The sequence below is a fragment of the Capricornis sumatraensis genome, chromosome 20 (genome assembly GCF_032405125.1).
Source record: "Capricornis sumatraensis isolate serow.1 chromosome 20, serow.2, whole genome shotgun sequence".
NCBI lineage: Eukaryota > Metazoa > Chordata > Mammalia > Artiodactyla > Bovidae > Capricornis > Capricornis sumatraensis.
This window is the reverse complement of record NC_091088.1, coordinates 18,123,558-18,264,917: the sequence shown is the minus strand read 5'-3', so window position 1 is coordinate 18,264,917 and position 141,360 is coordinate 18,123,558. Positions and strand designations below refer to the sequence as shown.

The window sequence follows — 141,360 nt, the reverse complement described above, 5'->3', positions numbered from 1 at the left end:
ACGTGAGATTAGGAATGCGAGGCATCTCAGCACAGTGAAGGATGCGCTAACAGACAGACGCGGCAGTCCTCTTAGATTCCCAGTCTGCTTGCTCATCAACCGCGTACACTTGAGTGACTTCCCACCCCTCTGGATCTCAGCTTTCACTTTTGTTTTGTTTTCTTGTTTTTGAACCTGATTTCTTTTTTTCAGCTTTCACATTTAACGCAGGAGAGAATTAGATTTGGTGGTCTTTACCATCTGATATGGCGAGCAAAATGGCTGTCTGGGGAGGCCTTACAAATAGCTGTGAAGAGAAGTGAAAAGCAAAGGAGAAAAGGAAAGATATAAGCATCTGAATGCAGAGGTCCAAAGAATAGCAAGGAGAGATAAGAAAGCCTTCCTCAGCGATCAATGCAAAGAAATAGAAGAAAACAATAGAATGGGAATAACTAGACATCCCTTCAAGAAAATTAGAGATACCAAGGGAACATTTCATGCAAAGATGGGCTCGATAAAGGACAGAAATTGTATGGACCTAACAGAAGCAGAAGATATTAAGAAGAGGTGGCAGGAATACACAGAAGGACTGTACAAAAAATATCTTCACGACCAAGATAATCACGATGGTGTGATCACTCACCTAGAGCCAGACATCCTGGAATGTGAAGTCAAGTGGGCCTTAGAAAGCATCACTATGAACAAAGCTAGTGGAGATGATGGAATTCCAGTTGAGCTATTTCAAATCCTGGAAGATGATGCTGTGAAAGTGCTGCACTCAATATGCCAGCAAATTTGGAAAACTCAGCAGTGGCCACAGGACTAGAAAAGGTCAGTTTTCATTCCAATCCCAAAGAAAGGCAATGCCAAAGAATGCTCAAACTACCGCACAATTGCACTCATCTCACAAGCTAGTAAAGTAATGCTCAAAATTCTCCAAGCCAGGCTTCAGCAGTACATGAACCGTGAACTTCCTGATGTTCAAGCTGGTTTTAGAAAAGGCAGGAGAACAAGAGATCAAATTGCCAGCATCCGCTGGATCATGGAAAAAGCAAGAGAGTTCCAGAATAACATCTATTTCTGCTTTATTGACTATGCCAAAGCCTTTGACTGTGTGGATCACAATAAACTGGAAAATTCTGAAAGAGATGGGAATACCAGACCACCTGACCTGCCTCTTGAGAAACCTATGTGCAGGTCAGGAAGCAACAGTTAGAACTGGACATGGAACAACAGACTGGTTCCAAACAGGAAAAGGAGTACGTCAAGGCTGTATACTGTCACCCTGCTTATTTAAATTCTATGCAGAGTACATCATGAGAAACGCTGGGCTGGAAGAAGCATAAGCTGGAATCAAGATTGCCAGGAGAAATATCAATAACCTCAGATATGCAGATGACACCACCCTTATGGCAGAAAGTGAAACTAAAAAGCCTCCTGATGAAAGTGAAAGAGGAGAGTGGAAAAGTTGGCTTAAAGCTCAACATTATGAAAACGAAGATCATGGCATCCAGTCCCATCACTTCATGGGAAATAGATGGGGAAACAGTGGAAACAGTGTCAGACTTTATTTTGGGGGGCTCTAAAATCACTGCAGATGGTGATTGAAGCCATGAAATTAAAAGACGCTTACTCCTTGAAAGGAAAGTTATGAGCAACCTAAACATCATATTCGAAAGCAGAGACATTACTTTGCCGACTAAGGTCCATCTAGTCAAGGCTATGGTTTTTCCAGTGGTCATGTATGGATGTGAGAGTTGGACTGTGAAGAAAGCTGAGCGCTGAAGAACTGATGCTTTTGAACTGTGGTGTTGGAGAAGACTCTTCAGAGTCCCTTGGACTGCAAGGAGATCCAACCAGTCATCCTAACGGAGACCAGTCCTGGGTGTTCATTGGAAGGAATGATGCTAAAGCTGACCAACTCATGCGAAGAGTTGACTCATTGGAAAAGACTGATGCTGGGAGGGATTAGGGGCAGGAGGAGAAGGGGATGACAGAAGATGAGAAGGCTGGATGGCATCACTGACTCGATGGACATGAGTTTGGGTGAACTCCGGGAGTCGGTGGTGGACAGGGAGGCCTGGCGTGCTGCGATTCATGGGGTCACAAAGAGTCAGACACGACTGAGCGACTGAATTGAACTGATGGCAGAATCTGCTTTTCCCATCAGCAAGCCGTGTCTTCTGTATGTGGTCCAAAGCCATTTAACTGTAAGTTCAAACAGATGAGCTACAGTATTATCAAAATGCTGACATTTTAGCATGAATGCAGATGACAGTGTGAAACGTTATTGAGAGAAATGTTTATGTTTCAACATGATCATGATAAGACATGGATTGTGGCTGAGTTTACTGATGTGAATCACTGAGGGGAATAAAACTGCAACTTTTTTTTTAATTGTGCATTAGATGAATGCGTGGGAGGAACTAATTTTTAGCACTGCAACCTCAGATGGAAAGGGTAGAGATGGAAGTAGGGTGACTTTTTAGAAAGGAGGATCATGCGTTAAGAACGCTTCCTTGGCAACCCCTCTGTACACATCTCCTGAAACCAGCCGAAAGCCACTTAAGCAAAAAGTCATCATCAACCAACGTTTTCAACAAAAGGTTGGACTTTGGTTCCTAAGCCATATCATTGTACCTTGAAACCGAGTACTTGACATGCTATGCTTGAAATGCAACTTTCAGCTAATTAGAAGGCTAAAAAATGCAACTTAATGAATTCAAGACTTGTTTATGTTAACCTGCCAAGGCGTTTGGCAATGAAAAAGTGTGATTTGGTGAACATCTGATTACAAGCCGTGTGGAATTCCATGTGCAGAGAGTCTGGGTTGGGTCGGATTTTTATTGAAGTATTCTCTAGTATGTGAACTAATTTCCGACTACTTCATAAGGGCTCCTAAGTAGGGTTGACAAAGGATTTATCATAATTATCGCTCTGGCCAGGACCGTGATTATAAGTGATACGTGTGTAAATTGTGTTTATGAAGTTTCCGAGTCACAATTAAAACATGCTGTAATTTTTCTCCATTTTCCCTTTTTTCCCTTCCTAATGATGACTTGCTTTAAAAAACTTCCCTTTTTCTCCCTCAAATTAATACCTGCCAGAGATTTCCTCTGGACAGAACAGACTCCCAACACATACGCATACACAGTCTCAAGGAGCTTTTGATCTGCCATTTTTTTCAAACCCACCTCCTGAGAAAGTGGTTTAGCCATCAATACTTTACACAACCTTTCTTTCAAAGCCACAAACTGAAAGTAATTTGCAAATGCCATTCAATGCTTCATTCTTTTTCTTGCTTAGCACCAGCCATTTTAGAATCATAGAGTGCACTGTCTGAAAAAAAAGAACAGAATGGGGTTCAGAGGGGTGATCTAAAGGAAGATGGGGGAGGGGAAGAAGACATGTCAGGAGTCGGGGTTGAGAAACCACTGCATTGTTTGCTGGGCATGAAGTTTTATGTGCTCCTACTGGAGCAAATTTACTTACGTGTCACTGTCCATAGCTGCATTAATTTTGTCTGTCTGAGTTCTCAGGGTCTAAAACGGTGTCTTCAAAACTCTCCAACCAGTGAGCACTTGATGACTTTTCCGTTTCTCCCGAGAATGTTCTCTATTGTGGATTCATTGGAAGAATCATTATGGAGTCGTAATTTCTCATTGTCTTTGTTTGAAGGCAGCAAATAACTTAAGACCTATAAGAAGCAAGTCCCAGGGGGAGGGGGTACTGTTGCTAGGCTCAGGCAGCATTAGCAACCTGGACCCTGCACACCTGAGTCCCTAAGGGCAGCAGCGATGGGCAGGACTGTGCCACGTTCTGTGCCCCCAGGGCTCCCTGGCCCCTCTGCTGGCCTGTGGCCGCCCTCAGATCCAGGGCAGCCCATCCAGGCTTCCCAGTAGCTAATGACTTGACACCAGCAGACGGGCTGGACCAACTGCAGACGGTCTCAGAAACGTGGACAAGGATTAACCCCCGCACAAGGCATCAGCAGAGGGCGCTGCTGCACTCGGGGCAGCAGGGCGGGCCCGGCTCCCTAACCCTAGGAGCCTTCTCCTGGACCCAAATCCGCACAGGCCGGGCGGTGCTCCCTTCCTGCAGAACTGCCTGGTTGGTTTAAGTGCTCATGTTAGACATCCCAAGGGGCGTAGAAACCCAAAGCCATGAGGACTCAAACCCCGAGGTGATGAAGAACTCCTCTCAAGAGAAGCCCGGGGACTTCACGGACAGAAAGGCACCAGGGGCCAGACGTCCACACACCACCGAGACCGGGAGGGGCCCCCAAAGCAGTAGGGCTGGCCGGCTCAGCTTCCCCACCTGCTCCCTCCCCCATGCTGGTGCCATGACAAGCAGCCATATGGGGCCCCTCTTTCCATGTGTGTTCCCAAGGAACCTCTGCTCCTACACCAGCGAGCTGAACCTCCTCACAGATGGCTTGCACTACCCAACGTGGGGGCCCCGCCGTCCCCACACCTCTCCTGGCCCCCACGACACCCGGGGGACTCTGCCACCCCAGGGGTGTGACGTTACGAAGAGAGGCAGAGACCAGAGTTACGTCAAATACAGCTTTTACCCTGAAGTGTGAAAGTTGCTCAGTCGTGTCTGACTCTTTGCAACCCCATCGACTATACAGTCCATGGAATTCTCCAGGCCAGAATACTGGAGTGGATAGCCTTTCTCTTCTCTAGGGGATCTTCCTAACCCAAGGATGGAACCCAGGTCTCCCACATTGCAGGCAGATTCTTTGCCAGCTGAGCCACCAGGGAAGCCCAAGAATGCTGGCATGAGTAGCCTATCCTTTCTCCAGGGGATCTTCCCCACCCAGGAACTGAACCCAGGTCTCCTGCATTGCAGGGGGATTCTTTGCCAGCTGAGCCACCAGGGAAGCCTGAAATGACATTCACCCTGAGATATCTAGTAAAATGGGCAAAGGTGTCCTGACAGCTGTGAGACCCCATCCTGAAAGGTACCCCTCACCATCCCTCTCCCCACCCCGCCCCAGACTAAACTCCAAGGTTTGTTCAGCCCTCACTGTGTGTGGGGCACACGAACTTGCATTTGGGAAAGAATCGGTTTGAGAAACATCTTACTTATTTATTTATTTTTCTTGGAGAAGTATGCCTCAGTCTCCCCTCAGCTTTATTTAGAAATAGTTGATGCATAACACTGTGTAAGCTCAAGGTATGCAGCATGCCCAGACCTTTTCTCGTATCGAGATGATCACCAGCTCAGCAGCAGCTGACAGTGCCTCCAGCCCAGCATGAAGTCGCCACTTCTTTTTTGTGGCGGGAGCATTTGCAGTCTACCCTCTCAGTGACCCTGGAAGGACTGATGCTGAAGCTGAAGCTCCAATATTTTGGCCACCTGATGTGAAGAGCCCACTCATTGGAAAAGACCCTGATGCTGGGAAAGACTGAAGGCAAAAGGAGAAGGGACGGCAGAGGATGAGATGGTTAGACAGCGTCACCGACTCAGTGGACATGAGTGTGAGCAAACTCCAGTGGAGGACAGAGGAGCCTGGTGTGCTGCCGTCCATGGGGGCACAAAGGAGCGAACGCAACCTAGCGACTGAACAACAACTCTCAGCGATATTCAAGTATACGACACAGTGTTACTAGCTATAATCCCCACGCTGTACATTAGCTCCCCGGATTTATGCGTTTCGTGGCCCGGGTTCCATGCCCTGACTGCCTCTCTGAGTCTCTCTCGGGCCGAGGAGAATTTTGAGTCTCTAGGAGGGAGTGTAGCACTGTTTCTGCAAACGTGCTTGGCCCCAGAACTGAACTTTTCTGGAGCATCTCTTGGAGGGATTACTCCATCAGCCATGCTTTGGAGGATGAGCTAAACCTGGAGGCATCCCGGAAAATGTTCCATGGCTCTGACCTGAGGAGCTGGTGTCTCCCAGGGGGCCAATCAGGAGCCGGGCTCACACCCTGGCGGTCAGCACTGACCCCGGTACACAGGCACACTCTGTGAGTGTTCGAACCTGGGATGAAGACAAGGACAGGCCGGGAAACTCCGAGACTTTCCATTTTAATGGGAAAAGGGGGTGTGGCTCGTCTTTGGGTTTTGTAATTAGAAGTCAACACTTCCCCAAGACAGTGAGCTTGGCGCCCGATTGCCTGAGCTCAGATCCAGCTCCAGGATCTAACCTGTGTGACCTTGGCACAGTCCCTCAACCTCTCTGAGCTCCCCTCTCCTTTTCAGCAAGACAGAGACCCTGATAGTGCTGCTTTCATGTGTGCTCTCAGGATTCAGTGGAGAAGCCACAGAAAGTGCTTAGTCTGGCGCCTGGCACTTAATGAAGCACTCTCTGAATATTAGCTATTCCAGATGATTTTTCTCCGTTAGATTTTTCTGAGACTCAGGATGAAGCTGAGGCTGTGTGGCCTGGGGGTAAGGGGGTGGCGGTTCTCATTTGGATTTCTGAGCCAAACCAACCTGGTTCAAGACAGGCTGTGACCTTCTCTGAGGTCCCACGCCACCTGCGTCTCTGTGCCCGGCTCCCAGCCCCACGCCAGCCTGCGAGCAGCCACCCAGGGGAGACTCAGCCCTAACAGAGAACTTTCCCCAAGGGTCCCGGGACCCTGGCTGTGCCTGTCAGCAGAGGACTTGCACCCAGCACACTTGGCATCAGAGTTGAGGCCCTGGACGAGCGGGCTACTTGGCCTCTGAGTAGCTGCTGAGTGAGCAGCTAGTCCTCAGACAAAAGCCCCCGAGGCTCATCCAGGGAACTTGGAGCAGTGGGAAGAGACAGGCCTGACCTTTCCTCCAGATGACCCACCATCCGCACAAGGTCTGAGAAGTCAGGACACAGCATGGCCCTCTGGGACCTCAGTGGACCTGGGCTCCGGCCCTGCTTCCCTGTGGATGTGGGCAGGTTCTCACCGGCAGCAGGGGACCCTCCCAGGACAGGTCCCGTCCATTGCTGTTGTGTCCTCCAGCTCCTTGGGATGAACCCAGGGCACCATTAGCATGGAAGGGGCTTAGCCACAGAGAACTTGCCTGAGCCTGCCCACAGTTGTCGGCAGGCATCATCACACATGCCACCGGCTCCCTGAGGACTTTCTCGACCTCTATTCAGGACAGGTCAGACAGGCCATGGGCCGGTGCCCCCTGGAGCATCCCAGGGACTGGGAGCTGTGGACGTATCCCCTCTTTGTGAGCCCTCAGAGGACTCTGCCCCTGCCCGCATGCCCACAGAGGGGAAACCATGGCAAAGGGTGCTTACTGCCTCTGACCCTTCCCTCCATCGCCCCTAGCACAGCAGCACCCAAGCCGCTCGCCAGGCTCTCCAGGAGGCCTGGACTCAGGCCGACCCGTGGCCTCTGCGAGTATGTTCTCTGCATCCAGCTCTGATTGCCAGGTTCCTCTCTGTCCTCAGCAGCGGCCCCAGCAGTGAGGTCTTTACTCACACTTCTTCCTTCACAACGTGAGTGTAGTGACGGTACCTCCCTCCTGGCATCGGCCTCAGGACTGACCCAGTCCGGCCGGAAGCCTGTGTGTCTGGGGGGCACGCAGCACACGCAGGGCACTTGGCACAGTTTCAGTTTGCACATCTGTGAACTTGGGGAGTAATCCATGACAGAAGCCAGTACCAGGCTTACTGAGAACCTGCACAGAAGAAGACTCAAACCTGAGCTGCTGTAAGAACGCTATTGACAAGAATCACCTTCCACAACTGACCGGACCCAGCAGGGCCCAACATGCTGGCTGAGTGACGGCGAGGAGGGGCTGGCGTCTAGGGGAGCTGCTGCGGAGGCGAGTGTGGGGCGCAGACTCAGTGGCCCCTCAGTGGCCCCGTAGCCACGAGCAGCATCCCCTGCCGCAGCTCCTTGTCAGGTGGCGGAAAGGAGGGGGCAACGCTCTGACAAAAATCGCTAAAACAACATCCAATGGGTAGAGTTCAAAATATTCATCTTCAGTTTACTCGTTTGCTTTGTCCTTCGACAGGGCCGAAGGACAGGCAGCACTTGGATGGCGCAGCCGCTGGGCTGCTGCTCCCAACACGGAGGAGAACAGCCCCACGTGGGCCAGACGCTGAGCAGTGCTCCGCCGACACGCGCTTGGTGAGTCCTGGTCTGGTGCCAGATGGGTGCAAGCAGGTGTGACTGCACAGATGTGGAAACTGAGGCCCAGAGAGGTGGAGGCACTCGCCGCCAGCCAGGCATGAGCAAGGCAGGGGCTGAATCCGATCTGAGAACCAGGGAGGATGGGGCTGGAAGCACCGGAGAGGCTCCGACGGAGAGCGCTGAGATGGAAAGAGTGCTGTACCCTCGGGGCTTGACCAGGGCTCCCCATGGGGCAGAGCTACACCAGAGCCGGGGTGCAGGGCCCCAGGCTGTGTCTGCAGAGAAAAGCAGGGAGGGCTCTGGGGGCAACCCACCACCTACCGCAGAAACAGAGCCCTCTTCTCCTAGGGAGGGCAGAGGTCTCTGGGGACATCCTCCCTTCCTCTCTGTCTCTGGGGAAGGTTGCCCTGCCCCTTCCAGGTTCCTCTGCACCCCCACCCAACCCCACCCCCACACCCCTACAGCAAAGCTGGCAACTCCCCTCCGTGAAATAGAAGGGGAAAGCATGGAGACATTGGGAGGCTCCACGGGATTAAAATACCTTATCAAGTTTCCACGAGATTCGTCCCACCACTTCCTGCTAAGTCACTCCCTTCTCTTACAAAGTTCAGCCACTTCCCAGGAAGATGAAAACAAGGACTTTCAGCCACATAAAAATCTGTGCAGTAATTCCTCCACCCCCAGAGCGTTGCCACTAAGGCCACACGGGTGCCCAAATGGCCCCCACCCCACCCAGAAGGCAGGGGCGGGCACCCAGGGAGGGGGTCCATCACCCTGAGCACCCACTGCCGCCCTCCCCCGTCTCTGCCAAGCTTGGAAGCTGACCTCCCCGGATGGGGTTCCAACTTCTATACGTTTTTATCAGCTTTTAAAAAATGGAAGTTCAACGTCTAATGGGATTGCTGAGTAAAGACTGAACGGTTCCAGGGAAGGAAGTGATACAGGATAAAAAAAGAGGGGGTTGAGTTTCAAAGGCTGCTAACAGGACGCTGGCGAAAGCTCGCAGAGAAAGCACTCGTCCTCGGAGTGCCAGGTTTCATCACGGATACCTGGCCAGAGGGAGAAGTGAGACTGTCAAGTAGAAAAGAAATGAGGGCGACCAAGGACTTTCATGGTGGGAGGGAACGTCTAGCTAAGTGCATTATTCATTTCTCTTTGACTCAAACGCCAGGGGCTTTAGCTCATGCCGTGCAGGCTGGCGGTAACGTCCAGGCAAGGGTGTGCAGTTCAGCTTCTCATTTTTGTAATCTCGGTTAGACAGCTCTGGTCCTTGGCAGTTTTCTGGCTGAGAGCAAGTATTCTGTCTCCTCTAGGCAAACGGTGCCCTTTTGCTTGGCAGGAGAATGGGAACGGTAACCTAACAGAGCGTGCGTTCCTCTGGTTACCAGGACCGTGTGAGCCTTTAATCTCTGTTGAATTACCCCATCCCCTGGGATTGGGTGGGAGGTCTTTGAGTCAGTGAGAAGTTCACTGTGGTTTTGACATGGGCCTGGTATTTCTTGCATCTCCAGCGGGGACTCTGTGAGTGAAATGCTCTGGAAATCACACAGAAATAAATGCCTTACTTTTTCTTCCTGACTCTGACATACAACAGTGATCTCTCTTCTTTTTTGATGTGTTCCAAAATACCGTAGTTGCTGCAGACTATTTCCCTAATTGATCTGGAATGCAGACTCATTCCTATGCCCCAAGTTGGCTCATGGGTCCCAAATTTGGAAATCGTTTCGTATATTTGAGACTGTTAGGGCTGTAGTTTAGAGTCGTGTTTAATAAACAGATTCCCCCCGAAACTGGAAGGTTATGATCTCTGATCCTATTATTCTAAATGGTTTTATTTTTAATTCTACAAACATTGTGGTAATAATCATACCTGCATGAATGCAAAGTCACTCAGTCATGTCCAGCTCTGTGTGTGACCCATGGACTGGAGCCCGCCAGGCTCCTCTGTCCACAGGATTCTGCAGGCAGGAATGCTGCAGGGGGTTGCCATGCCCTCCTCTAGGGGATCTCCCTGACCCACAGATTGAACCTGAGTCTCTTATGTCTCCTGCGTTGGCAGGCGGGTTCCCTACCATGGTTGCCACCTGAGAAGCCCCAGTAACAATTGTAACAATAGCAAAACCAGAAGCAAACATTTGTGATATACTACCTGCCAGGCACAGCCCTGAGTGTCTTACGGACGCAGCGCCCTGGGTTCTCCTAATGGTCTGTGTGAGAGGCACAGACACTCACGAGCAAGTTCCCAGATGGGCACAGAAGTGGTGCCGCTTGCTCAAGTTGACACAGACAGTAAGGGGAGACCCCAGGATAAAGTTCCCTGGTGAGTTCACTGCTGTCTGAGTGGTTCACAGGTGAAGAATTTATGGGTATCTTATAATCACTGATGCCACAGCTTTGACCCAAGGGACCACCACACCAAAAGCTTCTAGTCCAGTAAAGAGTAAGAGATATAAAGAAGTTATTGCCTTCTTCTCTCATATCCATCCTGGAGACCTGGTCCATGGCTTGATTTAGATGCTGGCTACGTCATTTGCATTCGTATCCCACAGGCCATAAGCTACTCATGTGACCACGCATGGGAGGCTGGAAATGTCGTCCTTGCCTGGACAGCCACATCCCCAGCTGAAGCCCTGGGATTCTGTTTCTGAGGGAGGGGTGACAGTAGCCGTGTCTGCCACAGTCTGGTCACCATTGTGTCCCCAGCAACCATCCCATCTCCAACATTTAAGTCTTAAATAAATAAACACACCTGTCAAAGGTTTCCGACCTCTGATAAGAACCCCAACCATCATTCCAGCATTAAAAAAAAAGAAAGAAAGAAAGCGAAGATCCTGTTATCTGCATAGATCAGGCAAATGTTGGTAATATCCATGTTCCCCTACTCCTTACCAAGAGGACCCTGATTTTATCCAGGGCGACCATAAGGCCATCACTCTTCCTTCCAGGAGAATCCTAAGTAATCTACGTGGATGCTTTCTGCTGCAGGAGGTGGAGCCTCACCCACCCTTGAATATGAGCTGAATTGGTGCCTTGCTTCCAAAGGACAGAGACTAACAGTGACCTTCAAGTGGAGAAGCCTGGCCAACACTGTGTTAATCAGGTGGCCAAGGTCACATCACAGTGGTAAGTCGTGGGGCTACCTTGCCCCTGCCCCACTGTCTCAGTGCCTGGGACTGTAGTCCGGGTGTGAGAAAAGCTCAGCTGACAAACTAGCTCAACTCTGGGGACATTCTGTGAAACACCCGACCATTCCTCTCTGAAACTGTCAAGGTCATGAAAACAAGGAAAACTTCAGAAGTGGTCACAGCCCAGCAGAGGCTAAGGAGACACGGTGACTACATGCCCTCATGGTGGAAGACAGTAACAGAAGGCGGGACTGGGTGTAGCATGTGGGAACCCTCAACGGCTTTTCTGAACATCTAAAACTGCTCCCAAGTAGAACATCATCCAGATAAAGAAGTTCCCAGCATCCTTTGCAGTAGTGCTGGCAGCCTGACCCCATTCTGGACAATGAGACATGAACACATGTCTGTCCACAGAGGTGGGTTTCTAAGAAAACTATCTGTGTGCATGTTTTATCTTAAATAAAATCGTGGCACACACCTCTTCTCGTCTCTTCTCTTCTCTTCTCTTCCTTTCTCTTCTCTTCTCTTCTCTTCTCTTCTCATCTCATCTCTTCTCTTCTCTTCTCACCTCCTTGGTGCCTGAAGTGCAGGCTTAGTGCCTGTATGTAGGACCCAGAGCAGTCAACCAGGAGGAGATCCTGTCCTTAGCAAGCCCCTCGGCCACTTGCAATGTGCTGGACTGTGCATCACTGGAATCCTCGTTACCCGGGAAAATTGAGCTTCTTAGCCTGATGAAACACTGGTTAAGTCTCTATGATGTGCAGAGACCACTCTAATTGACATTAGGTGGAACCATAGGAAGGGGCCAATAGCTGATTTGGGAACTTGCGAAAAATGGCAGTTTTACAAAGTGTGACCTGCCATGGGTAATTTTTTTCCCCAAATGTCATTAGAACATCCTCACCAACTATAAATCTAAGTAATAAGCAGTGGCAAACTGCCATGCTCCATTTTTTCTGGAGCAAGCATTTGGCTTCTTAAGAACCATAAGGATAGGCCTGAACTGCGGCACTCTCCCTGGGATGCAGTCACTTCCTGATGCTTCAGATGACCCAGCGAGAGAGTCGCAGCCTCTCACTGCTGCTTGCATTAGATGGCACTGTTGATGTTTTTAAAAGATGCTTATCTGCTTTGAGAAATACGCTCCCAAAGAACAGAAGACCAAAGACTTGAGCAGATACTTGAAGGTTCACAACTCAGAATTGTCAAAAATCATCCAGAAACCAAAGAATGGATAAGCCAAATGTGGTCCATCATACAACGGAATATTATGCAGTCAGAGAAAAGAATGAAAGTGTGATGCAGGCAGGCTACAGCATAGATGAACCCTGAAAACATTACGCTCAGTGGAAGAAGCCAGACACAGGAGACCCTGGGTGATTCCATTTGTATGAAATGTCCAGAGCAGATAAACCGATAGAGACAGTGCAGGTTGCTGATTCCAGGGACTGGAGGGGCAGAACGCCAGGCAACCACTCAGTGAATACAGAGTGTCCCTTTGGGGCGATGAAAATGTTTTGGAACTTGATTGAGATGGTGGTTGCACAATATTGTGAAAGTACTAAATGTCACTAGTTGAACACCTTAAAATGATTAATTTTATGTTCTGTGAATTCCACCCTTGATCTAAAAACAAACATTTTTCTTCAAGGTGTTTAAATACATGACAGAACCAAAATGATAACCCAATAAAATGACTTCAAATTGAGATAAAAGAAAATAAGATCAAGCCAGCCAAGGGCAGAAAGCTCTCCATGCACTGAGTTTGCACCTCCAATGTGCCAGTTGTCACTTGCTGCAGTGTGAACCACTTCAAAATGCGATGGCTTAAAACAGAGACATTACTTTGCCAACAAAGGTCCGTCTAGTCAAGGGTATGGTTTTTCCAGTGGTCATGTATGGATATAAGAGTTGGACTATAAAGAAAGCTGAGTGCCAAAGAATTGATGCTTTTGAACTGTGGTGTTGGAGAAGACTCTTGAGAGTCCCTTGGACCGCAAGGAGAGCCAACCAGTCCATCCTAAAGGAGATCAGTCCTGGGTGTTCATTGGAAGGACTGATGCTGAAGCTGAAACTCCAATATTTTGGCCACCTGATGTGAAGAGCTGACTCATTTGAAAAGACCATGATGCTGCGAAAGATTGAAGACGGGAGGAGAAGGGGGCGACAGAGGATGAGATGGTTGGATGGCATCACCAACTCAATGGACATGGGTTTGGGTGGACTCCAGGAGTTGGTGATGGACAGGGAGGCCTGGCATGCTGCAATTCATGGGGTCGCAAAGAGTCGGACATGACTGATCAACTGAACTGAACTGAACTGAAAATAACAACATATTTTTAAATGTAATCTTCATTATTTTTTGGTCAAACTGCAAGGGAGGCGGGATCTTCATTCCCTAATTAGGGATTGAGGCCGTGCCACCTGCAGCAGAAGCTCAAAATCTGAACCGTCAGACCACGAGGGAAGTCCCCAGTGATGACGTTTATCTTGCTTGCAAGTCTCTGCACCATGCAGGGTTTAGGAGGGTTGGCTCACCTCCGCTCAGCGTTGTGGTTCTCACCAGGGTTGCTCAGGTGAAGGTTCGAATCGTCTGGAGGTCCTCTGGCTCACCCGCTAGTGGTCCATGCTGGTGGGGACCCCAGATGAGCTGGGAATAGGGTGCCCACACGTGGTCCTTCCAGGTGGCTAATGGCGACTGGGCGCCAAGCCTAAGCATCCCCAGAGGTCCAGGTGGACCCAGCATCACCTTTTGTGTCAGAGCCTCTGCTGGTACACAGCGTGACTCACACCAGTCATCGGTCTGGGCAGACGCAAGAAGAAGGAGGGGGTCAGTGTCCCAGCATACAAAGAGCGGGGCTGCGCTGGACTGGTGCAGCCATCCTGGGCAGTGAAACCTGGAACAACTGTTGTGTTGTGGGTGTTTATGCACTTGCAAATAAAGGACTGAAGTGAAAAGGACCAGGAAGAAGCCTAGTCAATAACACGTAACTAGGAATCTAACAGTAGTTTGGGGCTAGTGATGGAGCTTGTCTCTGGGTTTTCACCAGAGAGCTTAGAAGCCAGCCCTGCACTCTCGCTGATATTAAAGGATCATGTGGAAACAGTCAGCAAACGTCCCACACCACTCCACTCCGTCAACCCAATGTTAAAAATCTTTCTCATTGGCAGCCTCCCATTCACAGCTGTAATGAACAACCTCTGGGCTAGTTATTGCCCAGAGATATTTAGTTGACTACACATATACTGTGAACTGACTTAAAACATTAAACACATCTGTGTTTACCCAATCAATAACTTTCCTCTTCCCAAAAAGAGAGAAAAGGAGAGTAAGAAAGAAGAAAAAATAATTGATACAGAGTTGTTTGGGTTAAACATCAGCATTTTCATCTTAGGGATGAAAACCACCTCCTCCAAAGGCCAGACTTCTTATAACACATGCTGAGGGTCAGTTGGGAAATGCTTAGCGGGAAGAGACACCCCTGGGGCTCAGTCTCACCCTGTGATTTCACATGCTTCCAAGGCACCCGTATAGAGTGGGATGGACCCACTCCTTCCTCAAGATCCCCCAGGGTTCTGTCCTCACAAGTGGATCCCAGAAATCACTGGGAAGCCTGGATAAGGGAAGAGGTGGAGGGTTGTATGGTGGCACCATGATGCACCTTGAAAATGCTGAGCTCACGGTCAACCCTACCCCGCCCAGAGGCCATGGGCTCCTCTCCCGCTAGAACCTATGAGTGTGAATTTCTCTCAGAAGGCCTGCTGCAGGCCGACGTGTGCCTGAAGAGGGAGGGACAAAAGGCTTCTGCTCTACAAAGTTCCTATCAAGGACAACACCCTGCACTTTTCAAACAGGGCTCTGACCCCCAGGCCCGCCTGGCCAGCCCCTTCCCCCGACACTGAAAGACACAGATCTGCAGTCTATCTCGATGGAAGCTCACCTTGCGGAAGCGCCATTGTTAAAGCTGTCAGCAGTGAAGTGAAGACCCGCACGCCCAGTCTGCTGGCAATTATTGTCTCGAGAGTCTCTAATCTTCACTGGAGAGGTGTCTTCCAAATCCGTGACAGCACAGCTTGCCGGAGCTGCAGGAAGACTAAGGGGCTGCAGTGGCCTTTAGTCCCTGGGTCCCCGCCAGGGAGGGGTGACTGCTGACTACAGGGGTACCTGCCAGCCGTTGTCTGAAGCTGCTAAGTTTGGCGCTATTTGTTACGAGGCAGTGACGACCAAAGAAAGGGTGTACTCAGATGCTTTTCCCAGAGTCAGCTTCTGGGAAACGCCCCCCCCTCCCCGGCCCAATCAGCTGCGAGAGTCACAGACCCACAGGCGCCTGGTGTCTGCCTGTCCCTCACCTGCCTGTCAGGCCGGGCCCTGTCACATATCAGCATCACACATGGGTCACAGCACCTGAGCTCGGTGTGCTCAACAACATCTATCTGGGCCAAAAGGCATGGGGGCGCAGGTGGTCAGGAGGGCGTTGGTGAGTGGAGACAAGGGGGCCACTCAGGCCCCGAGGATGCTCAGAGCTTCTCCTGGACCTGATGCAGTAATTGAGATGTCCACATATTATCCACATGCAGTGATGCTTTGTACAAGGTCTCAGCAAGCTGACATCCCCTGGCAAGAGGACCCAGGGCCCCTGGGAAGGCGCCTGTACCTGGGACCATGGGACAAGCTCCCGCTCAGCCCCCAGCCCCAGGAGCATGGCCTCTACGGAAGTGAGCAGCAGACATGGGGAGCAAGGGCCCCACGCCTTTAAAGGAGGCCGAGACGTCTGGCTTCCAATCCAGAGTGGACAGACGCGCAGCAGGGCGCCGCTGGGGACACAGGGATCTGGTTCGGATCAAAGAAGCCTCGGACACCCTGGGGACCTCGGCCTGGGAACGCAGGCTTGCTCTCCGGTGTCTCCCGCCCAGACCAGCCTCTCAGCCCCAGGCTTTGGAGGGCAGCCTGGGGGCTGGAATTTTCCTGCTCCATAACTGACTCCCCCTGGACCCCTCAGGAGGCCTGGGACAGCACTCCCTGTCACCCAACGGCTGCAGTCACACAAGGTGCCCCAGCGAAGGACTGCACAGCCCCCCCAGTATGACCCATGGGCTGGCCTCCAAAGAGGGGAGACTGCCCTTTGGGGAGAATCGTGGGATCCTAGTAGTGGTGGGGGGCGGTGACCTGCAGTCAGCTTACCGCCCCCTCCCCAGCCACTAATTAATCTAGCTGACCTTTCACCTCCCGGGGACTTAGCCTGATGGCTCTCCCAGTCCAGGGCCCCAGCACAGCTTGGCAGAACCATATCTCACTCTCAGGATCACCTGTCTGTACCCCAGGCACAATGAGAAACATGACTTACAGCCTGGCATAGCCAGAGCCATGTTCCTGCTACAGTTTGCAGTTTTCTATTCTATTCTAGCCTTGTCTGTTCTTTCTTTTTTAATTGAAGGATAGTTGATTTACAGTGTTGTGTTAATTTCTGCCGTACAGCAATCTGATTCAGTTATGCAGCTATATTCTTGTTCATATTCTTTTTCCATTATGGCTTATCATAGGATGTTGAAGTTCCCTGTACTGTACAGTAGGACCTTGCTGTTTTCCATTCTGCATGTAATAGTTAGCAACTACTAACCCCAGGCTCCCAATCCACCCCTCGCCCACCCCCTCCCCTTGGCACAGTGTGTTCTCTGTGTGTGTGAGTCTGTTTCTGTTCTGTAGACAGGTTCGTTTGTGCCCTAGTTTAGATTCCATGTGTTAAGCGATACCATGTGGTACTGGTCTTTCTCTTTCTGACTTACTTCACTTAGTGTGATCATCTCTAGGTCCTTCTGTGTTGCTGCAAGTGGCATTATTCCATTCTTTTTTATGGCCAAGTAATATTCCATTATATATACATATAGACACACATATTTTTGGGACACTTGGGGCCAATGAATTATAAAAATCAATTGGATGGCTCATAAGCAGTATTTCTTTAATGAAGTAGAGTAGAATAAACAAGTTTACTGTTGGTGGGAAAGTAAATTGGTGCAGCCACTATGGAAAACAGGATGGAGGGTCCTCAAAGACTAAAAATACAACTACCATATGATCCAGCAATCCCACTCCTGGGCACACATCTGGACAAAAGTCTAATTCAAAAAGATACATGCTCACAATAGCCAAGACGTGGGAGCAACCTAAATATCCATTGGCAGAAGAATAGATACAGAAGGTGTGGCATATATAATGGAATATTACTTAGCCATAAAAAAGAATGGAGTGATACCATCTGCAGCAGACTGTATTGGGGGTTGCAGGAACATGGTTCTGGCTATGCCAGGCTGTAAAGCATGTTCCCCAAAGTTAACATTTTCTTATTGCTAAACCCTCATTTCCCTAAATTTGAATCTTGTGGTCAAGCCCTTGTTCTTGTCAAGGTGACCAGGAGGAGAATATATACAGGGATGTCCTGTAGCTAATGAAGCCAAGTTCAAGACAACAGCCCTGAGAAGAGAGAGTCGCCTTTTTGTTATGACTTTTTTCATTTGCTCATCAATAAATACAAATGTTATTGACACTGAAGAAAGAGTCCTTCACCCCAAAAGAGATATGCTAAGTTGAACCACCTCATTCTCAGAAGTCAAACTCAGCAGAGATTCTGAACTATAGACTTCTCAGCTCCTTGGAGCTGCCTGCAGGGTTTTAACCACCCCAGTGCACAGGTTGCAGCCAACTCAGAACTGGGGGTACTGTAGGTGGGCAGTGTGGGACTGGCTAAGTGTGATTCCAGTGCCCAAGGTGATAGGAAAAAACACTGTTTTCAAAACAATGGGGTCTTGGTGGAGCCTGAGACTCTGCATTTTATAAGCTCCTGGGTGGTACTGCTTATCCGGGGACCCCACTTGGAACATCAAGTTTTATACCTTGGTTGAACACAGTCATCACCTGAGGAGCTTTGGACCCAGCTCATGTGAATTGAATGTGAGTTTCTGGGACCCAGAGGCATCCCGTATTTTCCCAAAGCTCTGACACTGATCCTAATGTGCTTGAGTCAAGGGCTGCAAACACCTGGCTCTGAACCCCACAGCCCTGGGGCTGGGGATGAATTCCTTTGTTCTCCGAGCTTCAGTTTCTGTATCTGTAACATAGGGATGGCGTTGTGTCCTGGGGGTCTTGAATGGGACTCAGACTTTGCCAGGTGGTCTAGTGGGCAAGTGACCCCCAGCTTTTATTCACCTGGAATGCCACGCATGAGGAAGCATTCTGTTGTTACAGTAGCTGGAGTTCATTCTGGAGAGGGGGAGAGAGGAATCAGTGAAACAGGAGGGCCGCTCTGGGACTGGGCCCATGGGCCTTGTGGAAGACAGTCCTTGTCCCCGTAGCATCCTTGGGGGTCCTACCAGACTCTGCCCCCGGCTCTGCCCTTCTCCTACCCCTGGTATCCCAGGGCCTTGCCATCCAGGAAGAAACAGGTCTGTTGGACAACCAGCTGCTTCCAACCTTTGGAATCTTGGAAAAGACGAAGGCTGAAGCCCAATCCCTGCTGTGTGGCCTTGGCGCAAGTGACTTAATCTCTCTGGGCTCCTTTCTTCATCTGTGTAAAACAGGAATGATAAGGATCCCTCTAAGATCATTGTAAGGATGAAAACAGGCATTATGTGCACATGGTAAATATTATTTTTATTGTACCAGCTTGAATGAGATAGGTGTTAAGAAATGAGGACTGGGGGGCGGGGGGGTCAGGTTGAAAAATGGAGAAGTTAAAAAGAAAACGATTTTCAACATTTCAGATAACACCCAATGCTGCCAACGGAAATCTGTGTTCCAGCTGCGACAGCACCGCCCCCAGGCTTCCAGACTCAGCAGGAAACGGCCGCCTTCTGGAGCCATGGGCCCTGAAAACAGCACCCAGGGTTGTCAGAGCCCCGACGGCTGCAGGCCTCTGGGAAGCCAGGCTCAATCCAGTCTGACCAGACCCAGGGTGTTTGCTTGGGTGCTGGGGATTGTCTAGACATGGCCTGGCCGTGTCCGAGCATGCAAGACTCCACCATGGGGCCTGACAGCTCCGTTTGGCGGTGGGCTGGGCCGCGCGTTGGCGCCAGGACTGGGAGGATGACAGAGTGCTGAAATCTGCCCGAGACGGAGCCATATCAGATTGTGCAGCTGCCAGCTCCACGCTCCATGCTCGGCGAGCACATCGTCGGTGACCGATGATGGGGAAATAGGAGGGCGGGCCTGGCAGCCGTCAGCCGGGGAGCTGGCCAGACGCAGCTGGGGGCTGAGAAGCCGTCACTTCCCAGGTGAGCTCGCGTAGGAAGCAGCTCTGGACCTGCAGGGAAGCCCCCTATTCTATCTGTGTCGCCGACCCGGTGATGAGAGAATCGGCCAGGCAGGGGAGAGCAGGGGTCCAGATGCCAAGCGCGCGTGTGGGCCCTCATGCACCCTGACTCGGATGCATGGATGCAGATAGATGATGGATAAACAGATCACAGAGACAGAGGTGGATGATGGATGTGCAGGTGGATGGATGATGGACAGTAGATAGATAGTGGATAGATAGAAAGATGATGGGTAGATAGTAGGGTAACTAGATGGGGATAACAGATTATATGGACATATGTGTATATGGCAATTGGGATGGTTTGAAGCACGATTGGATATTTGATTATTTTGAAGAATTATTCATTTTTTTAGGTGTGAAATGGTTCTCTCCAGAGAGCAGACCCATGGCCAGGCCTGGCCAGTCGAGTTCCTGCATGAATTGTATGTCTATCTGCTGAGGAGAGAGTGACTTCCACTTGCTTCTTGGATCTCCAAGACCCCTCCCCCTCAAAAAAAAAGCAGGAGAGAGAAAAACAGAACAAGACCTTCGTGCAATGCAGGTTTGTTATCCGCCAGTCACTCCCCTCGGTACAGAGAAATAGATGAACAAGGCAGGGGCTTGTGGGCAAACGTCCCACCAGGCAGCACAGACACAGTGTGCCCCCCCACCCCCACACCAGCCATGTGTGGCTGTGTACATTTAAGTCATTGAGACCCGATGATGTTGAAGATTCAGTTCCTCGGTTACTCCAGCCCCGTGTCAATGCTCTTAGGAGCCACACATGTCCATCACCTGGGATAGCGAGGTTCTAGAAGCTTCTGTCATAGAACATTCTCCTGGACGGCCTGTGTCAGGGAGCCCGAGGACAGGCGCAGCTCCTATCAGGGCAGCGAGCTGGGAGGTGCGGCGGCCGTGCAGAGCGGGAGCGGGACGAGGAGGGCTGTGTGTGGTGGGCTCGGGGGCAGGGCGGTCTCCATCCCACAGGAAGCTTGTGGGAGAGCCCTCGGGCCCCCGCCCCCCTGTCCTGTCTACAGAGGAGCATTAGTCAGCCACTCGCTCTATTCCTCCACCTCGAAGGCAGCGAGCGTCTTACCGTTCACTGGCTTCCTGGTTAGACTGACGACATGCAGGCGCTCTGGGTCTGCATCTGCCGTGTCCTCTTCACGTGTCAAGGTGTGTCCCAGTGTCTCCCCCATGTCTCCATCTCCAGCTCCCCCTGTCTCTGAGCCTGGCGTGCAAAGCAGGCTGGCTGTACCATTGATTCCCCACGGGGGGCTGACCACCGCAAATGGCCCGAGCTCGGCCTGACTGGCCCATCACTGACCCCTCCCCCAGGCCTGTCCCCCAACCCACCTGAACAGAGCCCTGACTCCCTCAATCTGCTTCCACCCATGACCTCAACCTCCGAAAGACCAAAATCTTCCCAAACTACCTTGTTTCAGCAACAGAGGACCCCAAGAAAGGCCCTTTCTACCCGGAGCCACTGCGATGCCTGAGCTGAAATGGCCGGTCTGGAGCTGAAGTGGGTCCCTGCGAGAGGAAGGGCGCCTTTCTGCCAGACGGACTCAATGCCCACGTCCTGGGTTTCAGGTCACTCTCACGTCTTTTGAGATTTGACGTAGTATTGCATCTTGGCCAAATGTTTACTCTAGAACTGATGGAAGCTGCCTGTCTGCATTGACTTCTAAGGCGTCTGGGCTCAAAATGGCTGTGGGATCTTAGTTCCCTGACCAGGGATCAAACTGAGGTGCCCCACATTGCAAGGCGGATTCTTAACCACTGGGCCACCGGGGAAGTCCCCAAATCACTTGTGTTACAAGCATAGAAACTGAAACCCAGATTCAGATAGTGACTCAAGACTATCCAAGGGCCCAATGAGGCCAAGTGTCACTTCCCTCCCCTCATTTGAGTCATCTAGTAAATCCAAATCAAAAATGTTTATTTTCATGTCAAGTACAACACTAGTCTAGGAAACAATTTTAAGTCATTAAAAACCCACACAAACAAAGAACCATTAAGAATGGTAAAAGGAAAACAAATAAGTAGCTATTCCTGTAAATAACCCATTAGAATTGATTTTTCAATGGATTCAACCACCTGCCTTTTAAATAGCATGGTGCTTGGTTTCTTTTAATTATTATTATTCCCAGGTGGCTCGGTGGTAAAGAACCCGCCTGCCAAGGCAGGAGACATAGGTTCCACCCCTAGGTAGGGAAGATCTCCTGGAGGAGGGCATGGCAACCCACTCCAGGATTCTTGCCTGGAGAATTCCATGGACAGAGGAGCCTGGCGGGCCACAGTCCATCGAGTCGCCAAGAGTCAGACATCACTCAACTAACACCTTCACACTTCCATTCCCAAGTTAAGGCATATATTTTGCATCTACTTCAGATGCATAGATTCTTGGTAGGACTTTAAAGGGGGCATTGATGACAATGTCTGTAAGAGCCAAGAGATGGAAGCCAGGGCTCGTCCTGTGAACCACAGAGCACATCTGTTTTCTCTGGGTTGGTCACTGAGGGATAAATCCCTTCCTGATAAGAGGACTTTACTGGGTAATTTTTTTTCCAGTCTTGGTGGGAGCACATTTTCTTGGAAGGAACCATGAGTGTTTGGGGCAGAGGAGTAATGATTTCTTAGAAGACTTTTTCCTCCTTAAGCCTGTCTGGAAACTAATATCCAGGCTCTTGACCACCTGGGAGTCCAGGGGATGCCCCACTGAGAGGTGGCAATGCACACGATGGGACACAGTGTCTGTGGCCCCTGCAACGAGAGTTTCAAAAAGAGCAAGTAACAGCCTTGAAGGAAAGCAATATGTTTTTCCTCAACATAAGGTTTCCTCCCCCAAAACAGCGTCAGAGACTGTCGGAAGCTGGGCACCCTTCCAAAGGTTAGAGACAGGGCCAAAACATATCATTTTAGCCTTTTCCGTCTCGGAAATGTAGATGCCGTCTCACCACAGTTGCCAAAGCCCATCACTTGAATGCAGCCTGGTGGGTGAGCTTCTGGGAACCAGGGCTGGGAGGCGGAGAGGAGCGCTCGCTTGTGCCAACTTGGAGCTGGAGGTGCAGCCTGCAGGGCCCAGTGGAGGCCCAGAGGCTGGGGAGGAGCAGGCTGGGTGGAAAGGCCTGAGCAGTTAGCCCATATTTGCCGACTTGTGGATAAGTGTATTTGCGGTCTTTTCCTGCCTTCGGTATTTATCATTTCCCTTGCATGGTAGGGCTTCCCTGGTGGCTCAGCTGGTAAAGAATCCGCCTGCATTGAGGGAAACCTGGGTTCGATCCCTGGGTTGGGGAGACCCCTGGACACGACTGAGCGGCTTTCACTTCACTTACATGGGAAATCCCGTCTCTCTTTCAAAGCATCAGCTGCTTGCCCACTGAGGGAGCTGAAGCACCATGGAAGTTCATGGCAGGAGGACACCCGACTGCGAGGGGGTCTGAACTAAGCAGGGCTCTTCTCCAGCCTCTGGGGTTGAGCAGCTTTCTGGCAGGCCAGCATGGCAACCCACTCCAGTGCTCTTGCCTGGAAAATCCCATGGACGGAGGAGCCTGGTGGGCTGCAGTCCATGGGGTCGCTAAGAGTCGGACATGACTGAGCGACTTCACTTTCACTTTTCATTTTCATGCATTGGAGAAGGAAATGGCAACCCACTCCAGTGTTCTTGCTTGGAGAATCCCAGGGACGGGGAGCCTGGTGGCCTGCCACCTATGGGGTTGCACAGAGTCGGACACGACTGAAGCGACTTAGCAGTAGCAGCAGCAACCACCTCTACTGTAGCAGAGGCCGCCAGCGTCCTGCCCTTGAGCCCTCACCCTGCCTAAACACACAACAACTTCCCAGGGCAAGCTCCCAAGCCCTGCCTGAGGGCGTTCCTGGCCACAGCCCTCCTCTCCCAGCTCACATAAGGCCCACCCTTCATACCTCTAATGGTTACTCTGGCAACTTGTTTGAAACTGCTCACTCCTCCTACCAACCCCAGAGGCAGGCTGTGTGATTCCCACTCTCCAACTGGGGCGGAGGGGACTCGGCCAGGGTCACACAGCTGGGAAATGAGAGAGCTGTGGCATCGACCCAGGTCCCCAGCTCCAGACCCAGCGCTCTGCCACTCCACCCAAATCCTGATCCTAGGACCTCGTGGGCCTTGTCACTGTGACCTCCAACATATGGCCGCGACTGAGTCAGGAGAGGGAACGTTTATCTGTGTCTGTCCTACAGTCAGATCAGCTGCCTTGTCTTCAGGCAGTGGCTGTACCATCTGAGTAGACACAACAAACTTTTAATAACGCTACACAACTCTAAACCAGAAGTATATTTTTACTCTTGTGAGTCAGCCATTTATTTGTCAATAAAGGCCAGTAAAGGAAAAGGCCCAGGGGGCATTTATAAACAGACTGTAGCCCCTAGAGACATTCTGGGGGAAGCCGAGCTGTCTAGAAATTATCTGGGCCCTGAAAACCACTCCACGGGAACAGACAAGCACGGAGCCCTCTGGGAGACGGGCTGCAGGGGCACCAGAGGTGGAGGAGGTGTTCGGAGGAGGCAGTGTGGTCCCAGCCCACGGGCCTCAGGCAGACCTGCCTCCCAGCCCCACTTAGGAACCTTGGGACAGAGTGAATACCTCTCTGGGCCTCAGCTTCATCATCTGCCAACCTTCAGAGCTCCGTGGAGATTAGAGATCAGGTTCATGACGGGCAGTGCTTGAACGTCCCTTGTGACAGGGATCAGGGCGCTGGCACTGACCGTGATGGCAGGAGGATGGGGACCGGGATTGATCAGTATTCATTCTCCAAAAGTGAGCTGAGTTAGCTGAATACCTGTTGCATACCAGGGCCTTGCCACGTACTGGGAAAGGAGGAGGAGGAAGCGAGTGTAAACGCATCCCCTCTGAAAAGAGCAAGACATGGAGGAACAAGAGTTCTGTCTCACTGGGATACTGTCTGGCAGGATGACCCTCAAAGGACACAGAGCCCATAAGCAGCAGTTCCTTTTCTGGAGAGTCCCCAGTAGGATGAAGGGTTCTGTTCTACAAGAAGGCGTGTGCCAGCCCGCTCACGGCAGTATTGCTCCCAATAGTCAGGAGTTGCCAACAGCCCAGGCTCCTGCCAGCAGAGAATGAAGAGGTCGTGGCCTCTTCATCTAGGAGAACATTACTCGGCAGTGAAGACAGACCAGCCACTGCAGCACACGACCACATGGGTGAGCTTCCATCATAACACAAGGGAAAGCAGGCAGACAGGAGCACATGCTGTGCGGGTCCATCCACACGACAGTCGAGAGCAGACAAAGCCAACCGATGAGGGCAGAGGCCAAAGGGTCAGTTACCCTAGGATCGGGGAGTACTGCCCGTCTGGTGATAGAAATAGTCCAAATCATAAGCCCAGAGGTGATCCAGAGAGTGTCCACGTGTCTAAAATGTTACGGATGTTGTACCTATATACCTCTGTATGTTGTTTTTCAGTCGTTAAGTCGTGTCTGACTCTTTTCGAGCCCATGGCCTGCAGCATGCCAGGCTTCTCTGTCCTTCACCATCTCCCGGAGTTTGCTCAAATTCATGTCTAGTCGGTAATGCCATCCAGCCATTTCATCCTCCGCCATCCCCTTCTCCTTCCTTGTCTTTCCCAGCATCAGGATCTTTTCCAGTGAGTCAGCTCTTCTCATCAAGTGGCCAAAGTACTGGAGCTTCAGCTTCAGCATCAGTCCTTCGAATGAATGTTCAGGGTTGATTTCCTTCAGGATGGACTGGTTTGATCTCCTTGCTGTCCAAGGGACTCTCAAGAGGCTTCTCCAGCATCCTGGCTCGAAAGCAGCAGTTCTTTGGTGCTTAGCCTTCTTTATGGTCCAACTCACATCCATATGGCTTCTCTTGTGGCTCAGCTGGTAAAGAATCCGCCTGCAATGCAGGAGACCTGAGTTTGATCCCTGAGTTGGGAAGGTCCCCTGGAGATGGGAACGGTTACCCACTCCAGTATTCTGACCTGGAGAATTCCATGGACTGTGTAGTCCATAAGGTCGCAAAGAGCCTGACACGACTGAGTGACTTTCACTTTCAGTCACATCCATAATGACTACTGGAAAAACCATAGCTTTGACTATACAGACCTTTGTTGGCAAAGTGAGGTCTCTACTTTTTAATATGCTATCTAGGTTTGTCATAGCTTTTCTTCCAATGAGCAAGCGTCTTTTTATTTCATGGCCGCAGTCACCATCCAATACGTGGTTTTAAATGTAATTTTAACAGATGTATTTCATTAGGACTCTTTTGTTTGAAGATGACAAAAACAGAACACACCCTGGCTTAAGTAAATTGGCTTAAGAATTGATCAGCTCCTCTAATCAGATGTCTGGGGCATGGGGAGCCTCAGAGACTCAAGTACTGTTCTCTGCCTTCCTCACCCCACCCCTCTTCTCTTTTTTCTTCCAAGAAAAAGTGTGCATTAGTCACAAATTCTGACGCTTTGTGACCCCGTGGACTGAAGCCCGCCAGGCTCCTCTGTCCATGGGATTCTCCAGGCAAGAATATTGGAGTGAGCTGCCATTCCCTTCTCCATCCAAGAAAAAAGAAACCACCAAAACTGACACTGTCCTCCTTGATACAGTCAGATGGTGTGAGAGAGAACTGAAAAGGGAGAAACTTCTCCCTGGGTGACTTTCGGGTCAGCTCCCTCTACCCACCAAAGGCAGGAACCACAGCCACAGGCATCTCCAAGGCTCCTATGTCCCTCCTCATACCAGTGATTAAAACCCTGTGGTGGACTCTGATTGGCCCAACAGGAATCATGTGACTGAAGCTGGGCCCAATCACTGTGGCCCAGAGGTGGAACCCGATCCACCTGCAACCCCTGGAGGACTCCCAGGTTGCCAGCCCCAGTTTTTTCTGGTCTCTCCAACAAGGATTTGTGGTTTTCTTTTTAGTCTCTCCCCAAGCACCTGCTGTTACCTCCTGTTATAGCTCCAGAAGGATGATGGGTTAGTGGGGGCATCAAGAAGGGTAAAGACTGCTGAAGAAGGAGAAGACTCAGAGGGAAGAAGTCGTGTCTGGAGGGCTGCAAAAGAGACAACTAGACTATGCATAAAAATTATTGTTTACAAGGCAACACAGTCCTCATCTCTTTGTTCCTCCGTCAAAACCCTGAGAGATGAGGAGGGGCTTCAGGGCAGGGATTATGTCCCACTCAACAGGGGAGACAGACTTCGAGGAGGTGAAGGGCCTGCCTGCACTCACTGCTTAGATTATGAAGAAGAGGAGGGGAAGCACCCGGGCTTTCTTGCTGCCTCTCCCAGTCTCCCTCCCCTGCTTGCCAAAGCATCAGCAAGCAGGGAAGGAAGGGTGAGGTTTACCAAAGCACAAACCGCCGCTCCATGACCTCCTTAATATTTCCCTTTAGGTTGACTCTGGTTTTTACTTTAATAATTTTTAAAAGTGAACTTTGAAGAATTGCTGACAATGGGCCATCAGTACCTCCTTGATAGGTAGATGGTAACCAAAAGCAGATACAAGAATGGGAAAACAGTGTTACTCAGCCTAGCTGGACAATGTTACCTGCCCACAGCTCCACCTCCACGCCAGGCCTTGGTTTGCTTTCCTTACATGAGAAGGTCCGCGGGTGTCAGAGGGAGTGAAAGACAGCCGACCCTGATGCCTTTGGATGGCGTGCAGGAGAATGGGAAGGGGCATTTCTCACTTTCTCACTGGGTGACTCATGATATGTAACACTCAAAATCAAATATGGGAAAGCATGTTTATTATGGTTGTGTGTTCATTTTCAGAATGTCTCTGCTTTTTCCTGCCCCCTCATTCCTTCTGGGTCTTAGTACATGATGGAACAAGGTCCTGCCACTGCAGCATTTGATATCTTGTAACTGTGGTGCCAAGTAAGTAAAAAAGCGTATGTGGGGTTGGGGGGAGGGAGAGAGAGATGGGAGGGGCAATTAATGCTCAGAGAATGGAGTTAAATATAGGGCCACAGGGGATGTTTTAAGGTACAAAAAAGAAAATATTAAGCCTATCAAAATGTATAATAAATTGTTTTACTAGAATTGACTCTATGAAGTTTTTAAGAAGATACATAAACCCTAAGAAATTGCATTTTTCAGGCGAAGAGAAACTTGTTAACTATAAGAATGTAACCATAAAAATCCAAAATGTGGGAAATCCCACATGATAAATGACATTTCTTCAACAGATAAATTGCTGAAAAAAAAAAAAGAGAGAGAGAGAAATCAAAGGGCTAAAAGCCACCCAATGTATATATAGCTTTGTTTAGATCCTGATTCAAAGAACCCAGTTTTTAAAAATTATGAAAAAATGGGGGGAAATGACTCGGGATTTTTATAACATTGAGGAATGTATCACCAATTTGTAATCAGGGTATTGGGCACCTTTAAAGAGTCTTTCCTCATGTTTTAGAGCTATGGACAGAAATGGAAGAATGAAATGATAGAAAATCCAGTCTTCATCTCGGAGGCAAAGCTGATATGGAACTGATGACTGCTGAAGTCTGGTAAGCAGGGCGTGTGGACGTTCTCCACTCTTCTATGTGTTTCAAAGGTTCCATGATAAAAAGTTTAAAATAAGTCAGCCTTTACAAACATGTTGGAAGCCCCTCCTAAGTTCCATTCTCCTAAATGTGTGGAGCCCGGTCCTCAGAACCATCTTCCAGGTGCTGAAGTAAAAAGATGCATCATTCGTGTCCATCACCCAGCCAACAGCACGGCTCCTAGACACAGAGGTGGAGGGGCCCTGGTCCTGGATTTGGGGAAGGGGGTCCTGACAGGTCTTCAAAGGGGGCAGGTTTTGCCCATTTCACAGCCCACTGAGAATTCACAGTTCTCTAATTGTGAACCAAACATGAACTTTTTTTCAGCTAGGGAACTCATTTATGCTTGGCAAATGGCAACATCTCATTTCAAAGCCAGGAAGGGAGGACTTTAAAAGATTTAAAACTCAGCTCCAAAAGTTCCTTGGACATCAAATAGCTTTTTTGAAACAAGGTTTTGATGAGTTAAGAGCAAATGAATCAGAAACATATGGATTAAATTCTCCTTAAAATCCGCATGGGTTTAAAAAATGAAGGGGAATGGAGCTTGGCAAATATCTTTTTCGGTTTTATCAGACCCCAAGCATTTTAAAAACAGTGCAAGATGGTTGGCAAACCCAACATGCAGCTGAATTCATCCTGTGATAATGGCGGGTCTCGAGAAGGACCTGCCGCACAAGTTGGGGACACCACGCAAGGTAGCTGTTAGTGTCCCCTCCCCCGGTGAGCAAAGGCCTCCCCTCCACACACCAGAGCTCTGTGAGCAGAAAACCCCAGCGGACGGCTCCATAAAGGGATTCTGGTCCGTGTAGCCACCCGCTCTTCTTGATAACTGCATGACAGGAAATTAAGAGAAGTTGCAGAAGGCAGCATTTCCATTCTGTTCAGGTGTGTGTGCTCAGTTGTGTCCGACTCTGTGACTCCATGAACTGCAGCTCACCAGGCTTCTCTGTCCATAGAATTTCCAGGCAAGGACACTGGAGCAGGTTGCCAGTTCAGGTCCCCACCTCCAATTAGAGATGTCCTCAAGTCTCCCTCCCAACCTCAGCCAAAGCCCCCTTTGGGGGAACTCAGATGGCTCTCAGCTAAAGAAAGTAGCGCAATCTTGGCTCTGTGCTGAGATGGGCCTGCCACAGGCTCGGACAAAACCCCAGCACGTGTTCTGTAAGAAGGGCCCTCCAGAGGGAGGCCTGTGGCCAGGCGTATACGTGGGGGTCCCTCTGAGCTCAGATGCAGACCCCAGGCATGAGACAGTGGAGCAGCCCTCAACCAGCCCCAGAGAACTCCTTCTATTACCGGTGAGGAGACAGTGCTGAGAGCACAGGGCCCCCGGGGTTACCTGTCGAGACACACAGCAGTGACGCCGGGGTGCAGGAGCTGAGATTCCCGATCTCCAGGTCACACTCAGGCTGCATCTCAGAGCACCACCAGGAACCATTCTGGAGCACGACTGACACTGAGCATCCTTGAGGATGGCGTCGCGGGAGAGGCGCAGAAGCACATGCATCGGTGGCCCCCTGCTCCCAGAATAAGCCCCAGTTCTCAGCTTGCGTGTCACACTGTCTGCAGGGTCACCCCATCCACCCTGTACACAGAGGACCCACCCAAGAGGCGGATGGGAGAGCGGTGAGAGGACAGAAGCAGGGCAGGCCCGCCAGCTCCACCACGCAGAGCCGTGCGGTGCGGAGTGAGCGGCCAGGGACCCTGTGGCCCAGCTGGCTCACCTACAAAACAAGGATGCTAATCGCTCCCATCCGAGCGCAGTCGGAGGGACTGCATGAGTTTCTCCGTGTGAGGCTGTCGGCGTCTGTCTGGCCCGGGGACCTGCCATGCATGCCCATGGTGCTGAAGGTGACGCAGTGCCAGTCGCTGCAGATAAATGACCTCACCCCACTCCATCCTCACCACCGCCTTGATGTCATCACCCCCAATTGAGGGGTGAGAAATCCGAGACTCCAGGAGGCTGAATAACTTGCTAATGAGCTGCACAGCCAGATTTCCAGTCCAGATAGGGCGGGCTCCCTGGCCGCCTGCACCCCAAAGGCGCCGCCGCTCCAAGGGGTATGGGCTGGGTGTTCAGCCTGGGCTTGGGCCCCTCGGCCAGCTCTGCGCCATGGACCAGCTGCGTGACCAGTCGCCATGGGCCTGTCTGAATCCAAGGCCATCCACTCTCCTTAGCCGAGGAGAGGCCGAGGGGTGAAGGAGAGACACCCCGCCACCTTCAGTGCAGAGTCCAAGTCCACCCCACCACCCCACTCCCCTCTGGGTAACCCCAAGAAGATTCGTTCACTGAGTCTCAGTCCCCTCATCTGTAAGATGGGCCTGTCATTGGTATTTACATCACAAGGCTGGGAAAAATAAATGACAGAAGGCCTGTACTGCTCTCGCTGGGCAGAGTTCCCAGCACGGCTAATTGCCTGATAATTATGGAAGCTCAGGCCTGCGTTGTCCCCCACCCTCCAGCCTCCGCCTCCAGGAGGACAAGGTGTCTCCACAACAGAGTTCTTTACAGGTAACAGTGTCCTTTCCATAGCCCAGCCTTGTGCCTCCCAGAACCTGTCTAGGGACCAGGCACAGAAACGCAATGACATGCCGGGGCTCCCTGTGTCTGTCTCCACTGACATTCTGACGTTGGCCTGACTGGCTGTTCTGCCTGGGAACATGCAACTTGCTGCATCTCGTCACGCTTCAAAGTCTGATACCAACCCAGTCACTACAATTCTAAGATGCCACCAAAGACGGGGTCCTATATGTGGGACGCCTGGTGGGTATGGACTCAACTTCTCCCCACCATGGTTGTCCCGTCTGTAAAACAGCCAGTGACCCCTGCTTCTACGGGGCAGTACCAAGAACACAGCAAGTGCTCAGTAAATGGCCCACCTGCCACGGGAGACTCTAACCCTCCATCCAGTTTCACACCAAGCGCCAAGAAAACTGTAGATCAAACCGTATCCCAAAGACGCAGGGATGAGCCTGGCCCTGGGCTTGCTTCAGATGAAAAAGAACTTGCTTTTGCTATGTCAAGATCACAAACCTATTACACTTTTAAAACCCAAAGAGGAGACTCGGGCCCTTTGAAGCCAACGTAAATACAACTGTTTAACAGCTTATTTTAACTATCCAATGGGAACCCAGTTGCTTAAATGGATTCACGTTGCCAGCAATCTCTCTCTGCGACATGGTATTTGTTAGAAATCAGGATTTCACTTCACAAACCGTCCTGCGGTCGCCTCCGCTTTGTCTCTTAACAGGGCTGTCTTTATGTGAGTTTTCTTTGGCTTCCCAATAGAAGAGTAACAGATTCCTTTTGAAGTTTTTTTATTGATGAATGAGCCGCTATAAATAACCCTCCATGGCAGCCGCCCGATCTCTGAAGTTTACTCTGGAATAATAGTAGCAGTGGGGATGAAGGGCAGTTCACAGCAGCGTGTCATGAAATACTTTAATGGGCTTCATACTGTTTGACTTAATCTTTACAGATGTAAAAACAGAAATACAATTATTTTAACAACTATTATTACATATTGCTTTGCTAATGAAAACAAGGTCCTGGGAAGCACTGGGGGATACTGAGGGAATCCTTATGACCCTCATGGAACTATGCTGGGTGCTGGCGGGGATGGGATCTGGGGACGGAGAGAGAGTCAGGGACCGAGCATCTTGGCTCTCCCCCAGGTCTCTTTCTGCCACCCAGCTTTGACACACACATACACACACACACACACACAGATACACACATGTAACCACACAACCCATCCTAAAGACGCTGTCATACCGAGTGCAGCTTCTCGGAGCTGACTTCAGGCTCAGCTCTGCGGTATGAATTATGGGGCCCATGGAGAATTTCTTTTGCTGGGAAAGACAACCGCTTGCTCTTAATGGAGCTCGAAGGACTTTTCCTGTTTCTCACAGTCCCCAGCTGCCACCCTGCCTCCTTGATCCCAGCCCCCCCCCCCCCGCCCCCGCCCCCTCAACTCCAGCTTCCAAGGAGCATCCTCTCGCCAGAGGGGACTGGGATACAGCTCACTCACAAACCCATAAATCCAGAGGTCGCGCCTGCAGTCTGAACCTTCTCCCTGCTCCTCTGGGAAGTCGCAGAGATTAAATATGGAACCCCTGGGTCTCGTCCACTGCGCTGTGAAGACCGCCCTCCCCTTTGATTCTTCGGGGAGGTCTCTGCCTGCAGAGGCGCGTCCAGAGTCCAGACATGCCTTTTTCTCATGAGCTGTGGCCTAACCCCCCTCCTGCACTCCAGACTGGGAGCTGGGGGCCCCCACACAACCCTTCACTGTGTAACTCTGTGCCTTCTCCTCCCTGCTTCTTGGAGCGGTCCTTGCCAGTGAAACTAGGAGCTCGCCTGAACCCCGAACCCTTCGGAAAATGACAGGATTGGGCAGGGAGATGTCAAAAAATATGTATTTTGAAAGCTCAGCTGGAGACAGGGGCTGGTACCCACAGCAAGCAGCAGATTTGCCCAGTAGTCGGCATCTGGTCTGGATTCTCACAGCCCCCACCCCATGGACCAGGGGCAGTGGGCAGATCCTTGAGAACAAAACAGAGGGAAGCTCACTCCCAGGGAAAAAGAGCCAGACTGGGACCCTGGACGCCTGTCTAGGTCTGCCCAGGTTACCCGTCAGGTGGGCTGAGCAAGTAAAGGGGTGAACAGCCTTGTGTGGAGAAAAGCACCAGGAGTCAGACAGGCGCTCTCCCGGGATGGCTCTACAAATGTTCACTGTCTGCTCCGCACCAAGCGTTGGATCACAAGCCGAGGACGTTCACTCTGGCAGGAGAGCCAGGCGTGGAGAAGTGCAATCCTGTAACAAACATTTTTGGAGGCCTGCTAAGTGGCAGGCTCTAGGCTGGACATGATAGGGAAAAGGGGGCACAACAGAGAATGATTTGACCTTTGCCCTCAAGAGCGCATTGCATCCTGGGGAGGGACAGATGCAAAACTCATTACTGGGCAAATAATTACTTAATTGCAGTTGGGATAAGTACTCTAAAGAGCTGCAGAATCCTCTAAAAGTGTGTGAAAGGGCAAGCGAGAATCAAGCTGTGCATCCCTCGGGCTGAGGCAGAGTGCGTGAAATGCGGCTCGTCTAAGCTAAGATGTGTGGTTAGCACAGGATACACACTGGACTTCCAAGACTTGGTGCCAAAAAGATGTAAAACATGTCAATAATTTCTATATTAAACCACATGCTGCAGTGGGATCAAGTCCAGGTCTCTGAGCCACCAGGGAAGCCCAGTACCTTAGACCCCTGAAATGAACTTTGCTTGTTTCTTTTCACTTTTTCTGTTTTAAGGTGGCTTCTAAAAATTGTCAGATTACTCTTCTTCAGCTCGCTGTACTAGAAGATCCAAAAATGCATCCCTGAGCAAGAGGCTTTCTGTGGCCCTTTAGCCTGAAAATCCCGGAGAGACTGGAAGGAGATAGACATGTGGCCTATACCACTAGGCTGTTCTTCGGGCGTGGAGATAACACAGAGGGACTATCTGGGGTTTCTCAAACCCCAGGGCTGTAGAGTCAGATAATGCTCCATTGTGAGGGGCTGTCCTGTGCTCTATAGGATGTTCACAGCATGTCTGGCCTCAACCCCCTAGATGCCACTAGCACCCCTCCCCTGGTTATGACAATGTAAAACGCCTCCAGACACTCCCAACTGCCCCAGGGGTAAGACTGCCCTGGTGAGAACCAGCCCGCTCGACCAGTGTGGGACCAGGTGAAGATTCTGCATTAGAATCCCCAGCGTCTTCAGTAGAGGGGTCTGGGCAGCACAATTTGTCAAGCTCGCTGGGAGGTTCTGACATGCAGACCCCACTGAAGGCCTCGTGGAGGATACTGTCTGCTAGAGGGTGTGTTCCCTGCCTGTCTCTTCCACTTCAGGAGGTGAGGAGGTGTTCGCCCTGTAGGCTCCCTGCTTTCACGCTTGGTCGGGTGATACGGAAGAGTGGCTACGAGCTTTAAAGACAGGAATGCGTGCCTGGGTGTGGTGCGTTGTCAAGGATCTGCTTTGCAACCTGGGGGCGGGGGGTGGGTACTGGTAAAATATCAGTAATAAAATGGACACAGTGCTCCCCATTTCCCAAGTTCACCTCAAGATGAAAGAGATTGTGCACACAAGACCTCAGGACGGAGCCTGACGATGAAGGAGGGTGCTGCAGAGCCGGAGAGCCTGGATCCAAACCCAGTTCTGCCACGTATGGGTCACGGGACCCTGGGAAGTGACTATGCTCTCTGAACCAGGTACCCTACCCGTAAAAGAGGGGAAGCTACCTTCCCTAGCTCATGGACCCAGGAAGAGTAAATAAGTGATAATACACACAGAGTCCTTCGACCCCAGCTGGGACTGAGTGCTCCGCAAGCACTGCCCTCAGAGATCTTATCACTCTTTTGTTGGCATAAGTTTTTACTGCAAACGCTCCTTCAATTGTACAGGAAGAATTTGCAAGCCGCTCACAGGATCTTTGCAAGGGCTACAGCCGTGGGTCCCAAACTGCCAGGACCACAGAGCGAGCCACCGCAGAAGCTGCCGCCTCCAGCAGGACTGATAACTTCAGGTCCTGGGTGGTTCTCACAGCTCCGGGTCCCAGGACCACTCCTGTGGTCCACAGCATCCAAGCAGGTACACAACCCTGCCTTCTGGCCACCTGGCTCCCAAGGTCACACCTGTACATCTGGTGGTGGGCCCTGGCCTAGCACACAGGTGAGCAAGGGGCGTCTTTCCTTTTAGTATCTGAAAGACTAGATAAAAAGAACGGGAATCTGTCAGGAATTGGAAAGTGTTTAAAATATTTTAAATATCAACATAAGATTGTAAATATCAACAGGGCCCTCACTGGTGCCTGTCAATATACTTCACTAGTCTCCCCAGCTGAATATAAGCCTCTCAAGGATAGGACTCGGGTCTGGGCTGTTTGTGTATGACTAAGGTATGCCACAGGCCTGGCCCTTAATAACTGTTTGGTGGATGGAGAATATCAAACTATTCTGATGACAAAGGCTCTTGGAACAAGTTCCTGATTGTGGGAAAATAGAAACATCTTTACTCCTTTCTGGGAATCCCTACACATATGTGCGTCCTTTACCCCGAGCTGAGCATGGGTCAGTACTGGTGAGGCGCTAGCTCAGGCAGCAAAGATGGTGCGAAAGAGAACAGGCACTTTCGGAACCAGTGGGCCTTGATTCGTCCTCCATCATGTGGGGAGACTATTTTGATCATTCAAAATTGAGTACAAATGTGGATAAATAAGAATAAAGAGTAAGAGGCCAACAACCCCTCTGCACAATTCCTTCCTCCCTGGAGATGCGCCTGAGGGCCTTGGTACCACGCTACGTGGCTCACGGTCCTGGCTGTGGAGCAGACCCTCCTGAGGAGCCTTCAGAAACATGCCATCTGGTCCCAGCGGAGTGGGAGCCCTTGGGAGCAGGACACAAGCACTGGGAGGCCATCCTGTACCAGAGGGGTGAGCATGCGGCCCCTGGATTTGCTCTCACCCCACATAGAAAGCCAATGAACCCTTGGAACAAACAGCAGAGACAAGAAATGAAACACACAGGAAATAGATGTATTTCTCCTGAATCCCGTCTTCCTTATGTCGCTGGGTGGCCCTTACTCAGATGCTGGGCTGTCCCTAGGCTAACAGTGTCTCCCATGCCTACCCCACCCCCTAGAGCCCATGCCCAATGAAGGGAAGGAGCCGTCATTGCAGGGTGCTCCAGGCACCAGCAAGAGCCCAACATGAATTATTCATCGCTGCCTCCGCCCGCCCCCCCCCCCCCACATCATGCTCTCAAGATGGAGCCCGCAGGGCAGACACAAAGTCCAAAAATGTGGGAAAGTTTATTTATTTCTCCAAAACATTCCTGATTTGTAATGTGCTTTCTAAAAATGTTCTAGCTGACCCAGCCCCTGCTATATTTAGCCACAGCATTTAAAGAAATGTTCCTTACCCTTTATAAGGCGGGCCATGAAACATGAATTTAGGAAAAGCGGCTTCCCAGTCTGGTCCCTTTGTCCCTGGGAGAGGGGTGGAGCCTCTCCTTGACCTACAGTAAGTGTGGTCTTGGTGCTCAGGGCCGGGGGTGGGGGGGCAAAAATAAAGAGTTGCATTCATTCCCAAGGCCCTTGCGTTCACAATGGCTGGATGGCCAGCCCTGGGAAGCCGCTTCTAAGCTCCCGGGCAAAGCAAGGAAACACCAAAGGACTGGCTCTCCTCTGTCTGTGAAAATCGCTCTCCTGTGGTTTCCGAGGATCCCCTGCCGGGTATGGCAGCTTGTTTTTTTTTTTGCTTTTGGTTTCGTGTTCAAATGGTTGGATCATCTCAAGAGCTATGAGACTGCAAGGAAGAGATGAAATGGCTGCCAGGCTGCCCTGGAGGAAGAGGTGGAGAAGTCCGCCCAGGAGGCTCCCGCGACCTCGGAATTATGGAACGCGAGCAGGACTGTGGGTTCATGATTTTGTTACAAAACCGAGACATCACAAATGCACTCGTAAAACAAAAGTGTTTAGATTAGAGGCTACGCCTGTATACAGAGATGAGACCTCCCATTTACCGAACGCTTCCTGCACGCCAGATATTTTATGTATATATATTTACTGTTTTGGGCTTCCTTGATGGCTCAGACGGCAAGGAATCCGCCTGTAATGCAGGAGACAAAGGTTCAATCCCTGGGTCAGGAAGATCCCCTGGAGGGGGCATGGCAACCCACTCCAGTATTCTTGCCTGGAGAATCCCATGGTTGGGGGAGCCTGGCAGCTATGGTCCATGGGGTCACCAATTTAGTTCTGACCGCTGCCCGATGCTGAAGGCTTTAGTGCTAGTCCATTTTTCTGGTGAGCACTAGGAACTTAGACCCATAATAAAATTTACTCCTCACAACAGCTTGACGCGGCAGTTACGAATGTTGTTCCCATCTGTACAGATGAGAAAGCTGAGGCACAGAGGGTTAAGCCATTTTGCTGATGTCACACAGCAACCGGGTTATTAGCGGAGCTGGGTTATTAGCCTGTGTCTGGTGGGCACAGTCTTGATGGGGTTAACATACTCCTCCGCTCCTTCACCTGAACCTCGAATCACTGAATGGTAACGAGTCCTAAGACATTAATGGGAGGGGTTTCCTCACAGCAGGTGTGTCTGGAGAGACCTGGGAATGTGTGGAGCAGGACAAGGTGACCACTGCCTGGGAAAGAAGTGTGACCCCGGGAGGAGGGTATGCGCAGTGCTCACTTTGCACAGGATGGGGACCTGAGTCCAGCTGTAAGCTAGGTGTTGTCCAGGGTGACAGGGGCTTGTGAGCAGCAGGGGGCCACCCCCTCTTCCCAGAGGCCCGACCTCGCCGCTGCCGGGCTGGGACACTCCCTTCAAGTCCTTCCTCTGGACTCCGGCTGGAGGACACCCACACCAGCACGCGGGCCATAAGTTCTGGAAGAGTTAGACGGCATCTGTCATGTTCTGCCTACTACCCAGGAAGGAACAGCTTTGTTTTAAATGCTCAACAAACGCAAACGGATACAAACTATGTGCAGTCATCCCAGGCCCCAGCAACTCAGCAAGACATTCTGGTCTTGGCCCTTGGAGGTCGGCAGTGTGGTCTGGGCCCCAGAGGAAGGATCCCCCCTCACTGTACTGGCCGCGCTCTGTTGGAATTGTCCCCATCGTGGCGTGTTCTGTACCCCTCTCTGCCCCTACAGGCTAACCCCCATGAGCTGCTGTTACCTGGGCTCCCTATAGGCTGGACTTCTGGTGGGTTTAGCCATCGGAAGCACCACGGTGAGGGTGGAAGGCAGAAGAGGAGTTGGGTGTCTCTGCTCAGCTCCCGTCAGTGCTGTGGCCGCATCTACACTCATTCCGCCCACTCCCCTGAAAATAGTGCCTCCACCCCAGTCTCCTTCCAGTGGCCTGTCTAAGTCGGGTTCTGGTTCCTCCCGGAACCCTGGTTTTCACGCTGATAGAAGAGGGAAGTTGGGACAAATCTTTGCCCAGCTGAGCCCAGGCCCCACCACTCACTGTGACCCTCTCTAGGTCACTGTGCCATCTATGGGGATCTGTCTGACCCTGCAGAACCCCGAGTCTGGGGCAAAGACCAAAGACAAATGTAGATGAGAACTTGCCACCTGGGTATTTAGGTATGCTAATTGCTTGAAATGTGGATTTAAAAAAAAAGGTTTTACTTTTCCAACAAACTCATGCTCTTCAATTTTAAGAATGAAGCTGGATTATTATCATGTGTATTTCTGACTGTATGAAACAATCCCTGCTTCATGGAAATAAGATTCTAGCCACTGTGAAGCACATCGAGTGTGCGCTCACACGGGTGTGTGCATTCCTGGCCGACGGGCTCCGGCCTTTGGTTGTAACAATAAAATCCAGTGTGGCTGATTCATTAACCCACACATGGATAGACACTGAGCACTTTTGGTGAAATGGTAGAGACCGCAGGTAGGCTTCTTTCCAGAGAGGTGTGGTTGTCCTGGAAAATGGCAGACATATCCTGTTCCTCCAGTTCTGGAAAACCTCATGGGGCATGTGAGAACCAGGAGGCCATCAGCTTCCACAGGAGCCAGGAAATACCCAAGAACGGACAACACAAAGGCCCTTGCAGAGTCCCCGCACCTTTGCAAGAGTCTGGGAAGTAAAGGTCTCGGGTGGGTATGTCTTCCAAGACTCTTTTATAATATCTTTGTTAGTTTTACTATAATCATGCAAAAAAACTTAATTATTCCTTGTTCAAATTCTATAGCAAAACAAAATCTTTCCAACAGTTCCAGTACTTGAGTTATTCTAAAAGAAATCAGCACTTGATCCGAGTCTATCTGTCTCAACTATGCAAAAAAGATGAATTTCTGACCATTTGTGTGTGTAGAAAATATATATACACGTATATATACACATATACAGATATGTACCGGTGTACATACATACATATACACTTACTTATCATTGTACATAAACCTGCCTTATCCCCCATTATGATCAGTGTATTCATGTGCGTGTACACAAGAGAAAGATCACCTACAGGAAACGGAATCTGTTCCTTTTGTGTAGATGAGAACACAGAGGCATACTTTGCATTGCGCAAGAACAGGACAATATGGTTGCTTCCGGTTTACTCAAAATCTAGCTTTTATTAAGAGTGGAAAGCTTTTCGTGGTCTCATTGATCCATAATCAGGAGCACATAACTAAAACTGGGACATTAGAACAGCTATTTGGATCCGTAAGTCCCAAAGCCCCTCTTTCTCCTTAGCAGGGAGCAGCGCACATGGAATTGTGTAGAATCCACAGATAATGGCCCCACTGTCCATTTCTGTTTGTTTTCCTCAACCAGATGAATGTGGGGCTGAGGTGAGAGAATCCCTCCTTAGGTATGTATAGACACTGACAGAGTGACACATCCTCCTGCCTTTTTCCTTCTATGCCAGAAAAATAATGTGTGTACTGTACTTTTTGGAATTGTAACTCTAAGATGCCATCCTTTTTAAATGACAGTATTAGAATATTTGCTTCTCCAGAAATGAGCCATCCTAAGTTAACAAAAGATAGCAAATCAAACATAAAGAGAAAACATTATAAGCATACCCCGCTCAGCAGAATCTTCATCTTACTGGGGAACCTCAGGCAACACCCTCCAGTCCTGGAGTTTTCCGTCCTGCCCTCCGGTCCGCGCACGAGCCCTCCTCCCTCAGAAGCCAGAGTCCAAGAAATGCTGCTGGGGTTCCCAGATGCGATCCCAGTCTCCCCTTTCCTGTTATACTGCTTATTCCTCCCAGTAATCCACTGAACCAGTCCCTGAGAGGTTAATGAAAAAACAACTTTATTCACAGAGGCTGAGACTTCAGGATAACAAACCAGCCAACAATGGCCCTTCCCGCACATTGTAAGTTAAGCACAGTGATCTTGGATTTCAGCATGGTTCATCAGAGTTCTTAACACCAAGGACCCTGAAGCTCGCCCACCACAGTGTTCCCACCAGCCTGGGCAGAACTCGGACATGGACGCTTCTGGAGGTCAGTAGCAAATGGCCTTCAACATGAATTCTCAGTCAGCTCTGTGCTTGCTAATTCTTAAATTATTCTGTTTGTCTGAAATATCTTTTCCAGCATATTAACCAACAGGCTCTCAGACGTGAAGTTTGTGTTCACTTTTATGTAAGTTCTGGAAACTGCTTCAATCTGCTTTAAAAAAAATTATCTCAAAGACCTATCTCCGCCTCCCACCAGGAACTACTGACTTACTATGCTTTTCCCACGTTTGATAAAATTAAGGTAGCTTGGAGGTTCAGGAAATCGAGTCTCAGAACCGCCACAACAACCCAGACAGAGAGATACCGTGAGAGCTTAGATGCATTCCCCCGAAGTTCCCAGCTGAAGTGGGCTGTGCAAATGTAATCACATCTTTGTCTCGGACCCCTGCCCTCCCGCCCACTCCTCGCCCCAGCCTGGCAGTCACCTCCATAAGGTGTTTGTTTAGCTGCAGGCTCTGGGCCTGCCTGGCTGGCGCTTGGAGGGAGGAGGCAGCTGCAGTTGGCCAGGGAGCCTCCCACTAAGCCTCCTGTTCCTGGGGCGCCCCCACCCCCGCAGACCCCGGGGGGCTCCCTTGCTCTTCTGAGCGCTCACCCATCCCTGCCTCCGCTTGCTTTCCGTGTGCTTGTTTCACCCAACTCTTCAGATTGAAACTAGTCCTTTCACTACACAGCTCTGGAAAATGTGGCAACAATCAAGATTCCCTAACCCTCGTGCACTTCCTGTGTCCCTAGAAATGTTTTGACCCCTTAAACAATAAAGCTAAGAGATAGGAGGATGTCTGTGGTTGGTAACAGGCGTTGGAGAGCACGTGTATTGACTAAGGACCTATCCAGCTATCTACTGTAAAGCAGAAAAATGCTAAGTCACACAGAGTGCACTTTTTTAATAGAGGTTGTTAATACACACGTTCACAGGGCAGCCCTTATAGTAAAAAGAATCAAGCTTTTAGCCAAAGAATAGAGTGTGTTCCTTTTACTATCTAAAAGGAAAAGAGAGAAGATTTCTCTATTTACAGTGAAAGTGTGGTCTCTCAGCTTCCGCCTGAACATTGGTCCTAAGTCCTCACCAAGCCCCAGGATCTGCTAAAGAACCTTAAAAACGGGTTGGCCCTGGTGTCCCCACAACTGGACCTTAGGGACAAGCCCAGCTGTGAACACCCATCACTCCGTGGGGCCAAAAGCCAAGGCCGGGGCCACAGTGACAGCCGAGCTGGCAATGGTCAGACCGTGGCTCTTAGACAGAAAGGACCACACTGCGGCCGTCTGTCTGCCCTCCGGTTGTCTGGGCCCTCCCCCACTCCCTCCGGACGCGCAGGACCTGTCTGGGTGCTAGTGGAAGATCATGCCATGAGACTGACCTAAGGTTCAAGGAATTTTCCTGCGCCTGCGGTAGGAAGTCTGAGATGCCCAAGTCGCAGCGTGGGCAGGGTCTTTTAAATCTCCGAAGCTGCTCCGGTTCTGGGAAGGTCCGTCTTGCAGGAGTCAGGGGAGTGTGCCCACTTTGTGCAGCTGAGGATGCTAATACTTCCCACGATCCATATGCAGGCAGAGGAAATCATTTACTTAAAAATGCGATTTCTTTCCCAGTGGTGAGAGCCCTGCTCGCTCACACGGAGCTCAGACCAGGGCGAGGGAAAGGAGCCGCCGTCTGCTTTACTGGAAATGAAGCACCGCTTCTGGGAGCTGCAGGGGGAAATAGGAGAGAAAGGGGATCCCGAGCTGGTAGAAGCCGCCCTGGACGTGCGGGTCGAGCATCAGGGAAGCGTTGAAAGGCGGACGGAGGCTCGAGGAGGTGGCCAGAAGCGAGGCGCCCAGACAGCCGCCGGGCCCCTGCTTGGCGACCCCCAGGAGCTCGCCCCCTCCAGCCGGCTTCTGCCCCTGCCGTCGGGCCAGGATGCTGTCTATGCTGAAGCTCTTGGACTTGTCCGAACTCTTCGGAGAGCTGCGGGAGGCGGGGCGCGGAGGAGTCGCCCGGCCATCCACCGTGCGCTCAGGCTGGCCGACAGCCACCGCCGCTGCGCCCTGGAGCGCGTCGCCCGCGTCCCCCTCTGGGGACCCGGGCCTGGGCCAGGGGAGGGACGCCGGTGGCGGAGAGGAGGCTTCCCGAAGGGGCGAGGGGCGCGCGGGCGCTCTTTCCTGGATGGGGGTCTCGGGGCGGGGGCACCCTGCCGCGCTCCGCACCTCCGGCGGCGCTTCTGAACCGCGCTCCTGCGTCTCGGCGCGGGCCCGCTTGGCCTCCGGGCCCCCTGGGCCGGGCTTGGGCTTCCTCTTCCGGCGCCGGTAGTTGCCGTTCTCGAACATATCCAGGCAGCGAGGGTCCAGGGTCCAGTAGCTGCCCTTGCCGGGCCGCCCTTTCTCGCGGGGCACCTTGACGAAGCAGTCGTTGAGCGAGAGGTTGTGGCGGATGCTGTTCTGCCAGCCCTGCCGGTTGTCGTGGTAGAAGGGGAAGCGGTCCATGATGAACTGGTAGATGCCGTTGAGTGTGACCCTCTGCTCAGGCGCATCCTGGATCGCCATGGCGATGAGCGCGATGTAGCTGTAGGGCGGCTTCTGGGGGGGCTCCACCCGGCCCGAGGCCGCCAGCGCGCCCGCGGGGGCGAAGGCCAGAGGCAGCCCGGGTCTCTCGGGGCCGTACAGATAGAGCATGGGCGAGGTGGCCAGAGCAGGCAGCCGGGGGCTGAAGAGGTGGCTCATGGCGAGCGGGAGCCGCGCTGAGCTCCCGGCGACGCCGGCGACCGGGCGGCTTAGGGACTGCGCCCGGAGCCGCAAGGGCCCTCCCGGGGAGCCTGCCTTGCGTCTGCCTCCCGCTCTGCCGCTCTCCCCAGCCGCTCCGCGCTCTGTCCCTTCTTCATGGCTTTAAAAATGTTAAATAATTGTTGTAAGTTTGCTATTATATGTTGACTTAGCGCTGGAAAATAAATTGTCTATGATAAACAGTCGCTGTGTTCTCAGCCCACCCACATTAATTAAAATTTCATTGCTGAAAAACTCCAAGCTTTTCCCTCCACGTGTCTTTTTGATACCAGCCAATCGGTTTCAGGGTTATTCCTTCATTTGTTTATAGAATTAGTCTGTTGATAAGTCCGCCCACCCAAGTTGAATCAAGCTGTGTTTATTTGGAAAAATTTCCGGGCACCCAATATATAAACGCACTGATCTGATGTTTGAAATATCACGTCCACCCCTTGACGCTGTAAGCACACACAGTCAGTCAGGCAGGATGTGGATCGAGGTGGCTCGGGAGCAGGGTCTGCCCCGCCAGGAAGACGAGGTGGAGGTGGGAGGGGCGCAGGGCTGTTTTACCTCTGGCCTGGGGGAGCCCCGAAATCCCATGGCCTCCCACAAAAGACCTTTTCTTCTCCCAGGCTTAGTAGGAGATGGAGAGATGACACAGTCTCATAAATGCCTTCGGAGGTCTTGGAGAGCTCTCAGATATTTTAGCAGGGGAGAGGAGATAGATGAATGCCCGATCAGAAGAGGATGCAACCCTCCTGGGAGACATCCTCGGGATGCCCTGGAGGAATTGGGGGTGGGGTGTACTCCCTAGGGGCCTCGCATCCCAAAACGGGCAGGCCTGCCCCCTAGGGCTCCCTGGGGATCCAAGAAGACAACCCCAGGAGCCCAGCTTTTCCGATGCCGATGGCCCGGGGCACTGAGAATTGGCAAAGGCGTGCCGTAGCTGGTCCACAGCTTGGTTGGGGGCAAGTTTCAAAATCACCCCTTTAGGAGAGTCGAGGGGGAGAAGTTACAGTCTTTCTGATGGGGCTGAGATTGCAAGGAGGAACACCATAAAAGGGGACTTTGGCAGCTGGCGGGGGAGAGCTGGTATTTGTGAATGCGGGTCTCTTGCTTTATATTCTGCGCTTTCCTGTTTATAACAAGGAGGGGGTTATAACAACTTTACAAGTGCACGCAGCTGGCCCATGATTACATTAAGCATTTGGGAAGCCTGCTCGCTTCCCCCCCATCCCACCCCACCCCACCCACTCACCCTGGGGTGTAAGCACTCCCCACCCTGACTCATTTTACATTTAGCCACGTCCTGGTTTGAATCAAAAACCTTGATGATGCTGATTTAGAAGGGGGTGTCTCCCCTACTCTGCTGCCTTTGGGGAGGGGGTGGATTGGAACTTAACGTGACTCGTTCCTGTTTACGATCTTTGCTGGATATATTTTAGAAGAAAGAAAAAGCTCAGGACAACTAAATTAACATCTCATTGAGTAAACCATGTGGATGCCCAAGAAGAAGAGGGAGGGGTGAAGATGGCATGTAGGGCTAGCTTGAGGAAGGACACTAAAGGTGCCTTAAGGCACATTTGCTGCTTAACCCCTTAAGGGCTGTCCCACTGTCACACAGGCAGCACCATGCTGGGGACCCACCGCCGCGGCTCGGGGCATCATCTCTGAACGTGGGAAAGCAGGGAGGATCCCAACTCTAAAATGGAGGGTCCAGAAGGTAAAGCCTGTGTTTGGGGGTTCCGGAGAGACCACAGGGGAGCAGGGACGTTTGAAATACCTAAAAGGAACTCGCTGACAGGGTCGAAAAACCGGTTCGGGTGCAGGCAGGGCTTTGAGGGAGCGCCAGGTCAGGCCCTGGGACACATTCAGGCCCCTGTCCCCAGCGCTGCTTTTCTAACTGAAGCCCAGTGTCCAGCTGGTCCCCGACTCGGTCTCGAGGATGGCCCTCCAGCCAAGAGGGGGCGGAGAGCTGTATTCTTTGTGGATCCCTGGTTTTCATCGGAGCACCCCCCTTCAATCCTGGGATGGAAACAGAACCTCAATGTCGGCGCTTCTGCAGCCCACGGGCTCCACGGGCTCCAGAGTCACCCCAACCCTCCAGATCAGCGCGCCTCCTGCAAGCTCCAGTTTGCATCCAGCCTCGGTGCCCGGCCCCAGCAGACCCAGACCGAGAGACACACCGGTGTTACTCCGTGGTCCCTCGCCCCCCACCTCCTCACCCGAGCCCTCCCTGGAGTTTCCCGGACACCCAGAGTCCAGCACGCACAGCGATGCCTGAGGCGCGCCACCGCGGCGCTCCTTCTAAAGTAGGAGGCAAATCCGAGCTTGAATTCGTACAATGATAAACACCGCCCAATTTGGGCATGGGCGGGACGCAGGCGGAGACACGCGCGGCTGGTGGGCAGGGCACTGATAGTAAAGAAAAAACAACCCCAGTTCTAGCGGCCGTCTGGAGAGGCGCGTCCCACTTCACGTGCTGGCAGCAGTTAGCAACCTCTCTGGGAGGTTCTGGCCGCAGAACTCCGGCAGGGCGCCTCAACCCGGCTCCGGCGAGGGGTCGGATCCTGGGTTCCCAGGTGAAGTGTGCAGTTGAAGCCGAAGACGCCGCCGGCAGGAGCCCCGAGCGGAGGCTTACTTCCGGGGAGCGCAGGGAACAGGCGCTGAGAGCCGTGTGGATGCGCCCTCGTGCGGAAGCTCTGTCGGGAGACTCACTGGGAGACCAGCCGAGCCTGGGAGACGGCGGGGAGACAGGGTGACTCAGAGAGCCAGATGGAGACACTGACCGTTCCCTGCAGGTTCAGAAGTCTTCAGATCCCGGAAAAGCACATTCATCTGTGAAGTCAGTGGGCGCGGGTCTCCCAGAAATTATGCTTCCGGAAAGACCGCGGCAGTTCCAACTCGGGGGCCCAAGAACAAATTGGGTTCAGCGTAGGACGAACCATTCCCAGCGCCCTGGCAGGAAGCCTGTTCCTGGGGTTGGTCAGGCAACCAGCCGGGGACCACAGAGGCCTCGCAGACAAAGCCTGGGTGGCGGGGAGAGCCCCTGCTCTTGCGCTGCACCCCCATACGCCCTTCTTCTGCTTCACCGGTAAACAAAGAAGGCTGACATTCAAGAGAACCATGATCTGCGTCGTGTTCCCGATTATCCGCCTGGCTTTTCTAAGTGTGAAGACAGTTAACACATTGTGTGTGTGTGTGTGAGTGAGTGTGTGTGTGTGTGTGTGTGTGTGTGTGTGTGTGTAGAGGTGGGGTGAATGAACGATTCTTCCTTAAGTCTGAGAAGAGCAGCGCTAAAAAGATTCAAGATCGCTTTACTGACAATCTAAAATGTTGAGGAGAATGATGAGAATAAGGATAACATTAATAGCTAATTCTGTCTTGAATTACTATGCACTGGCACTCTTCTAAGTGCTTTCCTTGTATTAAGTCACTCCATTCTCACAGTAATCCTAAGAAACAGAACTTTTAAAAAAATCAGCCCCATTCTGCAGACCAGGAAACTGAGCCCAGGAATTTGACTTGCCTCAGATCTTCAAGAGGAAGTGTTCCAAAGACAGGAAAACAGTCACATTATAATAGCTATTGTGTGTGGATGCCAAGGACCCTGCGGAAATCCTATTGAGAACGCTGGCACCATCTACAGAAGATGGGAGTATGGATTTGCCCATTTTACAGATGAGGAGACTGAGGCCAGGCAGAGAGCACCAGAAAACAATGAAGGTAGTAAATAGCACAGGTTGGAATCCACATGGTTTCCTCCAAAGGTGGGTTCACTGTGGTCAGACACCCTCAATTGAGCACAGAAGCTGAGAGGTGTGTCTAGAGTAATCAAGGTGGGCGGAAGGGGAACCCTCTGGAGAGGAGAGGTCTGCGCTGCCCCTCCCCCCAGAGCTGGGAGATTTCAGGCATCCTAAGTAGGAGACCCAGAGTCCTCACTTACACCCTGACAAAACCTGGGAGACTCTTTCCTCCCCTGCCCTCCTCTCCCGCTTTGAAAGGATGGGGAGCAGTGTCGTCTGCTTCTCTCAGGGGAAGTGAGCCATGAAGGTAAGGGCTGGCTGGTCAGCTGATGCTGATTTAGTCCTAAAGAGCAGGGGCAGTTGGGGCCCGGGCACTGCCCTGCCCAAGCACATCAGCATGTAGCTTGATGTATGTAGCTAATTGAGATCCAAGGATCCTTTCTCTTTTGTTGTCCAGGTACATCCTAATAGCAACAGTCCTTACGATGGACTGGACATTTGGCAGCACTTTGCGCATGGGTATTAGGTTCCTTAGTCCTCACGAGAGCTCTGTTAGATGATCCTGTCACTTTTCCAGTTGAGAAAGGGGCTCAGAGAGCTTGAGGTAACATGCCCCAGGTGCATGAACCCTCAGCTGGCCTGTGTGCGTAGGGCTTGAGTTGGTGCTCCGGTTGAGTTGGGTTCCAGTTAGAGAAAAAATTTCCTCTGGGAGACCATCTGGAAAAATAATGTCAGGGCACAGAGAGTGTCCAGAGAGGCTGCTGGAAAGGTAGGACCCAAGGTCAAGGGCCACTGAGCCTTCCTGAGGTCAGCACGGTCTCTCTGGCCTCCGTGACCTCCCAGCCTGGGTGGGCATGTGGACAGCACAAAGCGCTCCCCAACTCCATCCCCCTCAAAGGGACCATGGATGCCAGCAAGCTTGTCAGGGTGTTCACCCACCCCCTTCCTGTGTTTCAGCCTCCACACACTCACAGCCCCAGGATAAAGCCTCACAGACCTGACAAAGCAAAAACCGTAGCACCAGTAAGACACCTTCAAGATCCAGACTTCACACAAGTGCCGTCCTTCTGCTGCAGAGCAGAAACCCTGCCACAGTGGAGAGGACAAGCCTTGCGTGAGGTAAGGTCCCAGCCTTTCCAGCTGCCTGAAGCTTTCGTCCCCTTCCTCACATGCCTCTGTCAAAAAGCAACATCTCAGATGCCTTGGTGAGCTGAGGCCATGCAAGACAGAGGCCAGCAGGGAATGCTTCTCAAAGTTTGGGAAAGCATTTCAAGTATATGGTACCAGCAAGCACACTGGGTGGCTCTGACCAGTGTGTTCCACTCACCTGGAGTCTGGCCTCCCAGCACCCCTGGCCTGGCTGCACCTACAGGTGCCGAACCTCACAGCTCTACTTCTCCACTGACCCCAAACCCCCGAGCCCGGGAGCCCAGTGTCCTCACAATGCAGGTCACATCCCCTGAGATGCCCTGAACAGGCTCTGAGCCCCCAGTGCCTTCTGTTCATTCTTCAGTGGAGTCTTTTCCTGGTAGCTCATCTGCAAAGGATCTGCCTGCCAATGCAAGAGATGTAGGTTCTACCCCTGGGTAGGGAAGCTTCTCTAGAAAAGGAAATGGCAACCCACCCTAGGATCCTTTCCTGGAAAATCCCACGGACAGAGGAGCCTGGCAGACTACAGTCCATAGGGTTACAAAGAACTGGATTCGACTGAGCCATTGGGCACATACATTCCCATTGGCCATCCTGGCCCAAAACCCTTGCCAGTTTTCTGGATGAGGGCTGGGGCTGAGGATGGAGATGAGGTCGGAGGCAGTGATCACTCAGCCTCCAGGGACCTGGGAACTCTGCTCTGTACTTCGGGTGAAGCTCACCAACCTCTCCTGGGCTCAGAGGCAACCTTCCAGGCAGTCTTGGGTAAAGGGGAGGAGATGGACCCCCAAAGATCTATGAGCCAAATGCTGACGTTCCTGGGACCCTGCATTTTCTTCTCCCTCTAACTTCTGGTCGTCACCTCTTACGAGCAGAGCAGAGGAGCGAGGATAAGTGAGGGCCCATTGCAGGAGCCGGGGATGAAGGAAAAAGCACACCCGGCAGCCAGCACTGCCCTTGCACTCACCTGCTCATTCTACAGATGAGAAGACTGAGGCCAGGAAGGAAAGACACCTGTTTACACGGCGAGATGTGCTCCTACGACCCCCTAGCCCATTGCTCCAGCAATTTGAGAGTGCATATGAACACTGATTTTGGCGTCTTCCGGGACAAGCCACTTGAACCAGGGCAATGAGGGCTGCTGGGCCGCAGACCCAAATCTGGCCACGGGAGAGAGGCCCAGCTCTCAGCCTTGGATGAAAGCAGAGAGCTTGAGTGTCTCTCTGAGTCTCACAAGAAGCAGAGGCTACTCCAGTTGCAGCCCCTCCGGGGCTGAGAACCAGGGTGCTCAAAGGCCACTGGATCTCTCTGGTGGCCTTTACCTGTCAAGACCACACCCTGGGGAGAGACACAGTCCACCCAGCCAAGGCCAGTGAGGGACGCAGGGTTATGTCTATGGGAAACGGTCTCTGTCGTGGTGCTCGGGTCGCTTCTGTTTTATTCGCAGTATCTTTGAGACCTGCCCGGCTGCATCTTACTGGGTCAGGAAGAAACATGGCTATCACACGCGGCTTCATGCAAACTGCGTCTGTGGACCGCAGAGCCGCCCAAGCAAGGAGTGCTGGCAGCCTGAGACGGGCATTCCGGCCCTTCCAGCCCCGGCCTCCTTTCCCCAGTTCCTCCAAGGCCCCGGGCCTCCCGAGAAGAGCGGCGGGGGAAGGAGCTGCGTGTGGATGGATCCGTGGGGCCAGGACGTCCCCCACCCTGGGTCCCCCGCCCCGCGTCGCGCGCCGCCGTTTGTGCGCGCCGGCTGCAGACGCGAAGACCAGCAAGGCCGCCGGCGGTGCCTGGGCTCAGCCTAGTCGGCTTGCCCTTCGCACTCCGCGGAGCGACGGGCGCCCCAGGCCGCGGAGCCCGGCGGCCGCGCGGGCTGCCGAAGGCCGAAGGCCGGGGCTGGGCCTGGCTCCGAGAGCCCCGGCCTCCGCGCGCCCCAGGCCCTGACTCGCCTCCACCCCACGGCCTCCAGAGGCCCCGGGTGACGCTTCCAACACATTCCCCAGGTGCCCAGGTTCTCAGGGGACTGGAAAGGGCCTTCGCCCTGGGCTCCATGGCCTTCTGGAGCTACCCGGTCAGGTGAGCAGCCCACCCACAGCGGGGACTTCTTTAAGAGACTTTCGCAAAGGTAGGAGACCCCAGAGGGTGTCAGGGCAGATCAGGTCTCTGACCGGTGGGTTCCACTTCTCTCTCCGTTGTTTTCCCTGTGTCTCTGAGACCTCCTCTGAGTTCCAGATTTTAAGATGAGAGCAGGCTTTCAGGGAGGACTCTTTAAAACATCTGGGGAAGAAGAACCCGCCAGAAACCTCTCCTCGAGGGGAGCAAAGTGAAACCCCAGTGCCCTGAGCCGCAAGCAGCAATCTGCGGCCTCATTCTGCCGCTCAGAGAATGGTCTCCCGGGTCTCTCCCTCTGTCTCTGGTCCTTCCCACTCACTAAGCACCAAGCACCTTGGCTCACCCCTCCTGCGGTCACGAAAAGGAATAAAATGCAGCCCTCATGTCTTAACCAGCTGCCACCTCTGGGGCCATAGATTGAAAGAATCTGTGTTGCACATATGGGGGAAATTATTATGCTGAAACTTTCCCCAGTGCTATTTCAGCATAATACAGAGACAAAATGGCATGTTAAAAACAACAGAATACCCAGGTTACATTCAAGGCCACTGTATCCAGGAAAATCATTATCTCCTAAAGTGTTAAGTTCAGGGAGCTGTACTCCAGGGAAGGTTACAGCTCATCTGCTGGGGTGGGAAACGCATTCCCAGTTTGGAGCTCTGGACCCCAAAGTCACACACAGAGAGACCAGGAGGGGAGCTATGTGTTTCAGCCAGTGAAACAGATAGTAAAGCCATTTCCCCCCACAGCTGTACCTCACAGGGGCTGTGTTGCTACTTAAAATTTTAAGGACGAGATATCAAAATTGAAAAGTCATCTGTCATTTAAAATACTGTAAAAGCTGACAAATTTATAACTCTGAAAGCATTGTAAATTATTTTTTAAGTGCTATGAGGCTTTAAAGTTTTTCACTGCAATAGGGTAAAGATTTAGAAATCAAATCCAGAAGTAGAGAGGTCTAAAATTTACCTCTGATCTGGCTACTCCCAGGGACGGTCATTAAATGGTACAGACTCAATCCCCTTTGGATTTTTGAAATCCTGGTTCAGATCCTTTTCTGGAGAACTATCAAAGTAGGGAAGGAAGCCCGCATTTTAGGAAATTGAGGAAAAGCAGGACTCCCCCTGGTTCGCTGGTAGCTAATGGAAAATGTTTATCTTCCCCTCCCTCACCTCCTAAATCGGAGCTGGTTGGACATTGGGATGGAATGGTGGTGTTTGTTTTGACTATTGGCATGTTTTTCTGCATTTAACAAAATGCATTACAGCAAATGTCATTACGGCTCACAGCCCTTCTGGCAGCCACATCCAACCAGGACTAGTTCTCTATTGCCTGGGTCAGGGTGGGATTCTGAATTAGGCAAAAGCCTTTTCTGACACCAGCAGGACGATAGGGGAGTTCCCGCAGTCCTCTGTGCTCATCTGTAGGTGTCTACACATTTACCCACCTGTGTAACAAAAATAATCAAAACAGGTGGATTGGTGACCACACCTCATTTGTAAAAATTTGAGAATACAAACACACTGTCCGGACTTTGGGCAGAAAAACAACATGGGTTTATTTTAAGGCAAGTACAACAATTAAGACCACATAAGACAAACACAGGTGAAGTTAAATTTTTAGTGTTTTTTTTTTCTTTTAGGAATGCTGGGGAAGGAATCTACTATACAACACCATCACACTTTGTAAATAAAAAGTATCAGATACTTGACTTCTTTATCCGCCAACAACAACAAAAAAATAAATTATTTTCTTGTTTTGTAAAAGACCTACAACTGGGAAAAGAATTATGTCTCATAATTGTACAGGGGAAGAAGGAAACCTCAGATAGTTTTCTTGAATTTTCACTTTGGCAGTTAGAAATGGTCGGGCAAGATGAGAAATTATCCAGTGAACTCAACTTTAAATATTATATTAATGGCTCTGAAAAACAACAAAAAATAGCCTGATTACAAATCCACACATTTGTACAGCACGGTTAGAGAAATTTAAAATTACACACAGCACATACATAATCTATAGAGACCCCCATAGGTCTATGGGGGTCTCTACAGAGAGTCATTACTGGGTCGCTATGGGATTTGGTCCATAAGTTATAATTTTTGAAACCCCGAATGGAGCAGTGAGCACAGCCATCTTGGAAGGGGAGGGGGATTTTTAAATCATTATTCATTTCGTTGGGCCGCGTCCCTGTACTGGGGCTTCTTGGGATCTCAGAAACGGGGCGGCGAGTTAAAGTTACCTGCAGCTTCGCAGAGGGCGGAGGCTGGCACGCGCGCTCTCTCTGCTCCCGGGGTCTGCGGAAAAAGCGGTGGGCAAGTTTTGGTTCTTTTTGCGTCTCTGCAGCCTGAATTGTCTGAGAGGGTCGCGTCTGGGAGGCGAAGCCGGAGCGGGCCAGGGCAGAGGAGGGCAGGGGCAGGTCAGTATTTCGTGCAGTCATAGGAGTACGGAGCCGCGTGGCGGTAGAGGGACGGCGTGGATCTGTAGGGCAGCTGACAGCTCGCGTTGCTGCTCACCTGGGGTTCCCCGAGGGTCGAGTTCTCAATCCCTAGCCGGTGGGAGTTGAACATCTCCCTGACGTTAGGGAAAGTCTGCTGCTGGGCCGCGAACGAGTGGCCGGAAAGGTGGTTCAGGTCCCCGCTGTGGTTGAGATACCAGGAGGCCGCCTGGGCAGCGGCAGCCCCGGGCTGAGGCGCCGGCTGCGGCTGGGGAGCCGGCGGGGGCGGCGGCGCCTGCGGGTGGTGGTGGCCGTGATGCTGGTGGTGGTGGCCGGCGGCGGCGGCGAGCGCGCCCTCCTGGCCGGCGGCGAGGTTGAGGGCGCTTAGGGGCGATGTGGGGCCGCTCGGGTGGTCCGAGAGGGCCTCGTCCAGAGCGGGCGGGACGCACATGTGCGCCGGCCGCTCGGCCCCGGTGTACAGGCTCATGGCGCGCATGCTGCACTGGTAGCCCCCGGCGCCCGCAGCCTCCAGGCCCTGTGCGCACGGCTGGCCATAGGCGGCGGGCGGCGCGGCGGCGTAGGGTAGCGCCAGCGGCGGCACCACCAGGCCCGCGCGCCCGGCCGCGGGGCTCAGCTCGCCGCCGGGCGGCGACGTTCGCAGCGTCATGATATTCTCCACGCTGAAGCCGGGCAGCCCGTTGGGCGCGCCCGTGTGGTGCTCCGGCAGCGAGCCGTCAGGGGAGCCGGCGGGCGTGGAGGCCGCGCTGCGCGGGCTACCCTGCAGCGCGCTCTCGGGGCTCAGTGTCTCCACCTTGGTGATGACCGGCAGCGCCGGCGACGCCGCCTCGCTCTTGATCACCACCTTCTTCTCGGCCTCCTTGGGGGTGTCCGCTAGAGGGGGGCCGGCCGGAGCGCCCTTGGACGCCGCCGGGGGCGGCTCCTTGAGGTGGGCGCGCTCCTCCTTCTCCTTGGGCACGTCTTTCTTCTTGAAGCGCCGCCGGCGCCTCAGGAAGCTGCCGTTCTCGAACATGTTGTACGAGTCTGGGTCCAGGGTCCAGTAGCTGCCCTTGCCAGGTTTCTTGTCGTCGCGGGGCACCTTGACGAAGCACTCGTTGAGCGAGAGGTTGTGGCGGATGCTGTTCTGCCAACCCTGCTTGTTCTCCCGGTAGAAGGGGAAGCGGTCCATGATGAACTGGTAGATGCCGTTCAGGGTGATCTTCTTCTCGGGCGCGTTCTGGATGGCCATGGTGATGAGCGCGATGTAGCTGTACGGCGGTTTCACCAGGTCCTTCGGCGCCGCGGGCTGGTGGTGGTGATACGGCGCGTAGGAGCGGCCCATGCCCGCGCCGTACTGCTCCGGGTGGCCCGAGTAGACGCCCATGGGGCTGGTCATGCCTCCGTAGCTGCCCGCCGCGCGGTAGTAATTCTGCTCGCTCAAGTAGGGCACCACTCCCAGGGCGTTGGGGTCGGACACAGAGTAGCGCGCCTGCATGCTGCGTCCGAGACGGCTAGCCACCGCCTGCGCGCACGGACCGCGAGGAAGGCCCTACGAGAGCAAGCGCGAGCAAGAGAGGAAAGAAGGGAGCCGGCGGGGGGAGCCCCGGGCGCCTGGAAGCCTCAGGGGTGAGCTGGAGGAGGCGCCGGCGCGAGGCGCCCGCCTTCGGGCCGGGAAGGGGCGCTCGCTTTCAGCGGACCGGGCGGAGCAGCATCTTGGAAGGCGCGCCCCGGCGAACGCAGCGCCGGCCCCGGCTCACTCCTCGCTCGCTCTCGGGACTCGGCGGGCGGCCGGGGACCGAGCGGAGACGCCGCGCGCGCGGTGGACCAAGGCTGGCCCTCGGTCCGCGTCAGGAAAGGGAAGGCGGCTCTCCAAGCCCCCCTCCTCAGCAAATCGGCAGCCCTGAGGGTCGGCGAGCCGGGGTCCAGAGTGCTGCCCTGCCGAGCCCGGAAAAAGAGGCAAAGTCCCTTTTAGGGAATGGGAAAAGTTTCAAAAGTCTTCTTGGTGAAAGCGAGGTTTTACTTTCCCCCGGCCACGCCCTCTCCAGGAACTTTGGACCAATAAGGCGGCCGCTGTGGGGACTTGGCACCAATCAGGACGATGAGCGCTGGAATCCGTCGGCTCTAAGACCCAGCCGCGCAGAACCAGACTTTCCTGCAGCCCAGTCTTAACTTGAAAAGATTTTTTTTTCTTAAAAAGAGTTATATCTTATTAAAATTTATTTTATTATCACATTTTGGTTAATGGGCCCACGTGCCCAGAGCAAAAAAACAAAAACAAAAACAAAACTGTCTCCTCTGCAGATAAAAGTGAGTTTGAGATATAAAATCGAATTGATTAATGTAGTCCAATATCTCCCCAAAGACCTTGTAAGTAGCAAAGAACCTGGGACTATTTTTCTTATTAATGAGTGATGAGGCGAATAATTAGATTTCCTAATTGTGGGGGGCCCAGGTATAATGGATTCCAAGTAAATGTGCTGAATTGGAATGGAGAGGCCTCCTCTGGATGTGGTCATTATTTAAGCAAATAATTAATAATCAACGGGGAGTTTCCAGGTTCAGGGCCGTCAAGAATAACCTATAAATGTTTAAGAGGCGAATTATAGAAACCGAGTGCCCCTCACCCCCACCTGAGGAGGCAGGCCCAGGCGTCTGTAGGGGATAGGCAGATAAGCGAAGCGGGGATCGTAGCGATGCCTCCAGAATATAATCCTCTAAACTCTCAGTGGATTCGGTAAAGCATCCCCGACATCGGTTGCGGTGTTGTGGGGTTTGGGGAAGAGAGGGAAATAATTCTGCTCATCTCCCCCTCTGCCCTCCGGCGTAGACGCTCGCAGCCCACCAACCCCAGCCTCGCCGCGTCTCTCCCTTTTCCCAGAGATAAATTCCCTTTGACAGGCTGACTCCCGCGCTCCCCGAAGCCGGGAACAATGCACCAGCCACCCGGCCCTGCGGCAGAGCCGGGCTCCCCTGCCCGCGAGGAGAAACCCGAGCCACAGTCGGCGGGGGCTTCGCCGGGGACGCGCGTCCGTAGCGCGGGCTCCCGACCGCGGCCCCGCCGGCAGGAACCCGCAGCCCCGCGCGCAGCCCCCGCCTCCCGCTCCTGGCGAAGCCCCCTTGGGAGTCTCCGCATTGATTTTCTGTATGTTAGTCTTTTTTGTTTGGCTGCGGTTTGATAAGGTGATCTGGGCACCCGGGCTCCGTGCGAGGATGGGGCAAGCGATTGCAAATGGTTCAAGACACCTCGGGAGACGTTATTATTCTGTATACGAACCTAGAGCGACTCGGAGATCCTCGCCCTTCAGAGCTTTCTCCTTCTCTCGAGGAATCCCGGGAAGTTTGTTTATTTGTGCACTGAGTATTTATTTCTTCAACACCTCGAATAATCAGGTCCCCTTTCGCTCGCTTCCCCGAAGGGCAGGACACTCTGTGGCGGGCTAAACGCTGGCCAGAATTCTTTTGGAAGTTGTCTATCCGGTTGGGTAGGGAAGAAGACTTCGGATAAAACTTTTATATTTCAGGATTCCTTTTCCCCTCCTCACTGTCCCCATCAGTTGTTTATTAGATCCCCAAGAAAAGGGTTTTCGAGAATCTACCGTCAGCCTTAGCGTTTGGAGAAGTGAATAGAAGGCGCTGGGTACACTTCATTCATTTTCAAAAACGGAACAAAAGAAAAATACGTTCGTTACCGATGAATGGTATTATGTCCTGATAAATTAAAAATCAAAGGGAAAGTATTTATTACAAAATAGTTTCCTATTACCTAGAATATTGTGCTTCTGAAACATTCACTCCATTTTTTATGGGCACTCTGGGTTCTTTCTCTAATTTGATTTTTAGGGGGGCAACGAAGTAAAATGAGGCTGCCCACTCTTCTGCTCACAGATGAATGGTTTGAACTCCCACCCCTCCAGCTTTCACTACAACCTTATTACTTTTTCATACCTCTAGTATTTTCACATCCACTAAAAAAAAAAAAAAATTTAGCAAAAAGTGTCTTTCTCCTCGACTACGTGACAGGCAGCCCAAGTTCTCACAATTTTAATGGAAATGCAAACTATTGATCAGGAAACACCCCTCAGTCTGTAGACTTCCTACAGGAATATTATTTACTCTGCTTTTAATGAGGTGCGTTTAAAACATTTTTTAAAGCCTTATCACATCACAGGGCAAAAACCAAAATAGCTAAGGACCACGGAAAATAAATCCCAAAATGGCAGTTTCTGCCTGAGTTTCTGTTTACAAGGGTGTCCAGGTTTAAACCAATAACATCTGAAAAGAACTAGGATGAACTGCCTAAATTATCCCCCCAATGCAAAAAAAAAAAAAAAAAAGTGGGGTGGGAGGGGAAAAGTCCTTATAATCAAGACAGAAGAGGTGAGAGAGACATTTTCCTTTGCCCCTGGAATTAGGTTTCTTCTCCGCTCAGTAGGACTCCGGGAGAGATGTTTGTTCAGGTTATTAAAACAACACCTTCCACACACCTGGACTTTGCAAAAACCATGTTTCCGATCTTTTCTTTTTCCTGCCAAAGTATTTTGGATTGGAGGCTGCTGATTTCTACCATTCTTGACCTTGCTGTCAGTGAGCTGAAAGCCTAATCGGGCCCCCAGAGGGCCCCGTGCATCACTAGAATAATAAGCGAAGATAACGGCAGAAGATACCGAAATCAATCCTCCGCCACCCGGCATCGAGCCCTAGTCTGGGCGCCTCGGGCTCCTGCACCTGGAGGCAGCTGGGCCGGCCCCGTGGTGTCGGCGCCACCTTGAGGCTTACTAGGGAACTACCCTTAAAATAGTTGGGGGGTGGGGGTGGGGGTCAACCGTTTTGGTTACAATGGAGGTGCTGACACCGTATGGAGGCACCTTAGCATTGCATGGCAGGAATAAAGTAGAAAGAAGGTAAATAAACTGTGCCGAGCGTGGATCAAGATAAAACAAAACATTTTCCATAGTTTTGCAATGTGTCAAGAACATGATGTGTTGGAAAACAGAAATGTCTTTGAAACTGCTTGGGGAGCAAGAAATCCTCTCTAGGGAGACTTGCTGAGGTTTTAAGCAAATAAAACCTGCTCCTCTTAGGTGTCTACAAGTCTGGCAATATTTTTTCCAGGGCTGTTAACAAATTGCTCTCCTCCGTGTCTCCCCGCGGCAGCTGTCTTTCTGCCCCATGTGTAGCGTGAGTTTCAGGGAATTCATCAAAAATGTTTGTGCTGCATGTGTGTGCCTGACATTGGCAGTAACAACCCATAACCTTAACCAAAGTTAAAAGAGACTTAAACATCTCTGCAACCGCTTCTGCTTTTGAGGCACAACAGAGAACCCAAAGATTGGACAAGCGAAAGGAGCTTTGTGTCTCTTCTATTTTCAGTACATTTTTCTCTTGGGCTCACGAGGTTTTAGGGAAAGGGTCCAGGAATGAGAGCAGTCTCAGGCTTCCAAAAGCTACCTGGGATCTGATGAACCCTTGGGTTCATCACAATCAATGCTCTTTCTTAAAGATCCACTGCAATCCGGCACCTAGAAATATTTTCCGGGGCAAAAAGTGCGTCACTGCTAGAAACTTTTCCAAACCACCGTTCATAAAAGGTAGCACCATGAACAACAAAATAACGGGGGTAAAGGCTATTCTTCACTAAAAGATAAAAGAAACTTGACAACTGAATGCAGTACTTAATCCTAGATGGAGGAAATTTTAAAAAACACTTATACAGGACAGGTTTGAGAATACCTGGAGAAATTTTAATCTGGCAGCATATTCAGTAGTAGTCTTGTATCAAGGTTAAAATTCTTGAGTGTGATAATTATATGTGATCAACTAAGAGCATGTCTTGTTTTTAAAAGATGCATGTCAAAATATTTAGAGCTGATACTAATCATCTCTGCAACTTCTAAAAGATTCAACTAAGAGGCAGGGTGTGTATAGAGAGGAGACGGAAAGAGAAATGTATCTAAAATGAGGCCAATTGCTGAACCTATGGTATGTGGGTATTCATTGTTTATTGATTTTGCAAATTTTCTCTAACTTTGAAAATTTTCAAAATTAAAAACAAATGGGAGAAAACCACCTTTGTTATTTTGGAAATTATAAAGGGATGGAAGCAAACATCTTTCCATGGAAGGAAATTAGGGTTTCCATATTGTAAACTACCTTGGGGACCCAACTGGCTCCCAGTGTCTCCTCTTCTTGTGTTCAACAATCTTGAACAACCATGGATTTTATCACATTAACTTGCGGTTGTTCTGTCTGTTTGTTTGTTTGTTAAAGCTGAATGTCTAAGGAGCCTTGTTGTTGTTGTTCAGTCACTAAGTGTGTCTGACTCTTTGGCTGCCTATGGATTGTAGCACACCAGGCTTTGCTGTCCTCCACTGTCTCCTGAAGTTTGCTCAAATTCATGTCCATTGAGTCAGTGAGGCTTTCTAACTGTCTCATCCTCTGTCTCCCCCTTCTCCTTTTGCCTTCAATCTTTCCCAGCATCACGGTCTTTTCCAGTGAGTTGGATCTTTCCATCAGGTGATCAAAGTATTGGAGCTTCAGCTTCAGCATCAGTCCTTTCAATGAATATTCAGGGTTGATTACCTTTAGGATCCACTTATTTGACCTCAAAAATACAGTCATGTCCAACTCTTTTCAACCCCATAGACTGCAACCCACCAGGCTCCTCTATCCATGAAATTCTCCAGGCAAGAATACTGGAGTGGGTTGTCATTAACTTCTCCAAGGGATCTTCCTGGTCCAGGGATCGAATCTGGATCTCCTGCATTGCAGGCAGATTCTTTAGCATCTGAGCCACCATGGAAGCCCTAAGGAGCTTATCTATCTTTATAATTCAAGCACTGCCCCAATTAGCACAATCAAAATTGGAGAAATTTAATAGAGTACTGTAGATGTTTCCAAAACAGAGTACTAAAGATATACGTACGTTCTTCTTCAGTCACTCAGTTGTGTCTGACTCTTTTCGACCCCACGGACTGCAGCATGCCGGGCTTCCCTGTCCTTCAGTATCTCCCAGTTTGCTCAAAGTCATGTCTGTTGAGTCGGTGATGCCATCCAACCATCTTGTCCTCTATCATCTCCTTCTCCTCCTGCCTTCAATCTTTCCAAGCACCAGGGTTTCTTCTTAAAGAGAGCTAAATGGATGCCAGAACTTTATAGTTGGCCTTTTCCTTGTTGCTGTACAGTTGGTTTGCTTACACAGTATATCAGTCAATTGAGGCTGGTATATGCTGCAGTGATAACCCAAGTCTCATTGACTTCATAGTCTTGAGCCAACAGCTGGGTGTCACTCAGGAGCCTGGGTTTTCAAAGGCTTCCTCTCCTGTCACCTTGGCAGGGGCAAGAGAGGGAGATTCTGCCCTGGAAATTAAGTGTCCAAGTGACATGTCTCTTCCATTTGCAACTCACTGAGCTGATCACGTGGCCCCAACACACCCCAGGGACGGGAAGTTCAGTCTTCCCTGGGCCAAGGCAGATGATGAGCTGACTTTTGTTTAGCAACCTCATGTCTGCTACACAAGTCCTACCTCTCCAGGCAGTGGCAACTCTGTCTTGTTTCTCTGCAGCCCTAGTGCCTTGCAGGGTACCTTGGAGCAGGTGGACAGGAAGTGTTTACTGAATGAATGTATGACTTTTCCAAGACTTTTCTCCCTAATAAATAAAGAGAAAATATAATGCACGCCCACTGTGTGCCAAGATGTTCTGCCTGTGACATCTCTTTAATCCTCTTTTGGGGTAGGTACTATTCTCCAAGCCAGGCTTCAACAATATGTGAACCATGAACTTCCTGAAGTTCAAGCTGGTTTTAGAAAAGGCAGAGGAACCAGAGATCAAATTGCCAACATCCGCTGGATCATCGAAAAAGCAAGAGAGTTCCAGAAAAACATCTATTTCTGCTTTATGGACTATGCTAAAGCCTTTGACTGTGTGGATCACAAGAAACTGTGGAAAATTCTGAGAGAGATGGGAATACCAGACCACCTGACCTGCCTCTTGAGAAACCTATATGCAGGTCAGGAAGCAACAGTTAGAACTGGACATGGAACAACAGACTGGTTCCAAATAGGAAAAGGAATACGCCAAGGCTGTATATTGTCACCCTGCTTATTTAACTTCTATGCAGAGTACATCATGAGAAATGCTGGGCTGGAGGAAACACAAGCTGGAATCAAGATTGCCGGGAGAAATATCAATAACCTCAGATATGCAGATGACACCAGCCTCATGGCAGAAAGTGAAGAGGAACTAAAAAGCCTCTTGATGAAAGTGAAAGAGGAGAGTGAAAAGTTGGCTTAAAGCTCAACATTCAGAAAACGAAGATCATGACATCTAGTCCCATCACTTCATGGCAAATAGATAGGGAAACAGTGTCAGACTTTATTTTGGGGGGCTCCAAAATCACTGCAGATGGTGATTGAAGCCATGAAATTAAAAGACGCTTACTCCTTGGAAGAAAAGTTATGACCAACCTAGACAGCATATTGAAAAGCAGAGACATTACTTTGCCGACTAAGGTCTGTCTAGTCAAGGCTATGGTTTTTCCTGTGGTCATGTATGGATGTGAGAGTTGGACTGTGAAGAAGGCTGAGCGCTGAAGAATTGATGCTTTTGAACTGTGGTGTTGGAGAAGATTCTTGAGAGTCCCTTGGACTGCAAGGAGATCCAACCAGTCCATTCTGAAGGAGATCAGCCCTGGGATTTCTTTGGAAGGAAAGATGCTAAAGCTGAAACTCCAGTACTTTGGCCACCTCATGCGAAGAGTTGATTCAATGGAAAAGACTCTGATGCTGTGAGGGACTGGGGGCAGGAGAAGGGGACGACAGAGGATGAGATGACTGGATAGCATCACTGACTCAATGGACGTGAGTCTGAATGAACTCTGGGAGTTGGTGATGGACAAGGAGGCCTGGTATGCTGCGATTCATGGGGTCGCAAAGAGTCAGACACGACTGAGCGACTGAACTGAACTGTTACTATCACCATTTTAAAGGTGAGGAAACTTAGGTCTAGAGATTTTAAGTAACCCCAAATTTTCAGCTACAAGTGAGGGAATTGGGATCTCTTAACTCATTACTTTGCTGCCTCTTTAAGATTAGGGTTAGTGTCTTGGAAATTAGAGACAACTTAAAAAGTTAAAACACAAACTTCTATGTAAATAGTCTGTGTGGAAACATACATTTATATAATTTCATGACTATATATATACACAGTCAAGAGTGTATGCGTGAAGAGATGACTGAACACATGACTCAATGTCTATGATATTTTAGTTTTTTATACCAGCAACTTACAAGCCTGTAATTAACCCTGTGGGGTAAAAGGATTCATTATCAGAGCCCAGAAAAAGCAGACTGCTCCCTGGGAGGTGCAGACAGGGCTTTGATTGTTGGACAGGGCAGGGAAAGAAAGAGGTGAGGAAGCTGTTTTTCACCGAGCCTGCAGACTGTGGGTTGGGTATTCTGAGCTCCAGGAAATACATCAGGCTTAGAATCACCATCCTCCCTCAAAGTGACCACTGGGTCTCACGGTGACCACAAGAGAGGGAGATCCTACGGGCCTACAAAGGACTGAACGAAGCAGAGTGACTCACTCCCCAGCGGGGAGGGAATCTAGCTTCTTGGGAGCCAGCTTCTGTTGTTATTAGAATTATTTATTATTCTATTTATTTACTTTTTAGCACTTTAGGAGGTGTTTGTGTGAAGATGATGCAGAGAGAAGAGAGGGAGCAGAAAACAGACCGTGCCATTTAACATCTGTAGAGTCTCACAGGGGAGGAACTGAGTCATGGAGGAGCAATCCCGGTCGGCTTCTTGGAGTAGGGGGCCTCTGGGGACTAGAAGTGGAGGTGGGTGTGTTTGAACTGGCAGTGGGCTCGGACAGGCTACGAGTGTTCACTCGGTAGCCCCCTCTTCTGCCCACCCAGCTCCTGGCAAATGCCAGTCAGACCTAGCGCTCAGTGCTCGCCTGACTGAGAATAAACCTTCAGGGCCCACACCCACCACCCTCCTCCCGGCGCGCGGAATCGCACGCGCATGCGTGCAACAGAGCGTTCCCACCAGGCCTCTGCGGCGAGGCCACCGTGCCCCAACCCCCGGTCCAGACTAGTGCGCAGGCGCGGGGAGTGCGCGCACCGGTGACGTCACTTCGCGCGGGACTCCGCCGAGGGAGGTGTCGCGCACTGACAGCGTCGCCATGGAGCCGAGGGCGGGTGAGGGGCGGCCCCGGGCACCACCTGAGAAACGCGCGGGGGATGCGGAGGGGCCACATGAGAGTCGGGCAGGGGACACTGAGGGCTACCTGAGAGACGGGCCAAGGAAGGCTGAGGGGCCACCTGAGTGTCGGGCGGGGGACGCGGAGGGGCCACGTGAGGGACGGGCAAGGGGTCGTGGAGGAGTCCCCGGGGATTGGGCGGAGAAACCGCCAGAGACAGAAGGGGACATGGACGGGCGGGGTCTCCGAGGGTTCAGAGCGGGGTCGGGACGCTGTCGGTGGAGTAGGTAGAAGAAGCGGGGCTGCCTCCTGGGTAGGTGGTGGTGTCCATTTCCGCACCCGCCTCCCCCCAGATGAGCTCGGCCTCCTGTGTCGTCTGCCCCAGGCCCTGAGGAGGCTCGCCCCAGAGCCCCTGAGCTTCGGTGATTGACTGCAGGATTGCCTGGCAAAGATGGTACTGAGGCTCTCGCTGCCCCCACGGTCTATTAAAGCCGAGTTGGAGAAATGTGAATAAATCCCCTCCTCCGTTACTGGCCGGGCAGCATGGAACAGCACAGAAACAGGTGCTGGTAGCTCGGTGGAATGGTAACAAAGACCTTTGGAGATGCCTGCCAAGTGCCAGGACTGCGCTCGGGGCTAGAGGTAGAAGGAGGAGGGAGACCCAGGCTGACCTGACGGGCAGTTACAGAACAGGGTTCATGCATTTCTCACATTAATATATGTCGCCTTTTATTATCCTAATTATTTCCCATGTTTTGGTAACTTTCCAAGGGCAGGGCGCTGCCCTTTTATTCTCTCCCTCCCCTTGCAATTAGCCCACTGCTTTCTAAATGGGAGTCACTCAGATGTGATGATTAATTGACTCTGGAGCAAGGGCCGCAATTCCTACAATTCCTGGGTCCCACACAGCGACCTGCACAGTGCTGGGGATATTGTTGGACCTCTGAGTTGTTAGTGAAAGTAATGTTGTAGCTTTTTAAAAAAATTGTTCATTTATTTGGCTGTCCCGGGTCTTCGTTATTTGCAGGGGCTTTTCTCTGGTTGTGACAGGTAGGGGCTGCTCTCTACATGCAGGACACAGGCTTCTTATTGAGGCTGCTTTCTTGTGGCGCAGGCTGTAGAGGGTTCAGGCTTCAGTTGTGGCTCCCCGGCTCTAGAGCACAGACTCAATAGTTGTGACTCCTGGGCTTAGTTGTCTCTTGGCATGTGGGATCTTCCTGGACCAAGAATCGAACCCGTGTCTCCTGCATTGGCAGGCAGATTCTTTACCAGTGCACCACCAGGGAATTTGTTTTAATGGTTTCTGTTTTGAAAAAAAAAAATAAATAAAATAGTGAGGGTGTTTTGGGTTCCTCAAGAATCAGAGGTCCCAAAGGAGGAATGTCTGTCTCAGCTAGCCCTGACAGGAGAGGAAGTACAAAGACCTGAAAAAGACAGGGGTACAGATGTGTGAGCCCAGGGACCAACATTGGGCCCCTTTTTAAATTCATGGTGGGGGGTGGCAGGAGATGAGGCTGAAGCGGACGACACGGCTTTGCAGCTCATTCCACACTCGGTGTCAGGGATCCTCAGAGCACTGGAGCAGCATGGAGGGGAGACTTCCTGGAGGAGGTGCTAAAGCTAGGCCTTGAAGAGTGAGGGTTTGACTGACAGGGAGTAGAACAGACTTCCGGCAGAGACTAGAAAATGCAGAGCTCCCAGCAGGAGCTGGGAGAACAAGCCAAGTCCTGGAAGCTGCCTACATGGCCTTAACCAGGCCGACAGCACTGTAGTCCTGCATCCTTGGAGGTGCTTGTTCCCTAAATACACGTGAATCTGCAGTCTTGATTTCTGCCATGGTTCAGAAGGGTCAAGAGGCACCAGAGTGTTTGCAGTGGGTTCCAGAATGCTCTGGGGTCTACCTGTGAAGGGCCTGGTATGGGTGGTGTTCCAGGGGATCTGTGTCTAGCCTGAGGGCATAAGCACTGGAAACCTTTGGCTCTGGCCCTGAACATGATAAAACTACATGTAAACGTTTAATAAATCATTATAAATTGGCGAGGTCTGTAAAGGCATGTGTCAGTAGCAAGGTTGGAAAGCCCCCTGCCCATCAGTCAAGGACTACTTGAATAAAATTTGACCTACCCGCATCGTGGGGTATGCAATTGCAGAAAAGTGTGAGGGTGCTTTTTATATACCATACAGGCCAACCTGCAGGGTAATAAGTAAACAGCAACAGAACTCAGTGTAGTATATGTAGCTGCTTGTCTAGGGCGCCCTCTGAGGGAAAGAGAATGGGGGACAGGAGTGGAGTGTCTCCTGTCAGCAGCCTGAGATGCCTGGGGAAAAATTCATCAGGACAAGCGGATGCAACTGACTATCTCAGGGGAAGGGACCTGGTACTCAGGAGACAGTGAGAGAGGCTCTTCACTATATAGATGCCTTTGTGTGTTTTAAAACTCCATTTACAAAGAAGTTATTTAAAATATAATTTATTCACAAGATTCAAAGTCACATAATTCATAAATGTTTATGGTGAGAAGCCAGCCGCCAGTCACATCCTACCGCCCAGGTTGGTGGCTCCAGGTCTGCTGTGGGACTGCTGCCTTGTGTCACTTTTGAGCAGCTTTTACTCAGGGGAGACTGAGGACCTGAGAGGGTGAAGCTGCCGCCCGGGTGTTGAGAGGTGCCATGTCACAGCAGAGTGATTTGGCGCAAACTTCTGCACAGGTGCAAGGATAGCCCTTTGGACCAAGAGAAACAAAACTCCATATAAATGCGTTTATATTAATGTGCCACTTTTATTTTTTTTCCCACTCAACTGGAAACTGCTTTTTGTAGTTCTCCATTTCAAGAGGAGCATGTAGGTAATGCAAGATTTCTAAGGGCTTTCCCTAATCAAATAATTAAGGAATATTTGTTGCCTGCAAATTCGTTTCCAAAGTGAGATCTAGAATAAAGATTCTCGCAATAAAGTGAATTGCAGTAGGTAATCCAGAGTAGCAGCTGGCTTACACATCACTCAGGCAAGCGAACAGGCCTTGCAGAAGGAGGGAAGTAATCATAGCTGTCTCAAGCCTGAAAGACAGAATGAGATCACAGAGCCTTGACTGAGCAGGACTCGTGTCTCCAAGAAAGGACTTAGGAGTGCTTGGGTCCATGGCTTGAGTGGTGTTTGTCCTGCTGCTACAGGTTCATAGAATAGGCTTCATTAAGCACTTGAGTTATGTTAAATGTACACTGTGTTTGGACTATAACAATTTGTTGAGGTGTCAAGTGTCACCAGCCTTGGTTTTTCGATGTAGGGGTCAGAAGCCCTAGGTTCTGTCTGGCGTGGCAGAGCTGAGGATGCAGTGGGAGCAGACAGGCCCTGGGCCCTGGGACTGCTGTGCTGTGGGGGTCCTGTCCGTGTGTTTATCAGTCACACCCTTTATTGCTGTAGGTGTTTCCAAACAGGACATTCGTGAGCGGATTTGGGACTACATGGAATCACAAAATTTAGCTGATTTTCCCCGGCCTGTTCATCACAGGATTCCCAACTTCAAGGTACTGAACCATTCCTGGAACATTCACAAGGAAATTGGGATATTCCTGAATGCGTAACAGTAGTAAGACAGTTACCACCCCGCTTCACGGGGAATTTGAACTCGCTGAACAGTGAGTGGTGTGAAATCTGAACCAGCTGGCCAGGATGTCTCTATGCTTAGAGATGTCCTTCATCATGTTATTAATACTTAACACTCACTCTCAAGCGCCTCTTGCCTTTCTGTGCGGGATTCGGGGTTGAGTTGCATCTTGCCCTGAGGTGGTACTGAGGCTACTGCTTCCCATTTGGTACAGAGTGGAATATTTCTCCCGGCTGGAAGCCTTTGATCCTTGTGGTGCCTTTTCATACAGCTGGCTCCTAAGGGCCGATGTACTCTGAGAGGGAGCCCCAGCCAGTGGGGCTGGCTTCTAAGCCCTTTGCACCCTGGCTGCCCCTTTAGACATTTCTCGGGTGACCCCAGACCTGGTCTCAGCACTGACCCCCACGCCTGTGTGGGGGAGGTGTTGGAGCGTCAGGCTGCAGGTGGCTCAGGGCAGTGGCCTCTTGGTAACGTGCACTTGCATTTAAAAACAGGGTGCTTCTCGGGCCGCCGAGCATTTCCCACGTTTGCAGGCGTTCAAAATGGCCAGAACCATTAAAGTCAACCCTGACGCTCCCCAGAAAAACGCCCGTTTCTTCGTCCTTGAAGTAAGTGCGCCTCTGTCTCTCTACCTAACCAGGGCTCTTATCTGGCTTGCCAAAACATCAGAGACCTCGAGGTTTTTGCCAGAACGCAGGAACTTAAAGTGGACCCTGATAAACCACTGGAAGGTGTCCGGTTGCTGGCGCTGCAGGTAATCCCATTCCCTGAGCCAGAGCCCTGGCTGCTAGCCAGCCTGCCTGCTGCAGGTGGCTGGCGAGTGGGCACCATCCTGCATTTGGAAGGAGGATTCTGACTCTCTCCATGCAGAATGTGTCCGTGGAGTTGTTTTTCCCAGGACATTCAGAACTCTTTCATTGTTTGTCAGTCAGAAGTCCTGAACGTGTCTGAATTCAAAGAGGAAAGGTGTTGATGTACCTCTCCAGAAGAGAACAATTACAATATGTATATTTCTTCTACTACATTTGTGATACTATAATTCTTTGAAATTTGATGACTTATGAGTAAGAAATCTGATAAATGAGTTCCCCAAACACATGAATTAGAACACTGTTTCTTATATATAATAGGTCCCTTTTCAAGAAGAAAAATTCCCCCCAGGGTTGCCTTAATTTATAATTTCATTTAATAGGCATAAGTATAAAACTTGGCATAAATTTAAATTTCATAGCTCCAGTGTGATTGTAAAATCAAAATACACATGTAAATTAAATATAAACAAAACTATAAAAGCAGTACCATTCAGGTGACAAACTTCATTTCATTTAATGGCTGATGTTGGGGCAGTATGGGGTCTGTGGAATCCTGCTGTATGCTGCTGGGCCTCAGGTGGCGACTCAGTTTCCCTACACCTCCTGAGAAGCCTTGTTCTGCAGGCACCTTCCATCCTGGGTGGGGGGGTGCATACTTGATCAGGCTAGGATGGTGATGTGCACAGCCATATCACCTGGGGGTGATGCCTGGGGGTACAGCTTCCCAGGCTCGGCCCCAGACCCTCATCTGGTGCTATTAGGAGAGCTTGGTCATGGTAAACACACTGGTGAAGCTATGAGACCGCCAGTCTGAGCATCCTGTCTGTAAGTTAGCACCTGCCGGGGAGCTTTGAAAGACTGTTGCTGATGTCCAGTTCTGAGTCAGGCTTGAGTGGACCTCGACTTTGGTGAGCCTCAGAGCTCCCCAGGGACCTCTAGTTTGCAACCAGTGGGTTAGCAGAGTATTGGGCAGTACACCAGAGTCTGGAGACTGCAGACAAAGTCACCCACCTCTGTTGTTACTTCTGTTGAAATACGCTTCTTGGGATTGAAAACCTTTATTTAAGAAAGCCGAACTGTAATTTTATAGGACATTTATTGGTCTTAGGCTGTCATCTCCTGCTGAAAAAGTAAGATATGCTATTTTTTACATAAAAGAGCTTAAAATTTTATAACTGCCTCATGGCCCACCCTTGTATAATCTGCAGCAGTGTCCTTGGCTGTGGTTCTCAAACTTGCCCTGTGCATCAGGAGTCCTGGGTAGGCTTATTAAACCAGGCTGCTGCGCCCCACCCCAGAGCTTCTGATCATGTCAAATGGTGCCCAGGGGCCCTCACTCTGAAAACCTCTGTTCTTGGTCTTGCAATAAACATTTGAGAATTAAATAGAATAAAATGGCTATTGACACAAGTCAGTGTAAAATATTGATTATAACGGGTACTGATCTCTCAGACTGATTTACTGAGCAGCAAATTAGATATAAGTGCTTGATGGGGTAATGTCTTAATGTGGCTTCACAATAAAACATCATTGTACCTGGATAGGGCGTAATTCGAGGAGCATAAGGCAGCAAGATTATGGTTGGAGTTTTCTTCAGGACAGACTTCTTTTGGATTTGCATCATCATTTTCACTGGGAACAATTTTGAATGGCAAGTAGAATAGAATCAGCAAGTTTTACAAACCCTCGCCCCTTTATTCTGAGTCAGGGTAGTGTAAACTGTTCTTAAGTAAAATCGTGCCCAAGTATTATTTAGTTGAGTTTGCAAACCAGCTCATCTTCTTGACACATACCCCCAAATACAGGTAATAGTAGCTTGCTTCTGTTCCTGAAATGTTAAAACAATACATAAGAAAGTTCCCATGTTAAATTTTGTAATTTATTTACTGTCTTTTCTTTTAAAAGAGCAAAAAAACATTGTTGGTTCCAACACCACGACTGAGAACGGGGTTGTTTAATAAGATTACTCCACCCCCTGGAGCAACTAAAGACATCTTGAGAAAATGTGCCACCTCTCAGGTGAGTTTGGAAGCAGCGCCAGCTGCAGGGAAGAACCACTCTCAGCCATGCCCTCCGGTGAGTTAGAACAGTGTGACTCCGCCACTGGGTTGAAGTCTGTGTTTAGCAAAACCGAATGAACCGTGGTGTGAGGTGTTCAGCAATCTTGTCCTTACAGGAGCCCAGAAGAAAAGCTGCCAGGCACTTGATTTTTCTTTTGCACTGGAGTGACAAATAGTAAACTTCCTGGTAAGAAAGAGAAAAGGAAAAGCCAATTTTCTGGTACTCTGGCGCCCTCTAGAGATAACTTTTGATGCTGTTCAGTGTCCTAGAGCATTTTCTCAGATATCACAGGGTAGTACCACAGGGTAGTACCACAGGGTAGAATTTCCAAAATATGTTCAACTGGAAATTGTCTCACCAAGTGCTGAAGTAATAAAGGCTTTAGTAATTTAACAATATTTTCTTTTCCTGCCTCATAATGCCATGAAACCAGTATACTGTAAACATTACATTAGAATGCCTTATAATGAAATTTGTCTAGTATTTTATAGACAAAGAAATAGAATTTGGTGACTTTTTTCAGAGTTCTAGAGTTCACCTCAGATCATCTGATTCCTAGTCTGGTGAAAAGGAGAATGGAGCATCAAGAAATACCTTTCTGAAAGGGATTTTCCACCTAAGTTTAGTATATAACAAGTGAATGCTTTATTGTCATTTATTGATAATCTGTCTTATTGCAAAAACAGAATTTGGCGTGACATACAAAAATACATATAATAAAATAAGATAACAAAACGTGTGGAAAAAAAATTAAAGGAAAAACAAATGTGAGAATATAAGAGATGACCCTGGTTCTGGTCACTGTTCAAAGTGCCCACCACATGCTGCCCTGCAGATGGTGGACGTGGCCACAGACCCAGGCCCACACTTCCGAGGGCTGGCAGGGAATCTGGTCAGTTATAATCCTGGGTTCTGGACAGTAAAGCAGCCCTTTTCCTCGTACTGAAGTCCAGGTCAGCTGTGGCTGTGGTGCCGGTGCAATGGTCTGTGTCCCCCTTCACAGCATCCCCTCCCCTTTGAAAAGCAACCAACACTCAGCTTGTTCCCAGGAGGCTCTGTGACGCGCCGGCACTGGCCAGTCTCTCGTGGGCACTCCTGAAAGTGTGGCCCGGCCAGAGTAAAGCGAGGCCGGCTCTCACGACTGAGCTTGAGTGCAAATTGAACAGTGTTTGGGCTCTTTTATATCATGAGATACTGGCTAGAAATCAGAGATCCAGGGTCATGAACCTCAAGAGTGTTGTTTTCTCTGTGGTGGAGGAAAATGGCAAATAGAGAGTCATAAAGACATGTCTAATGCAGACGCAGACTTAGTACGATTGTTATTTAGGTGGCCGAAGCTTGGTGGTGAAATGCTGCCACCATGTATGCCACTTCAGGAGACTGTGATGTCGCCTCACTTCACGGCAGGCACGTTGCTGAGTTTGTGCCTCAGCCTCCTGCCACTGTCATGCCCCAGCCGCCTGTGTCTGCCACCACTGTCTCCGCATTTACTCTTGGCCTCAGGAGTGTTCTGGGAACCATGCCAGGGGGAAGACAGAGGGGTCTGCTCACTGCCTAAGTCCCTCTGCCCCTCCGGTGACTCTTGGTTAAATAGAATAGGACTTTGAGTGTCAGGGAGACTCCTGGTTGCTCATGCTCTGTCTGGTCAAGCTGAGCAGGTGAGGCTGACCCCTAAGAGAAGGGGGGCCTGACAGACGGGTTACAGCACAGAAGACCTGATGCCAGTGTCTGCTCCGCAAGGCTGCCAGGCACTGAGCCCCCTGAAACAGGCTTGAAGATGCCAGCCATGGGCAAGAAACACCTTGCTGCATGGGTGTGGTGAGCTTAAGGAAAGACAGGCCTTCCCACAGTGGGGGCACCTGGGGCCAATGACTGTGGTTTGACTGCTGGGAGGCCCCAAGGTAATCATAGTTCTGCTCCTTGGACCAGTCACTTGCCATGTGCTTGTCACTTGTCCGGTGGCCACTCCTGCCGGGTACTGGGCCTTGCAGTGTCCGACTCTAGTTCCCTAGATTTCCCCAGGGCCTGTCATCAGAGTCGTGGCCGCAGTAGCCTCCCTGTGCCTCCACTCAGGCTGTGTTAGTGGGATAAGTGGGTGTCCTTTGGGTGCTCTTTGGTTGAATAACTGGCTGTTCATGCAGAGAGGCCTCCAGTGTTCATGGTGAACTGACATGACCCACATGCTTAATGGCCCTGTCTTACATGCTGGATGCTTTGCCTGTGCTCTGTCACCTCATTCCAATGTGCGGGACGAGGCGGGGCTGTTGTCCCTGTGTCACAGAGGAGGAGACTGATGCTCAGAGAGCTTCCTTCTGCTGAGGCCGCAGAGGAGGGGTCTGGACCCGGTTCCTGTGACTCCCGACCCTGGGCTGTAATCACTGTGCTCCCCTGCCTCCTGGGAGGAAAGGATTTCCTGAATATTATGAAATGGAAGTCCTATCCCTTTTGCTGTCAGTTCCCCCTGGTGAAGAATTGTGGGAACTGCCTTAAAATGGTTCTGATGCATGGCTTCCTGAGCTACAGCTTCCGCGATGCCGCGTCGTTTGCTGTTGGGGGGGCGGCTCACCTGCTTCCCGCGGGAAGTTCAGAGCCTGAGCGCGCCTGCCCGTGGGTTATGAGGCCGGCAGTCTCACTGCACGGGGCGCTCTCAGGTCGCGTGTCTGTTCACAGGGTGTGAGGAACTACAGCACTCCCGTGGGCTTGGACTCCAAGGTCCTTGTGGACTTGGTTGTGGTGGGGTCCGTGGCTGTTTCTGAAAAAGGTAAGATTAAGAACAGAAGCTCTGAGATGTGACCACTGACTCTGCAGCCTGCTGTTCCCCCAGCCCTCCGGTCGCCTTACAGATGATGGCAGTGAGTAATTTCAGCTTTCTGGATGCACGCCTGGCCTCGAAACCACTGCCTCTATCACTCATGTTGAAGAATTAACTCAGTCCCTCCCACTCTTATCCCCACTCAACACCTTTACAGCATTTCCACTTTTTCTTAACAGGAGAAATGACATGAGGTCATCTCTTTTCAGGTGGTGAAAGATTTCCTCTCTGTTCTTAAGTTAACTGGAACTGGAGCTGGATTTATTTGCAGTGTGTCAGTAAATAGTTGGTTTTGGAGAGCCTCCACTAAATGGAGAAACGCTGGGTTCTGAACCTCTTTTTTCTTGTGCAGCAGTAGCCTCCTGGTCAGTGCGGGGTGTCCTGAGCCTGCCTGTGGGGCCTGAGGCTTCTCCCTGCAAGCCTGTGAGCCGGGACAGCATGGGTCACCCCGCCAGCCTGTGAGCTGGGCTGACCCGCCCTGGGACTCGTTCCCTGGGGCCTCTTCCCATCTGCCCTGCCCCGCTCCAGGCTTGGCGTGGTGCTGTCTGGTGCTGTTGGGAACAAGCTGCTGCTCTGGAGCGGGGTCAGCGCATTGCAGGCTTGAACCTGTGTGTGTGGCTGGGGCCCCTGTCACTAGGAAAGCGCTCTCTTTCTTCTTATCCCGCCAAGAGATTGTCCAAAGATGCTCATCCCCAGATCTCTCTTTGGAAGTGTATCAGCCAAAGCCACGTTCTTCCTTCAGTAGGTTCCCAGTAACTTGCTGGCGATTCCCAGTAAGTCGTTGGTGAGAAGTGCTCTAAGTCTCTCATTCCCAACCCTGAGCACTGTGTTTTTCAGTGTCAGCCTTTAACATTATCGCCCTAAAGTTACTCTTTCCCTGCTCCTGCTCTGAGCTACTGTGTGAGATGCTTAGGAGCAGGATGTTGCAATTCTGGGTTCCTTGTTTTCCGCGTGTTCCCGTTAGAGACACTTTACCTATGTCCTCAGGGTACGCTCTGTGTGCAGACACGCGGAGGGTGTTGTGTAGTCATGTCCTATGGCCTAAGGGGGCCTTGGAGGACTGCCTGTGGGATGACTCCTGCTGCTGCCAAGTCGCTTCAGTCGTGCCCGACTCTGTACGACCCCATAGACGGCAGCCCACCAGGCTCCCCCATCCCTGGATTCTCCAGGCAAGAACACTGGAGTGGGCTGCCATTTCCTACTCCGGGATGACTCCTAGGAGAGGAATTACTGGACCAGTGGGTTCTTAAATCCTGATGTCGCCAAGTTATACTGCAGCAGGGGTGCCCACCTCTCATCCTCGCACACCATCTGCCTTGCCTCTCTCTCTCTTCCCCTGTTAATAACTAGGATTATCACACCTCAGTTTTTGTGTCTGATAGTAAGCAATGGTGTTTGAGTTGCCTCTTGATTTACATCCGATTTGGGTGAGCTTGAATGTTTCTCCTGTGAACACTGTTGCCTGTCTCTCTGGTCCGTTTGTACCCTTTGCTGCCCTGCTATTGAATTGTCTTTCTCTTTGCATGCATGGTTGAAGACTTCTCATTGTTAAAGTAGCACAGTCAGGTCTGACTCTTAGAAGGATGCCTGAGTGATGGGGCTTCTGTGCTTGGAGATGGTGCTGATGTCACATAGAAGTCAGAACTCCTGGCTGGCCTGGGCATCCTGCTGAGAGGAGTAACTGGACTTGGCTGGGAGCTCGCAGCATGCTCATGTCCACTGTCTTGTGTCCTTTCCCCCTGCTTAGCTTGTCCTTGAGCTTCAGATAACAAATCCTTTTCTTGTGCCGAATTTGTGAATTTGCGACATAGCCCAGCTTAAACTGCCTCCTTCCAAGTTGCGGGCTGTGCTGTTAGTTCCCTGACTAGGGCCTGAGCTGGTGCCCCTGGCACCGGCAGTGGCAGAGTGCTAAGCACCAGGCCCCCAGCGAGGCCCCTGCTTAGCACCTCAGGCAGGGCTGAGCCAGTTCACTTCCGGCCCCTGATGCAGACTTCCCACTGTCCCTGCACAATGAAAACGATTTGCCTTTAGTAGGAACTTGTTTTTAGTGCTTTAGAAACTGCCCTTCCCTCCCTTTTAAATGTGGATCTGTTAACATAAAGCTCCTGTAAGTACAAGCTCTACTTCCTTCGTAAAGGTGCACAGGCTGCCAAGTTCCTTGACTGTGTGTTATCCGAGGCACCGTCCCACGTGGCACTTCCCCTTGAACTCCCCCAAGTCCACGATGAGAAGTGCGCTCCTGCCTGAGTCCCCAGAACCCACATGTGCTGCTTCTCTGCCTTGCCTCTTAGGCTGGAGAATTGGGAAGGGAGAAGGCTATGCCGACCTTGAATACGCCATGATGGTGTCGATGGGAGCGGTCAGCCCGGGGACACCAGTGGTCACCATCGTCCATGATTGCCAGGTGCTTCCTGGGAGCAGGCCAAGCAGAGCTGCCACTGGGCATGGAGCATGAGGGCCAGGGCGGGGCAGCTGGGCCTCTGCCTTCTCTCTGCACTGTGTCGGGTGTGGGGTGTGGCTCGCCGGGCCAGATGTGCTTGGTGGCATGGCAGCTCGGCCTGGAGCAGGACGGGTTTGGGGGACATCATCCTTCCATCGACAGGCGCGGCGAACGCTGCCGGGGCCGCACCCCAAGCAGCTCCCTCACCCACTTCTGTTCGACCAGGTCATTGACATACCTGAAGCACTCCTCGAGGACCACGACCTCACTGTGGACTATATCCTCACTCCAACTCGAGTCATCACCACAGGGTGTGAGCGCCCCAAGCCAGCGGGAATCGCATGGTCCAAGGTGGGTCGCCGCGAGGTAGAGCGAGGCCAGCGCCAGCCCGTGGCTCACAGACACCCCCTCTCCCTGCGTTCTCTGTCAGACTGCTGTCCCAGGCCTGCGTGGCTGTGTCTTAGAGCCGCCCGTGAGCTTTTGAACAACAGCTTCTGAATCAGGCTCCAGGCGTGGGCTGGAGAACATGCTTAAGAAGCCTGCGAGATCCTCCAAGCAGGCAGGATCCAAGGTCTGCACATGGCACCAGCGATAGCGGTGGGAGGTGGCCAGCCCCACTAGGAGAGCCAGCCCCTCGAATCTACTTGCCAGCTGGGTTCATCTCTAGGAGCTGTCTTCTGCCACCCCAGCTGCACATGGCCCTAATCATCAGGCTTTCCTTTTGTAAGCCGGCTTTCTCAGTGCCATCTGCGCCTCCATGCAGAAGGGAATTGGGGAGGCAGCACCCACAGCTTCATAAGCTGATGCCATGGTGACTTTCTCTCCAGAGTAGGCAGTAGCATGCATCACAGACTGGTCTGCAATAGAAGTTTGACCCCGGAAGCCAACCTCTAGGTTATGATGCTGTCTGCTGGAAAATAGCCAGAGTTACTGAGAAAGCTGGAGAAGTTGTGCTCCGATTGGATTGAAACTCTTGGTCAAATTAGCATGTTTGTCCATATTTCACATTCCTTACACTTGAGTCATCCAGGGCTGGAAGGCTGCTTTCCTCTGGGCGTGGGAATCAGCAGTGTCCACCGCCAAGGATGGCCCAGAGGGGACACCCTCTGCTCTCATCCCGCCCCGAGGGTCTCCCTGCAGAACACCTGTGCTCCTGCTGGAATCACCCCTGGTGAGAGCAGGGAGAAGGTGCAGCACCCTTCATGACTGTTGAAACATCCCTCAGGGCGGTTAGAACTTAAGGTTCCTTGGAAGCCGGGCCCACAGTCTCCATTTAGATGGAGTGGTGGCCAAGACACCGGCCGTGGGAGTGAAGGGGCTGTGCTCAGGGCTGAGCATGTGGTCTGGGAGAATGTGCCAGAGGGGCCGCTCTTCATAGCTGAGGGCCGGCTGCAGTGCAGGGAGGGAGGGTTCTGGGGGCCTCGCCAGGGAGAGGAGATGGTTGCCTCAGAGAATACCCGTAATTTAATAAGAAAAAGATGAAAACAGGAACAAGTTAGGTTATCAGTTGTGTTAGATGAATATAATCCCTCTTAGATGAAAGAGAAACAGTCCAGCCACAGCTTCCTGAGACCCCTCAGCCACACCGATGCCTGCTTGCCGGGACCTCGGTTTACTCACCGTCTTCCTGGGGGATGCTAACTGTCGGTGAGGCCGTGCCGAGAATCCCTCACTGTGGGTCCTGAGCTCTCAGCTCTGCCACCAGCTGGTCGTCCCCCTGTGTGGGCCCTGTGAAGGCGGGGGCCTCCGGCCCCCAGACTCTTGCCTGGCCTTGCAGTGTGTGCAGCCAGAGCACCTCGGGGACGGGGAGGTGGCGGGGGCGGCTCAGTGCTGCTGGTAGTGCTGTTTCAGGCTGGCTCCTGGGCACAGACGGGTAGGTCCTGAGCCTTCTGTGACACTCCCCACATAGACTCACGTGACCCCAGTGTGGCCCGGGGGTGAGGTTAGAGCCAGTGTCGTCTTGGGTTGGCGGCAGATGCCTCTAGAGTCAGATTTCTGATTGTGTTGGGCTTAGTGTGCATTTGTAGGGGACAGGTTTTAAACTTAATCTCTAAAGGGAACATGTATTCATAAATGACTGCCATCTGCGTGCTTCAGCAAGAAGTGATTGGGGCATAGAAAAAAGCCAATTTTGCTTTATACCAGCTTTTTAAATGGAATGATTAGTTACAGAAGGCATAATTTTTTTTCCTGTTTGATTAACAAGCAATATCTTTTATTTCACATGGCAAATTGACAAAAAACCTAACAAATGTTCCTAATTGCCAGCCAGGAAAAATAGCACCCCTACGGGTCCCCGTGTGGGAATCCAGCCTGTCTTCTGGGCTCTCAGAGGCTGTCACCTCTGGGCCTCCATCAGCTCACATGTGCCATTCCACAAGGAGCACAACGGGGGCCAGGGGGCTGGGGAAGTGAAGCAGCAGAGGCCCCCTCATCAGAGAGGCTTTTCCTTTAGAACTCACGGGGCATGGGCCCGCGGGTCTGCAGAGAGGGCACTAATGCTGAGCTTTGCCGTCCTAAAGAACACAGTGCTCTCAAAATGAGCAGTTTTACATAAAAGGCTTGCATTTCTGCACTTCCCTTCCCAAGACCTTAGTGTGTGTCGGCGTGGCGATGCTGTGGACTCCGTAGGTTTGTGGTGTGCTGGAGGGCATTCCTCGTCCTGCCGCTGACTGCGGTCTGTCCGGGTGCCGGCTCGGGTCAGCGAGTTCCGGGGACGCGCACAGGATGCATATGTGCCTCCCACACGTTCTGGGATGGATATCTGCTGCGTGAGCGTGGAGCCTTGCCCCACGGGGCCAGGCTTCTTGAGAACGTGCACAGCTACCTGTGGATCCACTGGGCAAAAATCACGGGCGCTTCAGGACTGCAGGGGCAGCCGTCCGGCCGGGGCAGCCTCGCAGCGGGCCCAGTGGGCGCACCGTGTTTACCAGGAGGCGTGGCCTTGGTGGCCCCCACTGCTGGTGCGGGGACTGGGGCAACGCTTCGTTCTTCCACTCAAGGACACAGACACGCTTTCCATCTGACTGTGATTACTGTTTTAAATTTGATCATCCTTTCTAAATGATCCAGTAACTTAAGAAATCCTTACGACTCTAAATGTGACCAGTTTAAATTTGCTGCTAAACACTTCAAAAGAATGCAAGAATTTGAACCCCTTAAGAAGGCAGACCAGGGATGTGGGAGGGAGTCAGGTTGGCTGGACTCGGGACGTCTTTGGGATTCTTTGGGACACAGAGCCTCTAGTGGAGGAAAATGCCCTTAGATCAGGAAGCTTGGCCCCATCTTGTGGGTGTCTTCATGGCAAAGACATGGTTTTTGTTTTCTTTTTGCATCTCAGCAGTGGGGCTTCCCTCATGGCTCAGTTGGTAAAGAATTCACCTGCAGTGCAGGAGACCCCAGTTAGATTCCTGGGTCAGGAAGATCTGCTGGAGAATGGATAGTCTACCCACTCCAGTATTCTTGGGCTTCCCTTGTAGCTCAGCTGGTAAAGAATCCGCCTGTTTTGTGGGAGACCTGGGTTCGATCCCTGGGTTGGGAAGATCTGCTGGAGAAGGGAAAGGCTACCCACTCCAGTATTCTGTCCTGGAGAATTACTCCATGGAATCGCAGAGTCGGGCACGACTGAGCACCTTTCACTTTGCTTCACTTCAGTGGGAAATGTGAGGAGGAGGACGTTTTTCTCTGTGCAGCAGTGTGCTCTGTTCTGAGGACTCGCGCGGCTCCTGACTCAGCTGTGCCGGTGACAAGAACAGCGTCTGGCAGGCGAGGCTCTGCTGCGGTGGAGTCGCCTACCTGCCTAGCGCTGGGAGTGGGAGCCAGTGGGGGCTGGAAGCCTCTAGGTCTCTGAGAGGGCATTTGACATGCTTGGGCGTTCTTGTTTCTTCTCAGTCTTATCCTAATCCATTGATTCTCAACCTGGGACCTGTGTGTCTCTTGCAGTTTGGAGGTCCTTGCACAGGGGTTGGGATATTGTACACAGTTGTAGGGGATTCCTTTGTGGGAGGGAACCTCAGCTTCTCTCCAGGGTCTCTGACACCCTGCCAAGGATAAGAACCATTGCCCTAAGTCGCATGTGATTCTGAATATATTGAGGACTGTGGTACTATTTGAGCTATTTATTTTTGTAGACAAATTAGACCTGTTCATCTTGTGTGCTGATCTGTGTTGAGGTACTCATGTGTGTTGGAAGCCTGCCTTTGGACCATTGTTTGCCTCTTGGTGACTGAATTTTTTTTTTTTTTTTTTTTTGCGGGATCTTAGTTCCCTGACCAGGAATTGACCCTGCACCCTCAGCAATGAAAGCAAGGAGTCCTAACCACAGAACTACCAGGGAATTCCCTTGGTGACTGATTGTTTATGTGCTTTATGCCCCAAACAGAAGCCACAATGCCCCTCTAAAGAATGATTTGTCAAAAAGACCTGAGCTTGTCTTCCTAGCAGTGCTGGTGAGGGCTTCTGGTGGAGAGAGTTCCTTCTCTGCTGTGTGGTTCCTTAAGACACATGAGACCAATTCTGCCCCTGCTCAGCCCCCAGGGCCCCCGGTGCACAGCACAGGGCCTCCGCCTCAAGTATTGGGCCTCTTCTGTCGCCTCCGTTGCTACAAGTGCTCTTTGATCAACTTAGCCAAAAAGCCAAAAGGGTCCTTTGTATGAATGTCCTACTGGCTGAGATATAACATTGTGTGTAGAATCCGTTGTTTTGTAGCCTGATGACCCATTGCTAGAAAGTGTTGTCAGTATAGCGTTCTGTTCCACATTTGCCTTAATTGTGCTTTTTTGGTGACGCCTAGATGGGTTTGGCCCTTGGGAGGAGGGGTAGGAGATCCCCATGGCCCCATTAGAGACCTCACCCCACCCACGGTATAGGTCAGGGGAGGGGACAGATATGGAGGTAGAAAGTGCCCTGTTATCCTGGGAGGTCTCCAGGGCAGTTGCCATTTACAACCCTGTAACCCTCACACCAGTGATCTTAGCTCCACTTTTGCATAGGATGCTTCGTTGTCTGCCTTCTGGGCCCCCAGGAAAATGGAGAAAGCCGTCCAGCTCCTAGCAGGTGCTGTGTCCTGTAGGGCGGACGCAGAGCGGCAGAGGGAGACAGCTGGCCTGAGGGTGCTGAGTCTTCCACAAGCGCGTGTGGCAGAGGCTCCTGCATGACTGATGCTTCTTCCCTGGGGCTGAGCCGTGGTCCCTCCTGGACGCCCCGAGAATAGCTGGAGCTGTTTTGCTTTTTCAGATCAGCTGTGAGATGCTGGGGAAGATGCCCATCCTCAGAAGCCTGCGTCACCGAGAAGAGCAGGCTGGGAAGGACATCACCCTCCAGGATGGGCCCCGGAGCCCTCCGGGCGCCACCAGAAGCCCTCGGGACCTGGCCCCACCAGAACTGGGCTCTGTGCCTCCCAGCTCTGTTCAGATTGGGAACCTCCCCCGGGATGCCAGGGTGAGCGAGCTGAAGCGGGCCCTCAGCGCACTGGGCGTGGCGCCCTCACGGCTCACCTGGCAGGGGCCGCAGCACAGGGCCTTCCTTCACTACCGGGACCCAGCCGAGGCCCAGCAGGCCATCGCCTGCCTGCAGGGCTTCCGCCTGGGTGCCAACACAGTGAGGGTGGTGCTGGCCAGGCAGCAGAGAGCCAGTGATCTGGTGGGCGGCCACACCACAGAGCCAATCCCTGACCATCGACCGGCCACTGCTGGCCCATGACGACGTGCCGCTCCGGTCCCCAGCAAACTTCTGAGCCCAGCATAGCGGGCTGTGGTGGAGCCGTTGCTGCCTGAGCTGCTGTTGAATTCGGTCCTTTCTGGGAAGTCAGAGCTTCAATTGCTGCCCAGTGTCTCCTGGGGCCAGGAAGTCAGCCTGTGAGGCGCTTGGAGTCTCTTGGAGGCAGGAAGTTCATATTCAGGCTTTGGCGCATCCTGGTCCTTCAGCTTGCGGAATGTCACAGCCCTGCTGGTCTCTTGGTTGAGGGGACTGAGTGGGCAATAAACGAACAGAAGTAAATTCTTACAGCAGTCTAGGGGGTCTGCATTCTGAACTTGAGAGGCATGGGGGATTAAGAGGAGGTGGACAGATGAGTCTGCCAGGAGAGGCCTTGGCAGGGACCAGCTGCAGAGGCACAGCAGGGTGGAACCAGAAGTGACCCTTTTGTTCCTAGCTTTTTGGCCTCGCACTGCTAGAGGGAAAAAGGTGCAGTCAACCTGCAGAAGCCAGGGGGTTCAGTCCAATCCCCGGGGCACAGTCTGCTCATCTCATCTCAGCCCTGATGCTGGAGATGGCGGCCAGTCCAATGGGACCCCCTGGCCGTGTCGTCTCACCTCTGTCCCCTCCTCACTGTTGCAGCTGGGCTCCTCCCTCTGGGTGACCCCACCCCCACCCCCGCCCCATCCCCACTGTTGGCCAGCTGCCCTTGCACAGCAGGAAGCTCTGCCTCTAGGAGATCCTGGCTTTGAAAAGTGAGTGGTCCCAGCCTGTGTCACAGACGACACCAAACAGATGCTCTCACACTCATTTGCCCACTGCTGTGTGTTCTCTGCATCTTCCCCTCCATTTCTCTCCTAAAATCAAGCTGGACTTTGGCTGAACTGTGCTTTCTAAACAGAAGCGCTTTTGCAGTTGATCCTGGGTGAAAAGTCAAGATAAGTATTTAAGTGGAGATTTTATTTTATTTTTTGCAAATGTATATTCATTGGAAGTGTTTATTTTTTCACCAGAAGGTCTTACTGAGCATGGTTTGAGCCCATCATTACGCCTCAAGGGGGCAGGCCTTGCCAGTGCTTTGAAGAAAATGTTCTCAAGGCACTCAGTCTCTGAAAAAGCATTTTCTCATTGATGGAGAGTTTGGGAAGAGACTCGACCCTTAGATTTCCTCGTTAAATGCCGCCTCTTTCCACGTTTTTGTGAACAAAATCAGGGAGTAGGATATCTTAACGGAGGCCAGGCCATCAGGCCTCTGGGCTCACCTTTCTCTGCCCGAACCATACGCCCCTGTCCTTCAGCTGGTGTCATTTGGTCACTTGTGTTCATCTTGGCCATTCCAGACCAGCTGACCGCCCAGTCCAGAGTAGTGGCCTGATATCTGAACTCCTCACTCCCCTTGGGTTTCCCCCTTTTCCCAGAATACCTCTTGGCGTTTGACATGCTGAGTTTTTGTTGATGTCTTTATTGTTGGTTTGCCACCATTGTAGCAGCGCCCTGGGAGGTTAGGAAGTGAGCCTGCCCCTGCCTGTGCCCTCCGCCATCCATCCCCTAGCCTCGAGAACTGCCTGCTGATGCATGCGCAGAAATGAAGGGACCCATCAGTCAGAGCCGAGAGGCAGGCTGTGTCTGTGCCTCGCTCCTGGGGCCGGGTGTCCTGTGAGCCTGGAGCCAGCTCCTCACACTGCTGAGCTTTGCATGTTAGGGATGACCCCTGTGGGCTGGGCCAGGTTGCTGGGCTCCCTGTCACTTTTAGCCAGAAGAACCCAGGTGTGTTGATACACACATAATCTGAACGCATTCATTGTCTTCATATTGGGACAGTAGGTTGGTAGATAGGAGACAGGACCAAGGGCCTGAAATAGCCGCCGATGTATCATGTGCGTGCCTCCCCTCTGCCCGCCTCGGGCCGCCCTGGAGCCAGAGTTCTCAGCTCTGCCAGAAGGGGCATCAGGGACCCAGGTTTTTGTTCCCAGGGTTCTTGAGTATTTGTCAGTGTCATAATCGTGTAATTCACATAATAAGAGAATAATGGAAAATGAGCACTTGATAAGTTGCTGAGACTGCATGAACCTTTTTAAGTGGCTCTGCCGTGACTCCTGGGTCCCATCCTGTTTGCTGAGCAGTGGTGCAGCTCTGCCTGCGATGTGAGGAGACTCGACCACGCTGGAGCAGCACCCTCTCCAGAAACCCAGCCTCCGCTCTGCACGGGGGCCAGGTCCTGGGGCTGTGCCATCTCTGCTGTCAGTCCCTATGATATCGTGGAGCCTCTCTGGGCATTTGTGTCCTCGGCTTTATAGTGAGAGGGTCAAGCGTGTTGTTCCTAAGGCCTGGCCAGTTCTAACGTCCTGTTTCTTTTGAGGTTCACTGCTCGCCATCACTTAGATTTTTCCACTCTGGAAATTTGGGGCTGTCAGAAGTATTGTACAAAGGGTGTCATCCCTCACCCCACTACGTAAGCAGCCTTTATATTGCCTCTTATTTACCTCTGGTCTTTCCTCTGCACAGTAGTAAAACACAGCTAGCATTAACACACGTGCTTCAGAACCACACAGATTTGGCCAGGAGCATCTGCCTTGCCACTGCCGGGCACCTCCTCTCTGAGCTTCCACATGCTCAGCTGTGAATGGACATAGTGACAGGATCTCCTCTACATTTGTTATTTTGAAGGGTGAATAAAGCAGCTTGGATTTCTAAATCATTGTTGTTCAGTCACTAAGTTGTGTCCAACTCTTTGTGATCCCATGGACTGCAGTACACCAGGCTTCCCTGCCCTTCACTGTCTCCTGGAGTTTGCTCAAATTCATGTGCATTATGTCAGTGATGCTAAATAATACCACATGTAAAAATAAATTCCGGGCTAATTAAGTATCTGAACATAAAAATAAATGTAAAGGAATTTGGGGATAATAGAAGAGAATGTTTTCTAATGTTGGGTTAGGAAGGGATGGACAAGACGTTGAATTTAAGGAAGAGCTTTTTCCTTCATCCCCCTTGGAATCCGTATGAGCCCTCTAGGATGAGCTGTCTTCTGGGCGCTTCTCCAGGCTGCAGTGTTAACCCTTGTGTTTTCTGCATTATGATTTCTGTATGTTCTCTAAAATTTGTCACTATGCATGGACGATTTTATTTAGCATTACTTATCTGAATGCAGAGTTCCAAAGAATAGCAAGGAGAGATAAGAAAGCCTTCCTCAGTGATCAATGCAAAGAAATAGAGGAAAACAAAAAAATGGGAAAGACTAAAGATTTCTTCAAGAAAATTAGGGATACCAAGGGAACATTTCATGCAAAGATGGGCTCGATAAAAGGACAGAAATGGTATGGACCTAACAGAAGCAGAAGATATTAAGGAGAGGTGGCAAGAATACACAGAAGAACTGTACGAAAAAGATCTTCATGACCCAGATAATCACGATGGTGTGATCACTCACCTAGAGCCAGACATCCTGGAATGTGAAGTCAAGTGGGCCTTAGAAAGCATCACTACGAACAAAGCTAGTGGAGATGATGGAATTCCAGTTGAGCTATTTCAAATCCTGGAAGATGATGCTGTGAAAGTGCTGCACCCAATATGTTAGCAAATTTGGAAAACTCAGCAGTGGCCACAGGACTGGAAAAGTTCAGTTTTCATTCCAATTCCAAAGAAAGGCAATGCCAAAGAATGCTCAAACTACCGCACAATTGCACTCATCTCACACGCTAGTAAAGTAATGCTCAAAATTCTCCAAGCCAGGCTTCAGCAGTACATGAACCGTGATGTTCAAGCTGGTTTTAGAAAAGGCAGAGGAACCAGAGATCAAATTGCCAACATCTGCTGGATCATTGAAAAAGCAAAAGAGTTCCAGAAAAACATCTATTTCTGCTTTATTGACTATGCCAAAGCCTTTGACTGTGTGGGTCACAATAAACTGTGGAAAATTCAGAAAGAGATGGGAATACCAGACCACCTGACCTGCCTCTTGAGAAACCTATATGCAGGTCAGGAAGCAACAGTTAGAACTGGACGTGGAACAACACACTGGTTCTAAATAGGAAAAGGAGTATGTCAAGACTGTATATTGTCACCCTGCTTATTTAAGTTATATGCAGAGCACATCAAGAGAAACGCTGAGCTAGACAAAGCACAAGCCAGAATCAAGATTGGCGGGAGAAATATCAATAACCTCAGATATGCAGATGACACCACCCTTATGGCAGAAAGTGAAGAGGAACTAAAAGCCTCTTAATGAAAGTGAAAGAGGAGAGTAAAAAAGTTCACTTAAAGCTCAACATTCAGAAAACTACTATCATGGCATCTGGCCCCTTCACTTCATGGGAAATAGATGGGGAAACAGTGCAAACAGTGTCAGACTTTATTTTAGGGGGTTCTAAAATCACTGCAGATGGTGATTGAAGCCATGAAACTAAAAGACGTTTACTCCTTGAAAGGAAAGTTATATCCAAGCTAGACAGCATATTCAAAAGCAGAGACATTACTTTGCCAACAAAGGTCCGTCTAGTCAAGGCTATGGCTTTTCCAGTGGTCATGTATGGATGTGAGACTTGGATTATAAAGAAAGCTGAGCGCTGAAGAATTGATGCTTTTGAACTGTGGTGTTGGAGAAGACTCTTGAGAGTCCCTTGGACTGCAAAGAGATCCAACCAGTCCATTCTAAAGGAGATCAGTCCTGGGTGTTCTTTGGAAGGAATGATGCTAAAGCTGAAACTCCAGTACTTTGGCCACCTCATGCGAAGAGTTGACTCATTGGAAAAGACTCTGATGCTGGCAGGGACTGGGGGCAGGAGGAGAAGGGGATGACAGAGGATGAGATGGCTGGATGGCATCACTGACTTGATGGATGTGAGTTTGGATGAACTCTGGGAGTTGGTGATGGACAGGGAGGCCTGGCGTGCTGCAATTCATGGGGTCGCAAAGAGTCGGATACAGCTGAGCAACTGAACTGAACTGAACTGAAATCATTCTTGGAGTGTTACAGCATGTGTCTCCTATGTCTAAAATCAGCTTCTGGACTGCTCAGGGTAGCACTTAGTGGCCTCTCAGTACGTGCAGGTGAGCAGGTCCACCCTAGTCCTTGGAGTCTGGCCACCCAGTGCAGACAAGTAACATGTGTGCCATGTTCTCTGTGGGCCCAGGTCTCAGCACACACTGTCTCAGCTGTGAAGCAGTGCACAGCGTTCTACCCATTTCTGCAAATGAGAAGAGTAAGGCCACTTAGGGGGCAGTGGTGCCCCCACCTGGCCCCACAGCCAGTTCTGGCAGTGCTGAGCCTGGTATAGATGGTCACTTCAGGTCTCAGCCCGCTTCTGCCCCCATCTCACACCTGGGCCGTCTGGACTGGAGGCTCCCCAAGGCCAGGACTGCACATCCCAGCGGACAAGAGCTCTGCCTTTTGAGAGTGCCTTACCTGCACCAGCAGATGGGCGACTTACAGATGAAACGGGGCTCTCAGAAGGCGTGACCGGCTTGTTCAAGGCTCCAGACCCAGGTGAGGTGGTCACTTGGATCCCAGCCTCTGCCCCCAAAACCCTGCCGGCTTCCTGCATTATCAGTTGGCCGTCCACACCTGCTGATTCCTCACCATCCCTGGGTTCAACCAACTGAGAATTTTGACTACAGGATGCGTTACCCATAGATATGGAAGGCCGAATGTATGACACAATTTTATACAAGGGACTTGTGTGTCAGTGGATTTTGGTATCTACAGCCACTTCTGGAAGCAGTTGCACAGATACCAAGGGATGACTGTATCTTAACCTCCAGCAAAGGAGCCAGGATGGCACTGTTCACCGCACCCTCCCCAACCCAGCCCCCAACCCCTGAGCTGCCAGGAAGTGGGGGAGCCACCCCCTTAGACTCTGAGGGGAGGGGTCCTGCCACAACTTCTGTAGGTGTGCCCTCCTCTCATCCTTCAGCCATCGTTTGGCCACCCCGGTTCCCCTCCAGTGACACACACAGACCTGCTCTCAGGTGCCGCAGAGGGGGAAAGAGGCATGATGACACAGGCTGCAAGCAGGGACGGCTGGGGGTCAGCTACCCAGGAAAGGAGAGCCTGTGTGGCTGAAACCACAACCGTGCACGTTTGTGAAGAGAGATATAGGTGAGAAGATAAATGTCAGATGAGAGCAACGGTTAGAAAGCATAATCAGGTGCAGGGGATAGGAAACATGGGGCAAATCCAGCTCCCCGTTCACACCCACAGCAGACATCAGTGACAGATCCCAGCACTCCACCTGGCCAAGCTTCAGAAAACTGCACTGGGGTTTAAGGAACCAGGGCCAGATATGAGATACCAGTATGAAATAATGAAGCTGTCTGCATCTTGGCCAAAGGAGCAAAACAGGTTCCTTCCCTGCATCTCTTCTTTTTATTCCTCGGGAGCATGGCCACACATTGCCATCTGCCCTCCCCCACAGGCTCCAGGGAAGCACCTGGCTTGCAGAGGATACTTCCAGATCTTCAGTCCTCACACCCCCTGCACTCAGCAGAAATAACCGAGTGGGGATTGCTACACTCCCGCCCCCTGTATCTGAATCTAACCTGTCCAGTGTTCCACATACAACAGGTACTATGGGCTCTCTGGTCATTTTCAAAGTGGATTCTTTGAGGGGTAGGGCTACTGTGGGGAGGTCTGTCTTCAAAATAAATCTTACACAAAACTCCATACTTGAAAGCAGGAAGAGGTCAACGAGCAGCCTAACGAACAATCACTTTCCACAGTATGCCGTAGGGGGCACTGCCCACCTGACCCCTCCCCCGTCCTGGAGCTGGGAGTTGGGTGACATCTTCTGCTGGTGTCTTGTGTCTTCCCTCCTGAGAAGAATGCCTCTAACTTGTTGAGCTGTTTTAAGTGCTATGGAAGTTGTAGAATGCCACCCAAAGTTCTTTAACAGCCCCATTGAGAGAAGAGATCTGTGCAGATCCCCTTGAATCTGGGCTCTGAGACAAGTGGGTGAACACTGTCGAACACCTTTCCTGAGGAGGCCACGGAACTGGCAGCTTCCATCCCATCTTCTTGGGACACTTGTTCTTAGAGCCCAACCCAAGCTGCCCATGGAGAGGGCACACAGAGAGGAACCAGTGCTGCCAGCCCACCAGCCTCATGGGTGTGCCATCTTGGAAGTGAGTCCCAGCCCCAGAAGAGCTGTCTCAGCCAATGCCTGCTGGAGCAGACACGGGCTGGTTCCACTGAACTTTGCCCAGATTGCAGTCAGGAGTGAAGTGGGTGATTTTTGCTGCTTTCAGTTTGGAGGGTAATTTGTTCTTCATTAATGATCAGTTGCACAGTTTCATTTATATTATAATGATGTTAATGTATAACATATTTATAAATACACTTACATTACTGAAGGTGTAATTTAGAAATACAAGTTAAATAGATAACGCTAATGCATAATTTCACCTGATCCTCATAGGCACTTTCAAGGGACATTGCTATTCACAGGCTGGCAACTTGCCCACAGTTACCCAGCTTTGGCAGTGAAGCCAGGAGTCAGGATGTAGCTGGTCGTAGGCTGAACCAGGATTATCTGTGTATATTCTATCCCATCCCTGTGCGTCACGGTCGCCTGACCACCTGAGGTGGAAAGAGGCAGACAAAACCGGGTTGTTTTCTAGAAGAAGGATTGGTTGGGGGGGGGGGGGGGAGATTCCCCCAGGGCACGTACATGCTAGTGGCAGACACAGCCCTGGGGCTGGGGTCTGCTCAGTTTGGGAGCCTGCAGGGGAGTCTCCTGGCAGCAGGCAGGAGGTTTGGTCCACATCCTGTATCAAGTCTATCCTGTCAGTTGTGATCTGCATGTCCCTGCTGGAAGCCTGCCATCTGCCGGTCACCGGGCCAGCCTCTCCTCTTGCTAGAAATAGACCCATGTGTTATTGCCTGGATAGGTGAGAGACTCAGGCACTGAGTTTCACTGGCTTGCTCCCTGGTGCGAGGCAGAGCCCCTTGTCCCCCACCCCACCGTGCCCTCCCCTCTGTGTTCCCATCGCCTCCTCAATCCCTGTCATCATCCAAGGTTTTCACTGGAGACTGCCTGGGCAATCTTTCAAACATGCAGAGACTTCTAAACAGTGGAACCCACACTCCTGTTCCTCTAGTGGGGCAGGATTTCTTCCTGTGAATGGAATTCTTTATTTTCAACGTCCATAAATCCACAAAGGTTATGATGGGAGCTGACATGTGACCATGTAATGTGGACATTTTGGACTTAGGATTGTTTGGAAGCAGTAAACTCAGACCCTGAAGTGCTGAGTTGTGAGCAAACTAAAACATCCCTCCCTGCCTCTGAGGGTGGATTCTCTCACTTAACCCTTAGAAGAATCCCGCAGAGCAGGCCTTGTCGTCCCCACTCTCTGGGTGCAGAAGGTGCAGCTCCCAGAGTTTATCCAACTTGATGAGGTCACACAGCAGAGCTGGCCTTCAGCCCCAGGGCCTCTCCCCACCATCAAGGGAGAAGCCTGTCCTCTAGGGAGACATGGATCCATCACCTCTCGCCCACCAGCAGGCCCCCTGGGGAGCTGGGAGACACGGTGGCCCATGGGGACAGCAGAGGCAGTTGCTTTGGTGGTGGAAGTACGTGGGGTGGGAGCCATACACACCAGGGTTTGCCGTGAGTCCCGCTTCCACAGGCCCTCGCCGTGTCCTCAGGCAGAGTGCTTGCCCTCTCTTGGTTTCTTCACCTATCAGCCCTTCATAGAGTCTCTGATTCACTGAATGCTTTGAGAGAAGTGCCCCTACCATGACCCCCATCTTACAGACAGGGAAGCTGAGGTGTAGAGGAGGCTGAGCCATCGCAACCACCCAAGCTCACAGCTGGGAGTAGCGGAGTCAGGACTCGGACTCAGGCCCTCTGACTCCCCGGGTCTCCACCACTGGGCTTGTCATCCTTCTCCAGGGACAGCAGAGTCTCCGTGTGCAGGGAGACATCTCCTGGGGCTGACATGCTGTCTCCAGGGATGGGTTTGAATCCGTGTTTGCTTTCTTAACATTCACTTTTCTACAGTTTATTTATTTTAAATAAGCTCTCTCATTTGTGTAATTAGGAAAAGAGTAAATTCATTTTATTTGACCCTCTCCCAAAAAATGCCAGCTGCCCCTCAACAAAAGTCCAAGGTCCTAACACCTCAAAATCGGATTCACGTGCACAGCTTCTGGCCACGTTCATGAGATCCGGTTTCGCGGAGGGCCCTTGCTGTTGTCCCAGCGCAAACTGCAAAGTGGACAGCAGGGGGCGCTGCCGCCCCAGAAGCAGCCAGCGGCGGAATTCCCGGGCCCTCAGAGGCGCTGCCTCTCCCGAGGATGGTCCCTGCTCACCCGCACACCCCTAGCTCTCCTCCAGCGAAGGACTCGCTGGGCCTCGCACCATTTGGACAGAGATGGCCCGCCGTCCCTGCTCACCTGAGTTGGGACCGTGAGAAGGTGTTACTGCAGGATCCAGAAACGTGGGCCTGCTGAACTCTGGGACTTGGTTTGAAACAGAAACGTTGTACCCTCTTCCAGGGGACATCCCAGGGCCTAGACACAGTAGGGCTCCCGGAGTCCCGGCCTCCTCCCTGGCTTTAATGAGACGAACCTGGGGGGCGTATCACCACTGTTACTCCTCAGCCACTGTCCGTCCAGCCGCAGTGCTTCTCCTGGGCTGCAAGCCCGCTGACACAAGGCACTGTGGGAAATTAGCCGCAGGGCGCGGCCGCCACCTGCCCCCAGCGCCTCCGTCCTCTCAACAGGCTCACCCCGTGCGCGTCCTCAGACAGCCTGGTCTGTAAGTCAGAGGGGACCTTGGTGCCCATGCCAGCAGGCACACGTGCTCAGTCGATCAGTCGTGTCCGACTCTGCGACCCCATGGACTGTACCCCACCAGGCTCCTCTGTCCGAGAGACTCTCCAGGGGATCCTCCCTACCCAGGGATCAAGCCCGAGTCTCGAGTCTTGAGTCTTCTGCACCGGCAGGCGGATTCTTTACCACTGTGCCCACTTGGGAAGCCCAACCATCCAACATCAGGGACGTAAACCGCGCCAGCTTTCTGCCCCTACTCAGGGCTTGGGTGCCTTGGCCTTGGCGCACATCACCCCTTCGGGGTGTTGGCATGACCGACCCCAAATATCCTCGGGCTGGAAACTGTGCTGGTCTGTGGATCTGTGACAGCAACGGTGTGTCAGCCGCTGAGTCCTGTCTGAGCCAGTGGCAAAGGGTAGTGGATGCTCGGCATTCTGAACGAGGGAATCTGTGCCAGCTCGCCCCCTGCCCATGTGTCTTGGCAAAACAGTATTCCACATTTGCAGACTCAGGTGTCCCTCTCCCCTGCCCATCCCCAAGGCCCAGAAATCAGTGCGGCTGTGGGCCCACAGTAAGTCAGTGTTCCATCACAGCTTGCCAGCGGGAGATGCTAAGCAAGCCCCTCCCTCCTTAAAACAGCTCAGAACTCTGAGCCATCAATGCCCAGAAGATCCCAGAAGCAGAGCAAGAGGCTGTAGCCAAACGTCCTGCTCCAACTGGCCTCTCTTGTCTTGAGCTTCAACTTTTGTTTGAGTTTTTCTCCACTGGACTAGGGGGAGTTGAGGAAGTGAAGGGATCTCTCAAGGGGGGCTATGGTGGGAACACATGAAAACCAGGTTCATCGTCCCAGAGAGGAGGTGAATGTCAGGGGTCTGAGCTGGGGCTGCTCGGAGAGCTTCCGCACCCCATCCAAAGGCCAGCATGGGGATCAGAGAGACCCCAGTCCCCTGTGCAGACCCTGCCCATCATCATTTCCTCAGCACAGGTAGGAAGCTGGATCGTGGACCAGACTTCGACTTCTCCATTTTTTCACTAGGCCTCGTGGCTGGAGGAAAATGGGTGTCCAGGAGCCACGTGGTATTAATACAGTGGTTGGGAACATGGGCTTTGCATTCAGTTCCACCTCTTACCAGGACTGTCTGGATAAAATCCCCTAACCTCCCCAAGCTGGTTTCTTCACCTGGAAACGGGAGCAGTGAGTTATAGGATCTGCATAGGAGGGCCGCTGAGGAGGTAAATGGAGGTGCCATGTAAAGAGGATGGCCACAGGCCAGCCGGGGCACCTCCTGAATGTGAGCGAGCCCTGTGTCTGCGAGCCCTGGCTCCAGGCACTCTGCTCAGCTGCTTCTCCATTAACACCACAAGCCGGCTGGGCCGCTGGACGGGAGGGGGCAGCAGAGGCCACGGTGAGGCATCTTCTCCTAGGCTTTCTCAGGAGCCCAGAGAACTTCAGAGGAGAGACTCTAAACTTGGTGCCCATCAGGACCCCCTGGAAGTCTGTGGGCCTGAGGATTCCTGGGTCCCTCCTCCAGAGGTTCTAACGCAGTGACTCAGCACACACACACATACCCCCCACCCACAGTTGGAGCAGACAGACAGCCCTGGTGTTTCTGATGAGGGCAGTCCCTGAGTCACTCTCTCAGAAGGGAAGCCCTTGAGCTCAGGGGTCTCCTGACCAGAGGTTAGGAGGTCCTGGGGTGGGTCCTTATCGGAACCCCTGATTCAACCCCATGTCAGAGTCCATCTCTTGAGCTAAATGGGATGATGTCTTCCTCCTCCCTGGGAAGGGAGAGAACGAATGTCCAGGTGCATCCTATTGGAAGATGGGGAGTCCAGCAGTCCCCAGGCTGGATACTCAAGCCCCTGAGAGGGTGGCCTTGTAAAATACTAGTTCTTGCATCTTGTTTGGTACCCATCCCCACAATGAAGGGGAGAAGGATAAGAAATGCCTGGACCTCATAGCCATTCCCATCTGGGCACCCCAGAGCTAGGCTGTCTTGCTCCCGACAGGCATCACCTCACTGACCACCGTGCCCATAGGTCTACATGACATTACTATTAGACAGGAGGAAAAGTGAGGCTCAGAGGTGACGTGGCTTGCCCGGGTCAAGCCTTGCGGGGCTGGGGCTCCAGCTCCGTCCTTGCGTCCTTGCACTACCTCCAGGAGTGCTGCCAGCGGCGAGCCAAGCTTTCAGTACCTCACCCTCCCCAACCCTACCCCTGCAGTTTCGCCCCAAGAGCCAAGAAAGCAGCAGGACCCGGCGGGCACTTTCCCTTCCATCTGAAGCGCACACCCTGAGTGCAGACTGGTCCCCGGGCCTGCCTCCGCCAGGGGCCAGGGAGCCAGGACACAGCGCCAAGGCGCTGCTGCAGCTGCTGCCTGGGGCCGCCATGGCCTGCAGCCGAGGCGCGGCTGTGTCCAGGGCGTCAGCCCCTCGCGGAGAGCTGCAGGGAGCTGCAGCCGAGGCGGGATGTGTCATCTTCTTATAGAAACCCTATCGAGTTTTGTCCTGGCCGCTTCCCCACCCCCAGGCCTGTTACTTTGGGGGGTATTCATACCTGTAGGGTATCTCGTCTGCATTGTTCCAGGACAAACCCTAAAGGTATGCACAGGACTTTTGAATTAATTCTCTGGAGGATGTTCCTAAGCTAGAAGTATACGCACCCACACCCAAGGCAGGGCGTGTGACCACCTTAGAAGCGCATTTGCGTTGTAGGCTGGTAACTTGCACGAATTGTGCAGGCTTTTGTGTTGGCACATAGCAGTGGGAGCTTCATCCCGCAGTTCTGGCATGAGCCAGACCAAAATGGGCCTTGGGTCGGCCTCCGCAAGAGCAAATGCAGTCCTGCAAAGCAGGCCTGTGAAATCTTGGTTGTGGATGTGGAAGCAGTTACGCCTGTAGAATCTGGCCCTTCCGGGTTTGTCCGAAGCCAGACTCTCCTCTCTGAGAGGAAGGCTGGACTTTTCTCTCAGCCCCAGGCCCCAGGTCAGGCCCATCCCGGATCCCTGGGCTCCCCAGGGCCGGCTTTCCTGCCCCAGATCCCTCTGGATGCCTCCCATCCAGCCTGGCAGGGATGTGAGCGCGCTGGGAGATCCCGCTGAAATGAAGGCGCTGCAGGGGAGACGAACAGGAAAACCGGGGTTCACTGCCACCCCGGACTCTGGTCCAGTGGCGCCAAAGCCCTGCATTACCAGGGCGCACAAAGGCCTCTGGCTCGCCAAGGAGCCAAGGGAGTGGGTGCGGGGTCTGGAGACGCCTCAGCAGAAGACCGGGGCACGCGCCGACTGGGCCGGCATTGGGTTTCTCCTAATCAGCCCCACTTCCCCGGAGCCTCCATTCTAATTGGGGCGCAGGCTCCAACGGAGGAAGGAGGGGGCCCCTCCCGCCTGCCCGCCGAGGTTGTCTGGATCCCTAGTGCAGCGGCTCCCGCACCGGAGGCCTGAGGGTTTTTCTCTGGCCGGGTTCTCCAGGGCATCAGTGGGGGCAGGGGATAAGGAGAGGCGGCCTCCGCCCCAAAGACAGGGCCTACTCCGTCCTCGGTGAAGCTGCTCCCCAAGCGCTGCCCGCCGCTCCCGCTGCCTGAGACCCGAGGGACAAAGTCGCCGGCTTCTTCCTGTCCCCTTTATCTCCGCGTTATAGATAGCTGTTAGTTTGGGCATTAATTGCCCAGGCGAGTTTATTGATAATTTTGATGTAACAGAGCACCGCAGAAATTGCCCTCATGTCCAAAATGTCAAATTTGAGAAGAACCAGGTTCAGAGGCTCATGACCCCACGACGCGGAGAAACTGTGGTGGGTCTTGAACGGCTGCACCGGCAATGTGACTTTATTGTGTTTGTTTTCCTAGGTAGCTGGGAGTTGGAATAGAAAGAGGGTCAGTAGGGGAGACAGGCTTTTTAAAATGGATTTCCCCCTAATGATTTAGGGGGGAAACGTGCCTGTCACCTTGCTCTCCCACCAACACAGCCTTTTTCTTGCTCAAAGTTTATTTGCTTCACCATTGGGGAAAACCAAGTGTAGGGCACCAAAAAAAAAAAAAATCCTATCAAAAAAATAACACCTTAGAAGATGCTCCATGATCGATAACAGTTGGAAACAGTAAAGTTTGAAACTCAAAATACATTTCTCATTGGTCCTGGAGTGACCAAAAAGAAAGTGTAAAATGTTGTATATACATATATGTACGCACACACACACATATATATGTATGTTTTTCCCTGGGGGAGGGAAAACTACAGTTTTTTTTAAGTTTATTTTTTTTTAAACAAGAAATGACATTTAGAGGGGCAAAGGGCTCTTTTTAAAAAACAGAAGCCAAGAAAAATAGTTACTCTTGTCCAGATTTCACTTCAATGTGAAATGAAGAGTGAAAAGAGAAGGATTGGCCAACAAATAAAAAGGGGAAAAAAAGATTAAGAATCATCCATACTTGAAATACAAAAAAGAAAAAAAATAAGACTAGCGATCCCAGGCTGGTTACTGTCTATATTTTGAAGATATTCTGCAATCCCAATAAAATACTCATGCAATTTTATTTCTAGTTGATACAATATAAGGCCATATACAAATGTTATACATTTTTATTTTGTTCTTTTTTAGGAAAAAATACACAAAAGGCAAAAACATCCTCAAATTGTCATTTTTATACAGTGCAGAAGGAAATTTAAAATACGTGTCACAAACGCTGCACCCCAGCAGCCAAAATACTAAAAAAAGGGGGGGGGAAGTCCTTCATTTTATATATATATATTTATATAAAACATATGGAAATTTGTCTTTACACAGATCAGACTTAGTTTCAAATTTACAATGGATATCTAAAAAAAAATTCTACGCGGCAAATATTGCCAACAAAGTTACACCATTAATACTGATAAACGGAGGCGCCTATGCGGTGTTTCGATTATTAGGGAAAGAAAGTAGAATAAATAACAGGATGAGCCTTGCTATCGTTTTTTTTAAAAAGTGCCTTAACCTTTCTGCGTCACCGCAATCCTGACTCAGGGCGCTCTGCGGGCCTTCCCCGTCCCCACGGCGCCCTGCCTGCCTCACGCTCCCACCAGAAGGTTTACAGTAGAGATCGGAGACAGCTGGGTCTCGGGAGAAAAAACACCCACCAAACAAGTCAAAACAAAGTTCGAAACCAAACCAAAAAAAGCCTGAAGAGAAGGACGGAGAGGAAGGCGGAGGAGGACGGTGGCAGAGGCCGGGAGAGCCGCCTGCTTCTGGGTTCCTGGTTACTTTCCTAAGATGAGCAGTGGCTTCAGAAATGCAAGTTACTCGCACAAGGATCCACCTGTGGCTGACGGGAGGACTTCTGAGGTGGGGAGGGAGAGGGCGACTTCTTGTCGGCCCCTCCTTTCCCTACAAGAGACGGGTCTAAAAAGGAGACGCGCATTCCAAGACATTCTTTCCAAAAAAATTAAAAATAAAACGATAAATACTCAACCAAAAAATAAACGTATTTGATAATGACGGTTTCACACGTTTGCCTTTCTCCTAAAAACCTTCCCCGACGTTTGCCGTTGGAGGGGGAGATGGGGAGAGACCATAGCAGAAATGCGTGTTCAGATGTTGAGAGTTCTTCCCCAACACAGCACCTTCTCAGCCGGTTTCAGTCGGATCAAAAATAGATACTTATTTATCAACAGCTGCAGTCAGATCAGGCCCCCGCCATCACCATTAAAAAAACTGTTGAGGGAGCGGTGGTGGGGGGGAGGTGCCGACCTCGCTCGGTCTTTGCCTCACGGGATCCCTTTCCCAATAATCCGGTTGGGGAGGGGTCAAACCCTTTTCTTCTGCTGACGGTTATACCTCAAAAAAAAAAATAAAATAAAAATAAAGCAGTTTCTGGTGACGGGTTCCGAAGTCCCTGCGCCCAGCCGGCCCCTGCCCGGAGGGGCCCCGGAGCTGTGGCCTCACATGACGCAGGGCTTGATGTCTTGGTAGGTGACCTGCTGGTGGTAGTAGGAGCCGCCGCCGGCCGAGTGCATGGACGAGGATGCCATGGTGTTGAAAGAGAAGACGAACTCCTTTCGGTCACACATGCTGGGCGACTGCGAGTGATACCGTGGGATGCCTGCGGGGGCGAGGCGAGAGGAAAGGGGGCGTTAAAGGGTGGCCTCTGGAGGCCCGGGCTCCAGGTGGAAAAGCACCGTTACTGTGGGGCGCGCCCCGGGGACAGGCCTGCCTGGCTCGGCGCTGGGCCGAGGCCTCCCCACGTCCCAGTTCCCGGTTTCAGGTCTCAGTCGGGCCGGCACCCAGAGGGAAGATTCCCCAGACACGGTCAAGGATCCCTGCAACCCTGGGTGCCCGCTGCCCTGGCCTCTCTCTCCATGGACACTGAGCCTGGCTTGGGAGGCTTCCGGTGGCGGATGGGGAAGGGGTGAGAGGGGCCAGCAGAGAAGGTCCAGCGGCCTCCACTTCCAGGGCAGCCTGAGGCCTGGGCCTGGCGCCGGGCAGCCACCTTCCAGCCCCCGGAGGCGGCGGTGTCCCCAGAGCAGTGAGCCAGGCCAGCAGGGGCCAACACAGGGGCAAAGAGGGCTTCTCCAGAGGAAGGGTCTTCGGGGAGCGGAGCCTGCAGGACCTCTGGAACCCTGGCTGGAGTTTGAAGCAGCCCCAGTTGTGCGACCCCCGTGGAGAGAGCCCTCCATTCTCCAGGCCCGGCTCCTGCCTCCCGCTGGCTGCTGACAGCTGACTCCTGACAGGCCCCTGCTTGGATCCCTCCAAGCTCTTTCAAGAACCAGACCCAGAAGGCTACTAGCGCGTGTGGAGACGGAGGGTCCAGAGGAGAAGATGGCTGTGCATCTTTTTTTCTCAGGGGGGATTGGAAGCGGAGCGGTACCTGTGGGCCTGGAAACCTGGATCCTGAGAAACACAGTTTGTTGGGGCCCGCAGCTCAGACCTTCGATCTGGGCCCCTCTCAGCCTCTATTGCCACAAAAAGCCCCAAACTCAATGTTCGTACGCCCCAGGCCTGGTTCCCAAAAGGCCCGGCTCTGAGCTTCTGAGCGCCAGCGCCAAGCCCCACCGGCTTTGGGCCTAACTCTTCCGTCCTGCTCGGCTCAGAGCAGAGGCGGCTCTCCCAAAGCAGGGCGAGCGAGCCAGCTGCCCTGGGGACGGGCCAGCTCCATCCTGGGAACTTGCCCAGGTGTCAGGGGGCTAAGGGACCTGAGGAGACCTAGAAGATTGCAGTCTAAGTCTCTGAGGTGAGGATGGGGCCTACCTGGCCAGGCTGGGGCTGCCAGCACATATCCGGGCATTGAAACAGAAAGGAAAAGGGAATGTTAGTCTATGGGGGGACTCCAGGCTGCCCTCAGCCCTCAGACAGGGAGAGGTGGACAGAGAGACACCTTGGGGAGCTGAGGCCTCCATGGTGCAGCTTGGGGACTGGCGCCGCAGGCTCCAGACCAGGGCGCCAGCAGTCTGGGGGCTAGGTCTGTAGTGCGCTCACAGATGTCCACCCACACCTCTCCTACCGCCCAGTCCTGGGGACGGCTCGGGGCTCCCCACTCACCTTGCAGCTCAGCAGGGGCGTTGTGACTGTTCTGGTGCAGATACGGCTGGTCCAGGGAGTGCGTGGAGAGGCTGCCGGACAGGGGGTTGGCCGCGGGGTTGCAAGGGGACAGGGGCTGCTGCTTGATGTAGGAGGCGCTGCTGTTGAGCGCCGCCGAGGCAGAGGGAGGCCAGGCGGCCGCGGAGCCGGAGTAGACGGCGTGGGGCTCCATGACCCCGCCTGCCGCCCCGGGCAGCAGCGGGGAGGCGGGCACTGAGCCGTCGTGGTGCGGGTACTCGCCGGCCGCCGTGCCGCCGCAGCTGCCCATGTACGAGTGGCCGCCGTTGGCGGGCAGGTGGGGCACCGAGTGGCTGGGCAAAGCCATGCCGTCCACGTTGCCCGGCAAGTGGCCGTTCATCATGCCCAGACCTCCCTCCAGCGCCAGGCTGTTGGGCGGGCACGAGAGGCCGCCGGCAGAGCCCTGGAAGCTGTAGGTGTCCGGGAGGTGGTTGAAGCCGAGCCCGTTCATCATGCTGTACATGGGCTTGAGCGCCTGGCATTTCCTTCGGAAGCCGCGCGGCCGCCGCCGAAAGGAGCCCTCCTCGAACATGAACTCGCTGGCCGGGTCGATGGTCCAGTAGTGGCCCTTGCCCGGCCGCCCGAGGCCCTTGGGCAGCTTGATGAAGCACTCGTTGAGCGAGAGGTTGTGGCGCACGGAGTTCTTCCAGCCCTGGTAGGAGCCGCGGAAGAAGGGGAAGCGGCTCTGCAGGAACTGGTAGATCTCGCTGAGCGTCAGGCGCTTGGTGGGCGAGCTCTGGATGGCCATGACGATGAGCGCGATGTACGAGTAGGGCGGCTTCTCCGGGCGCCGGATGCCGGCGTTCGTCTTCTTGGCCTTGGACGGGCCGGACGACGCGGGGTCCATGGCCGCGCCGCCTCCCCCGCCGCCGCCGCCGCCGCCGCCGCCGCCGCCGCCGTGCGGTGGCTGCTGCTTCTCGGGCGCCGAAGACATCGGGTGGCTGCTGCCGCCGCCGCCGCTGCCGCTGCTGCTCTGCGCGGCCGACGAGTCGGGAGGAGGAGGAGGAGGAGGAAGGGGAGGGGGAGGGGGAGGGGGCCGAGGGGGAGGGGGCTGCGCGCGCGGGGCTGGCTACACCTCTGCCGTCATCGGCGGCCGCTTCTCCGGAGCGAGCCTCGGCGCGCCCTCCCCCGCCCGCCCGTCCTCCCCGAGGAGCGGCCGGGTCCGCGGGCGGTTGGCGCAGAGCCCCCCGCTCTCCCTCCCGCTCCCTCCTCCCCCTACTCTCCTCCCTCTTTCCCTCCCGCCCTCCCACAAGGGAAGGAGCCGAGCAGAGGCTGAGAGCAGCCTCTTTGCAGCCTGGGCGGAGGCCGCGAGGAAGCCCCCACTACACACACACACACACACACCGGTTTTTTTGAGGGGGGAGGCGCCCCCCTCTCGGGCCTGTGGCCGTGCGCCCCCGCGGGGAGCAGCGCTCGGTCCTCGCCACCCGCGGCGATCGGCTCCACGACTCCAGCCGAGGGCCGCCCGCTCCGTGTCGTCTCTCGGCGGCGGCGTCTCGCGCGGGCCGGCGTAAGACCCTCCAGGAGTTCCCTCCCCTCCCAGCCCCCCTCCGGCACCCCGCGGTGGTGGGCGCTTAAAGGGCCCCCACCCTCGCCTCCCAGCGGCCGCCTGCGGAACCCGCCCCGCCTCCACCAACCTGGCGAGCAAGTGTTAATGCGCCCTCGGCCCGGGGTTCAGCCCAGCTGCGCGCTGGCCACCCCCTCCCCACCCCCCACCCCGCCTTCCCTACCCGGGCCGCGCGGAGGAAAACGCAGCCGGAGTCCCGGGCCTTCCCCGACGCGTACTTCCCGGTGGCGAATCGCAACTGCAGTGGCGGCTGTGACCGCCGGGTCGTGGCCATCGCGGGCACAGCCGGTTCGGCTACGAGTCCCCGCGGCCGGCGGGCGGGTGTTCCAGCGAGGGACCGCCTACCCTCTCTCCCCGCCCCGGGAAGGACTGCGCCGCGCCCGGGACTTTTCGGACTCGCCCAGCAGCGCGCGAGCAGGCGGGCAGCCGCTGCAGCCGAGCGCGGGCGGAAAACGAAAGCGCAGGGCGGATCGCTGCAGCTTTGTCTCCGGCGCCGCGGGTCGTTCGGGGAGCGAGTGAGAACCTCTGGCCTTGCGGGGAACCAGGACCCCACGGGCTCCTTCAACAAGTGGTGGGGCGCATTCCCTAACGTGCACTCGTGCGTACACTGATGCACAGGCAAACGCGGTAAATTTCGCAGACTGAGACCTGCAAACACAACCGCGTTCGTTCCCACTCACGCACACATGGCGTTCAGGCATGTGCGTGCCCACTCACGCTCTCGCTCCCGCACACACAAAAGGCCCAAAGGAGCTTCAGTTCGCACCTACTCTCACTCGTGTGTACACCAGCCACGCTCTGATGTGAGTCCACACATAGCTCAGCTGACACCCCCACCCCCAACATACACGCTGAAAACCCGCCTATTTGGCCCCGCGATGCTTGTGTCCCCAGGTTCCGATTTCTCGCAGATGGTAAAGGCCCTGGCAGGAAGTTTATACGGCCCAACGTAAACACGTTCTGGGGGATTCTTTAATAATAATAATAGAATTCCGCGTGCGCGGGGGGGGGAGTTGGCCTAATGCCCCTGTGGGCTCGGCCTGCCGCCGCCGCGGGGGCCTCTGACACTGCGCGCCGGGCCGGGTTCCGGAAGGCAGTCTGCGCGGGCGGGGAGCGCGGGCCCGGGCGGCCCTTGCGCGCCAGGCTGCCCGCAGCAGGGGGCTCGCACGCAGCCCTCCTCCGCCACCCTCCGGGCGCAGGGGTGCGGGCTAGGACGAGGTGGGGGGCGCAGGCGCCGAGCGCAAGACGGCGCAGGAGCCGGGCGCGACGTCGCACGCGGGGAGCCAGGTGAGTGCCGTTCGCTCCGCAGACTTCCGAGGAAGGAGGCGAGGGGTATTTTCGCGGGTCATCTCGAGGAGCCAGGACGCCGTGCCCCGGCGCAAGCAGGGGCGAGAGGCGTGTGCTGGGCTCGAAGTGTGGCACCGCGGCGCTTTTCAAAGCCCACCGGCCTCCCTGGTTTCTCTGGCCTCTTTGTCACCCGCTGACCCAACCCTCCCTCGCTCCGACGCCTGCAGCCTCGGCGGTAGACGCCTCGTCGCCTTCGGGGCGCCTGGCACGTCCGTGCGAGGAGCTGGGCGTCTCGGCGGCGTAGCTTACCCTAGCGGAGCGCGCTCTAGCCAAAGCCACCTTCTGTGCGCCGCGCTTCCGCTCTGCTCTCCCAGGGTCTCGGCTCCGCACGCTGGCAGGGGCCGGCTGGGGAAGGGGGGAGTGAGAGACGTGACCGCGTAGTATGTGGTTGTGTCTTCGCGCAGGGAGACGCGCGCTGGCAGACCCATCTCCGCTTGACACAGCCCGGCCGGCACCCGCCGAACGCAGGCATCCTGAGCACGGCGCACGGCCTCCATCCGTCTTTCCAGAGAACACCCCTCACACGGCTCAGGCGCCCCAGCGCTCGCACGAGAGCTCAGGCCCTGCCTACTCGCTGAGGACACACTTTCGGTTACTTGCAAACACTCCTGCCTTGCACGTTCGCCCACGCACAGCCGGCCGCACAAGCACGGCAGCTCCTCTCCCGCGCGCACACGTCCACGCACACGCACTTTCATATTCTCTCTCTCCATCACTTTTTTTTTTCTTCCACCAAACGGCCGCTGTAGGGTAGGAGGCCCAGCGGCGCCGGGAGGGAAGTTCCCCGCGAAGGGGTCCGATACCGCCCGCTGCTGGGAACGCGTCTGACATTTATAGAAGAGAAGCTAACCAGGGAGATGGCCCTCTCCCAAAGCAGCGAGGGGCGAAGGCTCCCAGAAAGTGATAGTGACACCTCCCTTTCTCTCGCTCCTCCCCCACTGACAGCTCGCCTCCAAAATGAGGGGACTGTATGGAGCATGAAGATGGGGGGCCTTTTCCCAGCAACCCCCTTCCCTCTAGGCCCTCTCTTAGGTGGGGAGAGGGCTGCAGAGTTCATCCTTGGGCTAACCGCAGATCAGTTTTCCTAGCTCCTGCACATCACTGTTTCTCAGTGGCTCCCTGTGGGGGCTCCTGTGGGTTGGGAAAAAGCTTTGGCGTTCCTAGAAGGAAGTGTGGAGCTGGGCCCCACCTGGCCTCCATTTACCCCTGAGGTCTATACCAGTAGAACAGCCTTTCAGGGGGAAGGCCAGCAGTTACTGTGCCCAGGGAGGGGCTGAATGGCCTCGGAGCCTCAGGAGTGAGGCAGACAGAGGCTCTCCCTGCCCCAACATCTCCACCGGGGCAGCAGGTAAAGGGGGAGGAAATGCGCTCCGGCTCTGTGATCCGGAGGCCCCCATTCTGGAGAGAACCTCAGGCATGGCAAGGAGGGTTTTCGAGGCGCCCAGAGACCAAGCTTTCGGCTTTTCAGATGCTCCCGAGAGCTCTCTCAGATCGTAGGTTTTGGAAATGGAGAAACTGAGGCCCTGGCCTGGCTGGGCCCGTGCTGCCAAGCGAACACCTCTCCGTGGTTCTTCTCCACCTCCAAAGGCTGGCTGTTGGAATTTTGCCCTCCCAGATGCCTCCTCACAGGCCTGGGGTGGAGGGAGTGAATTTTAGAAATGTTTCCTTTGCCCCCACCCCCATCCCTGGCTTTCCAGGCTCAAGGGTACTGAGACCCATTCCAGAACTGATGGCGGTAGAATAATAGACGCCACAAGCACATGGTAATAACAGAACTTATCGACTGTTGGCCATGCACCCAGTGTTGAGCTTTGCCTTATGAACGCCTCTCAGATGCTCTTAACCCTCCTCTGGGCTGTGACTCCCTTTGATAAGCTGTTGAAATCTACAACCTTACACACACCCCTTCCAAAGGACATATACCTGCGACGTTTGTAGAATGATTTTCAGGGTTTCACCAAATTCGTGGAGCCCACCCGTGAATCCACAACTTCGCATCCATAAACTGAGCCCAAGACTCTGGCTAACAGCCCTGAAAATACTTTTCTAACCTTAACAGATGGTCCTCCCAGGTCAATATTGTCCCTGCCTTTACAGATGGATTCAGTGATGTTGCCCGTGTCCTAGGTCACCTGCAGAACTAGGATACAGCCCCCGAGAACAGGGCAGAGACCCTCTACCTGTAGACCTACAATCGGATGTGGTCTGGGTTTGAATCCAGCCTTCAGTGTGTAGGAATGTTGCATAAGCCATTTGCACATTAGTTTCTCCTGGTTTGTTGTTGTTGTCGTTTTGGCAGGGAGCCGGCAGGAGTTGTTGATTTATTTTTCCCCAATTGACTCATTGGGTAAATTTCAGGTGTGCAGTTGATTTGATACATATATATGTTGCAAAATAACTCCATCCTGTCACATAGTTACCATTTCTTTTTCTGCGGTGGGAACGTTTAAGACCTCTCAGGACCATTCAAGTATATGATACAAGTGTTATTAGCTGTGATTCCCCATGCTGTGACCTGGTGTGTTCATCTGAAAAAAAAAAAAATGGGACTGAATAACGGCATCTTTTTCTTAGAGCTTTTGGGAGTTAGACAAGACTGCCCAGAAAGCCAGGCTATCCAAACAGACAGAAACAAACAAAACCCCCAGGGGCCCAGCTCCAGGGACGGTCGGAGAAAATGCAGACGGGGGATTCCGGCTGCTTTCTGCTCTCGCGTAAAGATTCATCAAGAACCCCCTGCCACCCCAAATCAAATCTGCGCTCCAGCGCAAGCCCCAGGAATCCCCAAATGGGGAGGGGGCTGTAAAAACAGACACGCCTGCCATGTCTCCCACTCCCCAAGCCCGAGGTATTTTTACTGGCTAATTGCTTAAGTGAAGCCGCCCGGGCCGAGAGCGCGCCGTAACCCGAGCAGGGAACCAGATCCAGCTCGGATTGTGCCCGGGCCGGCAGCGCGGGCGGGGGCGGGGGCGGCTGCCGACCACCCACCGCGAGGGCAGCCGCCCCGCCCGCCGCCGCCCCTGCTCTGCATTACCGCCGGCCCGCGCCGCCCTCGTCCCCGCTCCCTCGATCCCCTTCCCGGGCGACGTCCAAAGGCGACACAAGGTAGTGCGGGCGGACCCCAGACCAACATGGGCGCTGGGCAGAAAAGGAAGCCGCCTGGCTTGGGGGCCTCGGTGGGGGCTGGGGGAGGGGTATTTGTGGTGAAAACGTAGCCCCCGGGTCGGGAGACTGTGCGGGGAAAGTCAGGGTCAGGAGGAGAGCGGGTGTCCTCCCCACAATTGTAGGGTGATTTGTGCAGAAAGTGGGGTGTTTTCCTCTGCAGATTCTAACGGTGCACACGTATGGCGAGTGCCAACGTGCAGAGTATTGTCCCGAGGGCAAGAAGCGTAGAACTAGAGGGCACCCAGCACAGCCCCATACGCATGAGCGCGATTGTGTCAGGTGGGTGCACAGCGTCAGGCCTGTGTGCACAGAAGAGCACGAGGTGTGCAGACACGACTGCTTCTTGTGCTGAGCGTTACTGAGGTGGGTGCACGTGACGAATATTAATATGGGAGCAGTGTGGCACACTGTGTGTGTGGACTATCAGAGTGCACCGGGAGGCGTCCTGTACACCAGCTATCATAAAGTGGGCATAGTATGCATGGGGTTGCGCACACAGAGTCGCCAGGGGCACGTACAGCGCCACGGATTCTGGACAGAATGCCGCAGGCTCTGTGGACCACACGATGTAGGGCTGTGTGCACTGTGGTCAGCTGTGCTTCTAATGGGTTATGTTGGACGCGATATAGCGGTTTTACACGTGGTGCATGCCTGTGCACACGGAGCGCCCTTGGCTGCGTACTGCAAGGAGAGGGTCTGCACAGGGACGCCGCGTCTACCCAGAGCGTCAGGCGGTGTGTTTGCAGTGGGGTGTGGTGATGTGAAAGCAAAATGCGGAGATCACACAGCTAACGGTCATGGAGGCCCGACTCTGTACCCTTGCTAGGCACCTCAAGGTCCACTCTAGCTCAGAACCCCTCACCGTAACCCTGGGAGGCAGGTTTTGTTTGGATCTCAGGGTTCTCCTACTCTGTCTGTAGCGACAGAGCAGCTTTCCTGCCCTTAGATGTGCCGGAGAGCGGGCACGGCTTGGAGGACCATCTGCCTTCTGTGCGGGTCTTTGTGGGGCTGTGACCGCAGAACCGTGCAAGCCTCTGTCTGCAGCCCACACAGGAAAGTCGCGGAGACGAGAAATGCAGGCAGAGTGAGCACTAGAAGGGGGCCCCAAGTCCGGGGAGCCCCAGGGCTCCCAGGGAATGCCACTGGGAAGCCTCCCGCTCTGTGCTGCACTTGTGCCTGCTGCTGCCAACCAGACTCCAAACCTAGGCAGTCCACTGTCTTCTCTTGTCAAGGGCCAGCCAGAGTCTGGGGCCCTCTGAGAGTCTTCCTGGGGTACCCCAGGTGAAGAGGAGAGAGCCACACCCTCTGGCCGCACTGGCCTGGCCACACCCCCTAGGCTCAGACGGGGCTCAGAAACCCCACCTGTGGGGACCCCCCCCAGGGCCATGCTTGGGGGGCAGCTGTGGTGGGGGCTATCCATGACCCAGGCCTGGCAGTTAATCTCCCCTGTCAGTTGTACATTGCGGAGAAGTTCATGTTTTGGTCAAGGAAAAAAAAAAAGAGAGAAACTTGTATTTGTGCTGCTGCAGTCCTGAGCTTGCCCCTCCACTTGGCCTTTTACCCAAAAGCACGCATTTTCCATGACGTTCTTCAATGAAATATTTGACAATGCTGCAACCCAGGAATTTACAGCCCTCTTCCCCGCAAGATTTTTGGGAGTTTTCTGGCCTTAGCAGCGCATCCTGCTCTGAGGAACAGAGAGCGCTCCGGGGACAGTGTGCGTCCTGGAGCTCCCACCCCGGATGCCTGGCCCGCGGCTGTGCTCCTTCCCACGGGCTGGCTCCAGAGCAGCTGAGGTCTCTTCATCCCTGCCGCCTAGACGGCTGCACTCAGAAAGATGCAGAGAAGAAGTTAGTTCCAATGTGGGGGCGGGGAGTGAGGATGTGTGTGCCAGAGGGAGTGCCTCCCAGATCTTGTTTTTGAGCAAGGGATCCACACAGAGGGAGAGAAAGGCATTTCCCAAAAGGTGCAGCAGAGAGAAAGGGGCCAGTCCTCAACACTGGCTCGCAGGGTGGGGGCGACCGATGGAAAGAAGTCCTTTGGAGGCTGGGGCAGTGGACAGTGAAGACCGAGAAGGCGAAAACGACTGAGTTTATAAAAAAGGGAAAATATAAATTAAAATGTAAACATCAGGTATTTTCTGTTTCTCAGGTTTGAGGGGGGAGAGACAATAACCCACATAGTTTGTGGGGAAGAAGGGGCTGGCAGAAAGTGAGACGAGGGACACCAGGGCCAGGCCAAGCAAGGCCAAGGTGAGGGTGGCGGGTGCTCAGATTTGTTTCTTTATGAAAAGTTGCAGTCTGCTCCCAGAAACCTGCTGGTGTGTGTGAAGTGTGTGCCTGTTCGTCTTCACTGACAGCTCGCAAAGCTCTATTCCCTCTTAGAGGGTATCGAAAACACGGAAACAAGTGCTGTTTCTAGGGAGCAAACAGAATTGGAGCAGCCCAGAGAGGCTAAGGAAGGGAGAGGCGCTACCTGCCTGTGGGCAGCCTGCAGCCCCCAAGTCTGCTGAGGAAATGGAGCTGATGCCCCCTCCCCATGCCTCCCCAACTAGGTCAGGCTTGGGTGCTCCTGTCCCAGCAGGGTTGTATCCGTGCGGCCCCAGGGCACACACCCCCCCACCCCCCAGGACTTGCACTTGGGCACGTGGGCTTGCACAGCCTCACCAGTGTGTTTTCTGCACTTTCAGTGGGGGAGCCAGCTCTATGTGTGTGATTCGGGAAGAAGACACAGCGCCCTTCAGAGCCAAGTGGTATGGGGCAGCCTGCCCTGTGCACCCAGAGCGGGGCACGGGTGACCAGAGACAGGGAGACCCTTCCCCGTCCCAGAGAGGTCACCAGAGCCCAGAGACTCAACGAGAAGCAGGGGCTCCAGCAGAGGGGTGCAGGGGGTTTGCTTGAGGACAGAGTGGACATCTAAGGAGGAAGAGATGGATTCAGAGGGTGTGTGTGTGTGTGTGTGTGTGTGGACACCTGGCCCCAGCTGAGCACAAACTGGACATCTCCCTCTGGGGCTCCAGGCACTGGGCGGGCAGTGGCCACTCCGATATGGAAGTTTCTCTGTGTCCCATTTTCAGAGGAGTGGGTCCCAGACCTCATCCCCGTTAGCCCTGGGATGGGCTTTCCCAGGAGAGCCTGGGAGGCCCTCTCCAGTGTCTCCAGGGGCCCGAGAGGGAGGAAAGCAGGGCAAGGAGGCCCGGGCAGCATGGAGCCTGGAGAGCCTTCCCAAGTGACATCACCTCTGGGTGCCTCTGGTTTTCCTTATCTATCTTAAAGTGGGGGGTAAAGTCAGTGCCCATTCACAGGGCAGCCTGAGAACCAGAGAAGAAATGCAGAAGAGCTCTGACCAGGGTCTGAGATGGGGCTAAAGGTGGGGGGAGCAGCCACATCCATGCAAACCAGGGCAAAGTCTTAAACAAAACTAGAGAGACTTGGCTTCCACTGCTCATTGTGTGGCCTGGGGTTGGTGGCCTCCCCTCTCTGCCTCAGTTGCAGAACCAGTACAGGGACAGTACCTCCTTCTTGGTGGCAGGTATCCAGCTGTGAGTAAGGCTTGACCTGGTTGTTATCACTGGGGGTGCTCCCTCATCCCTGCTGTTTGTGGATGCAGGGTGAGGTCCTGTGGGTCTCACCTTGGTGGACTGAGCTTTGGTGGCGTGAACTCGAATAGACGATCAGCTCACATGAGACTCTGGACAGGTCCCCTCCCCTGGGCACCCTCTTTTGCCCCCACCCCTAGTGGTGTGGCACCTACTTCAGAGGGCAGGGCATCATTGGTGGGTCGGTGGAGGAGAGCCTCCGCTGCCCAGTGACAACTCAGAGTTGACGTGCTGACAGCCGGCAGGTTGATGAAGTCTCAGGTGTGGCCCTGCACCAGCCAGGATTGGTCCCCAGGATTGGTCCCCAGTCTCTGCAGTCAACAGAGCCCCTTGAGGGCTCCCATCCCTTGTGGGAGGGAGCTCTGGGGCAGGGGCCCAGCCACCAAATACCTGGGTTAGAATCCCGCCCCCCTCCCTTTTCTGTCCCAGCTGCTGAGCAGTCTCTGCTCAGCTTTCAGATCTCTCCAAGCCCCTCTTCTCATTTGCATGGCGGTGAAAATACAGATACTGCCACCCTGGGGCCCCTGTGAAGACAAGGAGAGAACAGTGCTGCCTTCAGGGAACCCCTGAGCGCCTGCTGTGTAGCAGTGCGGGGCTGAGGAGCTGCTGTCGCTAAGACCACTTTGCAGACAGGAGTGCGGGGCCGAGTGAGGGCTCCAGTTTCAGACTCTTCCCTCCTCCTCGGAAGGGCACTAGTGGAGGGGGTCCCAACTCAGGAACCTCCAGGAAGAAGAGGGGAGGCTCTGTTTCATGTCCCCCACAGCTCTCCACTTTGAATAACAAGAAAAGAGTACCCTCCAGCCTGTAACCCCCGCCCCATGGGACAAAGGGCTCGGGATCACCACCCCCCCACCCCGGCTCCCCAAGAGCCAGTTTCCGAGAAACGCCAGGGGCAGTGAGCGATGGGGCCTGGCCTGAACATCCTTGCTCTGAACGGGGCATCTGTTTTGCTAGGAGTGGGGGCTCATCAAGACCATCAGCTGCCCTCGCCCAGGGTGTCGCCCGGACAAGAGGGTATTGCCACTCTTTTTTGAGGAGTTCGATGGGTGCAGGAAAATTTGGGGAAAGACAGACATTGGAGTACATTGGCTCCTTGGGGGCCTATGGGTCCCTGTCTCCCCCAAGAGCAAACCTCCAGTGGGATCCCCTGCTGGGCAGGGGGCAGGGGTCCTGACCAGCCCAGGCACTGGGTCTCCACTTGAGGCAATTGCAGAGCTGGCCCCGTGTGGCTCTTTGCCTTTAAAACTGCTCCGTGTCCCTTGATACTATTCTTATTTTTGCATCTCAGCCAATGCCCACCTTCCTATCAGCCAGCCGCTTCATACCCAGTAGAATTTAAAAATTTACAAAACAGCAGTGTAAACATAAAGTAGTCACTTACACTTTCTGGTTCTTTTATTTTGAAATGTACTTTCTCAATGCCTGAGCTATGCCAAAGCTTAGAGCAGTTTGATCCCTCACGGGGGTTCTTTAGAAAAACTTATTTCCTGGGGGCACTTGGTTTTCATTTAAATACTTCATTCCTCTCCTCCAGCACCAATTAATTTTATCCCAGGTATTTTTCTTAATAATCAGAAATTAATTACATGCAAAAATTCTATCCCTGACATGGGAAGACCTGCTATTTTAAAAAGCACAAACCTCAAAATATTTTAAACATTTTGTTATATCTCAGGGTTAAGATGATCTTTTTATCTCCGTTCTCCTCCCACCTCCCTTTCCCCTGTTAAAGTTTAAGAATGAGTTGGATTCACGTGGCAGCTGCAGGCTAAGCTTCCGCGGGGTCGTCCCCACCCCACCCCTAAATTGGGCTAAGACCCATGTAATTCGCCATGAAAACTAACTCAATTAGGAGTCAAATTTGCCCTTTGTAGGAGATCAGTAGTGAGTATCCTAACACCCCTTCGCGATCACCCCCACGCTTTCTCCGCGTTTTTTGCAAAGCAGCATTTTCTGAAGGACTTAGCTTCAGTCTCTCCGTCTGCCCCTTCGCCGGCCGCCTACCTGCCCCTAACTTCTTTCTCGCTCGCTCTCTCCTTTTTAAGCAGCCAAGACTCACTCTAGCTTTGCGAGTCTGACTCGAGCCTTCTTTAGTCGCCTCCCAGAAAATAATTGTGGAGAGCTGGCGTTCGGCCGAAACGGTGGCTTCTGACTCGCGCAGGAAGCTCAGAACGCGTTTCTCTCCGCGGGGACCCGGGCCCACCGGGGCTCCGCGCCGCGCGCGCCACCCCTCGGGGTCGGGGCCGGCCTGGCTGCGACGTGACTCGGCGTCCACCGAGGCCCCGGCGGCGGCGGCGGCGGCGGCGGCAGGGTCCGGCAGACCCGGCTGGTTACTGCCCCTCTCCTTCTGCGACGAAGCAATTATTTTAACCGTGGTTTGGGCTAATGATGGGTTCTGCTTGCTTGAACGCCGTGTTTATTTTACCTCGACCATCCCCGGGGAGGGGGCGTGCGCCGGATGCTGGAGTTGCAAATTCGAAAACTCTCGGGCTGGGGCAAGGTCTTAGGAGACGGGAGCAGAGAGCTCCCCCTTCTTACTCGCTTGGTCCTGCCTGGGTGGGAGCCCAGGAAGGCGGATTCAGCCTTCTCCTGCGGGCGTGTGAGCGGAAAGGCCGTGTTCTGGGCGCCCAGGCGCACCCAGGACTCTCGCTCCCGGAGAGGCGCCTTCTGGAAGTCAAATATGAGCGCATCTCCGGCCTCGTCGCTCCCCTTCAACAGTGGTGGGACTGCCTAGCCTCGGATACGGCAGGCGCTGGACGCAGAGGGGAGAGGGGTGGATAGGAAGGGTCTCCGCTGGACTCTGGATTCAGCCTAGGTTACCGCTAGAGAGTGAGACGCCTAGTCAGACTCTAAGGTTCAGGGAGCCCGGGTGCCTCCGAGTGTTTTCTCCTCTTTTCTGCAAAACCGGAAAATTCACTTCAAGTGCAAAATTGCTGGGGATGTGCCTATATGGGTAACGGGAAATAGCGGAGACCAGAAATTAGGTAGTAACGTTAAGAGGAAAAAATAAAGTCTCTTCCTTGGACAATCCCAGCTACGTTTTTGGGGGGCTTGAATTATGCGGGGAATCGGCTCTGTTTTTGACCTGCGTGTGCCCGTGGGGAGACGCAGTCTGGACCTGAGGCCTGGACCAGGCGGGCTCATTTTCCACTGCGGTCTCCGAAACCCTCTCGATTTTTAATTTGTGCGTGTGTGGGTCCCGAAATGGGTCCAGGGACGGGTGGAAGAGAGCGAAGCTCAGACCTTCCGCTCTGGGCTGAGTTCTGGTTTGGGGCGGGGCGCGCTGGAGGAGAGGCCTGTAGGCGCAAGGATCGAACGCACACAAGTGCGTGCGGGGTTGGAGCCAGGCCTGCGTAGACGCGGACGCGGGAGACCGGCGCTCCAAGGAGAGCCGCCAAACGGTCGCCGCGTCCGTTTACGTGGACCGCAGAGACCACCCCGCAATTATCGCTCTTCCTTCACCAAAAGCCCACCCCAGGCCGGAGGTCCCAGGCCGCGTGGACTCCCCCAGCCTCCGCCCCCGGCTTCTTCCTCCGTCTTTCCAGGCGTCCAGCTGAACGAAGCCCGCGCGGGTTCCAACCCAATTAGCTCGGCGCAAGGCCGCCGCCTGCCACCAGCTCCTGCTGCAGTTAGGACCGCGACGGCGAGGGCGGGGGTCGGGCAGGTAAAGAGGGACCAATTTGCCCCGGGGCTTTATCAGCAAGTGGCTTAACTAGGAATTTACGTTGACAACTCAGCACCTCCGTCGGGGCTCCGGTGGCGGCCCGCAGGGATGACAGGCTGAACTGTGGGGTGGGGTGAGCGGCCCGAGACCCGGGAGGCCTCAAGCCCCAAAGCCACACAGAGGCGGCCTCCGCCTGGGCCCCGCGCGCCGCTTGGATCGCGTGGACCCGGGCGCCCCGGGGCGCGCCGCGAGGGCAGGGGTCCCGGCCGGCGGGGGCCGGTGGGCGCTGGGCCGTCTTTCCCGGCAAAGTAGGTGGCCTTGTATATTTTTGTTCAAGTGGTGTTTATGTTAATGAAAAAAGGATGGAATTACAAACAGCCCGCCGATGGAGCTTCAGCCTCAGGCCCTCGCGGCGCTCGCCTCCCAGGCCCAATCAAAAGGCGCGCATCCTGGGTCGCTGGGACTCTCAGCGGAACCTTCTAACTGGGAGAAACGATCATGTGGCCTCCCTCACGCTGCAGAGTGGGGACGCTGTTTGCTATCACCCACCCCAACCACCACTGCCACCCGCAGTGGCACAGTCAAGGTTCTGGGTAAGAAAAATCCAGATTCAGGTCCTGCAGCGTCCCTAAGAGCACCCAGACAGTTCCTTTGGGACTGCCCGCTGGGGCAGACGCAGCTTCAAGCCTACCCCTGTTGCCAGCCTTTCCCTTGTCTCTTTTTTTAAATAATTACCCCAAGCTTTCGTTTGCTTTCTGGCCCTGATGACTTTTTTCCTGGGGAAAAGCAGTTGGCTTTCCAAAGGCCACCCCAGTTCACTCAGATCAAGAGACTGTTTTCTCCTTTTCTCCACAACCCATCACTCTCTTTTCCTCTGTTGACTCTCACCACCGCCTGTGCTGGCTTTCGCCTCCTTTTCCTTTAGCTGAACGAGAACCAGAGCAGGAAAAGCAGGGCCCTGTGGAGAGATGCCGGGAGGGCTCCCACTGCATTCGGGAGGCATGCTGGGCAGAGACAGCAATCCTTCCTCTTGGAAACTCACCCGCAGCCCTTCTCCAAACACTGTGCCCCAGGAGTCTGGCAGCTGCAAGTGGGGCCTCATCTAGTCTCCAGGAGGGCTGGGCTGGGAGATCCCGGCTGTCGGGTACATCTCTACAGCTCCTCATCATGCTGTTTGCATGGATGCTGTTCCCATCTTCTGGATCTGTTCTGCCCCTCCCAGCTCTGTGTACAGGGTGCCCAGACAACAGTCCACCTGGGCTTTCAGCTTGGGGAATTGGAGCTACCAGCAGCATCTGGGCACCACACTCTGGGCTCTCAGTCTCTGCTCCCGGGTACTACAAAGTCCACAAACGGTGCTCAGATAGGCTTTTTTTGGCCAGGCTCAGCCCGACTCAGCAATCAGACTAGAACCCAAGCAGTAAAGAGGTCGTGGGATCCAAAGAGAGGAAACTTTTTCCAGGAGGAGGAAAATAGGGAGTTGTCCCTTGGCCATAGAGCTCTTCAGGTGGACTCTTCCCTGACGGGAGGGAGCACCAACTCTAGGTTTAGGTAGCTGTGGGCAGGGGTGGGGAGGACTCACTCCAGGAGAGGAGGTAACTTGAGGTCTGTGCCCACTCCCTCTCTCTGCCACTTCAGGGCTCCACGCCAACCCCTGGGAGCTGACCTGGGACCCCTCTGTTGGGTCTTGGAGGTTGGATCCTGGCTTACTTGCCGGGGCTTAGGTAATGGACGCAGTCGAGCTGTTGGGGGGGGGGGTGTGTTCTTAAGTGAAGACCAAAGGATCTTGAGGTGGGAGGTGCATTGGGGAGAAAGCATTCCTGTAGCTTTCACTGCTGTGCTGAGTCGCTTTCTTACACACTCTCTCCCAAATAAGAACCACCAAGATGGAATAAATTGGGCCCAAGCCACGGTTATTGGCACTCCCTTTCAAACAGTTATCATTTGTCAAAGCCCTCCGCTCAACTGACACTCCGTTGACGGCTTTTGTAGCCTTGACATTGAGCAGCGGAGAGAAAAATCCAAGAGGGTGACCCGGTGCAGCCTCCGCTGCCGCAGGCCGGAATCCACCCCTCTCCTCCCGGGGCGCCGAGGTCACAGGGCACGTTTTTCACGCAGAAGCCGCGGGGTCGACGGCCCGGCGGAGGGTCGCTCGGCGGAGACTCTCGCGAGTTTCCTCCCGGGCTGCGTCCCGCGTCACCAAATGGTCCGCCTGCGCGCGTTTCTCCCTCTCCGTAGCCTTCAACAGGTGCCGGGCGCCCGCGTCCCGGCTCCCTTGTCTCCCCTCGCTCTCTCCAGCCGTCTGTGCTGGGAACACTTCAAACCGGTATTTAGTCTGTTGCGACTGGTGGATATGCACAACCCAAGCTGAATGCCCCACTAGGCGGCCTTGCCTTCTGCCAAGGAGAAGGGGAGCGGTGGGAGGGTTGCAGGGGCTTTTTTCTGAGGGGCTTTGGAAAGCACGGTCCAGGCAAAAAGAGGGAGTTAGTCGCCACAGGGCCGCGCTCCATGGTCCAGCAGCCGCCCATATCCACGCACACCCAAGGGTTCCGGGCGGCGCTGACGTGGACCGCATGGCTGCACTTGGCTCCTGAGCCTTCGACCTCCTCGGCGGCCCAGACTCCGCGGGAGCCGCTTTCTCCGCCGCATCGCTTTCTCCGCCGCACCACTTTCTCCGGGGCTGGCGGATGCCAGATGCCGAGCCCTGAACTTGCCTGCGAGCTGGCGGGGCCCCTTCTGCGCGTCCCAGCCATTTATTCCATCCTGCAATTAAACCCGAGGTCAAATATCTCCTTAACGACGCTATCAGGCCAGCGGCTCATTATGGCGTATATTTAGCCATAAACTAGGGGTTGTAGCAAGGAGGAGATGAAAATTATTGTGTTCTGGGAAAGAATCCTTTTAGCAGAAACCAGAGCTGTTATTTACCAGGGAGAACTAAGTACAGGCTCCGGCTTTTAGGCGACCCCAGGCAGGACAAGCTGCGCTGCCGGCCCTTGCCGCCTTCGCCCCGCGCCCCTGCCCCAGGCCCCTGCCGGCTTCCCAGGACCCAGAAGGCTCCGCCCCAGGGCGCAGGGAGCTGCCCTGCAGAGGAACGACATGAATGTGCCTGCGGAATGGTCTGGAGTTGGCGGGTGGGATGTGGTGTCAGAGCATGCGGCTTTTAGAGTGATTTTCTTTCTCCTGTGCAGCCTTAGGTGGGTGACCTAACTTCTCTGCACCTCAGATGCCTCATCTGTAAAATGGGGGAGAAGTAACACCTGCTCCCTCGCAGCTCAGGATAATAAGTCTGACCCAGGAAGAAATTTAGTAACTGATGGCCCAAAGAAAAATCATGAGGACCCTGATTTAAAAAAAAAAAAAAAGCAACTTCATAGGGTGCTGGAATGAATGAATGAATGAATGCAAGTACTTATGTAAGGCTGGGGGAGACTTGGAGTCCAGGGTTGGATGTGCCCAGTTTGAATGAGGCCCAGACCATCATCAGCTGTGCTTCCATACACACTGGAGATGCTCAGGTTGGCCCCAGCAGAGCTGAGGGGACAGAGTGTGTGGGTCGAAGCCACCCCAAATGGAGCCTCTCAGGAAATGACCAAGTGACCCACAGGCTACAAATATTTGGACAAATGAAACCAGGGAGTCCCCAATCTAAATGTTTGCCCAGGGCCTCCGAGGGAGGAGATTAATCACAAGGCTGGTGGGCCTGCCCACCCCCCCAGCCGGGCAGGTGTGTCCTAGGAAAAAGTGGCTGTGGCCCCTCACCCTTGCTGGCCAAGGCCCAACTCCCCTGGCCTCCGGCCTGGGCAGGACACCAAAATCCCATCCCTTCCCCCATGGACATCTTGCCCAGAGATTCTGGGAGCTCCTGCCGGATGGACATGGGTTGTGTTGGGGAGGGAGTGATCCCTAGACCTTCTGTTGAACACACATACGATACGTGCATACACACACATGCATATATACATGCATACACATGTATGCACACACACACGTGCGCGCACACACATCGAACAGCCAGGTCACCTACTCTACCTCCCCTCTGCAGGCCGTCACTGCCCCGGGTGCAGTCCTGTCAGCTCAGCCACCTCCCTGCTCCCATGCTGCCCATCTACAGTGAGACAGTAGCCACTCCTGGGGGTCCCCCTGAACTTCCTGGAAAGGGGAGGGGCACCAGCACTCTGCAGTGATGGCCACTTCCAGAGGGGTTTGCAGTTCTGAGAGGGAAGTGCTGGATGCTGGGCTGCGCTCTCTGTCACAGCTCTGTAATCGTGGCCAGGTGCCACCCATCTCTGAGCCTCTGTTTCTCCTTCTGGGCAATGCAGATTCTGTCTTACCACTCAAGAGGGCAGGCCGGCTACCTCTCACATTGGATGTCAGTTTGATCAGCTCTCAGTTTGATCAGCTCTCTCTGAGGCACCAGCCCATCACCCAGCCCATCACCTTTAGGATGCACACATCAGGCACTGCATAGACTTTTACCCCCGGGTGATGCGGATCCAGGCTTTTCCAATGGCACAGGGAGAAATTCACTACTTAATCACAGGCTTCCCTGGTAGTCCAGGGGTTAAGAATCCATCTTGCAATGCAAGAGGTCCCTAGTCCCAGAAGATCCTTCAGGCCGAGGAGCTGCTTACCCCCAAGCACCACAACTATCTGAGCCTGCGCTCAGAGCCCAAGGGCCAGAACGACTGAAGCCTTCCCACCCAGAGCCCATGCCCTGCTACAGGAGAGGCGACTGCACTGAGAAGCCTGCACCCTGCAATGAAGAGTAGCCCCCGCTCAATGCAACTAGAGAAAACCTGCACAGAGCCACGAAGACCCAGCACAGCCAAAAAAATAAATAGATCTTAAAAATACTCAATCCTGTGGCATTCTGATTAAATGAGATCACAAGATGTAACTTTTGTTGGTCAATTAATATAAATGTATGTATGGTCTATTGCTAGGGATCAATGTGCTTTAAAAGCTGGAGTGTCTCTGGGCTGCATGCTGTATTACTTGGGAACTCCACGGGGCAGAGACGGCAAAGATGACACCGGCGGTAAAGGCGGGCGTGCATCCCCAGATGCGTCCGCTCACAGTCACTGGCCTCAGGTGGGTCCCAAGGCAACAGCTTACACAGGCTGGGGTTGCCTTGGAGACAGGCTCACCACGCAGGGCTGGGCTCTGTGCTGCCATTCAGCTAGTGTTGCTGGGAGGGTCTCTATCCAACATGACAAACGCAGTCAGCCCGGCATGGAGACGCTGCTGCTCAAAACTTTTTATTTCGTTAGAAGCATGTTTACCGCCCGACAGGCTGGCTGCTCGGGTGAAGAGCCCAGCCTACGATACACAATCCTCCAGTTGTGCCCTCCAGGCCTTTGAAATGGTGGCTCCTGCACAAACTAAGTTCGTTCTGTTCAGAAGAGTGTTTCTATGCTTTCTTCCCCTGCAAGAGTTGAGACTGAATGCCTGCCTTGTGTCAGGCTCACTCAAGCGGTGGAGGAAATAGCAGAAGATCCAGAAGGATTAGGCTAATGAGACAACATTTTCCCTCTGGGATCATATTTTGGTTTGTTCTCTCTTGGGTTAGCCTAGGTTTCTACAGCTGACCTGTAGGGAGACCGGCGCTGTGCACAGACCGACACTGGCCACCGGGAGCCGTCATCTCAGGACACCAGAGTGATGGCCCCGGGACAGCAGTGTTCGTGGAGCACTTCCTGTGCATCAGGCACCACGCAGAGTGTTGTTACCTCCTTCAGTCCCCCAAAGAGCTTTCTGAGAGAGACTCTGAGAGGACTGCCCCCATCCTGCAGATGGGGTCATGGAATCCAGAGAAGGCCTGGCTCGTCCCATCACAGGTTTCCGAATGACAGAGCCCAGGGCCAACACAGCATCTGGCTCCAGAGCCTCAGTCCCCAGGGGTCCTGGCTGTGCGCTCACCACCACTGACACAGACCCTAAGATGCGGGGTGAGGAGCTGTAAGTGGTGGTGCAGGAGGCTGGGGCCTGGCATGGGTCGGTATTCAAACAAGCGGCCTACTTTCCATGCTGTGTTCAGAGTTTTCTGAGCACAGTGGACTTTGAACCATCCTAGAATCACTCCTGAAGTTCTAAAAATTGTTTTCTAAAAAATTGAGTGTGATTGCGGACATTCTTGTGTGTGATAACCGCGTGTGAGTGTGGATATTCTTGTGTGTGATAACTGTGAGCATGGATGTTCTTGCTGATGCCTCAGATGTCTGTGAGGCATGTGGAACATGTGTTCTTGATGAAGGGACTTTTCCAAACTGGGAAGAGATGACCCAAATTTGAAGACAGCTTTGGGATGCAAAATGCTTAGTCTGAGCAGCAGTTCGTCACTGTCTAAACCAGCTCCGTCCTTGTCTTTTAAAGATACTGAGCGAGACATGTACTGATGGGGTGCGCTTGAGAGTAACCCAGGGCTCGGGGGCAGGGGAGGGGTGGAGATGAAGCAGGAATGGACAGCAGTTGGTAAACCGTGGGCAGTGGGCAGATGGGCTGGGCAGAGCATTTTCTTCCCTTTTCTGTACTTGATGGTTTCTATGGTGAAAATATTTCTTTTACATTAAAAATCACCTTGTCCTCATAGGGACCAACATGGTGGGGTGGGGAGTGGGGGCAGGGAGCAATGCAGAGTTTGGTGATAAGGGTGGGTTGTGTGCACACAGACCACATACGCACACGACATCCACACACCACACAAACACACACCACACACACACACCACACACACACATCACACACACACCACATATACGCACCACATCTACACATCACACACACACACATCACATACACACACCACACAAACACACATCACATACACACACCACACACATACACACACCATGTACACACCAGACAAACACACACCACATACACACACCACACAAAAACACAACACAAACACACACCACATACACACACCACACACACACACCACACACACACCACACAAATATACCACAAACACCACACAAACACATACCACATACACACACCATACAAAAACACACCACACACACACCACACACACATACCACAAACACCACACAAACACACACCACATACACACACCATACAAACACACACCACACACACACACCACACAAATGCATACCACAAATACACACCACACACACACACCACACAAACACACCACATACACACACCACACAAACACACACCACATACGCACACCACAAATACACACCACACACACACCACACAAACATACACCACACAAACACACCACAAACACCAAACACACACCACATACACACACCATACAAACACCACACACACACCACACAAATGCACACCACAAATACACACCACACACACACCACACAAACACACCACATACACACACCACATACACACACCACATACACACACCACATACACACACCATACTAACACACACCACATATATACACCACACACACACACCACTTACACACACCACACACACACCACATATGCACACCACACACACACCACATACACACACCACACAAACACACACCACACAAACACACCACAAACACACATCATGTACACACACCACACAAACACAAACCACGTATGCACACCACACAAACACACACCACATACACACACCACATACACACCACACAAACACATACCACATACACACACTACATACACACCATATACACACACCACAAACACACACCACATACACACACCACACACACACACCACATACATACAAACACACACGCACAGAGACAGTAAAACAGAAAGGAATCCTAGGCATTTAAAGTTAGAAGGGGACTTGACATGGTTTCCTTTCCTTCTCCCATTTACAGTGAGACATAGGGAGCCCAGAGAGGGTAAGGGGCTCATCCAGGCTGGCGCAGCAAGCTCAGTGGTGGTGCCAGGACCAGATCACACGTGACACAGGTATCTGCCCCTCCCTCATTAAAGAAAAGCCAAAAAACCGTGTCATGTAGCGTAAGAAAAGGACTTTGTATTTGCTGTTGTACAGAATGGTCAGAGTGGCCGGTCAACCAGGTCTCGAACTAAACACCTGGGAAGGAAGGTGAGCAGTGGACTTGGACATTCCGAACATCTGCGCATTTCTTGGTCTTGTGCCCAGTTTCAGGAGGTGGGCTGGGGCCTCCCATGTTTCTTGGGATGTTTTGAAATCTGCTGAGCCATCTGTATAAATGTGGAGGCTATACACTGCACTGTCATAGCCTTTTCATCTACTGACACATCCCAGCCATGACGACTGACGTGATACCCTCCAAGCATTTTACATAGAATGGGGCTTAACACAGGGGATCTGGGCCTCCAAAATGACCAGACAGCCTAGAGGAGTGCATTCTAGCGGGGCCTCTAGAACCGACATTCCGAGAGCTGCATCATCAGCTCAGACAGGAGGCAGGGGGTTGCCCCTGGCTCTGTGGAATTCAAGGACGGCTGTGCCTGCCGTCTGGGATCAGATTGGGAAGCCACCCCTATTGCCTCTCACCCCCATCCTCTCACCCCCACCCCCTGGGCCGAAGGTGGGCAACTGGATGCTGGGAGCTGCCACACCTGCAGAACCCATCAAGAGCCGAACCTGTTCCAGGCTGCCTCCTCTCTGCCTCTGGCCGCGTCTCATTGGCTGAATCTCATTCGCAGCTAGCATTTTGGATGCAAGGAAGTCTGGGAAATGTAGTTCCTGACTCTCTGGATCAGGAAGATGCATATGAAAAGGGAGTGGGTGCTGGGAGCCAGCAACACAGGTCCCGCCCTCTGTGTCCAGAGAGAGGGCTCTGTGCATAGTTCCATGTCACCACTCCATCCGCTAGCTACCCATCTATTCATTCAAGAGATGTTTACCAGGTGCCAGACCTCACTGAGGTGGTGAGCACGGAGCTTCCGTTCTGGTGGGCAGACAGTGGCAAGAAAGGCCACGCCAAACAGAAAAGCTAGTTTCAAACAGAATGAAGTGCCATGAAGATGGAAAACCAGGCCCTGAGATGGAGTGATGGGAGAGGAGGGCTCAGCTGAGCTCAGCAGGGCCTGATGACAAGGGGGCTGTCTTCAGCAGGTGCAGAGGCCCTGACTTGCAGCAGGGGGATGACTGCCAGGGTTCTCCCCAGGGAGCCGGGGTGCCTGGAGTCAGGGAAGAGGGAAGCAGAGAAGGCTGGGAAAGTAGAAAGAGAGAAGAAAAAGTGGGCAGGGGCCAGAGGGATCCTGCCCATTTAGTGGGACTCGGAAAATGCGGGTTTTGTCCTGAATATGGTTCAGTTCAGTTCAGTCGCTCAGTCGTGTCTGACTCTTTGTAACCCCATGGACTGCAGCACGCCAGGCCTCCCTGTCCATCACCAACTCCTGGAACTTACTCAAACTCATGTCCATTGAGTTGGTGATGCCATCCAACCATCTCATCCTCTGTTGTCCCCTTCTGCTCCTGCCTTCAATCTTTCCCAGCATCAGGATCTTTTCCATTGAGTCAGTTCTTCTTATCAGGTGGCCAAAGTATTGGAGATTCAGCTTCAGCATCAGTCCTTCCAGTGAATATTCAGGACTGATTTCCTTTAGGATTGATGGTTGGATCTCCTTGCAGTCCAAGGGACTCTCAAGAGTCTTCTCCAACACCACAGTTCAAAAACATCAGTTCTTCAGTGCTCAGCTTTCTTTATAGTCCAACTCTCACATCCATACATGACTACTGGAAAAATCATAGCTTTGTCTAGATGGACATTTGTCAGAAAGTAATGTCTCTGCTTTTTAAAATGCTGTCTAGTTTGGTCATAGCTTTTCTTCCAAGGAGAAAGCATCTTTTAATTTCATGGCTGCAGTCACAATCTGCAGTGATTTTGGAGCCCCCCCAAAATAAAGTCTGTCACTGTTTCCATTGTTTCCCCATTTATTTGCCATGAAGTGATGGGACTGGATGCCATGATCTTAGTTTTCTGAATGTTGAGTTTTAAGCCAACTTTTTCACTCTCCTCTTTCACTTTCATCAAGAGGCTCTTTAGTTCTTCTTCCTGACTATGGTGGTCGACCGTTGAAGGTTTTTGGCAAAGAGAATGGTGGTTTTAAAGCATATCTGAAAATTCTTTACTCCCCCGTCTCTCAGAAGGGATGGAGGTCTGGATGCCCCTCCTTGGAAGCTGGGCAGGACATTGAGGCCACCTCAAAGATAAAATGTGGTGGAAGTGAGGTGGGTGATGTCCAGGGTAGGGGAGCAAGGGGGAAGCTTGTGTGGCCCCCTGAGGACACATACCTTTGAGCCTCAAGTGGTCTTGAAGGGACTCAGCTTCTCAGAAGCCCTGTGCTGGAGACACGGCGTGGAGAGGTCTCATGGAGACAGGAGGCCCCGAAGCCCCCACAGCTCCAGCCCCCATGGTTCCAGGCTCCCAGCCCAGGGCCCAGACGTGTGAGTGAAGGAGCCGGCGGATGACCTCGCCCGGCCCCCGTGGAACCTCGACCACATGAGAGCGCCCAGCCAGAGCCATCCGGCCTGCCCCGCTTGGCTCTCCCACCCACAGACCCAGTGAGAAATAGTGAAGCCACTGCACTTTGGCACGACCTGCTGCACAGCTGTAGATTACCCGGAAAAAGTCTCATTTACATTTTCCAAGTAAACTTTGTATTGAAATAAAACCTCCATACAGAGAAGTCCACAAATCAGCTGGATGAGTTTTCTCAAAGGCAACCTGCCCCCAGAGGCCCCTCGTGCCCCTTCCAGTCACCCCCCACCCCCAACACACACACGATGGCCTGGAAGTCTGTGCCCCCAGGTTCCTTACCCCCAGGGTGATGGTTCATGAGACGGGGGCTCTGGGAGGTGATGAGTCCACTCATGCCCCACCTCGGGGGTGTCTGGGACACCCCGTGTGTACACATGGTGGACCACGAGGCAGCAGAGAGAGCCTGCCTCGCGTGAACACCGCATAAAGGGGCCACAAGGTAGGGGGTGTGCCCCTCTGACCCGGCATCTGTCTGCCCTCCGCGCTCTGTGTCTGGGGCTCACCCGGGCGGTTGCTGGGAGCCACACGGCTCATCTTCCCCCAGGGCTACACGGCATCCCGGGTGTGATGGGGACCTGGCTCTGAACTCCGTTTGCTGTTGCTGGGCATCGTGTGCTTGGTTCTACGTGGAGTCCACCACCATCAGGGTGACTGTTTAGGATGTGCCTTTTGGTGGACGAATGTGTGCATTTCTATTGGACCTTGTTTCTGTATCTCTTAACAAATAAGAGACCATCCTACACGTAGTGACTTAAAACAATCACCGTCGTCTTCTTTCTCGAGGTTCTGTGGATGGACTGGGCTCAGCTGGGCAGCTCTTCCACTCCCTGTGAAGCTCCACTGCGACACCCGGGCTGGACGCCCAGGCTGGCCTGCTCTCCTAGCCGGTTCTGGGAACCCAGCTGAGTTTCGATTGGAGCCTCAGTTCTCCTCCCAGCGCCCGCACCACGCGGCCCCGCGTTGTAACGATAGGTGCCTGGATCCTAAGAGGAGGGAAGTAGGAGCTTTCAGCCTCTGTAGGACCCGGGCTCAGATGCCCAGGACCATTGTCCTATTGCCCAGAGCAGAGAGAGGGCCAGCCGTCCTGGACGGAGGGCTGCCCTGTGCCTCCAGGGGGCTGGCACTGTCAAGACCATCTTTGGAGCTTATGAGTGGATTGTGGGTTGATGGGCACTGGAGAAGGCCCACTCTGGTCGTTGTGGGGAGTGGCCTATGAGCTCAGCATCCACCAGGACTATAGAATCCCTTCCTGGCCCTTCTCACCTTGACCTCAACCTCCACATTAAAGGTTGGCCCTCTCTGAGCCCCTGACTATGAGCAGAGAACAAATGTCCAACGCCCATGGCCTGCATCCTGACTGATGGCTAGAGAAGCATGCTGAAGCTAGTCCCCGGCTCCTGCCTGTGGCTTGGGTTCGCAAGGGCACACCTGCCTCCATGAATCAGATGCCTTCATGGAAACGGTCCACACTGCACCCCAAACCCAGATCCTGCAGTCCACCAGCAGTGTGGGCATAAACTAAGACTCACGTCTGTCCAGTGTGGAGCAAGTTAGACTGTTCCTCAGCATGGAGCTTGGGGGACCTGGAACAAGGGGTGGCCTAGATGTTCCTCTCCAGGGGGATGGACTGGACCACAGAGCTGTGTGTATGTGGTGGAATGTGTGCAGTGCTGAGACCGTGGAGTGGAGCTGCTCACAGCCACGTGAACAGCTTCGAAGCGTAGGCCCCTCAGAACCAGGGTGGAGGCAGTGGAGCGTCCTGAGGTGGAGCTCAGCCTCTGGAGCTGTCAGGCGAGGGTCCAGATCCCCACTCCTTCACTGACCATGAGCTTGGGCAGGTCACTTACCCGCCTTGGGTGCTTATACCTTCAAAATATGCAGGACAGTGGGCCCCTGTGTGGATGGCTGCTCCTCGCTGCCCCCCAGGACTGTCCCCATGAACAGGACGGGGAGAGAGGGGCGTTGCTAAGATGCTGAGTGCTCGCCAGAGGCGTGGAGAACCACTGCCTGGTGATGGAGACAGCCCAGCTAGGGCGGCCCCGTATCCTGGGACGGGACAGTCATGCCTGTTGTCTTAGTTGATTTTTTTTTTTTAATCCAGCTTAGACAAAGATGGGCAATAAGGGTAGTTGTAGAAATGATATAAAGACTTTCCTGGCGGTCCAGTGGCTAAGACTCCACACTCCCAATACAGGGGACCTGAGTTTGATCCTTGGTCAGGGAGCTAGATCGCACATGCCGCAACTAAGACCCGGTGCAGCCAGGAAAAAGAGAAGGACACACAGAGTGGAGAACCGCTTGTGAGATGCAGGGAGAGGCCACGTGGCGGCAGAGGCGGAGGCTGGAGCGCTGCGTCTGTGTGCCGAGCGCCGCTGACCACCCCAGCGGCCGATGCGGGGAGAGGCCGGGGATGGTGCCTCCAGAATGAACCAGCCTTATGCACACCTGGACTCTAGACTCCCCGCCTCTGGACCTGCGAGGGGACACATTTCTGTTGTTCTAAGCCCCCCAAGTAGTGGTGCTTTGTTATGGCAGCCCCAGGGAACCCACACAGATTTAAGTATATAATTTTGTGTCTTTGTTATATAAAAGATATTTGTAAATCTTTGAGCAGTGAATAAAATTCATTAAATTGTGTTGTTAAAAAAAAGATAAATAACGTTATCTATACATTTTCTATGCTTGCAAAGAAAAACATCCAAGCCTACAGAGGGTTCCTCTTGTTTTAATTATTTCATTCCTTTAAACAACAAACAATGTGGCTAGAATAAACAGATTTTTTTTTCCCTCGTGAAACAAACAGAAAGGGTTCAATGACTTAAATAGGTAAACCATCCCACCAGTGTGGAATCCGGGCTCGGGCTCCAGACAGAGTCGTGTGTGTGGCAGCGTCTGTGGAGTTTGGGGCTTTGCCCGTTTCGTGGGAAGGGAGCCGGGCCTTTTCCGAGAAAGGCTCCCCAGAGCACTGGGCTCCCTGACTGGCTCGGGGTGTGAGCCGGCTTTAGAGCTGCTCTGCCTCCCCAAAGCCAGCAGCCTCCACCCTCCAGACAGGACTCTGCTCCTGGGACCCCATCTGTCCCTGAGTCTTGGGCCACAGCCGTCGGAACCTCCAGCAGCTGGCCCTTCGGTCTGGAGCAAAGAACATCCACTCCTCCGACTCGGCAGCGCTCCTGGAGTTTCCCCGGGGGCCTCTTGTCTGGCCCGAAGGTGGGAAGGTGTCAGAAAATTGCAAGGAAGTTGCTCTTACTGTTGGGAGTCAGCGGTGATGCTAAGGGGATGCTGGAGGTCTGCATTCCTGCCTTGAAGAGAAGTCAAGTCCACCTGAGCAGGACGCCCTAGGAGCAGCAAAGAATGAGCTGAGACACAGGAACTCCTTGTTTTGAATCAGAAAGACAGAGGGTTGTTAAGACCCCTGAGGGCTGGTGCAGGATCTGAGAACCAGGTATTCTTTCCTGCCTGCTCTCTACTGGATCCTGTTGGGTTTGTGCAATGGACTTGCAAGATAACAGCTGTTACGTAGGAGTTCCAGTCTCCAAAGCTGCTTCTGTATATAATTGGGAACATCACAATGGGGAAACAGGAAAGGACAGCAACATACTCTTAAGTCCACAGCACACCGGGTTCTTCTTTTATTAATTTCCCAACGTTAGGCAGAATGACCCCAGTTTGCATCTGGAGACAGTGACGCTCAGAGAAGTTAAGGAGCTTGTCCAAGGCCGCACAGCGAAGATGGGACTGGGCAGGGCTTTGAACACAGATGCGGGTGCCAACAATGAGCGCACCAGCCTCTCCTGGTCCTCACACTCCTCTAGACCTTGCCGCCCCACCTTCAAGTGTGGAGCTGGGCCCTCTGATTCCCAGCAGGCTCCGCAACCACCCCTACTGGAAGGCGACAGCAGAAGTGACGGGCTGTGACTTCTGAGGCTCTGGGATGCTCATTCCTGGAGTCCAGCCGTCATGCTCAGAGGAAGCCCCGGCGGCCCGTGAGAGCCCCACGTGGAGAGGACCCAAGGCCCCCGGCCCGCAACCCTGGCTGTGCTCTCAGTCGCGTGGGTGGGCGGGGGTGCCATCTCGGAAGTGGGTCCTCCAGCCCCATTAACCTCCCCTACTGCTGTTGTTCAGTCCCTCAGTCGTGTCCGACTCTCTGCGTCCCCATGAACTGCAGCACGCCAGGCCTCCCCTGTCCTTCACCATCTCCCGGAGTTTGCTCAAACTCATGTCCATCGCGTCAGTGATGCCATCCAACCACCTCATCCTCTGTCGCCCCCTTCTCCTCCTGCCCTCAGTCTTTCCCAGGATCAGCGTCTTTCCCCATGAGTTGGCTCTTCACATCAGGTGGACCAAAGTATTGGAGCTTCAGCTTCAGCATCAGTATCTTGGGTAGGCTTTGGCAAAAACAAAAAAAAAAAGGTAGGCACTGTAATCAGGTAGCTGTGAAAAGAGCTGCCGTCTTTGCCCACATCCAGCACAGGGGTTCTGGGGCAGAGGTGGCTAGAAGGGCACACACCACGGGGGAGATTCCATGATGGCTGGATGGCAGCCAGTGGCCGGTGCCAGGCCTGCCCCTCGCCTCTGTGAGGCTGAGTCCTCATCCTCATGATGCCCCTAATGGCCAGTCTGGACAATCTAGCTCTGGGCAGCTGGGCCTGTCAGGCCCCAAACAAACACTCAGGAATAGTCACCCAGTTTTACTGGGCTGTCACTGTGTAGAATTGTGCTGCTGCTGCTAAGTCACTTCAGTTGTGTCCGACTCTGTGTGACCCCATAGACGGAAGCCCACCAAGCTCCCCCATCCCTGGGATTCTGAGAGCCTTGTATTTCAAAAGGTGTTCCATCCATCCTCATTTTATTCGAGAGGAAACTGAAGCTTAGAGAGTCACGCAGCTAGGAAGTAGCAAGCCAAGAATCCCAACCTCCCAGACCCGCCCCCCACCCAGGAGCCTACCCTACTGAACCTAAACTGTGTCATCACAGGCCCCCCCGCCCAGGTGACTCTGCTGCACTCGGGGTTATAACGTGGGTCTGGGGAGTTGAGGCTTCCCTGGAGGAAGTGTCCTGATGGTCCCAGTGTGGCCCCAGGTCGCCCCTTCCCAAGGCCTTGTAACTTTCTGGTCCTTCAATGCCTCACATGTCCTTCCGCTGACAAAGCCTCTTCTTCCCCACACCCTCACATGCTGTCAATTCAGTCAGGATGCCCTTGGCTGTACTTCACAGAGAAACTGGCTTCAGCAATGAGGACATGCGTGTTTCTCACATAAAGCGTCTGCTGGTGGGGGGCCACATCAGATGTGGTGTCTCAGCACATGCGTGCATGTGTGTGTGTATTCGTGTCCAGCTCTTTGCAACCCCAGGGCCTATAGTTCACCGGGCCCCTCTGTCCATGGGATTTTCCAGGCAAGAATACTGGAGTGAGTTGCCATTTCCTCCTCCAGGGGATCTTCCTGACCCAGGAAATCAAACTCTCATCTCCTGCGTCTCCTGCATTGCAGGTGGATTCTTTACCCTTGAGCCACTGGGGAGTCGCTGTCTCAGTGTTTATCCTAGAGTCACTGAGGACCCAGGTCTCTTCATCCTTGTGCTCTGCTGTCCTTTGCACATGGTGCTTGTCTTGTCACCTCATGTCTATAGGGTGGCTGCCGTAGCTCAGACATCACATCCTTTCTCTCACATCCCAAACAAGAAAGAAGGCAGCAAGTGAAAAAAAGACACTTTGCTTTTAAAAGGAAGAGAAGCTTTCCGAGAAGCCCAGCCGAGATATATGGTTTCACATCATTGTCTTGAGCTCAGGTTCGGGACAGACTGGGTTCAGACCCCTGCTCTGCCCTTCCTAGCTTTGTGGCTGTGGGCAAGTGACGCCACCCCGCCTGGTGTCTGTGTTCCGGGAGGGCCGGCTCCGGGAGTTAGGAGGATTAGGGGAGCAGGATGTGCGAAGTGCAGGCACAGGGTGAGCTGCCACTGCTGTTCTCAGCCTCGCCAGCCATTCTGTGATGGAGGCTGCGCAAAGGGTGTGGTGCAGAGGTATAAAGGCTCTGCCTGAGAGCCCTGCATGTTCCACAACTACCCCCACAAAAGCCAACTCTCTCGCGGGGACTTTTATTTCAAGCGTGTGAGCATGAGGCATGAGAGCTCTGCTTGTTGCAGCCGCTGTGCTGGGGTCTCGCTTGTTGTAGCTTCGTATGACTTGTAACTGAGTGTGTGCTGAAGTCTGAACCCCTCTGCACTTCCCTGAGAGGCAGCAGTTCACCCCGGGAAGGATTAGCGTGTCATGGTAGGAATGCAAAGAGAGAGCGTCCACTTCCAAAACAGGCCCTCGGGGTTTGCGGCTTCCTGATGGTCTGGAGACTTTTGAGAAGACAAGTGTTTCCTGCATTCTAGTCACTGCCCTTTCGCTTCCAGAGGCAAGACCCCCGAGGCAGGCTGGGGGTGGGGGGATGGTCACTTGAGCCCAGGTGGCGGGACTCCTTGCTCACACTCAGGCCCCTGCATTGAGAAGGGAAGCCGGAAAGCAGTAAAGTGAGGCCACCAGGCATGGGACCAAGGCCCTCAGAGTCGACTCTGATGGGGTGTGGGGTGGTAGGTAGATGCCATTGGAGAAGCAGGGATCTGAGAACCTTGGGGCTGGTAGCAAGTCCCCTGGGCCACTCGTCCCCTGCTTTTTACACGGAACCACACATCTTCTGCAGAAAGGAGACAGAGACCTCCAAGGTGGCAGAGAAGAGTAGTAGCCACAGTGTGTGAGTGTTCTGTGGCCCTGAAACAAAGGACCACCAGCAGGGTGGCGTAAAGCAACAGGAGTCATTCCCAGAGAGGCCAAAAGTCTGCAGTCGGGGTGTTGATGGGGTGTCAGATACAGACCCGCAGGGGCCATGCTCCCTCCAGAGGCTCCAGGGGAGGGTCCCTCCTGCCTCTCCTGGATCCTGGGGGCTCCAGGAATCCTCGGCTTGTGGCTGCTTTGGTTGGTCCCTGCCTCTGTCCTCACCTGGCTTCCCCTCTTGTCTGTGTGTCCTCTTCTGTCACTTATAAGGACACTGTCCCAGGATTTAGGGCCACCTTAGTCCAGTCTCAAGACTCTTAACTTACATGCGCAAAGATCCTTTTTCCAAATGAAGTCCCTTTCCCAGGTTTCAGGGGTTAGGACACGGACATTTCATTTTGAGGGGTCATCACCGACCATCAGTAGCCTTTCAAAGGCCCCAGCTGCACTGAGATAGTGGAAGTTGTGGAAGAAACCGTCCCATCTCACTTGCCTGGAAAGCAAACCTGGAGTGCAGGGGCGGGGAGGAGAGAGTGGAAGATGTGTTTGCAGGTGTGGGCTCGGCGGCGGCCATAAAGGTCCAGATGCCGTGTGTCTAAACAGGGAGAAGCTAAAGCCCGCCCATGGCTGGTGTCCCACACAGCGTGTGGGGCTGAGGGCTGGGTCCACGGTGTCGGGGGCCAGAACTGTAGTTTCTCTGGTTCGTCGCCCAGCCATAGACTGATGCCCCCGTGTGCATCGCTGCCCACGAGTGAGTCCAGTGCTGGGCAGGGGAAGGACGCAGGGGCAGGGTTGAGGGACAGGCACCCCCAGGGCTAGTGTTGAGGTTGGCGTACGTGATGGCACAGCTGCCCGGGTTCCCTGTTGTCAGCGTGTGTATTGGTTCCTCGGGGCCTGTCTGTTCTGCTCGCTCAGCGTTTGGCACCCCTTCCCTTGAGGGCATGTTGGGCCTGTCATTGCACCCAGCACCTGGTCACGTGGCCACAACTAGCTGCAAGGAAGTCTGGAAGTGGATTCTTTACTAACAGTGGCTATTTGCTGAGCGGAAAATTCGATTACCACGAAAGAAGGGGGAAAGGAGATGCCGGTTGACAGACCGTGTGTGCAAAGGAGGGGACTGGCATTCTGGGGACAAGCTCAGCTTCTCCTGACTCCTCGACTGCCTGGCATTTGCTGGAGGAAGGGTGACGGATCTTGGCCCAGGAAAGCCCTTGGTCTTCACACTGACCTGGGTCCTTGGGCATAGCAGCCGTGGGCCGTCACCGGCTGAGCCTTCTCCTTGTGCACCAGCTGGCACGCCAGCATGGCAGGGGTCCAACTCTGTCCCCTGAGATGCTGACCCACTTCCAGTGCAGAGCTGAGGGGAACTGCGCTGACGGATCACTTAGATGCCGCCCACCACCTGTGTGCTATTGCTTGTTGAGAAGCTGCAGAAGCTTCCAGCCGACGGCCCTCTGCAGAGTGGGGCCAGACGCCCCCTAGAGCAGCTGGCCCGTGGCCATCAGGGACCCGCAGGCAGCTCCAGCACCACTCTTCTTCGGGACGTTATGCAGCCAGCAAGCTCAGTGAGGTCACTGTCTGCAGGATGACGAGGCTGCCTCCGCTCCCTGGCAAAGTCCCGCTTGCCTTGTTTGTTTCAGATCCTCTTGCCAGACCCCAAAACCAAGCACCCGCCCCATCCCGTTGTCTTTGAGGCTCACTTCATTTTCACAATAGAAAATGAAATTGCCCTTTGTGGGAGATGGAGCTCTTCCTTTGTCTCCCTACTCCAGCTCACCCTCTTCATTCGTTTACTCAGCAAATAATAAGAGACATTCACTGAGTCCCTGCAAGGGGCCAGGCCCTGTGCCAGAACTTGCCAGACATCTTCTCCGTGGCCAGTCGGCATGTGATGTCATGGCTAGGCAGACACAGAGGCAACAATACCACGCATAACTGTTGTGTTAAACGCAGCATGGATTGTCCACAAAGAATATGAAAGTGGGTCTAGCCTCACTAGGACTGTTGGGGAAGTGCACATTAAAACATCCAGTGAACCCCACCTCTGGGTGTATTTCTGAAAGAACCGATGATAATGTTTTGAAGAGATATTTGCACATCCGTGCCTATGGCAGCACCAGTCACAGCAGGCAAGAGGTGGAAGCAGATCCGGTGTTCATTAGTGGATGAGTGGATAAACAAATATGGTCCGTCATCCAGTGTAGTGTTCAGCTGTTAAAGGAAAAAGAGCAACATGGATGAATCTTGAGGGCATTATGCTAAAATGAAGTCAGCCAGTCACACAAGACAAATACTATATGATTTTACTTATACAAGGTACCTAGAGTAGCCAGATTCATAGAGATGGATAGTACCATGGTGGGTGCTGGAGGCTCGGGCAGGGGAGATGGGAGTTCAATGGGCTTTCAGTTTGGGAAGATGAATAAGTTTAAGAATATCTGTTTCACAACAATGGGAACGTACTTAACACTCCTGAACTGCACACTTAAAAATGGCCAAGATGATAACTTTCATGTTATGTGGCTTTTTCTTTGGTGGGGGGGATTCTCTGGTGGCTCAGACGGTAAAGAATCTGCCTGCACAATTAAAAAAAAAACAAGAAAGCATTTTTTACCCATTGAATTATATTAATGGTGGGAGTGTCAATCAGTAAACTCTCTAGGAAATCATCTAGAAATGTCCTTAATATCCTAAATGCACGCATCCTTGGATGCCCCAGTGTCTCACTTGAAAATCTCCAGAAACAAAGGAGGTGGATGGTTGGTGTAAATGAGCTCCACAGAGTCCCTCAGCCCTGCGCCCAGCACCCCACAGCACTCAGATGTAGCTGTGGTTACAGCCATCACAGCATTGTAACAGTGACCCCTGCAGTCAGGGGTCTCCAGGGCAATAGAACCAATAGAGTAAGTGTAATGTATAGGAGAGATACATTGTACGTATGAGGTGTATGAGGAGAGTCACTTCAGGGAACTGGCTTTTTGCAGGAATGCCATTGCAGAGGCTGGCATCTCGGAAACCTGCAGAGCAGGCAGGCAGCTCAGGCAGACTTTCTTCCTCTCCAGGAAACCTCGGTTTTGCTCTTAAGACCTTCACCTGATTGGATGAGGCCCACCCACCCGATCCAGGGTCACCTCCTTTACTTAAAGCCAGCTGACTGTCGATTCTGTCCACACCTCCCAGATACCTTTGGAGCAACAGCTGGATGAGTGTCTGATTGAATAACTGGGCACAACAGCCTGGCCAAGTCCACATCAACCAGACCATTGCAGGGGCTCATACTGCCAGGCTGGGTCCCTCTTCCCTACAGGGCTCTGGGGACCAGGCTGGGCAGTGAACAGCTCTGTCAGTGTCTTCTGTGGCTCCACTCGCTCAGCCCATCCAGGCAGAATTATCTCAAGGGATTTGCTGTAACACTGAGGTTTTAGCCACTCATCCTCCATGTCTGAGTTTGTCAGTTTGACCAGAGAAAATCTGAGTCTTCACCATTTGCTGGCCTTTCTGCCTCCAGATACGTGGACACATGGACAGCCTGCCCATTAGAGGTGGACCGTGCCCATGGGTTGATGGTGGGCCAGGAAGCGAGGACAGCCATAGCTGTGATCCCTGAGCACTTACTAGGCACCAGGAGGCTTTAACCACATTACCAGTATTAACTTCTGTCATCATACAGCTGGATACTGATTGTGCACACGTGCTCAGTAGCTCAGTCTATCCAACTCTGTGCGACCCCATGGACTGTAGGCCATGCCCCCCCACCCCCCCACCACCCCCCCCCTTCCCAGGCCTTTCTGTCCATCACATTCTCCAGGCAAGAACACTGAAGTGGGATTTCCTCCTCCAATACTGGATTGCCATTTCCTCCTCCAGGGGATCTTCCCAACCCAGGGATCAAACCCTCATCTCCTGCGTCTCCTGCATTGGCAGGTGGATTCTTTACCACTGCGCCACCTGGGAAGTGGATGCTATGCTGCTGCTGCTGCTGCTAAGTCACTTCAGTCGTGTCTGACTCTGTGCGACCCCAGAGACAGCAGCCCACCAGGCTCCCCTGTCCCTGGGATTCTCCAGGCAAGGACACTGGAGTGGGTTGACATTTCCTTCTCCAGTGCGTGGAAGTGAAGTCGCTCAGTCGTGTCTGACTTCTACCGACCCCATGGACTACAGCCTACTAGGCTCCTCCGTCCATGGGATTTTCCAGGCAAGAGTACTGGAGTGGGTTGCCATTGCCTTCTCCGCAGATACTATAATTACACCCATTTAAGGATGAGGAAACTGAGGTCACCAAAGGCTAAGTCACCTCCTCAGGGTCACGTGGCTAATACATGGGGAATCAGGGTTTAAACCCTGACCCTCTGGCTCCAGAATCCATCCTCCTGTGCCTATACTGTGTGCCATCCTAGAATGTCACTGTCCCTTTGTCAGCCTGGGGGGGTGACAGCTGAGGGCAGCGCACACATCTGGGAGCCTCAGCCCCACTCCAAGCTCCTCTTTGGACAAACCCAAACTTCCTTTCTCCCTTGAGGATGCATCTCCTTGTCCAGAGCAGGGCTTAATCCCTTCTGTCTCTTCTCTGGAATGTTTCTTGAATTTGTGTCTGTCAAATGCTTTGGAGAAACATGAAAAGAATTTTTTAAATGCCAAGTCTTTTTTTTTTTTTTTTTAATCAATTATAGATTTGCCTTTGGAGGTAACCCTATGACAACCTGAAATCCCAAACCCTCATCCTACCAGAGCGAACACAAATAATCGCTCCGCTGGGCTTTCAGTGATCGCTTAGGATTTCACGTTCACAGGCACTGAGCCGAGAAGTGGGGTCTGGAGAGGAAGTCTGGAGCCTCGAGCCCCGCACACTCCCTAAGCGGAGCCGCATGGCGCAGCTGCAAGTGGCGTGTGCACCATCAGAGCAATTCTGGCAGGTCCTCTTGAGGGGCCTAATAACGAGACGCTCTGCAAACTGGAAGACATTAGCTCCAACCACAGACCATCCAGTCGGTCCATATTTAATGATGCTTCCCAAATGTGTGAAGCACTTAGTTTTAGAACAACAGGAAGACAGGAATCACCTGGAACCGCAGATCTGAATTTCATCCTGGCCGTCACGTCTCCCCAGGGAAGCCCTGCTTTCTCTGTTGGCGAAGAGTGGCGGGCACAGCACCGCCTGGTGCCCCCACCTCCACCTTGGGGCTGGCATACCTCAGGGAGGGTGACATCTCCGTGCCCTGCATCCCAGCTTGGCGCGCTTGCACAAGGAGCCTGCCATCCAGCCAGGCCTGGAAACATGAGCGCCTCCACTGGGTACACCAGGCCTCGGAAACCACCACAAAATCACTGCCTTCCCTCTGCCTTGCTTTGCAGAGCTGCCCCCCTCTCACGGCAGCTCCAGGAGGCCCTTCTGACAAGAGAGCATTGTGGCTGGGGTCTGGCCCCTCCCCGCCACAAAAGGGCCTTTCAGGGTTGTGATCTGGGAGGTGGGGACCGCACGCCCGCTCATTAGCCAGCTCTGGGCGCGACGTCCCCGGCTCACCGAGTGAGCGGTACCTGGAACCAAAAGCTCTCATCTGGAATCAAACGCTTTATTTGATTTTCAACAGGGAGCTCTCCTGACGGCAGCAAACTTGTTTGTCCAGGGGAGAAGTGGTTGGCTGTTTACACCAGCAGATGACAGAACGCTCGCAGTCCCGCTGTTGGAAAAGCGATTGCCTTCAGGAAGAAAGGCTACGTTCAATCGGATGGATTTATGGCGTCGCCGGTTTCGGAAGGACACCAAAGGGATGGCCGGCCCTGGTCACATGCAGGGAGCTTGGCGGCTTGGAGGAAGGACAGGAGGGAAGGAAACTTCATGCTCTGTCCTTCAGGCCCTGGGAGCCTTCAACCACCTGAACAAACAGCTAATTCACAAGGCCTCCATCCTTAGAAGGCGTCTGAGAGAGGGCGGGTGGGCGTGGACAACAGCCGGCTCGTGGAAAGCGGGGCAGTGTGCGCGTGCCTCCGCCGGGGATCTCAGATCTAATTGCTTTCAGCAGAGCCCGGCCCGCTGTGTAATTAAGCCAAGGGGGCTGCGGGCTCCCAGGGTCTAAGTGATTTCATGTGCTTTCGGTGATTGTGCTGAGCTCCTTGGATGAAAGTGCTGCTTTATTTTCACCTACAAGATGGTTCCCAGAGAGGACCTCGCTGGGGCTGGGGGCTGCGTTCCTGCGGTGGTGCGGGTGGGGAGAGCAGGAAGAGGAGCTTCGGGGGCCCCGCCACGTCAGCCGGGGTGGCCCGCGGGCCCCGGGTCCACGTGGACGGCTGGGGCCAGCATGTGCCTCCTTACAGGACCCGCTCGTCAAAGCCAAGGTTTTATCACGGGAGCCTCGAGTGTCCCTGCTCTTTGATCCACCTCTATCTTTGTCATTAAAAGTGATGAAAATGACCCAAAATGTAAGTAAGGGCGGAGCTGGGCAGGATGGAGACTGCCCGAGTGTGGTGGAGCTTTATCCATTCAGCCCGTGAAGGTTGCAGAGAGGAGTGGTCCAGGAGAGGGTCTGAAATGGCGGGGCCACCCCAACTGGGCATCTGGGGAGAAGGGAAGAGAGAGAACCGGATTCCATCCTTGCTTGAGAAGTACCCCCAACAGTTCAGAGTGTGCTAATTTTCAACATAATTTTCAAAAATTTATTCTGTTTCCCCTCATTATCTGATAATACCCTCTGGCCACGTGGCCTCAGGGAAATTAACTTCTCTGAGCCACTTAATTTTTTTAAGGTGTAAAACAGGATGATAATACCTACCTGCTGCCGGGGAGTTATTGCAAGAATGGAATGAGATATGTGTGTTAAGATATGCACCTGTTGACCTGGAAAAAGTGCATATTGTATTGTTAAATGAGAAAGGAAAACCTGTTGTTAAAAGACAAGAGCAAGGGCAAATCCTCGCATGGCAGATCCTAGGGTCCGTATACAACGCTCACAGTACGATGCGGCTGGCACTATTATTACCCCCACTTGGTAGATGAGGGAACAGAGTTACAGAGACACAAGTAACCTGTCCCCAGACACACACAGCTTTAAGTGGCCTAGCCAGGATCTGTGCCCTAAACCACGGTAGTGCCCCCCATCACTGCCCCCTATTCTGTAAACACAAACCTCAATAAAACCCCGTGTGTTTATGTCAACGTGGAGGAAAGTGTGAGAGGGCACACCCAGACACACAATCCCCGAAGGTCACCTTGGAGCAGGAGTGGCAGTGAGAACAGAGATGGGGAGGGGAGAATATTCGCTGTAGGTCTGGGTCATCTTCCGTCACTCGTCATTTTAAAGATGAATTTAATAAAGAACTTTTTGAAAAGAAAGACAATGGTTTGGACTCCAGAAGCTTTGTCCGACTTCTCAATTCCCCGAGTCCATTTGTTTGGCATCTTCATGAGATTGGCGCAGACAGCAGGGGTGCTGTTTTGTGATCAGAGTTGGTTGTCAGAAGAACAACGGTGTGGGCTTAGGGTGCGTGTTCCTGAGATCTGGCCTGAGTCTCTTTGGTTCTGGCTCAGCAGTCCTGGGTGCTCGGCGGGGAAAGGGCGTGTGGTCCTAGCAGTGCTGAAGCTCCGGTGGGGGCAGAATGGCACTGACGAATGCCAAGGCTCCCAGGATTTTGTGTGACCTCCCAGTGACCCCCTCCCCCCGCTCCCGACAAAGGGCGGGCTCTTCTCTAACTGAAGCCCCTCATGCTCACCTTTACACGAGGTCTCGGTTCTTTGCTGGGACAGGCTGACTCCCGTCTGGAGGCTGACTGCTGGCCAGCTTGCCATTTCTTGCTCACTTGTCAACCAGACCCAGGATCTCTACTCAGCTGCAGGCTGGAGCAAGTGGATTTCTTTCTTGCTCTGCTGACATTCTTCCAGGATTAGTGGATATATTACTTTGGCCCAAAATATGGTAAAGCCTAATGATGTTAGTAAAATGGATTACTGTCTGCTCCCCCTCACATTTCCTGTCATAGGAGTCAGGGCAGAAATACAGTTATTGTGACTTGGGGTTTCTTTGTCATAATCATTATACACACACACACACACACACATATATACATACATATGTTAGAAAATACAGAGGGAGTCTAACCTGCATGAAGTGAGCAACTCTCCTGAGTTTCATGAGCTGGGGTTCAGAATTCTTGGTCTCCTGCTTTCTCACTTTGGACCTCCAAGAAGCAAAGCCTGAGCCAAGACCTGGGTGGGGTGGTTTACTTGGGTGAGGGGAACTCGTGCAGGACACATGAGGGAGTTTTCACACTGGGATGGGGAAGGAACAAAGGATGCCGTAATGCACTACAAGTGAGTGAGGTCCCCCTGGAGGCCCCCTGAGGACCCTGGTGGACCGTCCCAGACCCCAGGATGCGGAGGGCTGGGGTGCTTGTCCAGAGCCTGCTGGTTGAGGATGCCCTGGACAGCAGCTTCCTCCACTTGACAGCTGCTCCTATACATGTCTGGCCAGTTCCCTTGGGGACAGAGGAAGCCCCAACCCCCTCCAGTGGGTCAGATGAGACAGGGGTTGAGGTGGGACATCATCAGCGAGCTGGGCAGTGTGCCTGCTGCTGCAGGTACCATCAGGTGGGCCAGGGGGATTGGGGCCAATGCATCAACCCCCCTGCCCCCCCCCCATATATTCGTACATGAAAGGGTTTAGGTCCTTGCAAACCTTCTCTCACTCCTGTTGCCCTAATCGTCAAGAAATATGTCTCAGGGAGTAAAAGTATTGCTAAACGTCTAAGGAGTACTATCATTAAAATTAATCATAATGTTCCCATAATTAGAATTAGGATTGGCTTAAGATAAGAGATGCACAATAGCAATTGCTAAATTCACTGCTTCTCAAATTTTAATCTGCACATAGATCAGCCAGGAATCATGTTTAAAATGCAGATTCTAATCCAGTAGATTGGGGATAGGGTTGAGCTTCTGTATTTCTAACAGAAATGCTGGCTGCTGGTCTGTGAATCACAGTTTGAGTAGCAAGGGTTTAAAAGTTGGAAGTTTCTCTTTCATGAAGATACTGGCAGATAGCCTGGGCTAGTATGCATTTTCCTGTGTAGTCCTCAGGGACCAGGCCTCTCCCTTCTTGTTACTGTAATGTGAGCAACCTCCATTCCCCAGGTCCAGTGGATGGCCCAAGATGGCTGCCTCAATTCCAGCCATCTCACTTACATTGCAGTTAGCAGGAGAGAAAGGGAGGAAGAGGGGCCAAGTTGTTGTGGTTTTACAAATCTAAGCATTTTGTAGATCCACATGCATTTGTGAGAAATAATGCAGAGAGAGTTCATGTGCCCTTCACCTAGTTTCTCCCAATGACAACATCTTGAAAAGCAATATTACAGTATCACTATCAGGATGTTGACATTAACATAATCCTCTATCTAATTTAGATTTCTGCAGCTTTGCTTGTACCCATGTGTGTATGTAGCTCTGTGCCATTTTATCACCTGTCTGTGCTTGTGTATCAGAGAAGGCAATGGCACCCCACTCCAGTACTCTTGCCTGGAAAATCCCATGGGCGGTGGAGCCTGGTGGGCTGCGGTCCATGGGGTCGCTAAGCGTCGGGCATGACTGAGCGACTTCACTTTCATGCATTGGAGAAGGAAATGGCAGCCCACTCCAGTGTTCTTGCCTGGAGACTCCCAGGGACGGGGGAGCCTGGTGGGCTGCCGACTCTGGGGTCGCACAGAGTCGGACACGACTGAAGCGACTTAGCAGCAGCAGCGGCAGTGCTTGTGTATCCACCAGTCAAGATCCACAACAGTCCCATCACCCAAAGGGTCTTGGGCTGCCCTTTATGGCCACACCCACCTCCCTCCCACCTGTATCTCTGGTCCTTCACTCCTGGCCGCCAGGGGCAGAGAGTTTTGGCCAAGGTTTTGTTTTGTTTTCTTTTGGATGCACCATGTGACATGTGGAATCTTAGTTCCCCAACCAGGGATGGAACCTGTGCCCCCTGAACTGGCAATGTGGTGTCTTAACCACTGGACCACCAGGGAAGTACCGTCGGCCAAGATTCTTGACTCCTATCGTCACAGCAGTACTTCCTGTCCTTAAACGCCATGTAATGGAATCACAGAGCAAGTACTCTGTGTCCAGCTGCTTTTTGTTGGCGTGCTTTTGAGCTTCATCCCTCATATTTTCCACATCAGGAGGTGTGTGTGTATTTTTAATTGCCCCTCATTCCATTACTTAAGTAAACTATAACGTGTTTGTCCAGTCACCTGTTGAGTCATTTGGCTTGTTTCCACTTTTTGGCTATTATGAATAAAGCTGCGATGAAAATTTGCGTCCCTGCCCTTTTAGGGAACACCTGTTTTCAGTTATGTTGGGTAAATGCTCGGGAGTGGAATTGCTGGGTTGAAAGGTAGATATATGTTCTACCCAATAATACACCACCAGGCTGGTTTCCAAAGTGATGTGTTTGGTGTTGTCAGTGGACTTAGTTTCAGTTATTCTGGCGTGTGCGTGCTGTCTCTGTGTGGTACTGATTTGCATTTCTGATGGCTAATTATGTTGAGCATCTTTCCATGTGACAAATGGCTTTTTGTATAACTTCTTCCTTTATTTATTTAGTTTTTTGGCCACACCATACAGCATGTGGGATCTTAGTTCCCTGGCAGGAATGGAACCCAGGCCCCTGCAATGGAAGCTCAGAGTCTTAATCACCGGACTGCCAGGGATGTCCCTGTATATCTTCTTTTACGAAGCATCTGTTCAAATAGTTTGCGCATCTTAAGCATTGAACTCCCCTTTTTATTACTGAGTTGTAGGAGTTCCTGTATTTTGGATATGATCCTGCGTTAGACACGTGTTTTGCAAGCATTTTCTCACAACCTATAACTTCCTTTTCATTTTCTTAATGGTGTCTCTTTTTTTAAAGAAGAACTAGTTAATCGATTATCTATTTATTCTCGGCTGTGCTGGGTCTTTGTTGCTGAGCAGGCTCTTCGCTGGTTGCGGCAAGCGGGGGACACTCTTCATTGCGGAGCGCGGGCTCCTCACGGCATTGCTTCTCGTGTTGCAGAGCATAGCCTCCAGGGCGAGTGGGCTTCAGTGGCAGGGGCGTGTGGGCTCAGTAGTTGTGGAGTATGGGCGTGTGGGATCTTCCCAGACCGGGGATCGAACCCGTGTCTCCTGCACTGGCAAGCAGATTCTTTACCACTGAGCCACCGGGGAAGCTGCAGTGGTGTCTGTTAAAGAACAGAGATCTTAAATTTTGGTGAAGTATAATTTAGCAGTTTTTAATTTAGTTGCTAGTACTTTTTGTGTTGTTGCTAATAAATTGTATTTTGTCTGTGTGTCTTGGCTCTTTAGGTATACAGTCCACCTCAGATTTTTGTGTATGGTGTCAGAGAAGTATCAAGGTTCATTTTTTTCTCCCTAAGGATACTCAATTGTTCCAGCAGCATTTGTTATAAAGGTCCTTTCCCACTCTGAATTTATAATAATTATTGATATTTACAATTTGTGTTTTCTCTATTTTTTTGCTTGATCACTTGACTTAGAAGCTTATCAATTATATTAATCTTTTTATAAAAAAGCTTTTGGCTTTTAATTTTTTCCTGTTACTTTTTCCTGTTTCCTTACTTTTACTCACATACTTATTGTTCTTTCTCTGGCTTTCTACCATGGATGTTTAGACCACCAACTTCAGACTCTTCTTCTTTACAGCAAACACACGCATCAGACCTGTATGTTTTTCCGTGAGGATCACTTTAGCCGAGTGCTGGAGATCACCACGTTTTGCTTTCATCATCATTCATTACAGAATATTTCATAATTCCCCCTGTGATTTGTTCTACAGTCCATGGGTTCTTTAGAAGTATGTTCCTTAATTTCCAAGTATTTGGGGATTTTTTTCCCCAAGCATCTTACTGCTGTTTATTTCTCATTTAATTCCGCTGTGGTCAGAGATTACATTCTCTGTGTTAGTCCCCTGTGACAGATGCAGCTTGTTTCATGGTCCAGCATGGGGTCTGTCTTGGGGACTGTTTTGTGTGCTTTCTAAAAGTGTCCGCTTTCTATAGAGGTGGTTCAGATCGCTTTCATTTTCACTGATTTCTTTTGTCTGCTCATTCTATCAGTTATTGAGAATGGGATTTTAAAATCTCCAGTTACAACTGTAGACTTTTAAATTTTCCCTTTTTTATTTACTGCGTAATTTGGCTTTGTGATATTTTGAAGCTTTTGTAACTAAATGCATACACATTCACCTATCCACATAGCCTTAAATATATTTACTAATCACCATATATACAATACATGGTACGTACATATGTGTATATAGCATATATACTTATATACCATATGTAAATATATACAGCATAAATATGTATATGTAAATATTGACACAATATAAATTTACTTACACAATTGCATATGTGTGTGTATATATGGCTCATTCTCATCCCTGTGGCCCATCTGTCCCGTTTTTAGCTCCTCATCCCCCTGGGGGGGGCTCCTTGCATAGACAACCACTTTTATTCTTCCAGACTTTCTTTATGCACATGAGGAAATGCACATGTATGTGATATTTTTCTCCCTACACAAAAGTTAGCCAATTACATGCACTCTTTCAAGATTTGACATTGCCATGATGATAAAGAAGAGGTAGCAAGAATGAACAGAAGAACTGTACAAAAAAGATCTTCATGACCCAGATAATCACGAGGTGTGATCACTCACCTAGAGCCAGACATCCTGGAATGTGAAGTCAACTGGGCCTTAGAAAGCATCACTATGAACAAAGCTAGTGGAGGTGATGGAATTCCAGTTGAGCTATTTCAAATCCTGAAAGATGACGCTGTGAAAGTGCTACACTCAATATGCCAGCAAATATGGAAAACTCAGCAGTGGCCACAAGACTAGAAAAGGTCAGTTTTCATTCCAATTCCAAAGAAAGGCAATGTCAAAGAATGCTCAAACTACCGCACAATTGCACTCATCTCACACACTAGTAAAGTAATGCTTACAATTCTCCAAGCCAGGCTTCAGCAATACGTGAACCATGAACTTCCAGATGTTCAAGCTGGTTTTAGAAAAGGCAGAGGAACCAGAGATCAAATCGCCAATATCTGCTGGATCATTGAAAAAGCAAAAGATTTACAGAAAAATATCTATTTCTGCTTTATTGACTATGCCAACGCCTTTGACTGTGTGGATCACAATAAACTGTGGAAAGAGATGGGAATACCAGACCACCTGACCTGCCTCTTGAGAAACCTGTATGCAGGTCAGGAAGCAACAGTTAGAACTGGACATGGAACAACAGACTGGTTCCAAATAGGAAAAGGAGTACGTCAAGGCTGTATATTGTCACCCTGCTTATTTAAATTCTATGCAGAGTACATCATGAGAAACGCTGGGCTGGAAGAAGCACAAGCTAGAATCAAGATGGCACCACCCTCATGGCAGAAAGTGAAGAGGAACTAAAGAGCCTCTTGATGAAAGTGAAAGAGGAGAGTGAAAAAGTTGACTTAAAGCTCAACATTCAGAAAACAAAGATCATGGCATCTGGTCCCATCACTACATGGGGAAACAGTGGAAACAGTGGCTGACTTTATTTTTCTAGGCTCTAAAATC

General features: G+C 52.6%; 4 protein-coding genes across 6 annotated transcripts; 1 reads left to right on the top strand and 3 right to left on the bottom strand.

Moving 5' to 3' along the window:
• Positions 1-41,687: 41,687 nt before the first annotated feature.
• FOXL1 (forkhead box L1) lies at positions 41,688-42,728 on the bottom strand. The gene has a single exon (XM_068993479.1). It carries the CDS (start codon positions 42,726-42,728, stop codon positions 41,688-41,690), a length of 1,041 nt encoding a protein of 346 aa, XP_068849580.1.
• Positions 42,729-51,983: 9,255 nt separating this feature from the next.
• Positions 51,984-53,700, bottom strand: FOXC2 (forkhead box C2). Its single transcript, XM_068993346.1, has one exon. The coding sequence runs from the start codon at positions 53,698-53,700 to the stop codon at positions 52,192-52,194; it is 1,509 nt and encodes a 502-aa protein (XP_068849447.1). The 3' UTR covers positions 51,984-52,191.
• Positions 53,701-62,372: 8,672 nt separating this feature from the next.
• On the top strand, positions 62,373-80,023 carry MTHFSD (methenyltetrahydrofolate synthetase domain containing). Of its 3 annotated transcripts, none has more exons than XM_068992647.1 (8): positions 62,373-62,409; positions 65,833-65,936; positions 66,657-66,770; positions 68,734-68,847; positions 71,560-71,650; positions 73,993-74,105; positions 74,367-74,492; positions 79,377-80,023. In XM_068992647.1, exons 1-8 carry the CDS (start codon positions 62,394-62,396, stop codon positions 79,839-79,841), a joined length of 1,143 nt encoding a protein of 380 aa, XP_068848748.1. In that variant the 5' UTR covers positions 62,373-62,393; the 3' UTR covers positions 79,842-80,023. The 3 variants fall into 3 exon arrangements, with proteins under 3 accessions (XP_068848748.1, XP_068848747.1, XP_068848750.1); XM_068992646.1 differs by lacking the exon at positions 66,657-66,770 and adding an exon at positions 66,511-66,624; XM_068992649.1 differs by having other exon boundaries at positions 62,381-62,409; positions 65,847-65,936.
• Positions 80,024-94,295: 14,272 nt separating this feature from the next.
• On the bottom strand, positions 94,296-98,115 carry FOXF1 (forkhead box F1). The gene is made up of 2 exons (XM_068992194.1): positions 97,125-98,115; positions 94,296-95,688 (listed from the first exon to the last, which is right to left on the bottom strand). The coding sequence occupies exons 1-2, from the start codon at positions 98,113-98,115 to the stop codon at positions 95,528-95,530; spliced, it is 1,152 nt and encodes a 383-aa protein (XP_068848295.1). The 3' UTR covers positions 94,296-95,527.
• Between the last annotated feature and the right edge of the window lie 43,245 nt (positions 98,116-141,360).

Coding starts and splice junctions, on each gene's coding strand:
- MTHFSD (XM_068992647.1), top strand. Junction 66,771..68,733: donor TCCGGTTGCTGGCGCTGCAG/GTAATCCCATTC, acceptor TTCTTTTAAAAG/AGCAAAAAAACATTGTTGGT. Junction 71,651..73,992: donor CGTGGCTGTTTCTGAAAAAG/GTAAGATTAAGA, acceptor CTTGCCTCTTAG/GCTGGAGAATTGGGAAGGGA.
- FOXF1 (XM_068992194.1), bottom strand. CDS start 98,115: ATGTCTTCGGCGCCCGAGAAGCAGCAGCCACCGCACGGCGGCGGCGGC. Junction 95,689..97,124: donor CGCCCCTGCTGAGCTGCAAG/GTGAGTGGGGAG, acceptor TCGCCCCCGCAG/GCATCCCACGGTATCACTCG.
- FOXC2 (XM_068993346.1), bottom strand. CDS start 53,700: ATGCAGGCGCGCTACTCTGTGTCCGACCCCAACGCCCTGGGAGTGGTG.
- FOXL1 (XM_068993479.1), bottom strand. CDS start 42,728: ATGAGCCACCTCTTCAGCCCCCGGCTGCCTGCTCTGGCCACCTCGCCC.